The sequence below is a fragment of the Diceros bicornis genome, chromosome 13, assembly GCF_020826845.1.
Source record: "Diceros bicornis minor isolate mBicDic1 chromosome 13, mDicBic1.mat.cur, whole genome shotgun sequence".
Taxonomy (NCBI): domain Eukaryota; kingdom Metazoa; phylum Chordata; class Mammalia; order Perissodactyla; family Rhinocerotidae; genus Diceros; species Diceros bicornis.
The window spans coordinates 18363682-18491980 of NC_080752.1; the positions used below are offsets into that span (position 1 = coordinate 18363682).

The 128299-nt window shown below is 44.3% G+C and overlaps 1 protein-coding gene across 4 annotated transcripts; it reads right to left on the reverse strand.

Moving 5' to 3' along the window:
• Positions 1–22125: 22125 nt before the first annotated feature.
• On the reverse strand, positions 22126–121182 carry PLPP3 (phospholipid phosphatase 3). Of its 4 annotated transcripts, none has more exons than XM_058552524.1 (7): positions 120987–121182; positions 119009–119651; positions 75799–75956; positions 61960–62240; positions 61469–61526; positions 50586–50762; positions 35150–37095 (listed from the first exon to the last, which is right to left on the reverse strand). In XM_058552524.1, the coding sequence occupies exons 2-7, from the start codon at positions 119145–119147 to the stop codon at positions 36970–36972; spliced, it is 939 nt and encodes a 312-aa protein (XP_058408507.1). In that variant the 5' UTR covers positions 119148–119651; positions 120987–121182; the 3' UTR covers positions 35150–36969. The 4 variants fall into 4 exon arrangements, 3 of the variants coding, with proteins under 3 accessions (XP_058408508.1, XP_058408507.1, XP_058408506.1); XR_009221823.1 differs by lacking the exon at positions 120987–121182 and adding an exon at positions 55516–55567 and having other exon boundaries at positions 37025–37095; positions 119009–119711; XM_058552525.1 differs by lacking the exons at positions 35150–37095; positions 120987–121182 and adding an exon at positions 22126–26214 and having other exon boundaries at positions 119009–119711.
• Between the last annotated feature and the right edge of the window lie 7117 nt (positions 121183–128299).

Here is a 128299-nt window from a genome sequence, read left to right on the forward strand (position 1 = left end):
GCTCCTTCGCAACTTCCTATCCTGATATCTCAGGGACATTTCCACATTAATCTTGGTTTCCTTTGCTATTTATCTTCTGCTACTTTGCCCACACTATATCACAAGGGTTGGTTAATCAGAACTTGTGTCTCAGTGGTTCTGACCGTAAAGGAAATGTCCCAGAACCCCTGCCAACCCGTCCCTAATCTCAGCTCATAAATGATAAGCTGTTTATCAGAGGGCAGAAGGCAGCCTATTGTTGGGATATAAAGGAAAGATGACCAGGTTAGAGGGCTGAGCACAAGATGTGAGCCTCCAGGACCTGCTGAGTAAGCTGGTGTGCATGTGGCCCTTGGTAAACAGGATGATGTCGGCCCAAACTGCTGACACTCAGCTCTGCTGTGCTGTGAAATGAGTCTTCCAGGATAGTCACGCATCCGTCTAACAAGCAGTGGAAATTAAAATCATAGCAGCTACCTCTGATTGAGTGCTCCCCATGTGCTAAGGAGGAGGTATACATACCTCGTGGGCATCAGCTCTTACCAGTCTCTGCCATGCTCTTGAAGCTCCAAGAATCCCAAACAACCCAGAGCCCCCCACAGGCACCATGCTAATTCTTGCCTTTGTGCCTTTATCCATTCATCCTTTCATTCAACAAATATATTCTGACTATCTACTGTGTGTCTTTTGTGGGCTGAATTGTGTCCCTCTAAAATTCCTATCTTGAGGTCCTAATCCCCAGTACCTCAGAATGTAATCTTACTTGGAAATAGGGTCATTGCAGATGTAATTAGTTGAGGTTATACCAGAATAGGGTGGGCTCCTAATCCTATACGAATTGTGTCCTTGTAAAAGGGGGAAATTTGGACACAGACACACACACACAGAGGTAATGCCACATGAAGATGAAGGCAGAGAGCAATGTGACGTGTCTACAAGACAAGGGACACCCAAGATTACCAGCAAACCACCAGAAGCTGGGAGAACGACATGGAACTGATTCTTCCTCATAGCCCTCAGAAGGAACCAACCCTGCTGACACTTTGTTCTCAGACATCTAGCTTCCAGAAACACGAGAAAATAAATTTCTGTTGCTCGTGCCACCCAGTCTATAGTACCTTATTGTGGCAGCCCTAGCAATCTTAACACGGCGTCAGACTCGAAGTGATGGGGATCCACCCTGAGCAGGAGGGATGAGGTCGCTGCCCACACTGAGCTTACATTCCAACAGGGAAGACAGGCTGTAAGTACACAAAAATATATATCATATGATTTCAGGTCATGATCTGTGATATAAAGGAAACTAAAGCAGGTTAAAGGGATAGAGAGTGACCAAGACGCTCAGAGAAAATGCCTGTGAGGAGGTGACATTTTGAGCAGAGGCCTGAAAGACATGAAGGCGCAAGCCATGAGAAGCTATGGAGAGAGAACATTCCACGCTGGCCCCTCTGTCTGGAGAATGGTGCACCTCTCCTTTGGCCCACTCCCCACCAACTCTCACACCTGTTTGGCTCATCCTTCAAATCTCTGTTCAGATGCCATCTCCCCCAAGGAGGTTTGCTGACCTCCAGGTTAAGCTAACTGCTGCTCTCCTCTGGGCTCCCAAATACCTAGAGTACAGGGCTGACCCTGAACTCTCGCATTGTTTTATAATTTTTTGGTTTGTTTTGTGTCTCTGTGCCTAGATTGTGCTTTCATAGAGGACAGGACCATGTCTTATTCATTCTTGTATGCCAGTACTCAGCACAGAAACTGGGGAAGATAGGTGTTCAGTACAAATTTCTTGGATGGATGTGTGGATGAGTGGGTGGACTGACAGACGGACAGATAGATGGATGGGTAGATGGATGGAAGAAGAGGTGAATAGAATTATGTTTTTTATTCCTCACTACAAACTTGTGAGATAGTTACTATTGTGCTCACGATCTAGATGAGGGAATCTGTGTTCACTGACGGATCCTGGCTGTTCACACTGACCATGTTCTAGGCAACAATTCAACTGGCCTGATTTTTGGTGCAGTAGCTGGCTGAGCAAAGTCACCAATTAGGCCCAAGTTCCTTGAAGTGCATAGCCTCTTACAGATTACACTTTGACATTTCCATTCGATCCTCACAACAGCCTGAAAAGTATGCAAACAGGATAATTGTCCTCATTTGACAGATAGGAAGATCTTGATTCAAGGAGGTGAACTGAATTGCCCAGGGTCTCACAGTTGGCAAGCAGAGCAACAACTCCTCTCCCACTGCTTTTTCCACTCCTGGTGCTGCCTCCACAACTAACTGACCCTCAGAACCATATTCTAGATGCTTGGACATAAGAGGCGCTTTGACTTCATCTAGTTCAACCTCTTACAGACAAGGAGGAAGGAGGAAGTGGTCAGAGTTGGCGACTCCATGCTCACTATCCTCACTCTTGGGCCAGCCCCATTTCATTTGCTCCAAAGAAATACCAGAGAGATGCTGCTCTGTCCAAAGACAACAGGAAACACCTGCCCTTTAAAATGAAATATATAAAAGCAAAACAAAGAAAGAAAGAAACCATTATATAGACATAGCCCTAAAATCCATTTTTCCCTGAGAATTGTACTTTCTTCCTCAAAGCCCCTTTCCCTTTAAGACCATAAGCTTTTCTAGAGGATTGAGTTGGAGGAGGACAGAGCGATGATAAATCCACCAACCACAGCAGCCCCTTCCATCAGCCCGTTAATGAGAAACACATGGAGGTGGAGAGGAATGAAGGGATGGGCAGGGTTCAAGAAGTTCCTCGCTTTCTGGCGTGGATGGGGGTTTGTCGCGGATCTCAAATGGCCCAGTATTCCTGGCAGGAAATGGCAGAGAGCAGAAGTCCCACCGCAGCCAGCCACCTGGGGGTCAGCAAAGGTAGCAAGGGCCTCCTCTCAGTATGAGGATGGCCGTGACATCAATCCTGGTTGTCCACATTGCCAATCAGCCCTCTGTTCTGTCCTGGGCCTCTGTGCCCAGTTCAGGGTGTGGATTCTACCCAGGGAGGTCCAGGTCAGATCCAGGAGCTGCAGTCAGTCCCAGTGCCCAATGTGAAAAAAATCTCTCAAGCTTACAAAGCATTTTGTGGTAAAATATCTCAAGACTGGTCTGAAGTTGAAGGCTCTTACCCACCCCCCAAAGCCTGCTTCTACTCCTGTGTTCTTGATAACACCAACAATTCTAGCTGAATTCACCTACCATTCAGCTAGAATAAAACTCAGTGTCTTCATTCTATCTCTGTATTATTCCCATATTCAAATGATATGCAAAGGCAGCTGACTCTACTGGAGAACTGTCCCCCCAATATATTTTCCTCTCCATCCTGAAGCCCCTGCCCTAGGTCAGGCCTCATCGCCCCTCCCTCCCCATGCCAACCCACCCTACCTGTGAGTATGATCTTCCAGTACAGTTAACCTGATCAGGTCAGTCCCCTGCTCCAATTGTTCAGTCCCTAATTCCCTTGAGATAAGTCCAACTCTTTACCAGGGAACAGGAGGTCCTGCCTAACCTAACTTCATCCCCTCATCCCCTGCTACTTCTGCCTTTCATTTTTCTCTCCAGCAGCTCTGAAGCTTGTAGCTAAAACCACATCACACCATTTATCACCGCCATTCATTTCCTCATATTATTCCCTTTTCCTGGAATGCCTCCCTTCCCTTACCATCTCCCACCTCCTATTGCCCTGCCTAATTGCTACTCATTCTTTGAGGCACAGCACAGGTATCATCTCCTCTAAGAAGCTTTGTCAGACCCCTTTCACTCCACCCCAGCCAACCCCATGGAATAGGTACCTTCCATGCTCCCACAGCCCTCTCTTGTACACCGTGCACCCAAAGTGACAGCCACCTGTTCATGTGCCTTTCTTCTCACTTCACTGTGAGCTCCTCAAGGGCCAGGGCTCCATTTTACTCATCTCCACATCACCAGCTGCTAGTCAAAGCCCTGGCAACAGTAAGAACTGAATAAATATCAAATGAATGAGTGAATGGTTGATAGACTTGATGTGACTTATGAGGGAAAGTAAGGAGTCTAGGATAATTCCAGGTTTGAGGATACAAGTGGCTGGCTATTGATGCTTTTCATAAGCAGAAGAAATACAGAATGAATCAATGAAATACAGATGGCTGCCACCATTGGGTAGAGACTTCCACCAGGTAGTTAGATCCACGTACACACCCAGAGTTCAGGAACAAACTTATCTGGTTGAGAGATATCATTTGGGGAATCACTGCAGTGAGAAAATTCCTCAGAGATGGGTCTAGAGTGAGAAAAACAGGCGAGGAAACCCTGAGGAACACTGGCATTAAAGCATGGGCAGAGAAAGACAACCCCATGCAAATCACAGATGGGGAGTGGCCAGAGCGGTAGCAGCTGCTTCATCAGAGTGTGACATCACCCAAACCAAGGTAGGAGAGCATTTTGAGAAGAGTGACCAGCATTTCCAAACGCAGCAGTCATGGCCATGCTTCTTAAATGATGGGCAAGGCCCTTTATAGTCTAGACTTTGCCTAGATTCTCCACCTTTTCCCCTCACATTGTAGATTCCAGCCTGTCTGCATGGCTTAGGGTTCCCTCAGTAGATCACATCATGTCACTCTCCCGTACCTTTGCTCAGCCATTTCCTCTCCCTATAAGGTCCATATCCACCCACCCTGGAATTGTCATCATCAATTAAATGCCATCTTGAGCTTTTCCTCCTGTAAAGCCTTTCTAGCCTATTGCCTTCCCAGTAGAGTGAGCTGATCTCTCCCTCCTCTAGCCCTTCACTCTTCTGTGGATTTGGCTCTTACACATCACCTGTATTACTATATTTTTATTTCCATGCCTAGCTTCACCACAAGACTGAGTTGTCTGGGGCACAGGCTGTCTTATTTATCTCCATAATGCCAAGAATGGACACGGGGTCTGGCATAAAGTCAGCAGCCTATATATTTTATTGAATGACAAAGAATGAACAAAGAACTTTGCACATCAACATCACTCAGAGAACAAATCAACAGAAGTGCAAAAATCAAAATCTGGTTAACTGAAGGTTCTCCTTTGTTGTCTTTTGATTAGCTGGGGTTCCCCTGGAAATGCCTGGGTTAATACTATGCAGGATGCACTGAGTTTTGCCCTGGCCTATATGAGCTCCTGTGCGTAGTTGCAAATGAGCTAATCTGGGTGGGAGGGAGCACCTTTGTGGGGTCATATAGAAACATCCGTTTTTGTTAAGGCTGCCAAACTGCCTTTCCCTCGGTCCCATTGCACCGAGGGTGCTCATAAATGGTAAATAATCATAATGACCACACTCAAGGGGGTGTCAGTGGCCATAAAATCTAGCTTTTATGGATGCTTCTCTGCATCTCCTGGTGGGTGGTTAGAAATTGAGCAGGCCTAACGGCCAGAGGTTTCCATACAGGCTGCATCTAAGAGACCTATACGCTTGGGTGGCAGGAAGGGAATCCCATCACAAGCTGGGACGCCCAACCACTGATTGATTGAGGAAGGCCACCCACACTGAGCCTTCTGGAATCCATTGGTGAGTCATGCGCCAAAGGATTATGTCTTCAATATGGGCCATCGGGCCTGATACCGAGGCATTTCCTGCTTACAGCCTAGGGGAGCTGTCCTTAATGAGGGTGATGACCTGTAGGTCCAAGAAATAACCAGATGAGAGGGAAACCCTGGTCTCATTTACACCTTGTGGGACATGGCTTCCTAAGCCTCTTCTGTTTGATTCTATATTCTCCAGCAGACCTCAGTCTACATTCATTCCATCATTTATCTGTTGTATTCATTCATTCCATGGACATCAATTGAGTACCTGGGCTAGATGTTAGAAGTACAGAGATAAATAAAACATGGTGCCCGCCTTTATTGGGTCAACTGTAGAGAGATAAGACACCAATTTTCATGTAATGTGTTAAGTATATACAGCCACAGAGTTATGTACATAGGGAAGAAAGGGGACCAGAGAGGTAACATTTGTACTGAGTTTTAAAGGATGAATAGAATTCCACCAGGCAAGTCAAAGGGAGGAAGGGAGGGTGCCAGGTAACCAGGAGGGTGGAGGCACTTTAAACAATTAGATACACAGAGTGAGAGGAGCGCTGAAATGGGGGTCTGGAGCAGGGCCTCCACCTTGCATAATTCCCAGGGGCACCACTCACATCAGAGTCTACAGAGTCATGCAGTGCATAACCTGGTGGTTATATGCCCCTCGTGGCCCTGTCAGGAGACTTGGGTTCAATTCCTGGCTCTGCTATTAACTAGCTGGATGGCCTTCGATGACACTCTCCCTGTTTCTCAGTCTCTTAAGTGTAGAATAAAGAAGCTGGACTGGATGGCTTCCAAACAGCCTCTTCTCTCGAGTCCTCTACGAGTCTATGGTCCAAGCTGAGCGGAAATGTCGTAGTTAAAGCTTGTCATTTCAGGACTAAATTAAGTATTGGAAATGAGACTTTCATCTTCCCCGTGAGTCTTGATTTCTGTATATTTTTTACATAGGTTGGTTAAACATCGATGCACAGAATATTAGCACTAAAAGGGGAATTAAATATCATTTAACCCAAGTGGTTCATGTTTGAGAAGGTGGGACTGAGGCCCAGAGACAGTAAACGATTCACCCAAGGGCACAGGGCAAGTTGAGTCAGGACCAAGACTGAGTCAGGATGGATGTATTCTTTGCCCCGAGCCAAGCAGTTATCAAATTTGACCCCAACTCCCTCAAAGATATTGTAACCTCCCTGGCCCAAGTTTCTCGTTTATAAAAACCAGCATCCTATTAAGAAGCATAAAGTTGCTAACGAAGCCTGCCTGCAAATCCTCTCGCACGCCTCCCGGCCACCCTGTTCCCACTCTGCTGGCTCCCAAATGGCAGAGCATGCAGTTGACTGAACTTGCAGACCTAGGACTGTAGCACACCTCCACCTGATATTTCTTTGGAATATGAGAATTCCAAACCCTTTTCCTCACAAGTAAATTAAATCTAGGTATACATTCAAGTCACACTAAATATGGCCAAAATATTCCAGTACCATCCACTCAGGCACTCAAAGGAGAATCTCAAGTGTGATTCTAGCTCCTCCCCCCCCCTCTCTCTCTCCCATTCTCTTATTCAAGTTCCAAAACAGGTGCCTCTCCCCATCCGCACTGACATACTTCAGTGCCACACCCTTTCTGACCTGGGCTATTGCATTAGTTGTTTAGTCTCCCTCCCTCCCATCCATCTTCCTCCGTGCTGCCACCATGATTGTTTCAACTCTCCCCTGCTCAAAGGCAAACCAGGGGCACACCCATAGCTATCAGATAAAACCCAAACTCTTCCGAATGGCACACCACACCTTTTGTGATTTCCCCCACCCACCTGTCACTGTTCATCTCTGCCTTCATACTCCACAAGAGTGCACGAATATTATTCACAGTTCTACAGATATGCTCTGCTCTCTCAGGTCTCTATACCTTTACTGAGGCTGTTTCCTATGCCAGGAATAGTGTCCCCATCCTCAAGTCCACCTGCCTTGTACATCCCCCCTGCACTTGTCTGCTAGAGACTGCCATAACAATACACCACAGACCGGGTGGCTCAAACAACAAAAATTTATTTTCTTACAGTTCTGAAGGCTGGAAGTCCAAGATCAAGGTGCCAGCAAATTCGGTTTCTGGTGAGAGCTCTCTTCCTGGCTTATCGACAGCTGCCTTCTCCCTGTGTCCTCACACGGTCTTTCCTCCGTGTGTGCATGGCGAGAGAGCTCTCTGGTGTCTCTTCCTCTTCTTATAAGGACACTGGTCCTGTTGGATCAGGGCCCCATGGTTATGACCTCATTTAACCTTACTTACCTCCCTAAAGGTCCTATCTCCACATACAGTCACACTGCGGGTTAGGGCTTCAACACGTGAGTTTGGGGGAGGGGAAACAATTCAGCCCATGACACCTCCATCATAGCTCTTATCTCTGTGTATTATGATGATTTATTTTCACGTCTGTCTCCTCTACTGGCTGCTAAGTTCTTGAGGAAACTTAGAATCATCTCTGAATCATTCTATCAGTGAGAAGTGGTTCAGTTTTGTGAGGCCTGAGGCTTATAAAATGTGGTAGGCCCTCACTAAGAAGTGGATTAAAAGTTAGGTATGCAGTGAATTTAGACAGGGCCCCTGCAAGTGAGGGGCTGGCACTTAAGCTTCACAGCTTCACAGTTCTTCTGCCTCTGGGCTCAGCAAGGATGTAGCACAATAAAAAGCCTCCCTGGGTACTAGAAAGACCACAGGCTAGGTGCGTTCCAACCTCTCATCTCATTTTGGGCAGATAACTTCATTACCTGTACCTCAGTATTTCTGCCTATGTAAAATGGGCTTAGAATACCTGTCGTGTGAGATTGTTTTAAAGATATAATCAGATAACCTGAAAATATGTTAAATATTTGTTTACTTGCTTCCTGTCTGTGTTTCCAACTACAATGCAAGCTCCATGAAGAAAGGAACTTTGCCTTGGTCACAGCTAAATCACCAGTGTTCCAGGATGGTGCCTGGAAATGGTTGGATGTTGATTGAAAGAATGTGGTACCTTATAGTACCTGAAAGATGGTGCCTGGTATCCATCGGTAAGTAACTTCTCCCAACTGTAATATTTGCTATTATTAATGAATCTTAGTTAAATGAATAAGGAAGAGACAGAAAATACCAATGATCAGAAGACATAAAAATCACTATTAGCTAGACTCTAGAGAACATTATAATTCAAAATTTCTTATTGTCCTAAATGTTTTTAAGCGTAGAATAACAAAATATCTGGAAGGAAGGAAGGAAGGAGGGAGGGAGGAAGGGAGAGAGGAAGGCAGGAAGGGAGGGAGGGAGGAAGGTAGGAATGGAAAAAGGGAGAGAGGGAAGGAGGAAGGAAGGAAGGGAGGAGGGAGAGAGGGAGGGAGGGAGGGAGGGAGGGCGGGAGGGAGGGCAGGAAGAAGGAAGGAAACGAATGACAGAAAGAGAGGCAGACAGAGACAAATAAATAAATAAATAAAACAAAAGAACCCTGAAAACCCTCCAGGCAGTGGGGACAGTCAAAACAGGAAAGCCCCAGAAATTTGACGTCGTTTCTCTGGTGACCAAGACAGCACATGTATTCATTGTTCAGTAGCTCCTCCATACTCTCCAGGGAGCACAGAGCGCTGCTGGGTGCTGAATGCTCTCCAGCCACCCGTTTACAGGGTGCAGGCAGAGCCGTCAGACAGCCTCCAATCACATCAGGCCCCAGGCTCTTCCCGTCTGGAGCTGTAAAGTCAATCTTCCTACTTAGCTCTGAACTCTTCACCCCAATCAGTTAAGAGAAATCCCATCAAAAACCCCAAATAAGTTTGCTTGGCCTGACCTTGATGATTCAGGCTAAAGAGATATCACTCCTCCTGGAAGAATCTCTCATTTTTAAATGGCTCACAGTGATGGTTAAGGAGTTCAGGGAGAGTTAGACTGAACCCCTGAACTCCAGAGCCAAGAGGGGCCTTAGCACTCACAGAATGCCCCCTTCATTACAACTGAGGCTCAACATCGAGCGACGTTGTCGAGGTCACACAGTTTTGTTATTATTCTTGTTAAAAGAAATCCCTTAGATTGATCTAGCTTCCTACACAGTCCATTTAATTCTCACTCTTGACCGTGTCTGACTTGTGGTTCAAGAATAAGAGCGTGACCACGGCTTCACACACTTGTTTCAGTTTCTCATTCTACTTCATATGCACTGGGGGAGCTTAGACAAGTGACTTCACTTTTCTGGGCCTCGATTTCATCCTCCACAGATCAGGGTCATAGCATTCATCTGCCGCGTGTGTTGTCAAGATTATGTGAGAGAGCATTTACTTTCAAGCTGATACTTTAGTGCTTAATAAATGCTGGATTCACACCTTCTTCCTTCCTCCCTCTGTCCCTTCCTTCTTTTCTTTCTTTCCTCCATTCCTCCTTCCTTCCTTTGTTCTTAAAGGGTACTACGATGAATGCAAAGAAGTATCACTCTGGTCCTTGCTTGCAGGAAGTTCATCTCCAATGGGGCTTCAGTTTTCACATCTATAAAATAATGCGAACGTGGGAAGAGTTGGTTTTTCCAGACTCGTGCTCCCCTGACTTACTTCTCTGTTGTCACATGAGTTTCTATGTCCTCAGCACAGACTGCCGAGCACCTCCTCTCGGCTCCTGGGCCGAGCTGCAGGGATGCAGAGATGAACATTCCCTGTCCTCAAGGAGCTCACAGAAAACTAGAGCTGAGGACAAGGGGCAGATAACCCACAGTAAGCTTGAAATCATGTAAACATTTTCAAGAGTTGAGAAGTCATGGAGAGGAAAGAGGGAAATAGTCATGTCAAGGTCCAGCGATGAGATGTCAGAGGGGAAACCCAAGAAGTACTCTAGTTCTCCTTGTCTGATTAAAAAACAAGCAAAAGAAAATGTTAAAAGGAAGTAGAATTTCACCAGTCGGGCCAAGTCTTTCTGGGCACCGCATTTTCTGGAGAGAATCTAGTGTGTACCAACTACTAGATTTATTTGGTCCTCTGAGTCCTGTGATTATTAAGCCCTGTGGGAAAAAACGTAAAACCATATGAGACTGAAAAAAAGAGAAAGACAATGAAAGGAGAGGAGGAAAGGAGGAGGAAGAAAGGGAAAAAAACTACTTTGGTTTACAATTCTATGTACTAAGTCCCCTACCAGGTGCCTTCATTTACTCATTCCGTGAATGAAAGAAAAGGAAGGGAGGGGAGGGGAGTGAAGGAGCAGAAAGAGAAGGGGGAGGAAAGGAGGGCAGGAGGGCGGAAGGATGGGTGGAAGGAAGGAAGAAACCTGTGAGATGGATATGATCTTCTTTTTAAACATGAGGAATCTAAAGCCAAGAGATGAAATGCCTTGCCCGAGGCCACAGAGTAACAAGCAGCAGAACCAGGGCTGAAAGCCAGCTGTGTCTGACTGCAAAGCTCATACTCCTTTCAGGAGATCCTGATCCCCAGGGCAGAGTCTACTGTATCCCCCTAATGATGGCATAGCGGCAAGGCAGAGTCTGAAGAGCGAGGACGCCACGGGGAGTAGGAATATAAAGGAGAGACAAGAGCCCTTCCAGGTGCCCAGCGAATCCTGTGATTACACAGATTAACTTCTCCATGACGAGTCACCTAACCTCTCTGGGACCCCAGTTGCCTTATCTTCATCATTTCATGAAGAGACTGGATTAGCTAAACTCTTGAGCTCCCGTCTAGCTTGAAATCCCTAGATTCAACTCACATCACAGGATTTCCTACCTGGAAAGGTCTGTAGAAATCAGTGTTTCTCAAGCTTGAGAAACCTTAAGCTAGACCCTTGAGGCAGAGATATCTATTAATCACCTTTATCTGTCTTCTTCTTTTGCATAGTGATAGAATTTTTAGTTGGTCACAAGACTGCTCAGCTAAAGAACTTTCTTGGCCTCCCTTGCAGCTAGGGGGGGCCATGTGACCAAACTGTGGCTAGTGGGATGTGAAAGGAAGTGCTGTGTGCAACTTTTGCCCTTAAAAGAAAATGGCAGGCTCTCCCCTTTACTCTTTCCTGCTGGATGGAATGCAGACTTGATGGCAGGAACTGGGGCTGCCATCTTGGATCACAAGACGGAAGGCACATGTTGAGGACCACAGAACAACATGATAGAGAGAGCTGGGGTCCTGATGTTCGTGGAACCATCACTCTAGCCCTGGACCACCTACCTGGACTTCATATATGAGAGAGAAATAAATTCTTATCTTGTTTATACCACTGTCTTCTAAAAAATGCATCCGTCTTAAAGAAAATAAATTCACAGATTCTCCAATTTGGAAACACATTGCATGAAAAGTGAAATGGAAAACAAATAAATTTAAATGAAGCCACTGAAATCTCATGTCTACATATGGAAATCAGGGTCGGGGTCATCTAGATAATCCAGATTATGTTATAGTGAATGGGGAGAGGGCTGGATAATCATTTGAATGTAAATTCAAAATTGTAAACATTATCACAGAACTTTTTAATTGCCCTCACCCCTACCCTGAGCCCAGGGGCCAGACGAGCCCAGTTAGAGGAAAAACGATCTAATCCAATTGTTTCAAACGAAATTCTACTACGACTCCAGGCAATATCTGGTAGTGGCAGAAGTCCTGAGAGGATGAGGCAGGACAAGGTGGAGTCGAAATAAGCAGAACTCCAGGCCCCAACCCTCGCCTCAACCACAGCCCCACTGCTTTTATCTGGCTCATATCCTGGGTTTGCAGAGAAGAGCTCAAAGGGCTCTGTTGTTCAGGTTTGAGAAAGTCCAACCTCCTGGTTAACAGAGGAAGGAACTAGCGTCCAGAAAGGGGAAGTGACTTGTCCACAGCTACACAGTGCGGGAGAGGCCAAGTTCTCAAGCCTAGAAACCAGCCTCTTTCACCTGAATCAGACCTACTGATCAGGCCACATAGCTTCTAACCTTGGGACAACCTGTCCAGGCCTCCCAGAGTCCCCCAGCCCATTCTCACCCCGGAGATAGAGCTTCCCTTTTGTTCATATTTTCACATGACTCCCATCTTCACTGGTATTACAGCCGGAAGAGAAAGAGCCTTTGTCCACAGCAGGTACCGCAGCCTGAGGATGAGCCGGTGAATTCCTATAGAGGCCATAAGAAGTCACGGGCCATCCAGCTGCTCAGCAGACCCAGGGAGGGAGAATTTCTTTCCTGGTCAGGAAGCGCCTTAAGAGCAGAGCGAGGAAAAGCCTCACAGTTCCTGTAGCATCATGATCATGACCAAAGGTCTCTTCTTCCCAGAAAGTAAGATCAGTACGTGCCTGTTGTCAGGGTCAGGCCCCCAAATTCCTGGGCACTAGCGCTGGTCACTCAGGTTAAGATTAAAAGCAATTATTCGTAGGAATGATCCAGAAGTTCCCAGTTCTCAAAGGCTTTTACACGCATTATCTCACCTGGGGACTCAGACAACACGAGAGGGAAGGTAGACTGAAATCCATATGCCCTCACGATACCTTAATAGACATGGAGGCCACCAGGATCGCACTGGAATGCAAATTCCTCAAGAGCAGGGATCACGTCTATTGCATGCACTACTCTTTCCCTGGGGTTTACAACTTGGAAGGATGCCCACTAAATATGTGCTGAATGAGTGAATAATAAACCACCCCTGCCAATCTTCCCAACTTCATCTCTCTCACTTCCCCCACGACACCACTCACTCTTTCTGCCAGTCACACTGAACCACGTGCAGGTCCCCACGTGCAGGAAGCTCTCTCCCAAGCCTGCGGGTTTTGGACACGTTCATTCCTCAGCCTGAAATGGACTCTCCCACCTTTGCCTTCTACTGGACCTTTATGTCTCAATCTTGACATTCAGGGCTGCTGATGTGTTCAGATATGCAGGTTGTTCACCAGGCAAGACTGACCAGCCAGGGGGCATCTAGGAGCACAAATACCTACTTGGGCTCTGCTTGCCAGCTGTGCATCCTGGTATGGGGCTGTATTTGCCCAGAAACATGGGCGCCTTTTTCAAATTTTCACAAAGATTCCAAAAGGGCTAACTGTGGTCCTGTTGACATCAGTTCCTCCAAGGGCCTTTGCCCACACTCCAGGGTCACTTAGAATCTACTCACAATCTCTGGCCTTGTCTGTTTCCTCCTCGAGGCTGTCAGTTCTTCTGCTGCAACGGCTGTCTTGTTAGAAGTTGTCCCATCCGTTAGGACGGTGCCAGGCCCGCAGTAGGGGTTCAAGAGATGTTTACTGAATGACAGAATGAACGAATGAATAATGACTGAGGCCTAGAGAGGTGAATTGCCTTTTCCAAAGTCACACAGCCAGTAATTGGCAGAGCTGGCTTGAGCCCCCCAGACTTCCTGGAATCTAGTCCAGAGCTTCCTTCCACAGTGGAAGCCCTCCTTCCAAATAACCCTTCTGGAAGCCAAGCCCGCAGAGGCACCTTAGTTAGCAATGAAGACAAGCCAGATGAACTTCATTAATTTTGAGCACTCTCATGCATCTTATTCACTCTGTCAGTGAGGCTTACTGATGAACAGAAATATTTGGGGAGACTCATTTTTCCACCCCCAATTCATAATTCTGTCTACTCATCACTCTGCACCAGATTTAAGAGGTGCTAACTAAGCTGGAGCAGTCCCATGCCTCCAGTGCCGGCTCTCCTGACCCGGCTGTGCCCCTTTGATTCTTATCCTGCAAACCTAAACCAAAGTTGCTTTACCAAGTGGCTTCTCTAAAGGGTCCCAGAGCTAAAAGCATCTCACACTTTGGTCTTTCGGGATAATGTGATCCAGATCCCTCGATGACATGCTGCACAAGAGAAAGTGAGGAGGAAGGCAGAAAATCGCCACACTGGCAACCAGGAGACCCAGCTCCCTGTCCTGTCTGGGCAGGTAATTCTTCATTGCAAGAGTGATATCTGACAATACAATTGGACCAGGACTAGAGCTATTTTGCAGCAGAGGCCCAACATTTCCAAAGCAGAGCTGTCTGAAAGATTTGACAGACTTTCAAGAGAAGGAGGGCTGTGATCGCTTCTTTATCCAAAGTGGGAGCTTTGCTAGATGGAGCAGAGAGAACCCGGGCATGGTCTCCAACATTGGCTCCACCACTTTATCACTCTGTGACCTCGGGCAAGTCACTGAACACCTCTAGCCTCAGTTTCCTCATTGTAATAAGGGACATAAAAATTTCTACATTGAAAGGGGTTTTTTGGTCACGCCCTTCTTTCCTTATGTACTTATCACTACTAGAGCAGAGTAGGAAAGCGCGTGTGGTCAGGGCTTTTGTTTGCAGTGTGATCTTGGATAAGTTACTTCTCTGTCTCAATTTTCTCCTTTGTAAAAACCTCACAAAGTTGTCATAAGGACTAAAAGACACCAAAGTATATAAAGTACTTGTTTAGTAAGCGCTGAACAAGTGTGAACTACTCTTACCTTATAAGTCTGACTACTAAATTATTAAGACAGACAGACCACGGATTGAAAGGTAGAGGCCCTGGGTTCCAGGCCCAGGGTGGTCCCTCTCTTGTTTTGTGATCTTAAATAATTACTTACCCTCTCTGGGCCTCCATTTATTTCCTCAATAAAACAAAGGGGTGGGGCTCTCTAAGGGCCTTCCAGTTCTTACACTCGTGGGTACCAGCATCTCTACCCCTTTGAACCTTCCACTCCCTGGGCCTGAAATATCCCTCTCTGCCTGCTCATCCTGTACCCCCAAGTTAAGTTTAACTTCCTCTGGGGATACTTCCCTCAATGGCACAGAAACGAGCAAACAAACGAGAATCAACATGGGCGTTTTCCCTTGCCTTTGCATTCACCAGTACACAGCACTCACGACTTGACTTATTGTTAGTTTCTCCTGTTCTCTCCCCACCCGGCAAACCGGGTACCCCTGGAGGGCACGGCTCCGGTGGAGGAATAGAAAGTGCCAGGGCTCTGAAGGCAGATGGGGGCCAAACCGAACTCTGTTCCTACTATCTAGGTGATGTTGGGTAAGTCACTCCATCCTCTAAGCCTATCTAAAAAGGGGAGACTAATATCTACGTCAGAGGGTTGTGAGCATTCCAGGCAGGAACAGCCCGGCGCGGGGACAGGAGAATGAGAGGCCTTCACTAGAAAGGGCTGGAAGTTGCTTTTCTCTCCAGAAAGGTTCCCGGGGTGACACAAAGGAAGCGCGAAGTAAAGTGTCGGTGGACCGCACGGCGGGCGTTGAGCTGCTTGGAAATCCGGATCCTGAACCCGCCAGGTCCCCCCACGGATAAACGACCGCCGCAGAGTTAACGTCCAGCCGCCCTTCTGACCCCGGTCCTTTGAAAACAAAGGCTGATGGAAGCCGGGCTGCTCCCATTGCCAGCCCCGCCCTCCCGCCCCAGGAGGTCTCCCGGGAAAAAAGGCCAAACAAAGCCCTTTTGCTGTGATCTCATCGCCCACATTCTCCCAGACCAACGCGCAGCCCCCAGAGCCTTCTGCACGTGCGGAGTCCTAACAGCCGGGCTGGGAATGAAAACGGGGATGAGGCCGCGCACCCCTACCCCGGGCGGCCCCACCTCGCAGCCCCCGGCACCCCGGTCGAGGGAGGGTCGGGAGGAGCCAGTGCCCGGGGCAAGCACCTGGGCGGCGCCCCTGGGTGGCCCTCCCGGGCCTCGGGGGACAGCCCGCCCGTGCGCGGGGTCGGAGCGTCCTTCGCCTGCAGCCCGAAGGACAGGCGGGTGGGCAGGCGCGGGAGGAGATCCGGCACCAAAACCTACAGAAACGCCAATTCCGAGGAAACGGACCAAGCGGGCCAGGCTGGAGGCAGAGGTAACACTGAAAGGAACCGCGACTAGTTCCTCGGAGCAGTAAGCTATTCCACCCGTGAAAACGACGGTGGAGGCTACTGAGGAAGAGGAGAATCGCGGGGTCAGAAAGTGCACTTGGAAAAAAAAATTGACGGCTGAAATTTTAAAGAGAAAAATCAATACTCCAAACGCAGCAATTGGTCCACCGACAGGGATTTTAAATTTTATTTATTGGCCCTGGGCTAACATCCGTGCCCATCTTCCTCTATTTTATGTGGGATGCTGCCACAGCATGGTTTGATAAGCACTGCGTAGGTCCGCACCCGGGATCCGAACCTGTGAATCCCGGGCCACCAAAGCAAAGCACGCAAACTTAACCACTACATCACCGAGCCTGCCCCCCAACAAAATTTTTCATACAAATATTCAAAATACCTTGTTTTCTCCACCCAAGTTTGGGTCAAATTAAAGCAAGGAATGAGGTTAGGTGGGTTTAGCACCCTGACTCAGTAAACTGGGCCAGCGGAGCAATTTAGACACAAAACAGCATCTGGAATCCCAGTGAAATTACTTACAGGGTGAACTAAGGGGTCATTACTGTCTTGGATAGACCAAGGTTTCTGATGGCAAATCCAGCAATCAGAGAGGTTTCCCTCTTTTGTGAGGGATTGGAAAATACGGACAAGGGCATTGTCCTTCCAGGAAAGAGAGGGAGAAAATAAAGGAAGAAACAACAGTGGGAAGAGGTTATATTGGCCTGGTCTAGTCATCTTGGGAAAGCTGTCAGCCTCAGATGCCAGCTGCTTCTCTTCTTAGTGAATTTGATCTGGAGGTCTCCAGCATTTGTACAGAACTAGATGTCAGGTGGAACCTTCTTTAGCTGTGAGATGTGTACCCAAGGCTCAAGTCCCTGAAGTTTGGGGGCCATGTGGGCAATGAGGAGGGCCTAGTATAGTCCCTTCCAAGGAGATTTCAAGGGCAATAAAATTGGAAATGTCAATTTGGAGTATCATATCCAGACATTTAAGGAAACTAGAAAAATTTAGGATCCAGTCCAGCTTAGAGGTATATAACAAAACCTGAAAGACAATCAATAGGACTAGAATTTAATATCTACAAAGATGCAAACATAATTTGTCTCTCCACAGTAGCCTCTATTTTTATTAAAGATAATAACAATAAAACTAACTTGTTTGTATTAAACTTGGCCTGATTATTTATATAAATGCAGCAAGCATAGTGATTGACCATATAAACTCTTTTTTAAGATTGCTTTGCTGAAACATTATAAGCAAGGTATTAGGCCAGTTTTTCAAGCAGTTCCTTAAAGCTGTCAGTCATATCTGAGTCTATGTACATCTTTCTTGAATATAACATTCTAGTTAAACACTTGATAATGTAGCCAGTATTTCCAGTTGTGTTTTTTTACAAGGAGAACAGACTTTCATTGAACCCATGCAAATATATATATAGTCATGAAAAGAATACTTAAGAGTTTCTGAATTCTGGAGGGATCAGGTAGAGAGAAAAAGATAAATGTTTCAACCCACGTTTCAAAGATACACTTTGCCAAATTGTAAGTTATAGATAGCTTAAAAGAGAGGAGAAAAAAAGGAGTCCTTCATATCTGGAAAACAAAACATTAACACAATCAGTCTTCCACACACAATCAGTATTCCAGTATTCCAGAAATACCCACCCAGTTCAGTGTTATGATCTTAAAGTCATCAAAACCTGTATTCCAGAATACTTGTCAAAGTCTTCCACGAATTTCTTTGAAAATGAAACATATTTGTAAAAACATCAGAGTAAAACAATAACTGTCTGTAACTGACAAAAGACTTTTTAAGAAAAGGCAATGGGTAAATACAATTGAAAGAAAATTTGGTTATTTTTGTGACATATATTTTAGATAGTAACTAGGATTATAGGTAATAACGTTATATTAGGACATATCAGATATTTAGGAATGTTATACAATTTCTAGAACACTTTTTAGTAACATTCACCCATACAATATAACCTAAAAATGTTTATTATTGCTTATTCAACCATGCTTCTCATATAATTTGACATACCAAATAAGCCTAATTAGTGTAATATCTTTCTTTTTATAAGGTGAGGGAATAAATCTTTAGAGATGTCCCAGATGCCCTTTGGAAAATCCCAAAGTTACATCCAGGTCAAAAAGATGTCATTTAGAATTTGAATATTTTGAGAAGCTTGTCAAAATATCAAAAATTTTGGACACTTGGCCAAATAAGATCATAGATCATTATAAAATAATACTTAAGTATCTATTTGACCAAAGTAACAATAACAGGTTTCAAAGGCAAATACAAAAGGTTACATAGTTGTAAGCAAAACTTAACTCCTTCAATATTAAGAAGACTCAGTTTTATTAAGTAATTAAAGACCCGATAGAAACAACACAAAACATTATTTTGACAAAACACAAAATCTGTTTTCTAGGCATATTGCTTAAAAGTAAAGAGGCTTTCACAATCTATTATCAAGAGCAGACCAATAGCCCAAGAAAATCTTGTCCTTTCAACAGAAAAGAAAGACAATTTTTAATTTTGCATTATCTTATTGTAATATTAAAACTCATTCATTCCAATTTTAGCCAGTCCTGACTGCTCATAAAATTTTTTTTCCAAAATTACTTTCCATAAAACTTCTACAAATTTCTTCTCACATTCAGATTCTGTCCAGTGTTTTTCTTTTTCTCATTCTGAAATAACCAGCCTCTCTTTAGAACAAAATTACTTTCTTTTCCCTCAACAGAATGTATTTCCATTCCTCGTACCTTCTTTTACTGAAACACATCCTACTTTCCTTTCATTCAGAGACGTTTCCGTTTTTGTGTCTAGTATATATATTGTTTTCATTACATATATTAGAATTCTTAACCCTTAGGATCTCCAATTGCTAGTAAAGACTAAGAAGTAAGCAATTGCGGACTGGCAGATTTATAAATACATTTCATAATTTCTAGGAGTAAATGCCCTTTGAATAGTGTGGTCTTTCAATGTGGCACAAGACATGGTTACTAATAGACCCAAATTTATCTTTAGTTTCTTTGCAATAGGAAGCCAAAAGTGAATAAACCTATTTTCAGTAATTAATTTTAGTATTTTATATTGTTTGAAAAATGATTTAGATATTCAATGATTATCCATTAATTTAACTTGGTATAAACTTTGATTTTATTTACGTTTATTTTAATTACTTGCTTTTAGTAATCGTGCTTGGATTTGACATCAATAGCTAACCATCATCTTAAGTTACTTTCTTGCTGACAAATTTTGTAACAGAGACGGCATGAACCTATTTGACTAGTAAACCCAGGCAGAGAACAAAGCTGCACATTTGCATTACACCCAATACTGACAACTCTGAAGACATGCTTGTTCTTTTATTTACACAAACGAACGTAAGCCAGCTTTTATTTAGTAAAGACTAATCTTAGATCACATGAACCTGAAAAGTTGAGTTAGTTTCTATTATATTTCTGCATTGAGGAATACTTAATTTATAAGTGCTTAATTTCAAGCCAATTAAATAGAGCTTTTTACAAATCAATTCTAGCAATACCATCCAAGGTAGAAAAATATCACATCTCTATAACATATACATACATAGACACATAGACAGACATAAACAGAGATCTCATAGCTTTCATTTAAAAAACGTTTAACCATGTCTCAGGTACAAAACTCAAAAAAATAGTTGGATTCAAATTGTATTTCTGCCAGATGGACTAATGTAAGGTTACTTGTTAAGATAGCCAAAGTATTTTACCAAAGATTTTTATTTGCGTGCTATAAGGGTTCTTTTAGAGCTGGTTTTGGAGTCATTTTGCCTATCATCGAAAGTCTAGGGTAATTGCTATTTAGATTTTTTCTTCTAGTTGTTTATTTGCTTCAGTCAAGTTAGAAATAGTAATTAGGGGTTTAGCATTTGAATCCTCAGAGGGTCTGATTTTAAAGGGGCAGGTTTTCACAGAGGGGAAGAGAAGACAGTGTCAGGGTGGAGCCTGGGCACATGATGGCTGCTGGGTGCAAAGTCTGAGACAAAGGACTCTGGGAAGATGAACAAGATGGTGCCTGAGACAAAGAAGGGAAGGGGAACATGAGGCTTCAGAAGCCATTTTGTTCTCCCTCAGTTTTGTAAGTTGTTTTGGCTAATTTAGACAAGGTACCTTGTAGTTAGGAAATTTTAGAGCTTTGTGGGTATCCAGAAGCCTCCAGGTACCAGTGAAAATAGATATACCATTTGTTTTGCTTAATTTTAGAACCACAGCCTTCCAATTTGGTTTTAAGAAAAGCAAGTTTGGGAGATCAAAAGTTCCCCACAACGGCCATTGTAATTCCAGACTGCTTTTGATCTGTTTGGCCCACTTAGTTAAAAATGCACATGTAGAGGGCGCAAAGTTCTTAAACATGACTGAGGCTAGGGTCCCCGAAGGAGGGTTTCCCTCAGAACATTTAAATGATGGGGATCCCATTTCTGAAATTTCCTCTGAAAACTCAAGAAAGTTGCTAGAGTCCTAGCTCTGATCCCTGCAGGAATCTAAAAACAGAAGAAAGTTGCTGGATTCCTAGTCCTGATTCCAAAAGGAATCTGAAAACCAAAGAAAACACCTGGATTTTCAACAAGCTCAAGCCCCAAAAGGAACTGTCCTATCCTCAGAAAACAACAGAGTACTCGCCAAGGACAATGCCTTGAACCCAAGGACAGAGCCTTGAACTAGGAGGATGACGTCCTTCCCCTGAGAGGACAAAGCCTCTCCCAATCCTGAATAAAGCCTGAGACTCAGAACACAAAGGGAGCAGAGCTCAAAATTCAACAGGAAACTCACCAAACCAAAAGCAGGCAGCAACTTACAGAAGAGATGAACGCAAGAGGCTCAGTGTGGGTACCTCACTCGATTGTGGGGGTCACTGTGTCTCTGGGGTTGCCTCCTTTGGATCCCACTTCTGACACCAAATATGTCAACTTAAGAGCAAATTTGCCTGTTATTTTATCCTCAAAATGAGTTTATTTGGGAATAGCTGAAAGAATTGCAATTTGAGATGTTCATGCTATGGCAAACCATAGGCAGATCCAAAAAACAAAGGAGGTGAGCTGCTTTTAAAGAAAAAAAAAAGGGGACTAAGGAGGGGCTGTTCTAAACAAAAGTTCATTGGGGGAAAGCAACAGTTCAGGGTGGCAACAGCTTCTCATTGGCTGAGCTGTGGCATTCTTCATTGACTGGGCTGTTGCCAAGTGGGGAGAGAAATCTTCCTTCAGTAGTAAAGTAGTTTGACTTCCTGTCAGAGATGCAAGCACAGGTCTATTCCTGGTTGGTGTAATTGACAAAGTATGATAGGGCATGAGACCTCCCCCTACAGGCTTTCCCAACTCCAATTTAGTAAAGGTTTCTTTTATTAATTTCACATTTTCAAACTTATTTGGTTCATCTACCCCCAAAAGAATTTTGAAAACTGTGTACTCTAACACACATTTTTAAACTGATGTCTGAAGTTATTTATTTAAAAAGTTTAAATAGCTGCAAAGAAGGTAATTTATGGCAATTTGTAAATACTGAAATTTTGAAATTAAAGGAACAAGTCACTGTTTTAAATGTATCTAGTTGAATTTAAATATCATGGCATTCTGATGCTTACATTTACTTAAAAAACATATGAAAGAGCTCTTCTTAACAATCAGAAATTTTACGTAGTTCCTTTTATTCCTTGAATTCATATTTTCATTCCATTTATCTCCCCTCCAGAATCTTAACTTAATACAGATTATATGATTGAAAGTCTTTTATTGATCGTCATATTCATATCTCTAACAAAAATATGTTTACAAATAGAAATGTAAAGTGTTTTGTTTCCTGTAACCATATGATTCTAAGTATTAAGAAATTCTATCTGAATTGATTTTCCACTATAATTATCAGTAGTACACAATTGATTAAAATAACAAATATATTACGGATTTTTAAAAGTAATTCCTAAACATATAAAGTAAGATTTTATCGGAAATTCATCTCATAATAAGATATATGGAGACTTCCTTTAATTAGTTCTTGTATCCCATTGGTATCTAATATTTATTGCTAGAGTGACACAGGGTTAAACATCAATTCTATTCCTATTTTGCATATTTACAGATGTCAGCACTGAGAGACCTTATTCTCAAAAATAAGTACATGGGGAAAGAGTTTTGTTTTAGAAATGTGACTCATTCTTTGAACTCCTTCTAAGTTATATTCCAAAAACCACATAGTGAACTACTATCAAACATTATTTTTAAAAATAAATCCTCTGATAACTAATAAATCAGGAGCTCAGTTAGGGCATGCTAACAGTGAGATGCCTAGTAGACCATTCAAGCAGAAATGTCAAGGAAATGCATCCTCTGTCTCCTGTAGCAGGAACAGTGGTGACCCAGGCAGGATCAGGATGCGAGAGGTGGCTGCAGAGGCTGACCTTGACCCTGACCCTGACCGTCAGTGGAGTGGAAGAGCACTGCACTAGAGTCAAAAGACTTGGGTTCTAATCATGGGACCAGCCCTGCTGGCAGAGTGAACTTGGACAAGTTCTGAAACCTCTCTGAGCCTCAGTTTCCTCTTCCCCCTTTCATGCAGGTGCACAGAATCTGAACACAGGAGGAACTCTCACCGCAAACAAAACACAGACTTTCGAGTTCTTTAACTTCTTATAAGAGAACAAAATAACAGATCCAGGTGCGGCTGAATCACCAGTCATGCACTCTGAATTTTATTTAATTTATTTTTTTACTTTTAAATGTAGTAAAATACAAACAACATAAAATTTACCATCTTAACCATTTCTAAGTGTACAGTTCAGTAGTGTTAAGTATATTCACAATGTTGTGCAACCAATTGCCAGAACTTTTTCATCTTGCAAAGCTGAAACTCTATACACATGAAACAACTTTCCGTCCCCTCCACCTCCGACTCCCTGGCAACCAGCATTCTACTTTGTGTTTCTATTAGTTTGACTACTCTAGATACCTCATATAAGTGAAATTAAACATATTTGTCTTTTGTGACTGGCTTATTTCATTTAGCATAATGTCCTCAAGTTTCATCCATGTTGTAGCATGTGTCTGAATTTCCTTCCTTGTTAACACTGAATTATATTCCATTGTAGGTATATACCAGCTCTAAACTTTATCTCACACTAAGATAAGATTTTTGTTTGCTCAAAAAATATTTATTGAGCACCAACTCTGTTTGTGTATATATATCTATATATGATGTACAATGTCAGCCAAACAGATATAAAGTTCACAGTCTAGTGTAGATTTAAAGTGGACCCATTCTCCTGTCCCATCTTTTCATTCATCAATCAAGTCTCTGGGTCAGAATATCAAGTTGGCCCCAGTATTCCAATTTGGAGCCCTGAGACTACAGTAGTCCCCCCTTATCTGTGGGGGATGTGCTCCAAGACCCCTAGCTGATGCATAAAATTGTGGATAGTACCGAACCCTATATATACTATGTTTTTTCCTATACATACATACCTAGGATAAAGTTTAATTTATAATTAGGTACAGTAAAAGATTAACAACAACAACAATAATAATAAAATAGAACAATTATAACAATATACTGTATTAGAAGTTATGTGAATGTGGTCTTTCTCTCTCTCTCAAAATATCTTATCGTACTGTACTCACCCTTCTTCTTCTTGTGATGACGTGAGATGATACAATGCCTACGTGATGAGATGAAGTGAGGTGAATGACTTGGGCGTTGTGACATAGCATTAAGCGACTATTGACCTTCTGACGATAGGTCAGAAGGAGGATTATCTGCTTCTGGATTGCAGTTGACCAAGGGTAATTAAAACGTTGGAAAGTGAAATCAGGGATAAGGGGGGACTACTGTATCTAGTTCCATCCTCCACGAATACAGGAAGGATCTCCAGATCTTCCTCACACCAACCCAAACCTCTGATCCACTTTTATTCACTCCCTTATAGTAGCTTCATAGGTGTCTGTATCTCTCATGAGATTATAAACCTGTTTGCGTATAAGATTGAGTTCTGTATCCCCAGCACTTTAACAAGGTACTTGGCACATAGAAATGTTCAAAAATTGTTTTTTAATGTTTACTCCTAAAGTTGGAAAATCCCTTATTTGTTGAAAATTATTCAAATAATTCAAAATAATTTAAAAACTACTGCTTGCCTACTATGTGCCAGGATCCAGTCTAAGAGATGGGACTATTACAAAGAACAAGACAAGCTTGATCCATACTCTCATGACACATTCTGGTTGGGGTGTGGGAGAATCAACAATAAGTGAAAAGTGGTAAGAAAAATATCAGACAGTGATTAGAAATCGGCTGCTAGAGTAGCCAGGGCCTGGGTTTATTCTGATTTATACTGGAGGGTCAGGGAAGTCCTCTCTGCAGAAGCATTGGCTGAGCAGAGATCTGAAAAACAAGAAGAAACCAAGCAGGAGAAGGTCACAGGGAAGGGCATTCCACGCAGAAGGAACAGAGACTGCAGAGGTCCTAAAGCAAGAAAGTTATGTTGAGGCTGGCTAAAGCCATATTATTCCTGTTTTAGAGGTAAGACAACCAAATCTGATTTGTCCACCTCTCACAGAAGTGGTGGCTAGATTGGGAGTTGAGTACAGTCAGAAAGTAAGCATATTTAAGGGATTTGCAGACATTTATCAAAGCAGTTCAATCCTCTAAGCTATAGAAAAGAAATATCCTGCCTGAACTTGATCCAGAATAAGCCCACTCTTCTCATTCTACACTCCCCACTGGGCCATCTGTCTCATCCATGCCTTGTGGCTTTCTCCACCCTTACTGTGTGCAGGGTGTTGACTCATCAAAGTCTACCTCCAGCCCAGATGTCTATTCTGAGCTAGCGATTTGAGCCCCCAACTGGAATGCAAGCTTTATTTTGTTTTGTTCGTTGCTATATTCGGAACCCAAAGCATTGTCTGTCACATAGTAGATAATAAATATTTGTTGAATGAATGAATGAATGAATAACTGAACTACAGACTTATTTATCCAACTATTTCCTGGACGTGTCCGCCTCAACATCCCACAAACACCTGAAGTTCAACATATCCAAAACAGAGCTCCTCATCTCCACTCATCTACCGCTCTCTCCTCCAAACTGCCCTTTCCCCCCTTTCTCTCTCTGTCTCCGAGATCAGTACACACCGCACCCGATGGCCTTTGGACATGGTTGTATGCTCTGTCTGGAACACCATCTCCCTTTTCTTCATCTAGCCAACTCCTACTTGCTTCAAAATTTAGCATTAAGCATCATCTATATAACACATAATAAAATATCTTCCATTTAAGTGCTTGCAGTGAGTCAGGCTTTATGCTAAAAACTCATTTCCTTTAATCATCACAACCATTTTGCATAGGTATGTTATCTACAATGCCCAACTGAAGAAATAGAGGCTCAATTAGCGAGTGGCTTACGTAGTTAAGTGGCAGAGCGGAGGTTTAAACTCAAGTCTACCTGACTCGAAGACACGTTCTTTATCAGCGTGAGTGTGGTTTGCTTCCTCTCTGGTCTTCCTGTCATTTAGATTCCTCTTTTCTGGGTTTCCATAGCCTCCTGGGCTTTCCTTTGTCTTTCTGTTTGTCCATATGTCAGTCTCCCTCGTTAGACTGTAAATTCCTTGAGGGCAGGAGCTACGTCTAACTCTCAGTGTAGGAGCTCCGTGAATGTTCACTGAATAAATGAGGAACGCATACACCAACACTGGTTGTACTCATAACTCAGACCTTGGTTTTCCTTAATTTCCTTTGCTGTCACTGATGATGACTTTATAAGCTTGTCTCCTTGGGGGATCACCACTCATTTCCTCTGCTGTCTTGATTCATGCTGGAGTCCTCCAACTGAGCCGTGGTGACATCATGGTCATAGAACTCCTCTGCCAGTAAAGGTAGACCCCCACACAGCATCCTGTGAAAGAAGACGAAAGAGAAAGATGTCAAGTGGGAGTGCTGGAATAAAGTTTCTGTTTGCCCGCACGTGACAGAGTAACGAGATGAAAGGAAACCCAAAAATAGAAGGCAGAGGCTTAATGGGGTGGAAAGGAGCCCTGTGTGAGGCAGGAACTGGCCTCAAAGGATTAAAAAGAAAATGAAAAGTAAAAACTTGGCACATAAGCTTCAATTGGAATTAAAGCAATCAGGTCCACAAGAATCATTGTCCACTGAGGCTGGCCCATTGATGTCAAAACTCACTCCACCCCCTCCTCCCAACACCCTGAACCCAAGAGCAGACATTTCACTTAGGTACAGCGGATTCCACGGCAGGCACCTTCCATAGGGAGAGTTTCTGACTGAGAGCTGCTTGGACCACATATGCCACAGTTTGGTCACCAAAGTGGCAATTATCCTTTATTTCCTCTCTCCACTGTCACCGCAAACATCACAGCATCTCCACAAATGCCACCTAACGGATTGTGTCACCCACTCAGAAGAGGCAGAGAGAACACGCACATACGTGCATGTACTTGAACATGTACATGCAAGGTTGCCTGCATAACCACAGACACATAATCATGTATTTGCAAATACATATACATACTTGCACATATAATTACACACACACACACACTTCCACATAAATAAATTAAAGGTGGACTCTCTAGTTATCTATTCACTCAAAAAATAATTATCAAGTACCTACTCTGTGCTAGCCACCATGCTCCATCCTAAGGAAAAAATGAAGGCTAAGACACTGTCATTGCCCTCAAGGAATTCACAGTCAATAGTTGAGATAGTTGGACGTATAGTCAATTGCAGAGCAAGAAGACAGTGGAAGGCCAGCAAAGCCATCCAACCAACCTCTGGACTCAGAGTTTTTCCAGTGAAGGTGGAGGCAGATGACTAGGAAGAAGTAGTTACATGTGCAAAAGCAAAGTGGAATGAGTTTGGGAGAATTACAAGCAGTTCAGCATGGCTGAATTTCAGGCGAGAAGGAGAAAGGTAGGTGCATCAAAAGAATTTCCTTTGCTGTCATAGGGCTAGAGAGATAGGCAAGTCCCAGGTCATGGAAGGAATCCTGCAGAGAAACCCCAAATCTAGCAATGGGGCAGACTTAACTAATGTAGAACTACCTCTCCCAGAGAAAACACATAGAAATACTGAATAAAATATGTCAGCTGCCTCTATTAATAAAGTATAACAGTTCCCTGCCTCCATTAATGAATGGACCAGATCAAAAGAAGTTCCACATATCAGAAATGAAAGGAGAGTATAAAAGCAAGGTAATACCTTCAGACAGAAGTTCAAGTTGGAGAGGTATGTGGAGGCCATTCACGCATTCATGTATATCTATCTAGAATGAACTATTTGTTGAACTCCTTCTTTAGAGAATTTAAAAAGAGAATAACATGATTACATTTGCATAGCCCAGGGCCTGTGAGCCCCCTGGGACTCATCCTGGCAGGAACAAACACAAAACTGCTTTCTCAACCAGGGTGCATGGGACTTCCAGAGAAAACACAGCTTATGCTGTACATAAGCTCACAATAAAAAAATCATAAGCCACACAAGCTCACCCTATTTAGTATCCAGAATGAAAATTAAAATCCAAAGAGATTTCACTTATTCATATTTATCAGATTGTTAAAATTATAAGGTCCAGCAATACCAATTGTTGAGGATGGAAATCAATTGGAAATCTCATACACTGCTCTTAGTATAAATTTGATACAACTACTTCTGAGAGCATTTGGGCAATAATGTCTATTAAAGTTGAGATGTATATACTCTACCATCTAGCAATTCCATTTCTTTGTATATTGGGACTAAATCTCTGACTTACTTGAACAAGGAGAAATACCTAAGGGTGTCCATTGCTGCATTATTTGTAACAGTGAAAAACCGGAAACATCCTAAGTGTCCATCAGTTTTATAATAGATTGATAAGGTATGGCTTACCCATACAATGATGTTACAGAGTGGGTAAATGAACATTATAGATCTGTGTGCCATCATGTATAAATTGCAAAAATACAACAGTGAGTGATTAGAGCAGATTATAAAAATACATACTACTTTAGTAATATTTACATATATACATATTTAAAACTCATAAAACCGTTCTCTCTATAGCTCATGGATGCATACATATGTTGGGTCAAGTAAAAATATCTGATTTGAAAGGACACAGCAAAATTCAGGATAATGGTTACCTGGGGGAGAGACTGTGTGGAATGGAGGAACTGGGCTTAAATTGTATCTTAACAGCTTATTTCCTAACAAAAACAATATTTGATGTGGAACAAATAGGGCAATATGCTAATCTGTCGTATGTAAGTGGTAGGTACATGGTTCTTATGTTATTTTTTGTATTATATTAAATTTTTAAAATAAATTGAAATTTAAAAATAAGAATAGAGCCCGCCCGGTGGCTTAGCGGTTAAGTGCAGTTCGGATCCCGGGCGCGCACCGACGCACCGCTTCTCTGTCCACGCTGAGGCCACATCCCACATACAGCAACTACAATGATGTGCAACTATGACATACACCTATCTCCTGGGGCTTTGGGGGAAAAAAGGAGGAGGATTGGCAATAGATGTTAGCTCAGAGCTGGCCCTCCTCAGCAAAAAGAGGAGGATTAGCATGGATGTTAGCTCAGGGCTGATCTTCCTCACAAAAAAAAAAGAATAAATTCCATCTGAAGGATTTTATTCCCTGAGCAAGTGAGTGACAAAGTTAGATTTGTGCTTTGGAAAGCTATCTCTGGCCCCTGTCTTTACGGATTCCTATAAGAAGACAGACGGAGGCAGGGATACCTGGTAAAGAGGCTATTGCTGTAGGCTAGTTGGCCTGGCATAAATTAGTGGTCTAGGAGTAAAGGGAGGGGATGGGTTTGAAAGCTATTTAGGAAGTAAAGTTGCCAATATACTGTCAGTCTTTTTTTTTTTTTTTTTTGTCCCTTTGGTATTTAATTTTTTTTTTTTTTTACAAACTTCTCTTTTCCCCTTTCAATTGAAGTATGACACAGAAATAGACAAGTACATAAATCATAAATACAGTGCTTAATAAATTTTCACAAAATGACCACCGCCCAGATCAAGTCCTCTCCTGGTCAATATGCCTCACAAAGTTTATCACAAATCTCACTTCTATCACCATAGATGAGTTTTGTCTATTTTTTGTAACATTGAACTGAATTTATTGAAATAACAGAGGAATTTAGTTATCACACATAACAAGAACTCCAGATGCAGGTGGTTCCAGAGCTGACCCATCCAGGGCACTGAGTCAACCACTCTGTGAGGTTCTGGCCTTTTCCTGGGGCTGGCAAGGTGGCTGCCACAGCCCCAAACATCATACCCTCACAGCACAATGTCGAAGGAAGGAAGCAGCAATAACCAGGCTAACAAGACACCTCCTCAAGTACTTTCCTGTTTTCTCAGTACATAGACCATGATCAGCTGCAAGGAGGCTGGGAAAGCCAGTGACCCTCTTTCTTAGACTCTGCGATGGAAGGTGGGTAAAGAAAAAGAAGGCTGGGTGTCATTATGAGAGTCAAATAATTTCCTTGGTTTCCTATCAGGCCAATTCAATGCTAGGAATCAAGTGGTACAAATATTTATTTTGGTTCAAGTGTCCTTTTCTGACTAAGCTATAAACATTGCTCTGGCATTTTCTATTCTTATTGAGCTTCCTGAAGTATTGTTTTTGTTTGTTTTGGGTTTTTTTTTCCAGTTATAATGAAATATAATTGACATACAGCATTGTGTAAGTTTAAGGTGTACAGCATAATGATTTGACTTACATATATCATGAAATGATTATCACAGTAAGTTTAGTTAATATCCATCATTTCATATAGATACAAAAAAAGGAAGAAAAAAATATTTTTTTCCTTGTGATGAGAACTCTTAGGATTTACTCTCTTAACAACTTTCAAATATACCATACAGCAGTGTTAACTATAGGCATCATGTTGTACATTACACACCTTGTACTTATTTATCTTATAATGTAAGTTTATACCTTTTTTTTTAATTTTTTTTTTTTTTCTTGTGAGGAAGATCAGCCCTGAGCAAACATCCATGCCAATCCTCCTCTTTTTGCTCAGGAAGACTAGCCCTGGGCTAACATCTGTGCCCATCTTCCTCCACTTTATATAGGCCGCCGCCACAGCATGGCCTGACAAGCAGTGCATCAGTGTGCACCGGGGATCCGAACCCTGGGCCACCAGCAGCGGGGCACGCGCACTTGACCACTATGCCATGGGGCCGGCCCTGGAAGTTTATACCTTTCAACCACCTTCATCCAATTCCCCCTTCCCCTACCCGCTCCCCAACCTCTGGTAACAACAAATCAGATCTCTTTTTCTATGACTTTTGTTTTTTTTTTCTATATTCCACATATAAGTGAGGTCATACAGTATTTGTCTGTCTCTGTCTGCCTTATTTCACTTAGCATAATGCCCTCAAGGTCCATCCATGTTGTCGCAAATGGCAGAATTTTCTCCTTTTTTATGGCTGGATAATATTCTGTTGTATACATATACCACATCTTCTTTATCCATCCATCCACTGATGGACACTTAAGTTGTTTCCATGTCTTGGCTGTTGTGAATAACGCTGCTATGAACATGGAAGTGCGGATGTTTCTTTGACATAGTGTTTTTGTTTCCTTCAGATATATTCTCAGAAGTAGGATTGCTGGATCATATGGTAGTCCTATTTTTAATTTTTTGAGGAACCTCCATACTGTTTTCCACAGTGGCTGTACCAGTTTACAATCACACCAACAGTGCACAAAGGTTCCCTTTACTCCATATCCTCACCAGCATTTGTTATTTCTTGTCTTTTTGGTGATAGCCATTCTAACAGGCATGAGGTGATATCTCACTGTGGTTTTGATTTCATTTCCCTAATGATTAGTGAAGTTGAGCATCTTTTTACATACCAGTTAGCCATTATATATCTTCTTGGGAAAAATATTTATTCAGGTTCTTTGTCCATTTTTTAATTGGATTTTTGATTTTTTGCTATTGACTTTTGTGAGTTCTTTATATATTTTGGATATTAACTCCTTATCAGATACATGCTTTGCAAATATTTTTCCTATTCTGTAGGTTGTCTTTTCATTTTGTTGATTTTTTCTTTTGCCGTGATTTTTCCTGTTTTGAACTTCATAAAAATGAACTCACACAGTATGTACTCTGCTGTGCCTAGTTTCATTCACTCAATATTCTTCCTGTGAAATTCACTCATGTTGTCGTGCATGGCAGGCGTTTGTTTATCTTCACTGCTGAATGATATTCCTCACGTGAATATTTAATTCCACTATTTAATTATCGCTCAGTTGTTGATGGGGATTTGGGTTATTTCCAGTCTTGGATAGTGCTGCCATGAGCATTCTTGCACATGCCTATTGGTGAGCTATACACATCCTTCTGTTGGGTGTATATTTAGGAGTGGAATTTCTGGGGGATAGAGTACACATATTATCGGCTTTAGCAGATACTGCCAAAGTTTTCCAAAATGGTTGTACCAAGTTATATCCCCACAAGAATGAGAATCAGTTGTTTCACATCTTCACCAATATTTTGTACTATCAGGTTTTTTGGTTTTTTTTTTAAGTTAGACAAAGATGTCACAGTATGTAGTGATATCTCATTGTGATTTTAATTTGCATTTCCCCATGACGAATAAAGTTGAGCATGCTTTTATGTGCCATTTGTATATCCTCTGTTATGAAGTTTTAAAAATGGGTTGTCTCTCCTTTTCCTATTCATTATTATTTACAAACTGTTTTGGTATCAAAAGAAAACTACAGGGCCGGCCCCGTGGCTTAGCGGTTAAGTGCGTGCGCTCCGCTGCTGGCGACCAGGGTTTGGATCCCGGGCGTGCACAGACGCACCGCTTCTCTGGCCATGCTGAAGCCGCGTCCCGCATACAGAAACTAGAAGGATGTGCAGCTATGACATACAACTATCTACTGGGCCTTTGGGGGAAAAATACATAAATAAATAAAATCTTTAAAAAAAAAAAAAAGAAAACTACAGGGGCCAGCCTGGTGGCATAGTGGTTAAGATCGCGCATTCCACTTCAGCAGCCCGGGGTTCACCGGTTCGGATCCTGGGTGCAGACCTACTCACTGCTCATCAAGCCATGCTGAGGTGGCGTCCCACATAGAAGAACTACAACTCTACAACTATGACACACAACTATGTACTGGGGCTTTGGGGAGAAAAAAGAAAAAGAGGAAGATTGGCAACAGATGTTAGCACAAAAAGAAAAAAGAGAAAACTAACAAAGCCTCTCTGATGCTTAACACTTGTCTCTGACATCTGGGGCCATTCCTTCCACGCCTTCTTTTAGAAGAAGTGTGGAGAATCTGAAGGTGACCGTGTGCACTCAAGAGTTTTTGAAAACTGCAAAGGTCTGTTAAAGACACAAGCATCCTCATAGGAATGGTTCATGCAGAAGCTGGCATTCTTTTTCGTGGCAGATCTTCTAGAAGGGCTGCTCACACAGGAGCAGAGAGGGTCCACGTGGAAGACTTCTAAGTCTTTCTGACTCATTCCGTTTGCGCTCTCACAGCTCCTCATATACATCCCTCCTCCTCTTCTCACACTACCGTAATTATTTATTTACTCATTTGTCTCTTACCCTAGACCTACACCTTTAGAGCTCTTCTCATTCATTTTGTTGGTGCAGAGGAGTGGTATAAACAGGCTTTGGCCCTAGGGAGAGTCCTCCTGCTGAAATCTCTCATGGCTTCCTGTACTCTTTCTTTATAACATTCATCTTAGTTCTTAAGTACATAATTGTGTGAACATTTGATTTTTTGCATTTTCCTCTAGCCTCTAAGCCCCTTGAAGCGGAGATCCCATCCCTTTTACCCACTATCCTACCTCGTGTGTTTACCAGAGCCTGGAACATAGTAGGTAATTAAGACCAGTCAACAAATAACTGATACAGTTTGGATCTGAATCCCAGAGCTACCCAACCTATGGAATGGCTCCACTTTCCATAAGTCCTCATGAAAAGGGGTTATTTCTTCTCGAGACTGGTTTCTTCTGTCAAACACCATTAGAAAGGTATAATGGAGACTGGGGGACTAGTAGTGTTGGGTCTCATGGGGTTTGGTCTCACCAGTTCCTCCACTAACTGGCTGTGTGCTCCCTGCCTCCCCCCAGCAAGTTATTTTATCTGGACCTTTGTTTCACTAGATTTGATGGGAAAATTTAGACTCTGGCCTTAAGGATCACCTTAGCTGCATCCTGGAGCCCAAAGTTACATTTCCACTTAAAAATACTGAGAAAGAGCTGAGCCAGTACAGGGGCCCGAGTGGGGCTTGCCTTGTCTAGCTGTGAAGAGCAGGCTGACCTTGGCAGGAAAGGAAGCCACGAGGCATGTGAGTTTACTCCCAGGCCCTGAAACCAAATGGAGTTTGCTTGGCTGGATTTTGAAATTGTTTGGGACTGATGACTCCTTTTTTCCTTTCGTTTTCTCTTTTGAACAAGAGTAACTGTTATTCTATGCCTGTCTTATCATTGAATTTTGGGAGCAGATAACTTGTTTCTTGACTTTATAGGTTCACAGATGGAAAGCAATTGTGCCACAGGATGGGTTAAAATCAAAACCTCATCCTTACCTGATTTAGATGATGTAGTTTGGATGATGAGATTTGGGACTTTTGAGTTGATAAAATTTAAATGGGATTTTGAATTTTGAGTTGATGCTGTAACATGTTGAGATTTTGGGGGGTGTTGGGACAGGGTGAATGTATTTTGCATGTGGGATGGATGTGAATCTTTGGGGGCCAGAGGGTGAACTGTGGTAGACAGGTTAATGGCCCCCTCAGAGATGTCCATCTCCTAATCCCTGGCACCTGTGAATATGTTATGTGACAGGGCTAAGGAGAATTAAGGTAGCAGATGGAATTAAGGTTGCTAATCAACTGATCTTTACATAGCTGGATTATCCTGGATTACCCAAGTGGGCCCCGTATGATCACAAAGGCCCTAAATGTGGAAGGGGTAGCAGAAGAGGAGAAGCAGAGACATGGCAGAGTGAGGACCAGGCCCAATGTCATTGGTTTTGAAGGAGGAAAAGAGCCAGAAACCAAGGAATGCAGATGGCCTCTAGAAGCTGGAAAAGCCAGGAAACAGCTTCTCCCCTAGAGCCTCTAGAACTGTAAGATAATAAATTTGTGTTGTTTTAACCCACCAAGTTTGTGATAATTTGTTTCAGCAGCAATAGGAAACGAATACAAGTCCTGGCCTGCAATTTTCTCTTCTAGGATCTTAAACAAGTCATTTCATCTTTGCATTCATTAGACTCCCTTATTTCTCAAAATAAGAACTGCTGTAAGGATCAAAGTGACAAACAGGTAGAAGTGCCAGGCATGTAGGTGGCTCAACAAATGTGAATTTCCAGCTTTCCCTCTTCTTCCAGGTCGAGGACACACAGGGAAGGAAAGCAGGGGCCACATGCCATTCTCAGTGCACACCCTCCGGGGCAGCCCCTTCCTTTGATGTAGGCTGGTACAGGCCTCCCTCAGTGAACTCCCCAAGCTCACCTTATCTCCAGCACTGCTCCTTATCTGCCTTTGGGGGACCCCTAGCTCCTCCCTCCCTGATGAAAACCCCTTTAGAATACAAAAACTCTTTAGAAGAGCCTGAGATGAGAGAAGGCCCAGGGCCTCACTCTGCAAACAGGCTTTCAGAGATGAAAGAACAGCATAGATGTCATATCTATCCACTGGACACCATATTTCCCCCTGAAACAATCAGGAGCTGGTGCCCCGAGGGGGAGGCAAGCCCATTCAGAGAGCACAGCCTGCGGTCCCCCTCGTCCTACCCCATACCCAAGAAAACAGCTATCAAGTATTCCAGGCTTCCAATTCCGTAATTAGTTGTGTTATGAGCTTTTATTTAAAAAGCACATTTAATACAAGTATAGTTTCGCAGATACAAGTTTTCACTTTGTATTCTACAAAAGTCTTCGAATATTATTCTCTTTACAAAATGGAACCTTATAAAAATACTGACAATTTAATGTTTTTATACAGTTTTCTCTAGTTGCAGTTATTTCTTTCACTGTAAAACAATGTCTAGCACAGAACTACGATATTTTAGTTGATATTTAAAAAAAATTAACTCGATGCTTTTTTAAGCAGCTAATGTAAATAACACAGGTCGAGACACAGTTTATAATCATAGTGGATACAGCTAAAATTGTTTCAGAAATAATATTTTACATAGTTAACTTTTAATGTTTTATACATTATTTATATAATATTTATATATAAAAATCATAGCTTGCTATAAGTTGAAATGAAAGGACGGCTTCTGTAATAAGGATGTGCATGTGGTTGATCCATGTGGTTACATTTAGCCCTGTAAAGGGTTTGCACCCACGATCTGAAAGCATTTCTTCCCCCTTTCCTCAAAAATTCAGTAGAAGGGGTCCCTGTCTACTGCCTAGAGTGGGACCTTGCTTGGAAGAACACTTACGAATAGAGGATGAGGAACACTCTCCACGGAGATTTAGCCCACGTGTTCTGCCCAGCAGAACCTACCAAGAGCTGCCCTAGAGATCAACCCCAAGACAATAGTGCTTCACATGGCTTAGCAAGAGTGACTCCCGCAGAGACCCTCATCAGCTCCGCTCTCTAGAAGGGCAGCCTCTCAGGCGTGAGACCGTCTGCTACTCCGGCTCATTCTGACTTGGTGCAGCCAAAAGGTTGGCTCATTTTTCATTCTTGCCCCTCTCACTTCCCTATCTCTTGCACGAAGGCTGCTGTCCATCAGCCAGTGGCAGAGCACACATTTGCTCGTCTCCGGACTCCCACAGGAAATCCTGGTGGGCATACAGCAAGGACCTCAAGAGAGAAAGCAGTGACCGAAGCTAACCGTTACCAAGAGCGTGCGGTGCCCGGTGATTGATGTACACAGCATTAGCATCCTGCACCTGACGTGTCAACGTCACAGGACGATGTGTCAAAAGAAGACAAATGAGGGCCTGTACCCTCGATCTCTTCTGAAATTGTGCTATTTGTGAAGTTCACTCATCCACAAAGAGTCTCCTAATCACTAAAGTGAGCGACTGTGGCTGCTGTGGCCTATGGGTCGGGGAAGTGAGTGATAAGGCCTTAGGACTGGGAAGTTGGATTCAGGATCTGATCACTTGACTGAGCAAACTTGCTCCTTCCTTATATTAAAAACAAACAAACAAACAAAAAAACCCGAAAAAACTTCCTGAACCAAAGTCACAGTGGAAAGTGGAGTGGTGTGGACAGAGAGACACAAGAGGGGAGCCCCCCGATGGCTATTTTCTTGATTCAGTGCTATTTCTGGCATTGTGTGCTACAATGTGAATTTGAGCTCCTCTCACAGGCCTGGGTTTCCCAGGTCACAAAGGTGACCGGCAGACTCTACTGAAATCGTTTTAGTGTTTGTTCCAGAACAAGCCGTGTTCACTAGAACATGAACACTTAAACCAATTGCACATCCAGGATTCCGGCACTTGTGGTTAGTTTGCTGTTGTTTCCACATAGGTGAACGCTACCTATTTTGGAAGGCCACAAAGTAAGACTTTTTTTTTCCTTTTTTTAAATCAGTCGGGCAAAAAGTTTTTCCCTACATTCTACTGTCTGATGAGATTGGAGAGCAGCAAGAACTTGCTGTCAGCAGTCATTTTACAAAAACAGCTCAGGAGGTGCGTGGCACCTACACCATGTTGTGGTGATTGTTCCTGTCAATAATGTCCACAGGTGAAAGGATTTCCTTCCTGATAGTAGGGGGAGGCAGGGAGAGTGTTGTCTTGGTCTTGAAGAGGTCGGACACGAAGAAAACCTAGAAGCACAAATCAGAGATCCGAATCAGTAACTGACATGTGGGGTCCGGGGCAGGCAAAGTCAAAGGGAAGGGCATAGAGGCATGGACTTTAGGAAAAGCGGCCCCAAACTACAGATCTTTGAATAGGGAGGGACAACAGAGGTCACATAATCCAAGTCTTATTGTACAGATGGGGAAACTGAGGCCCAGAGAAGGGCAGCGACATGCCCCAGGTTGCTCAGCTGTGCTAGAAGTAGAACTCAGTTCTGTGGACTCTCAGTCCAGTGCTCCATGTCTGCAACCCCCACTTCCTTATTTCTCAAAGCAAATGAATAGCAATGAAAGATAAGTTCCTAAACAAAGGGAGCAAGTCATAATTAGTCACAGTCATTAATCCACCAGACTTTCCCTTTCCTCACAAAGGCATCTAGGGTGTAACCAACAAGATCAGCCAGTACGAATTCCTATCAGTAGGAGCTGGAGTAAGGAAGCAGTTGTGAACACTTTTTCCTGAAAGCCCAGTAATATCAACAATTTGATGGGGGTCAAGAAGCCAGGGTCTCGTTGCTGAGGGAGTCAGCGGCTAACCCGGAGGAGAGGTCAATGAAAACTCTCCTATCGCTCATTCCCAGCGTCCTTCCTCCTGAGCATGTGAGCTCACCGAGCCTTTCTTAGAGTCATTGAGAAACATTTACTGAACAGCCTCTTGCAAGGGTGTAAGGATGGCTTAGGCATAGTTCCTGTCTCAATCAGCTTATGATGAAAGATTCAAGAACTTAATGAGTTACTGGAGTAAGAAAAATTTATGCTTTGCAGTAGATGGCAAAATAAATACACAGATATTCATTTGAGCCATTTAGCAATGGGAGTTGGTATTAAGTAACCATAAGCGGCACCTATCAGTCATGTAATTTAATAGGAAACACATGGCTGGGTTTTGAAATGGGGAATAAAACACTTTCCAAGTTCCTCTGCCTAACGGCTTTCTGGACTGAAGTCTTTGTCCTCAGATGGTAATGTACTTACTACTAATGACGGCCCTGTGACTTCATGCTGGACACATTATAAGCAAGAAAATGAAGTTCTTAATAAGACAGCACCCACACTAAGGCTCTAGCAGCCGGGCCCTGGCCATCACAGGGACTTGGGTCATTTGTTGAACCAACCACCACAATGTCCCTTTTGTAGTAAAACAGCAATCAACGAAGCGCTACAAAAATCACAGCAAGAGGCTGGCAAGGCTAGTAACCCCAGGAGAACTGGGTGGCTAACAGACAGAAGTGAAAGAGAGAGACTTACTCGTCACCATAAAACCCCTTAACCTTCTGAATTTTGTACCCATTACATATATTACCTACTCAAACATTTAATTATTATTTTTTGTAAAAAAATAAGAAAAGAAGGCTAGGCTATTTCTATGCCATTACAAGAAAGTAAAATATTAGCCAAGAAATGTAACATTTTGGGCCGGCCCCGTGGCTTAGCAGTTAAGTGCGCGCGCTCCGCTGCTGGCAGCCCGGGTTCGGATCCCGGGCGCGCACTGATGCACCGCTTCTCCGGCCATGCTGAGGCCGCGTCCCACATACAGCAACTAGAAGGATGTGCAGCTATGACATACAACTATCTACTGGGGCTTTGAGGGGAAAATAAATAAATAAATAAAATCTTTAAAAAAAAAAAAAAGAAATGTAACATTTTAATCCATTTACAGTCTGAGTGCTATTGAATGTACCATTTTGCAAAGAAAAAAATTAAGCCTTTTGTCACTTTCTTTTTGAAGGAGGTATGAGCAGTGAGAGCTGCACAGAAAGTTCATCTCCTAGCCAGGGCCAAACCTGAGAACCAGGGAAGAAAAGGTCTGTACCCAACCCTGCCAGGAGATTCTAGGCTCCCCTGCTGGGAACCCTTTACAAGAGTTCAGGAAGGGGTTTTCAAGTGCCACCCAGTATAAGGAAATACCAACGAACATGACTCAGGTTAAACGTGGAGATTATTAAACTTTTCAACCCTTCTCTGATAGGTGCAGAGCCAATGTCCTCATCTCTACCTGGAAATTACCTTCCCTTCCTCCTTCACCTTGTCTCCGAGGAAGAGATTTCAAAAAATCCCTCCAGTGCTGGCTCTCAATTCCACTTCTTCCAGCCAAGCAGGTAGCTCCACCAAATAAGCACTTCTAACTGCTTTCATTTCTTAGAGATCCTTCTCCTAGCCTCCACTCCATGTGCTGACGGCAAATAAAGCACGCGACAGACCCCCAGACCTAAACAAGCGTCCCTCCTTTCAATCTACTGGCTCATCTCCCAATTTAATTTTCTGAGCTCCTATTTACTACATATTAGGGTTTCCGTAACTGCAAGATAGGAATGACATGAAGGTTAAAAGCAACAACGTACTTGAGAAGTCCTAAACCTATATAGGTACATAGTTCAGTGAAAGGCAGTCCTTTCTCTAATGCTCTGAGCACCAAAGTAATGGCTGGGCCTAGAGTTAGCCATGCTCTGTCATGTCTCCAAAACTCTGCTCATCAGCCTCTCTTCTCAGATGGGAAGCTTCCCGAAGATGGAGCCCTGGCCCTGATCATCCTATTTTACCCACGGCTCTTAGCACTGAGCCTTGCACACACCAGGGGCTCAATAAATGTTTGTTGTTGCATTTCTAAACTCCTCTCTACTGGAAGCAAGCATTCTGGCCTCGGATCTTATCGGCACATACAACTCCTCCAGACTTCAGGGGAACCACATACTCACACACCACATACACACAGCCAGGCGGTAAGATGAAAAGTTGAGTCAGGTCCAGCAGAATCCCCCTTTAAGCTGTATTTCGCTCTCAGCGTGGCTTGAGGTTACACAAACACTTTTTTGGGAGCATGAAACACGATCCCGTCAAGACTCACACAGGGCTCAGTCTTCCTAATGCTTGAACAGCAGAACACAACAAGGACTAGGAAAAGTGAAGGCTTCTTGGCTTGGAGCAGTTCCATTTGCTGCAGAAGATGATCTCCAGCCAGAAAGAAAACCCAGAGGCCCAGGCTGGGAAGGGTCTATACAAATTAGGTAGCTATCTTAGGTCTATGGAACCAACCCACTCCCAGCCCACAGTCCCACTCCACAGACCTTCTCTGCTACATGAAAGAACTCACTGGACAATAAATACAGGCTCAGCTTAGGGTATAAAACCCTAAGCACCAAGAGTTCTAAGTTACACTGCCCCGAGCATTTGCTTTCAATTCTATTTTTCCAATTCTTTGCATTTTATAAATTGCTTTTATGAAAAACGCAATCAGTAGACACTCACTGAACATCCGCTCTGCACCAAGCCCTGAGATTATAAAGATAAATATATATGAGATAGAATCCTTTGCCCTTCAAGAGCTCATAGGCCAATGAAGGAGAGATTAGGGTAAATAAATAATACAACACAGTGTTTTAAGGATTATGATAGAGGGAAGCCAGGGTGTTAAAGACACACAGAGAATGTGGCATGTAACCCAGACTGAAGGGAGGGGAGAGGTTTCCCCCAAAGAAGGTATACTTGAGCTTAGCTTTGAAGGATCGATAGGAGTTAGCCAAGCGGTGAACGCTGTTCTAGGCAAAGGGCGCAGCGCATGGAAAGGCACGGGAGGGAGAGAGGACAGCACGTTCAGGAGCTGCAGGAAGCTCAGTATGGCCAAGGCAAGTGGTCAATCGGGCTGAGAGGAGACAGCCAGATCTTGAGAAGCCTCCTAGGACACGTTAAGGAATTTGGACCTTTTCGTCTTGGCCCCAGGAGCCATTGTCAAGGATGAAGCAGGGAAGCAGCATGGTGGGAAGACTCCTATTAAGATCAGGATGGTATCTAAGACGGAGAAGCAGTCAGAGAGGGTGCCGAGCCTGAAAGCAGGGGCACCAGTCAGGACATTACTGCAGACTCTAAGGGAGGATGAGTCCTAACTAAATCCTTGCAGTGAAGTCAAAAAAAAGAAGAGAGGGATTTTTGAAATGTTGAGGACGGAACTGCAGTTGTAAAGGCGATGTGTATGTGTGTGGGGGGATACGTGTGCGGGGGGGGGAGGGATGCTTCTCTTTCTAGTTCTCTTTTCAATTCTAGAAAGTTTTGCCCTTGTTCCCATCAGAATTCTTCAAGTTTGGGTCACTATGCTAGGGAAAAAAATTATAGCTCTGCTTTCCTCTGCCTTCTAACATTTTGGCTCCTTCTGATACTGTCCTGGGGAAGTGGTTTCGACCTCCTCCTGAGTCAGGATGGAGGCTATTCTGTGACCCGAGGGAGTAAGATGATCTGATTTACCCAAATACTCAAGACAATGTAGCCTTCCTTCAGGAGCAAGACTCCACGTTGCCTCCACAAGAGGCAACAAAGTGGCTCCATCCCGGAGGAATCCCACCCACTGTGACAAGGAGGTAAGGCATGTACAGGGAGTCTCCTTACACATGACGACTATCATCGTGTCACCGTCTCCCACCCCCGCCCAGCACACATAGCACTGGTACCCAGCTTCGCACTTCAGAGTAGGACAGACTTGTCTTCAAATCCAAGTTTAACCATTTTCCGAAAAATACCTAAATGGTGATACATTACCTACCTGAGAGGGTTACTCTAAGGATTACAGGATGTAATGAAGGCACAAGCGTGGCACAGTTAATAAACGGGGGCTATTATCACTGGGTCGTGTGTTCAGTGCCTACCTACACAACGTCACTCCTATGCCCCTGCCCCTTGTATGGAAAGGGAAGAAAGAAGAGAAGGAACAAGAAAAAAGGAAAAGGAGAGAGGGAAAAACAGAAATGATTGAGAATATGAACGAACACGTGAAAGCCTGTACAGCTTCGAGCCGGACATGGAGACCAGGCGTGGATGGAGTTTTCCACAGGGCAATTAAGATCTGCTCTCAGAGTCCTACAATTTCTGGGGCTATGAGTCAGCACAATCAAAAAGGAAGATGCTTCTGATGTCTTCTCGCCAGCACTGACCAGCTCCGGAGATGCCAGCCCCCAGAGCAAACAAGCCCAGCCCTGCCCGGGTGCTGCCCGGCTGGAGCTCACCAAAAACCAAGCTGGTCAGAAACAAGAAGTCTGGTCAGTGGCCAGGTCTCCACTCCCACTGCTGCGAATGGCCGAGTCAGCAAATTCTGAGGGTCGTTTTGTTAAGGGCAGATTATGACAACAAAATTGTCCTTTTAATGTTTCTGGAGTCCTGAGTAGTTCAACTCCTAAGAATGTGTAAGTGAACTCCTTGAAGATAGGAATCACATCCTTATACATCAGGATTTTTGTGAGTCCCCATTGAACTCAGATGCCAACAGAGCAGATAGGTATAAACGCAGAAGAATTTTAGAATCCTAGAACCAAAAGAAAACTGAGAGTTGTCTATTCCAGTATTTCTCAAAGTGTAGTGCTCAGATCATCTATTTCAGAATCAGCTGGGCACCTCTTGAAAAAGCAGCTTCCTGGGCCCACTTCAGACCTAGTGAAGTGTGGCCTGAAATCTGCATTTTAACAAACCCACTGGCGTTTGTTATGCAGACAAAAGTTAGGAGAACCATGAGTGGACAGACTATGGAAATGAACAGATGGGCTCAAATCCTAGCTCAGCCATTTAATGGCTATGGATCTTAGCTTGAAGTCATTTTGAGAGCAGTTCCTTCATTTGCACACTGGGCATCATGATACCTTCCTTGACCTCCCTTACCTTCCCTCAGTGGTACCCATTCCGAACTTTTAATGACTTTAGCACTAGGCCACAGGCTTTAGTGCATAATGCTTCAAATGCTGTGTCATGTTTCCCCTTCAGACTGTGAACTCCTTACTCAAGGGAATGAACTGTGCTTTGAGCCCAGCCCTCAACCAATCTAGACCACCCCCCTGTGAGGACAGAGACCACGGTACATACACCCCGAGCCCTGGGCCTTGGGATTTCCTTTTGACTTCCTGCTGTATCACAATGAACAATCTCATAGATGAAGGAGTAATTTTCTTTGGAGGAGACGCCTTGGGACCCGGCTCACCCTCACGCCATAAGTATAGAAAGTGTCGTCTAAAGAAAAGGCATCTTTGATAGCTCTGTCTTTTGACTAAATGGGAATTACATGATTACAATCACTACTTTTTGACCTCAATAAAGGGTCTGCAGTGGCTTTTGGTGCTGGGAATTTGCCAGCGTCTGTATTGAGTGATTTCCCAGTGAATCTGAGAGGGAACATGATGATGGGGCGGATAAAGAGTGTAGCACTAAGAGTCAGGTAGCAGGATCTAGTCCCAAAATTGCTATTGCTGTGTGACGCAGGCTAAGTCACACCCTTGTCTAGGCTTGAATTTATACAAAATGAAGAGGTTTATAATTTCAGATGATGGACCTGCCCTGTATTTGTGTGCAAAGGTTACTGCAAAACATACCTTCCCACAGTTACTGTAAGGCTTAAATGGAAGAATTTATGTGAAAATACTTTGTACCTATAGAGACATTCAAATCCTACCTTAGTTACTGTCGTTCATGATCATCACTGCTCCTGAGGGACGTGAAGGAAGTCAGTCCCTCAATAAGAAGGAGGAGCGTTCCGAGCAGCAGAGGAGAGAAGGTTACTGGCAATTCTGAAGGAGAACAGGCATCTGTGCCCTGCCAAGGAGCCTTATAGGAAGGCACCTCCAGGTTATCACCAAGGAGGCTTTCTGGTTAGGAGGACGCAGAGGGCTGACAGCTCTGTCACAGGTGCTGGATCCAGCAGGAGCTGGAGTTCAGGAACATGGTACCCAAGGATGAGAGAGGCTGGACAATGGCAGGGGCCCCTACTCCCAGAAATCCTACATTTTGAAGCCAAAAAGGAGAAGAGGGCTACTATTTATTGAGCTCGCCTCCCCCCATTATCCCACAAGTTCCCTCATCTGAATCGCTAGGGTCAGGAGACCTACCATGTTCTCATCCATCTCCATGTCTTGGTGTTATTCCTTCTGCATGAAATGCCCTTCCTTATCTCTTGTATCTCATGGAAAACATCTACTCATCTTTCAAGAATCACCTCCAGGAATTCTTTCTTGCCTTCCAATACCCTCAGGAAGAATGTACTATCCCCTCTTGCACCTGCACAGTCTCCAGGAGCGGACCCCATCCCAGCAGCTGCCCTCTTCTATCACACTTATTTGTTTCCATGTCTGTCCCCACTACACGTATCTTTCAAACTGCATGTCACAAGTCATTAGTAAGTTATAAAATCAATTTACTGGGTGGTGACCACCAGCATTTTTAAAAGTTAAATAAAAAATATTAGAATGTATCACACAGTAAGATTAAGTCTTATTTTGTGAAATATTTCAGTTACGTATGGGTGCCTCTATTGGGTTACAGTGTAAAATGTATTTCTTATTATGGATCGTAGTCAAGTCTTGGAAAGCTACTGCACTCTAGCCTCTTTAAGGATCAACGCTTTTTAGCTCCGAATCTTTAAAACAAAGCACAGTACTAAACATATAATACACAGTCAATGTGTTGCATGTACCAAGCACGATGCATCTTTGAATCCTCAATCTGAGCGTCTGCCCATCATCCACCCCATCTATCTCAGCAGGGGAAGGAGAAAGGAGATTTTAGAAGGACTTTGGAAACTGTGGAGCCCTGCAAAGATACTGTCATCATCTATTGGGGCCAAAGTTTATTTCCGCCCTTGCTTCCTTCTCTTCTCCACACCCATGTTCCTGGCGCTTTTGCCCACTTGAGAGCGGAGGCTGGGGCAGCAAGGTTCCTGCTCCACCACTGTGTCCTTGAGTGTGTCACACTCTCTCTCTGCACCCCACTTTCTCTTGAGGAAGTCGTCTTCACTGAACTCTCCTTCACATTCGTATTCTTGCTTGTGTCTTTTCCCAAGGTTGCCTCACTGGGGCAGACAAAGAATATCCTCACCCTTCCCTACATCCTGGAGGAAGACAGCAGCACACAAAAGAGCGACTGCTAGCTGAGCCACACCCCCGGGAAGAGGAAAACCAGGAAAGACTCTGTTGTGTGTTTATGAAATTCACGAGCAGCTGCTTCCTCTGCTGAACCCACAGTAATGGCGGCCTGGCCCTGCCCTGACCCCTCCCAGGGCCCCACAATTTGCCATCTGTTAGAGGGTCAGGGAGGAGGTGGCCAGATAGGCAAGTTGTCACTAGACAGGAAATGAACTGATGTCTGTCGCTTCATCCAAGTCCCTGGCTTACTCCAGGGGGTGGGTGTGGCGAGCCCCGCTGTAGAGTTCACATCTTGGTGCGGTGACTGCATGTGTGTGTGCCCGCGTGCACGTGCAACAGGGCGACCCTAAGGGTCAGTATGTGCCTGTGTTTGCACTGGCCTGTGTGTGTGTCTGTGGTTCTGAGTGCTGGAGAGAGAGAGGACAGACATCGTGTGCCTGTGTACAACTGGGTTTGTCCCTGTGCCTCTGGGTCTCTCTGGGCACTGGCTCTCTACCTTTGTCCTGTGTGCCTCCGTCCACCTGTGTGAAGGTGTACATCAGTGTGCAGGTCTGTCAGAGCCTACATGCCCGGGTCCCCATGTTCAGTCCACGATGCATGTAGTTTTTCTGTTGTGTTGGGTGCCATTGTCTTCCCTCTCTGGAAAGGGCTCAACAGTGAGCAGTCGGGGAAAAAACCGAACCCGCTCCTGTTTGGCACGTGATTTTCGTCTAGACTCGTCTGCTGGCTGTGACAGGACTTACTCTCCACAGACCCGGGTAAAAGTGCTGGGCTGTCGTGGCCTGATGCCCACAGCTCTGTAGGGACTGAGCCAATATTCCAGGGGGATGCACTGACCCACTGGGGGCTTAAACATGTGTCATGACCCCCAAATAAAGGCCACTTTCAGGGGTGCTGCAGGGAGACAGTTCCATCTGTCTGGTCCAGCTCAGTTCCTACAAGGTCAGCCTTGCCGCAACATCTCTGTGGGAGAAGGTGATGGGCCCTCCAAGACCCATTCACAGACGAGGAAGCGAGGCTCAGAGGGGAAGTGTCTTGCCCAAGGTCACAAGCTAATTCATTACTCATTCGCTAATGCTTATTAAGCACCTATTGTGTGTCAGCCACTATACTAGGCACTGAGGAAGAACAACCAGAAGGTCAACCCACGATTCTGCTATTAAGGCACCCACAGTCTAGCCGGGGAGATAGACGTATAAGCAGGCAATTTTGACAGAACCAGGCCGAATGCCACAGAAGGAAGAGCGTGCAAAGGGCCATGGCACACTAGGAGAAAGTTAGACCATTCTGTCTTCAGGGAAGATAGAAGGGAAGGTGGGGTAGACCAAACAACGGCCCCCCAAAGATGTCCACGTCCCAACCCCCAGAACCTGCGAATGGCAAAATGGACTTTGGGCGCATGATTAAGTTAAAGATCTGGAGATGGGGAGATGATCCCGGTGGGCCCAAAGTAATCACAAGCATCCTCATAAGAGGAATCAGAAGGGTCAGAGTCACAGACAGAGATGTGAAGCAGAGGCCAGCTAGAGTGAAAGAAAGAAGAGAGATCTGAAGATGCTCTGCTGCTGGTTTTGAAGACAGCCTCTGGAAGCTGGAAAAGTCAAGGAAACCGATTCTCCCTAGAGCCTCTGGAAGGAACACAGCTCTGTCAACACCTTGATTTTAGCCCAGTGAGACCCATTTTGGAATTCCAAACTCAAGAACCATAAGAAAATAAGTGTGTGTTGTTTTAAGTCACTAAGTTTGTGGTAATCTGTTACAGCAGCAACATGGGAAACTAACACAGAAGATTTCATCACAGATGGGGTGACACTGGAACTGCACTCCATCGAAGGGAGACAGCATCTAAGACAAGAGCCCAGGGTGTCAGAAAACACTGAGAAGTTTGTGTGCCTGGAGGTGACGGCGTGTGGAGAGGAGCAGATGAGGCCCCTAAAAGAAGCCTGGGTCTCGCGGTGCTGGCTCTGTGTCAGACCACCCGGGCTCAACTCTAGCTTCTCTACCTTCTCTCCATGTGAGTTAATCCTTCTCAGTCCCTGTTCTCTCATCTCTTCAGTGAGGACAGTAATGGATATGAGATTCAACATAGGATTTTCGGGGGACTGAAGATGATCTGTGTAAGGTACTTAACACAGTGGCTGGCACACTGAGCTCTCCATACACGGTAGCAAGTATTATTTCCCTGTTAAGTTAATGGGGAGTCCATAGACGCTTGGCTGAGGAGGCGATCAGGATTCTGGGTATCTTGGCACCCCCTGCAGTGGCCTTAAACCATACAGTGCTGCCTCTTTTTGGTCCTCCTAACCTCAGGTGATGCCTCTGTGTTTCAAGAACAAATCACTACAGCTACATTCACGGGTGAGAAGAGATTCTCCTGGGATTCACTGGGACAGAAGCCCTGATTCTCGGGGGAAAGTTCTGCTATGAGACACAAGCAGAGCAGAGAGCAGAGGCTCCTGCTGAGGCTGCGAGGGCTCCACTGCACAGCTCCAGGAAAGCACCTGATAAAGCTGCAAACCTGTGAGGCAGATGCCATCATCTGCCCCACAGTTCCCCAACCCCCGGGGCACGTGGTGTTCTCAGATGGCCATCTTCTGTCTTCCTCACACTCCAAACCTGGATGACAGATCTTAAGATGGGGAATGGGGGGCCGGCCCTGTGGCGCAAGCGGTTAAGTGCGCGCGCTCCGCTGCGGCGGCCCGGGGTTCGCTGGTCCGGATCCCGGGCGCGCACCGACGCACTGCTTGGTAAGCCATGCTGTGGTGGCGTCCCATATAAAGTGGAGGAAGATGGGCACGGATGTCAGCCCAGGGCCGTCTTCCTCAGCAAAAAAAGAGGAGGATTGGCGGATGTTAGCTCAGGGCTGATCTCCTCACAAAAAAAAAAAAAAAAAAAAAAAAAAAAAGATGGGGAATGGCCCATCTTCTCCCCCAGCTGAGCATTCACAAGCTCTCGTGCTGACGAACTACAGCTTCTCCTGGCCTCCCAGAAGGCTTAAATGCAGTAGATCATCAGTGCTGTGACTCTCCAAGCCAGGCAGGACCATGAGCTCCTACCAAGTACCAGGCTGGGTGTGAGGCATTTGGAGAAAAATGATAAACAGGATCGGGTCCCTTCCCTTATGTGTTCACAGCTAAGTGGGCAAAAGATGGGAGAAGATATTCATCCCCTCTTCCCAGACCACTTTTACACTGTAGGACAGGCTTTCAAACTCAAAGCAATGACCAGATCAGCCCAAAGGCTTGGGGAGGGGCCGGTGACACCCTTAAATTATGCTCCTTAGGCAGCTGTCTGTGCTGCTTATGCCTCAGGTTAACTCTGGCTGGCCTGCAGCCCCAGTGACCCTCCATCCTTCTCCCTTGCGAAGTGCAGAGGGCAAAGCTTTGGAGTCAGTGAGCCTCCTGGGAGCAGCTGCCAACTAGCTCTGACCTTGGATGACTTGAGTCATCTCTGAGCCTCAGTTACCTCACCTGTAAAATGGCTTCATGTGCCTAAAAGAAGCCAATGGGCAAAGGTTCTAGACCAGTGCCAGCACAAAGCAGGTGCTTTACGATGCCAGGACCAGATTCCTATCCTGTGCTACGGTTGGCCAGAGCCAAACAAGATACAAGTCAGACCCCTCATCTCCCTCCTTGAAAATACACCCTGGTCCTACCGGACACGTTGTCTGATTGCGCACAGCCAGAGCTTTAGGATATACAAGAGGAAGGCTATGAAGGATCTCCCCATTTTTGACTTTTTTTTTAACCGGGGGTGCAGGAGACTCTAATTAGAGCAGTGGTGCTGAGAAGAAACACAACAGCAGGCCCCGGGGGCCGGCCTCCTGCTGAGAGCAAAGCTCAGAAGGACACGGTCAGCAAAGGGCTACCCTTTAGTGCAAACACCCATCCCCCGCTGTCACTGCACATAAAGGACCAGGCATCAGGGAACAAGCTGGTCAGAGACAGCTGCTCTCATTAACGACTCGTTCCCCCAATTTCTCTCTCTTCTGGCCCTGACTAAAAAAAAAAAAAAAAAAGAAAGAAAAAAAATTAATGAATAAAGCTATCAAAACCGCAGTCCCTTGGGCTAGGATTCCCATGCCGAGGCTGGCAAGCAGCCCAGATGCTCCTTTCTTCGTGGTGCCCACTCTGGTCACGCCAATTCCCAGTCCCTCTTCTTGCCCACTGTGCACTGAGTCAGGCTGTCACTGCTCCTGAAGCACCCTGTTCCTGTCTCCCCACATACTGTAACTCCTGTGCATGGCCTGGGAACAACTAGACTGGGATTTCCTGGAAAGCAAGGCTGTGCCTTATTCACACCTCTGCCTTCAAGAGAATGTTCCTTACGGTGTTGTGAAGAAAGGGAAGATCAGCTCCTTGATCCCAGCTTTTTGTTGATGAAGCATGCATTTACTCACTCTGAGCTAGGACCCCTGAGAGGCTGTGGTGAGACAGGGGAACAAGTACGTTACACACGGTCCCTGCCCCCAGGAACCTACAGTCTAAAGAGAGACACACATGAACATTGAGATTGTTATCAGAGAGAAGTGGGAGAGGCTACTGTGGGAGACACGGGCTGCAGCAGGCTTAGAAATGCGGGAAGGACCAAAGGCTGGTCCAGATCTCTCTATCGTTCATGATTCTTACTGTGAATGAACAGGATTATGCGAACAACAATACAACCTACACGTGTGGTGCTTCAACACCCAGCCACCGCTGTGTTCTGGGAGTACTGCTGGATCGCGGTGAGCCCCCCTGAGTAGGGCCCAGGCAGGCACAACGTCAGAGGAGGGGCCCCCCTGAGTAGGGCCCAGGCAGGCACAACGTCAGAGGAGGGGCTCAGTTATGTGTGCTGAATAAGCTCCTCAAAACTTTCAGCAGGCAGGAAAAGCAGAGATTCCTGAGGAGACAGAGGCTCAGAAAGGTGGAATGCCTTATCCCACCCTCACTGCGGCTCAGGGATGAAATATGTGAAAAGGGCACCTCATTCATTTGGGGCAAATCAGAATGTGGCTCATCCCAAGGCCATTCTCTAGGGAGCTCTGTGATTTATGTCCAAGGCCCTCAGGCTGGGGGAGGGCTTAGCTTTCACCAGATCCCCAAGTCACCCTAAAGGTCCCAGTGAGAAAGGTAGAAGTGTTCCTGGAAGCTGAGAAGTTCAAGTGAACAGTAACTGTTCACCAGAGCAGCACATGAGCACTCATGAGTCAGGGACTTCGACTCTGCTAGTAACTGGACATGTGACTGGGGCAAGGTTCCTCCCCTCTTCAACCTTAAATGTCCTCATCGATAAAGTGAGCAAGTTGGACAAGCACTAAGATCTCTTCCAACCGCAACATTCTTCACGAGCCCAAACCTGCCATGTTTATGGAGAAGAGGATTTACAGGCCCTGCTGGATTAAAACTCACAGGCTGGAAAGAAGCAGGAATTATTCTCATTTACTGGAGGGGTCCTGGGGCGGGTGACTCTCCAGACACCAAGCAGAGACGAGGACTGAGAGCTCCCTGGCTTTGGTCACTGAGCTGAAAACATTTAACAAGTGGGCAGATCAGGGCTCTGCTTGTATACTGAGGACAGGATGCTACTTACTATGCAGCAGGCCACCAGGGCGCCTTGAGCAAACCCTGCCAGGACGTCGCTGGGATGGTGCTTATGGTCAGACACGCGGGACAGTCCTGTGTAGAAGGCCATCATGATCAGGGTGAACTGCAGGAGGGGCCGGAGCAGGCGGGCACCTCGCCAGGTGAAGCGGGCCTGCAGGTACAGCTGGGGGAGGAGACAAAATGAACAGATACTAAGCGACTCGCTGTTCACCTGCATTAGAACACCAGGTCAACACACACTGCATTTCCGCTAAATGGAACCATCTGGACTTTGAGTGGCATGTTGTAGAAAGAACATCCAACTTGGACACAACCTCAAACCAGTTATTTAAACCTTGAGCCTTGGTTCCTATATTAAAAATAAGAAAAATGGAGTTTTTCTAGGGAGATAAGCTCGAGAGGGCTGAGCAAGATAATACATGAGAATGGCCTGAGCACACTGCCTGGCACAAAGCAGACACTTCATAAATGCTAGCTCCCTTTTATCTTCCTCTCAACTGACACGAATTAAAGAACAGTAACCAGGGTTAGTAAAAGTTTCTTTTTTACAACTGATGCGTTTTCCTGGAGATTACAGCTATGCCGTCCCTACACTACCTGCCTCTCAGGATTGCCAACAAAACAGAATACACGATGATAAGGGAGGTAACCACGACAGTCATAAAGGGATGCGCCTGTGGCAAAGAAAGCAGCTCGGTCAGAGGACGAGTCTCTAAGTCACTACTTGGAACTATGGATTTTAACTAGAAAATAAGGAAGCACATAAACCAAACAGACAATGCCAGAAAGCTTTCAAATGAGGTTGACAGACACGACTGGGTGGGGTAGAAGAGTAACCTGAAGAAAAATGGAAGAAAAAAAACCACCTCTGGCTGAAGCAAAGAAGTTGAAATGACGTCAACTGGGCATTGTCCCTCGGAGTTATCTTGCTGCAGTTTCCGTTCTAACCTCTGGGCACAACCTACTTCCCAGGTTCCTGTGGGAACCTGGGAAATGAGGGGGAAGAGGCGACGGGACCAGGGGAACTTCCGACTACAAATCAAAGCGAAGCACTCGGAGAGGCCAGGAGAGAGAGGAAGAGAGCGAGGGGAGAGGCCGGCGGCTAAAGATAGACCTAGGACAGTGGCAAAGGCCCGACTGCCCTTCCTGAGACAAATGGACACCTTCCTTTTGGTGGTCAGGAGAGAGCAAGCCAGTGGCTGGTCCTGAGGAGACAGAAGAGTGCAAGATTCTGGAGTCACTCCTGCTCATGTGGGAAGTGACTAGCACTAAATCCTCAAGTACTGGGAAAACTATTTCAAAAACCCAGGCTTAGAAAACAGCAGGCAATGTTATGATCATTATGAATTATAGGAATGTATTATTGGGAAATCTAAGAATAACAAATGAAAAAAAAGTAAAGAGATGCATTGATGTTGTTGGCTGCTAAACAAATGATAGAAATCAATGGTTTTTCATATACAAAAAGTAACCAGTTAAAAATCTAAAAGAGGTAAAATCATCATAATAGCAAAGATGACTAAATAAATAGTAATTAACTTATGAAGAACTGCATGGACCTTTATGAAGTAAGGGACATAACGGGGAACTGGAATAGAGAGAGAGTTAGATTTTTTACTTATAAGAATACCCAACTTATAAACTCATAAATTGATATATAAATTCAATCAGATTCCCATGGATATCCTAAAAAGATGTGGAGAAAAAAACTTGAAAAAATTATTCTAAGGATAACCTAAAAGGCCAATCCTGTGGAACCAGGGAGGAAAAAGTAATAAAATAATAAACAAACAAACAAACAAATAAGCCAGGCACTATGACAGGTGCTAAGGACACAGAAATGAGAAGTTGTAATTCCTGCCCTCTGGAGCATACAGTTCGGGGGATACATGAAAACAAGTAAGTGTACTTATGGGTTTTACAGGAACTATGAAAGAAGTTGGAGGGCCAGGGTCAAGGGGAAGGGATACTCAACTCGAATCCTAAAGATGAATAGGTGTTTGCTGGAGATAAGGAGAGAGTAGTGAGGGGTGTGTGTTCCAGGCAGAGTGATGGCCTAGAAGCCGGTAGAGTTCCAGAGAACTTCACGTGGTCCAGAACAGCTGAAGGGGAGTATCTGTGCAGCGGGGAGGGGGTGATGAGAAACAGGGCTACAGAGGCATGAGGGGGCAGTTCATGAAGGGCACTGGATATCAAACCAAGGAACCTGGCCTTTATTTAGCAGGCCAGTCTTTCTCAAACTGTTCTCCATGGAATACTAAGGTAAGGGTCTTTAAAAAAAAAATTGGTAAATGGTCTACGCAAAATCCTTATTTTCATCATTTACGATACTGAGCATTATTGTTTTTTTTTTTGGTGAGGGAGATTAGCCCTGAGCTAATAACATCTGTTGCCAATCCTCCTTTTTGCTTGAGGAAGACTGTCACTGAGCTAACATCTGTGCCAGTCTTCCTCTATTTTGTATGTGGGATGCCACCACAGCATGGCTTGATGAGTGGTGTATAGGTCCGCGCCCAGGATCCGAACCCACGAACCCCGGGCTGCCGAAGCAGAGTGTGCGAACTTAATCACTACCCCACCGGGATGGCCCCTACTCACCATTATTCTTACAGAACATCTACCTACTGAGTCCCAACTGGGAAATGTTACTGTAGGTAATGATGAAAAATTAAATGATTTTAAGCAAGGCACTCAGTACCATAAAAAATAATCTGCAGGTCAAAGGCTACTCCCTCATTTCTGCTGAAATGACCCAACAGTGGATTATGCGATTATGAATCAAAAGACCCTTTCTTTTGGGGATGGGGATGGAGATGATGCTGGTGTAGCTCCAACTCAACTCAAGTCTTTAGGACAACAGCAAATTCAGGGAACAAGGAATAGTCCATTTGTACTCTGCCCACTATGGTCTGGCCTCTCCAGCCCATCTGCAAGTCTGGATGGGGCAGGGTGGGTAACAGAGAACAGAGGTTTTCATGAGAAAAACCTCAGTGAGCCTCGGTTTTCTCACATATAAAATCACTGTGACAACCACTATCGTACAGGCTGTAGTACAGATCAGTGAAAACGTAGATCTGGTGCCTGGCACTGTGTACCGCTCAGTCAACAGATGACTGTATCCTCTAACCATTTTTTTAAATTTCGACCTCGTAGCCCTGAGATTTTCTAATCTCCCTCAACTGGAAAATCTGTACGTCTTTGGAAAATGCTTACTCAAAATCCTCCAACTCTTCCCCTGCCCCCTCCACGCAGACTTTAGGTCAGACGCCTTGGAAATCAGGGTGGGGCAGGGGAAGGGTGGGTTTCCCAACCGGACAAGGTACACATCTCCCCCTCCACTGACTCAGATACTTAAGGCTGCAGCTTAAGAAAAGAAAAATATAAATACATGAGAGGAACTTGAGGAGAGAGGAAGAGACCCGTCATCATAATAGCTTCAGGAAGACAGTGCCTGTGAATGAGAAAGCAGTAGGGGCCATGGGAAAGGAATCCCTTTGGGAAGCAGTCGGACAGGGAATTACAGTCGGCAGATGGAAGCTTGCTCCCCCATCTCCATCGGTGACTAACACATTTACGGAGAGACATCTCAAGATCCCGGGGTTGATCTTGGTGTCTGCGGCTGGGGCTTCAGCAGACAGCACAGCAGAAAAGTGAATTTTGGGGTGAGATAGCAATGATTCCAGTTCTGGCTCTACCACTTACAAAATGTGTGGTCACTTCACCTCTCTAAGCCTCAGTCTCCTCATCTGTGAAACAGGTCGAACAGTATCTCCCTCTCAGGGTTGCCAGGACCAAATGAGGCAACACAGGACCCTGCCTGGCCTCGGACGGGCACTCAAGGCACTCTACGTCACCTTTTGCCTCGGTAAATGAGAGTTACTCAATGACTGTGGTTGATTTCACCAAAACAAGTAAATTACTAAAGAAAGAGATTGCACAATGACCTTCCACCCAGTGGCAACTTCTGATTTGTGAAGTAAGCGGGCGGCAACAGGCTTTGAGGTTGATCAAAGGATCTGATAACTCCCTCCAACCCACACCAATCTAACTGCTGAATGGATTGGATTTTGCTGGTTCATAGCCCAGTTTGCATGAGCCACTACAGGCCAGAGGCTTGGGCCTCACCAGGATCAGTGAGTACTTTCTGGAGCGCCCTGGTCCCTTGGAAACCTGAGTCTGGGGACACCACGTGGGTCAGGAGGCTACACAGGGCAGGCACCCCTTATGCAGGAGAGGAGGTCAAACCTCCTGACCACAACGATGCTGTGTCCCTGTCCTGGACCAAACACAAAGAGACTTACCCAGAATCATAATTCCTGCAGGGGCTTCGGTAAAGTCCTAGGCACCCTGCAAACGGTGGTTGGGAAAGGGGTGAGCAGAGCTGGACAAAATCAGAAAGTCTGAATCACCCTGACCTCTCATGACGGTCAGCAGCCCTGAGGTCCTGTCTTATCTATCTTCACTTCCTCCCACTGGGCTGGGAGAATCTACTTCCTAAGCATCAGTGTGACGCTGAAGAAAGTGTTTGATTTGCAATCAGAGCAACTGGATTTGAAATCTTTCCTCTGCAACATACCAGCTGTATGACTCTGGTTAAGTCACTCTACTCCTCTAAATTCCTGCTTTCTTATATATAACATTAGGAGATTTGCCCTTTCAAAAAAACCCAAAAAACATGTTGTGAGCATCTCTTCTTTTCAAAACTCTGTGAAAGATACAGACATGAATAAGTTCCTTCGCGAAAAAAGAATCAAGTCCCTTTCTTGTACTAAGATTTTTCTTCCAACTGCTAAAATAAAATTGCTAATTGTAGATATGATGAAGATTACAATAGAAAGGTATATATATGTCTGCCACTCCACCCCTACCCCACCCCACAATGATGGCCATGAAAGTCCCTGGCACGCAGAACTCACTCGTAAATGGAGTTCTCTTCTCCTTCCTGGTCCTAGCTTCAAAACTGGAGTCCTGTGGAATTCCAACAAAACCTCCTTAGAAAAGTCTGGCTGAACTCAAGCTGGCTCCTCTTGTCTGAACCAGCAGAGTCAGATGTGGGCTGAGTCACAGGTCTTGCTAAATCATTTGTGTCCCATTACATGATTTGCATACTGGTGAAACAGGTCTGTACTGTCCTCTCACTTCATTTCCATTGCTCTTGGGACTGCTCTGTTAAGAGTGAAAAGGAGGCTTTTGTCCTTCCTTATGTCCCTGCCCGCTCTCTTCCTGGAAGTCTGTCCAGATCACCAACATCCACAGGGAGAGACTTTCTCCCTTCTCTCTTCTCCTCTGTGGCTCATGCCTGGCTCTGGTTCACGTGCCTGGTGACTTGGCTACATGGTGCAGAACTGGAATTTCTCTCTGGGAAGTTAGTTAACTACTTTCAGGACAAAAGAGGAATTTTTAGTTGACTTTTCTCCTCCTTTAGAAAGGAATTAGATCTTGTTTTCTGTCACTATCAGGGGGAGAAAACGAAACTACCAGTTTTCTGAGCCTGTTCTAGACACTTTGCCAGGTGCTTTCCATTCCATTACCTGCAGCTGTCACAATCATCCTGTTAGGTGCACATCATTGTGCCCATTTTACAGATGAAGAGATCAAGGCTGAAAGAGGCCTTGCTCAAGGTCACAAAGAGCCATGATTTACACTGAGTAAGATTTGCCTCGGGCCGGCCCCGCGGCTTAGTGGTTAAGTGCGCGCGCTCCGCTACTGGCAGCCCTGGTTCGGATCCCAGGCACGCACCGACGCACCACTTCTCCGGCCATGCTGAGGCCGCGTCCCACATACAGCAACTAGAAGGATGTGCAACTATGACATACAACTATCTACTGGGGCTTTGGGGAAAAAAAGGAGGAGGATTGGCAATAGATGTTAGCTCAAAGCCGGTCTTCCTCAGCAAAAAAGAGGAGGATTAGCATGGATGTTAGCTCAGGGCTGATCTTCCTCGCACACACACACAAAAAAAATGATTTGCCTCTTTCTAAGTCCATGCTCTAACCACAGAACCACCTGGCTTCCTTAGTCATTTAGTACCTTGCACACAAAGTATTGGATTTTTCTGTGTTTGCAGAGAAGAAGCAATTTGAGGAGACCTCACAGCTGTCATGGACTAACGGACAACCCGCGTGGGACATCTGGAACTTCAGGCTCCTCTAACTGACCTGCATACTTGTAACGCCAATGTCTGAAATACAAGGGTATGGCTCTTGTAAGAGTTAGAGTAGAAGGATCTCTGAGCTGATCTCAAGCTAAGGAGAGCTGTGAATTGACTGAATGCACCTCACGCAGAGGTGCTCTGCTCTGTGCTCCGACCCTTCAGTTCACTTGAGGCAGAGAACATATGCAACTGTTTGGCAACTGTTAACTTTTCAAGATTTCCACACAAAATATGAGGTGTTTTGGTGTCTCTGGGTGCTCACAAAGGTACTCAGAAACTGCTGGCTGAATGGATGGATGAAGTAGAGAGGAAGAGGAAAAACATCTGGTACAGTGGTTTATTCCCCTCGGAAACAACAATCTTGCTCCTGCAAGAGGTTTCACCAGACACTCCCAGGATCTGTGGGCATGTCTCGTGGCCACACCAGACCCCACTGCTCCAGGATTCTAAACATGTTGAATAAAACCTCAATGACTAACAACCACAGGCTGCAGAACGTGGTGGTCAGAGTACAGCCACTTTACCGTTTCCTTGGTTCCCAACTAACCCTCTGACACATAAACAGTTCTCATGGGCACCACAGTCAAGAGTCAATAGGTAAACAGTTCAGCCAAGAGGCAGCAAAGTCCTTCCCTACACCACACAGGCCCTTCGTGATCTATCAAGTCAGTGATGAGGAGATGAACAAAATTCTGACGGGCATGGAAAGGAGCGTGGCCTGGGAGTGCCACAAGACCTAGGATTCATTCATTCATTCAGTCAGTCAGTCAGTCATGTGACCTACACATCCCGTGCCTCTCCTGCACAAAAAGAAGGCTGCAAAGGGAGTTAGGGAGTATTGGAGGAGGCGGCTGTCATGCCCAGGGAAGGCTTCTCTGACAAAGTGACCTGAAAAAGGCGGGTAGCAAGGGGCAGATTCCTGGGAGGGCAGCACGGCAGTGAGGGAAAGGCCTTGACACTTGACTGGAGCTGCAAACAGAGAAGCTGGGCTGAGGAGCCCAACGGTCTTCTCAACTTTCAATGCGCCTGACTAACCCTGCTGGGAGCCTCCCCTGGCTCCTGGCACCCTCCACTCCAGGGTAGCTTGGGTGCCACAATTCTGAGCTTCCACAATGACCTGCACATCCCTATGCCTCTCCTGCACAATGTACCAGACTGTTCTCATTGTCTACTTGCTCCTCTGGACTGAACATCCCAAGGGCTGTGACCAATTCCTTACTAATGCCTATAGTCCCACCCCTAGCACGGTGCTTGGTGCATAAGAGTCACTCACGACATATTTGCTGAAAGCTGAATGCTGAATGAATGTTGAGCTCCTTGAGGGCAGAGCCCAGGCCTGATTCATCTCAGTAGCCCCACAAGGTGGCAGAGTACCCGGCACAACAGAGGAGACACCAGGTACGCTACATGAATTGGCGCCCGCCCTGGTGCTGGATTTTATCCAGACAGCCAAATCATCCTCAATCCCTGGCCATGGAGGTGCAGGGCCAATCCAGATGTGGTCCCTGGGGTTTAGGCCAGGGCTCAGGAGTAGGAAGCAACATTTATGCTTATATATGCTGTGAGATTTTTTCATTAGAATTTGCATTAATCTCTAACAAGACTTAACCTCATCCTTAAGCTTCCATGCCCAGAGGGAGTTTGGTGTTTGGGGCATGGTTTTTCTAAGTTAATCATTTTACAAATCAAAACCTAACATGGAGTACCCTTCAAAGCCATGGAGGCTCCAGATGGCAGCTGGTGCTAGAGCAGGGATGGCGGGTGTAGGGTCCTGGAGTGGGCATGGCTGGTGCTTCCGATCCGCTGCTCTCTTTGAACTCCATGGTAATGTGGGCATCAGCCTGTGCCTGACGGCTTCCCATCTTCCCTGTCAGCACTTAGGGTAGTTCAAACTTCTTTCAAATAGAACCACAGAGATTGAGAGAGAAACAAACACTATCTAATTCCACTCTTTCATTTGACACATGGGGAAAGTGGGGTCTAGAGAAGAAAAGTGGCAATAACTCTGCAAAATAGACAAGACTGTCTCCATTCTACAGATGAGTACACTGAGGCTTGAAAGCTAAGTCACCCACTCCCGGCTCCATAGCTAGTAATTGGCATGGCCAGAATCATCCAGGTCTGTCTGACTCTAAACACCAAAGCTGTCAAACCTACACCCAGCCAGTTCAAATGCGATTCTCCCCAACACTTCAGGGAAGCTGTGGATCCCGGGCTGCATTAACAAAAACACACCTGCACCAGGGGAAGCCAGAGTCTCGTCTGCCCAAATCTGGCACCTCCTAAAGCCCACCAGGAAAGCACTGGGGATGGGTCTAAGGGCTTCTCTGACTGACTGCAGGATTTCCCACCCACCAGGACAGGCAGCAACGGTGTTCTTCAAACTTGCTTTAGAAAGCTTTGCAAATCAGACATTCAAAGGGCTGAGATTTCTGTGTAATATCACATAAAAATGAGCCCTGGAAAACGCATGGTCCTCCTTACTTTTTGGCCCTTCACTTCAGAGGTTGTTTTAGGGCCAAGACAACCTGAGAGCTAAACAGAGCCCCGTGTTTCCATGTTGCATATGTGGGTGTCTGCGAGTGTGAACGGTGAAGGCGCGTATGTGTGCAAGGTTTCTAAGAGTGTGTGGGTGCGTGTGTGCATGGGTGAGTGTGTAATAATATGCTTTGGAAAGGAAGGATTAAGGAGGCTCTTCTCTTTCTCCCTCTTTCTTCCTTTCCTCTCTCCTTCCTTCTTTTCCTTCCTTCTAGGAATATAAAGGCACTATAATTTTTTCTTCCCTCAGAGAGATGCAAACAAACATTCAATCACAGTCCACTCCTCCCTCATCAGCCTCTAGAGAGCTCTTGCTGTAATCAGAGCCGGTGAGCAGCCGATGGGGGGCGGGCAAGGGGGGCATCTCACCTGTTAAAGCAGATCTGAAGGAGGGCAGGTTGCCTCCAGGGGAAATTGCAGTTAGGGTCAGGAGCTTCTTTCTTTAAGTGTTATCCTGCAGAGGCTTGTTTGTTTTTGTTTTTGTCGTGCAGTAAAATGAAAAGAACACAACGATGCTGGAGTCATAAGGATCCGCCCTCAGATATGGTGTCTGCCTCTGACTGGATGTAGAACTTTTATTACTTAACTTTTCAGATTCAGGTTTGTTTGTTTTAAACTGAAAACAGGGCAATCGCAATGCATCTCAGCGGGTTATGGCGAGAATCGAATGTTATAGTGTGAACTCAACAGAGCCTGGACACAGAGGGCACGGTGTTGGTTTCAAAATTATCTAGTATTTTCCCCTTGGAAGAAAATGAAGGAATACGAAAAAAATGGACACGTACTCACTCCTCTAAGCACCTTTACAAAACACTCAAACTACATTTGTAGAAGTGCTTCCAGCCCTGGGCAAAATATAAAACTGGAACAGGAAACTAAATATCTTTGCTAAATTATCCTGTCTAGGAGGGAGGCAAAAACAACAACAACAACAACAAAGAAGTGAAGAACGGAGGGAAGTGCTATTCATGAATAAATAAAATCCACATTTAATATTTTTACAGGTTGGGGCCCACCTTTTAGCTCTGCATCCTAGGTAACAGGAAGCCCAGAGGCCTCCAAACTTGGACAGGATTGGGGAAAAAAACAAAACAAAACAAAAAACCCTCTCTGTTTTTTCCAATTCCTAATTATGTTTTTTTTAAATAAGTCAAAATCAAAATGTTCTTTTTCCAAACAGCTCATGCTCCTCTGAGCTACGTCTGACCTCTCAGCGCCTTCTCGCTCTGAGCGCCATCAAAGCAGCCGAAAGCAGGAAGTGCCTTGGCACAGGGACCTCATTCAGGGAGAGGAAAGGCAGAGAGACCACAGTTAACTGACAAAGGGAAACAGACCAGCCGCTGTCTGTGTGGCAGCTGGAGGGGAGCGGGGCGCTTCACCTGCACCGTCCCCGCCTCTCCAGGAAGTCAAAGCAGACGTGGCACGGGAAGGCCACCATGGCGATTCAGACCATGGTCCACCTGTTGAAGGACCTCCAACTCACTGTTTCACCTCTCTGGGCCGTGGTCTCTGGATCCAAGCAATGGGGATAAGGATTTGCTACCTCACCGTGTTATTATGAGGTCATGTGTACTCATGGATGCAAAAGTATTTTGTAAACCTCGAAATCACTCTACATTAGTCAGATACTGATGATTTTTCAAGCCCTTCCATCAGTAGAGTATGGAGGAGGACTGGCATGGCGAACATTGCAAGGACTTTGATCAGAGGGCTTGTATTTGAGCAACAGTTCTGGTGTCTATGTACATTTTGGCAGTTCACTTGAATTCTCTGAGCTTTACTTAGTAATCCTTTCCCACAACAGAGATAATATTACTTATAACATAAGGTTCTTGTAAGGATCAACTGAGTTAATGGGTTTTCAGAAAACAGTGCCTGTTACCATAACATATTATACAAGTGTCTTTATCACTTTATAATTTCAAAATGGGTACACAATCTTTATCAAGCAGCCATGGTAAATATTATTTTTATTTGAAAAATGGGAAAAGCCTGGAAAGTAAAACAACTTCTACTAACGCAGTGGCAGAGCTCAGAATAGAACCTCATTTTCCTAGCTAACCCCCTTTTCAAGCATTTCACAGAGAAGTCTGTCCCTAACCATTCTGAGGGCTCTATGTACAGAAGGGATTGAAGCTGGGGCTGGACTCCAATGGAATCAGAGGGAAGGTACTTACCACCAAATAGAGCATCGTGTACATGGAGAAGGAGGCGTGGCCAGAGAAGAAAGACTTCCTGCAAGAGTAAGAGAGGGCCATGTGAGGGCCATATTTGCATCCCTGATATGCATTTGTCTGTCTGACTTCCTCCCTAGACTGTGACCTTGAGAGCAGCACCATCTTGTTCGTTTTTGCATCCTTGGTAGTGCTTTGGACACATTGCCTGGAACCTAGCAGGCACCCAGGAATGCACGAATAAACAGAAGAATGAATGAATGAATGAATGAACGAATGAACAGACTTACCGCAGCTCTATCATAATGGTTTATTTACCTATCTGTCTCAATCATGTGACTGTGAGTTCCTTGAGAATGGGGGCTCTGCCGTACTCACCCATCTAAACCAGAGCCCAGCACTGAGCCTGGCTCCTAGCAGGTGCTCAGTGAGTGCTCACTGAATTGCCTGCATCAAAGGGGTGCACACTGCGACCGCGGGAGGTGGCATCTCACCTGGCTTCCTGGACCTTGCTGTCGTCACCTCTGCATTTGTAGTTTTGGATGTAGCCCTCAGAGCAGTTGATCTGGCTGAAATCAGGGTTGCAGACGCTCAAGAAGTGAGGACGCAGGCGCCCTATGGAGACTTTGGCAATGTCTGTGAAAGACTGGCTGATGGCACAGCCGAAGAGGAAGCAGCCCACTTGCTTATAGAGGGCTGCCACATAGGGATTCTGAATGGTTGACCGGGACTTCTCCTTCAGGTAATAGATCCGGTAGAATTCCCCCGTGATGATCTGAAAGGAAACCAATAGGGGAATTAGGCAGCATCAAGACCCAACATCAAAACTCATATTGTAAAAGATATTTAATGACATAAGAGAATGCTCAGTATGAAACTGCACGTTATAATCTAGAAAATTCTGATTTTTTATTTAAGAAGTATACAGACACAAATTTGCATGGGAGGTGAGATACAAGTGCTAATATGGTCATTTTATTCTTTTTTAAAAAGTCTTACATGGTCATATAGTACCTTTGTACCAATAGAAATATACAATCAAACATATTTATATGTAAATATATATACAATACATAAAATATATATAAGATATAAAAACATATATTTTTTTATGTCAAGATGACATTTTTATGTCAGAGGATCTGAGCAATCTCAGGATTCTGGGATTTGGGGTAAAGGATCACCAACAATGGTCCAGCTCCACAAAGGGCCTCACTGTGCCATGGTGGGGGTTTCTGTAAGAAAGGGTGAACGCCACCAAGACCAAGTCCTGGGTTTGAATCCAGGCTGTACCACCTACCTGGTGTCCCTCAGCAATAACTGAACCTCCCCAAGCTTGTGTCCCTCTCCATGAAAGGAGGCTACACACCTTTGCAGAGTTGTTGGCTTAAACGTGGTAACCTGGATGGGAATGACCTGGGTATAGAAAGCGATTCTTTCGTTGCACTTTTTAGAACTATGGTCTGCTGAAAAGAACGCTGGTCTAAAAACCAAGGAAATTTTAATACAATGCCCTTCAGCATTTATGAATTTCCTCGTGTTGCCTGCACCGTCCCCTTAATCCTGAAGGACAGCGAATGAGTCTTGATTTTCATACCCTTCCTCCATCCCACTGTGTCTCCTCCTTGACACTCAGGGGGCATTTATCACTACTAAGAAAAAAAGCCACCAATTATTGATTACCTATTGCACAGCAGGTATTACTTTTATACACTTTATTTCACGAAATCCTCACAACCACCGTGAGATAGATACACTGAGGCTCAGAGAGGCGCAGCACCTCAACGGAAACTGCCTGGTTTTACATTAAGAATGGGGGGCCAGGGCCAGCCCCGTGACTTAGCGGTTAAGTGCTCGCGCTCCGCTGCTGGCGGCCCGCGTTGGATACCGGGTACACACCGACGCACCGCTTCTCCGGCCATGCTGAGGCTGCGTCCCACATACAGCAACTAGAAGGATGTGCAGCTATGACATACAACTATCTACTGGGGCTTTGGGGGGAAAAAATAAATAAATAAATAAAATTATAAAAAAAAAAAAAAGAATGGAGGGCCAGCTGATTCTCTGTAAGGCAGACGCCTACGAAGCAGAGGACCAGTTCCGCTTTGGTGATGCACAACCACACAGAGCTGCCCTTGTCTTAACTCTACAGCACGGCCCTGGCCACTTCCTGGTTGCAACCAGAGTCCAGAGACAGCGATGCTCAACTCATCACTCACCACAAAGTCCCTTTCGCACTTCCTCACAGGCAGGACGATGAGCCACACTTGCCCTTTCAGGGAGCAGAGAGCATGTTCCCAACCACAAGGGAAGCAATAGAGTGACATATCCGGGCACTCCTTTACATAGTCTCCCGTGTACAGCTGGGAGACTTGACAGCTGGGGAAGGCGTCTGGGCATGGGGTCTGATCCAAGTCCTCGAGGGCTCCTAAGTCCAGGGGTAGGATGGCCATGCAGGAGGGAAATGCCAGCTGGGCTCAGGGGCGACCAGGTGCAGTCCCGAGAACAGCTACCAGCACTGCTGACATTTATACAGTGGCTGTGTTTATAAATGCTTGATATTTCTAAGTGCTACACTTTGGTTTCCCAGATCATATTAAGTGTGATTCCATATTAGAGAGAGATGGTCAAGGCCAGTCCAGTCCAGCATCCTGGCTTAGCCATTCCCTGGAGGGTGGGACTAACACCCGGTCCCGCGGAGGTGCTCAGAGACTACTGGTTGAATGAATGAATGAAAGAAAGGGGGCAGGACAGAAGTCTCCACCGTTGTTTTACTGCAAAATTGGGAATATCCTGTAAACATTACCAAGGGTCCTTTGATAACACGTTGCAGAGATTAAAATTGGAGAAGCATGGCAAGTCAGAAATGAAAGGGTCCATTATATATGGAAGAAACAGGTCAAATTAACTCACAGCTGAAGATTAGCCGCAGGTGTCTGACTCCCGCCCAGCATTCTTTCCTGCCCTTCATGGTCTAATCCCCTTTTGAACCTATTTATTCTTTTACCCATGTAACCTTACAGGCTAACAAGTTCCAGATGTTATTACCACCACCAGGTTCTCTAACTCTTTCTTATTCCTCTTTATTTATAAATCATGCTCACGTGACTTGAGACGCAGAGGGAAGAACACTTAACTAGGGGTCAAGGGGCCAGGGTTGGAGTCCCTGCTTACTGAGTGAATTTGGGGTAAGTCAGTTTCTCCATTTGCAAAATGGGGGCGCTAGACTCCGTGATGTATTACTTCATAAGTGCAATGACATTTGTTCTCAACTCTCCTGTGTGACCTCCACCACTAGCCTCCCAACCATAAACCAATAAAAGCAGTAGCGGAGGAAAGGCCTTCCTCGGAGATGACACCACAGGCCAGAAACAGAACCAAGGCCCATGTACAAGCCCTGCCCTTGGACTGCTCTTCAGTTCTTTGCGCTGTACCACTGCCACAGGTGAAGAAACTGTATCTAAATTGCCTCTGCTTTCCTGTTTGATGCTGAAAAAGAACACGTGAGTTTCCATTGCAAATAAGTATCTCTTACATGAATGTACTGATTAATTTCAGGGGAGTCACCTCTTCCTCTCATGGGACGAGAAAGGGGTAAAGAGAACATTTTCTGGCACCTGAAATTACTAATAATGCTAATAATAGCATCAATCTTTTACCCTTCTTTTGCACTTTACAGTTTCATTTAATCTGCAACTCTGGGAAGAAGATATACTCATTCTACAGATGGAGATGCTAAGGCACTGAGAGAGAGTAACTTATCTGAAGCATTTGAGGCTAGTAAGTGACAGAGTTAAGAGCAGAGACCAGATAGTCTGACTCTCCAGTTCAAAGACCCACAGCAGACTACACTGAGATAATTTTATTATTTCTATTGGTATTAAAAACAATTTCCACTGTAGAATAACAATTGTATACAGTCGCGCACCACATAACTACGTTTCAGTCAACGGGCCGCATATACGACGGTGGCCCCGTGTGATTAGTACCACACAGCCTAGGTGTGTAGTAGCCTATATCATCTAGGTTGGTGTAAGTACACTGTGATGTACAACAAATCACGTAACGATGCATTTCTCAGAACACGTCCCCGCCGTTAAGCGACGCGTGACTATATTTTCAAGGACAGGACCAGGCTGAAGCCATTTAGCAGACACGTGACTCCAGGACCACATGGCTTCTGCGGCAGCCCTGACAGATCTTGGAGTTAATGAGCAACAAATTATGTATTTTCTCTATCCCCTAGTACAGAAGGGTCGGGGAGTCGACAACACAGCCATAAATCATCATTATGAACCAGCCGGACTTGGCTTCTTGTAATCCTAACCCTTAAAAGACCATTTAATGAAATTCGGGCTGTGAAAGGCAGCCCGAATACCTCACCTCTGCAGAAGAGGCGAAGGCTTAAATTGTTCCACGACACGTTACACACCTAACTCTGGAGTTCCAGATTTACTGCTTTCGGACTTTATTCATTACTCACAATGTTTTTATTCCTGAGTAATAAAATAAGCTCTTCCCTCCTCCTGCCTCCCCCTACAAAGGCTGTCTCCACCCCCAGACTCCCGCCCCTGGAGCCCTCATTTCTGCTTCAGTCAGCAAGGTTGTGATATGTAAATGTCACTGCTGAGAAAAATGCAGTCAATGTTGATCCCTTTCTGAAACAGCAAGCAGCAGATTCTGGAGGTGATGGCAGGCTGCCAGGCCAGCAGAGGAGAATTCTCCCCTACCTGCCTTTTAAAGCACTTGGCACAGAATCTGGAAACTAATAAAGTGAGAAAGCATTGCAATTATGCTACGAGGGGACAGAAAGGGACCAGTCCTCGCCTGAGAACGGCCAGTTTGGAGGGAGGTTGTCTCCAACTCTAAGACAGCTCCTCTTCCTGTCTTTTCTGGTGAAAAATAGCACAGCTGCCCACATGTGCACAAATATTGAACTGTTCCGGAGAGGAAATCTGGAGAAACGCTAGGATAGACTTTTTGGAAATGAGAGAGCACAGGGTGATGAAAGAAGCCGACTTTGGAGCCAGAAAAACTTCAGTCTGAATCCCATCTCTTACTTTAAGCAAGTGACTTCACCTCTCTGGGCTTAGGTCTCCTCGTCTATAAAATAAAATTAATAATATCTACCTGGCAGGATTGCCAGGGGATTCAAGAAGGTGATATGTCAAATGCCTGGCATCCAGCAGAAGAACCTTCCAAAAGTTAATTTTTCCTCCTTCCCTTGGAGAAGGGAAACAAAAAATTAACAAATACTTGCAGATAATATCTTTTCCAAGATACTTCCAAGAGCTCCTTGGAAAAGAACACTAAATTGAAGAGTTTGGAAGTACCACCTCTGTAGGGTAGAACCAGAAACTGTGTGTATGAATATGTTGGTTCTGACCATTTTATCTGGGATGGCTTTTTCGGGGAAGCAAAGCGGAAGGGAAGTCTAAACCCAAGGCAGCACGAGCAGCCCTACTGTCTTGTTCGTAATATTCCACTCTATACATTATCCCAAGAAAAGTAAGATTTTTGCACATAGTGTCCCAATAATCCCTCTTTTAGAGACTGAGAACTCTTCTTCTCCTGCTGCGTTCGAAGGACAAACTTCCCTATATTCTGATCTGCTTGAATAATAATATTTGCATAGCACTTTACAACTGACAAAGCATTTTCACATCCACTGTGTTATTCACTTCTCACAACTCCCTATGCACTACTAAATTATTATTGGCACTTTATATGTGAGGATGGAGAAGGCCAGGACCAGTGAATCACTCTCGGTCAGAAATGAGGCAGGGGCAGGGCCGTCGCTGCAGCCCGGACCTCCTCATTCTAGTTCCTGTACTCTGTCCAATGGCGTCAAGCTGGCTTTCTCTTAGAAGTCCTAGCAGGCCACAGAATCTACGTCTCCAGGGAGACAGACACTCACAGAGCACCTGGTAAGGTCATGTAATCTTGTCAGGCACGTGCACATGCAAGTCCCTGCTAGCCACAGAGCGCCAAGCTGTTCTTCCACAGCTCAGCTATGCAGATTAACGAACTTCTTTCAGTCCAGAAGACATTCATTCAACAAACATTTGATAATGGAGAATAATGAAGAGAGAATCATTGTAACGTATCGGGGTCCTGCTTCTGACGATGGAGACAGAAATGTAGCTGTATTTTCGCTGAAGCTGAATGCTCCATCTTTTACAATAAAATGTAGTACCTTCAATGACTAGAAATAATTGATGAGAAATTTAATCTTCGATTCTTCTCCTACTTGGCTGTCTTCAGCTTGGCAGGAGATCAGCACCTCACAGACTGGGAAAGGCAGTGAGGACCCAGATCTGTCCAAGGCCACCAGTGGAGCTTCTGGGCTCTATGGGTAAGTCAACACTCCAATATCTAGAATATGGACAGCAAAGAGGCCAGTACGGCCACAGAGGCGATTTAGGGTTGAAATCAGCAGCGGCCACCCTAAGTCCACAAGCTTTACAAAGAAGGCAGTCAGAAGCGTGAAGCATTGTTATTTCCCCAAAAGTCAGGGACTCAAGGCCACAGGTCTCCTAGATGACCGGCTCTGCCAGTCCGTGCAAGAGCCTCCTGACTATTCTTTCTGTAGCATTGCCCACTGCCCATTGCTTACTCCCTTTTGACACTGAATTTCCTAAATTCCTTAATATCACACGCCAGTGATTTTCTTCCTATTTCTCAAATACCTTTCTCCTTCTTCCAGTAGCTCCAATTCTGGGTTCTACCAGATAAATGTGGCTCTTCCTAGGATTATATCCCTGCCATTCTGCTGTGATCTCACCTGTTTCAATAGTTTCAATTATTACCACTGTGAAGATGACCTCCAAAAGAGCATCTCTCTCTCTCACTCTCTCGTTTCAGCTGACCCCTATCAGTCCTATTCCAATCTTCTGCCAAATCTCCCAACTAGTTATCAAACTGATGTTATCATCATGTCAACCTCACCAAGTCTAAGAAACTGATGTTATTATCATGTCAACCTCACCAAGTATAGGATCACACTCATTCCAGCTTCTGCCCCAAACCTCACTCTCTTCCCTCCACCTCCACTCAAGGTGCCACCAAACATAACTGCAAAGACATGGAATCTTAGACTCCTCCCCCTCATCTATCCCATTCTCATCAAATTCTGTTCACCCTACTTTTGCAAGGTGTCTCACATCCATCTTTCTCACTCTCTTCCCCTTGCATTGCCACCACTGTGGTTCAGGCCTCATCCTTACCTTGGTTAGAAAATTGATCAAGCTAGCTTAAAATACTTTCACCAATCTCTAGCCAATTAATTGGAGTAAAAACTCCTTAGCATTCAAAGAATTTCACAATCTTGCCAAAATCTTTTCCTACCTTATCTCTGTTGACTCCCTTAGACTCTATGTCTCCAGCCAAACAAGTCTGCTCTGCATTTCCTGAAAACACTCTTGTGTCAGACTCGACCATCGTTGGAGCAATCCCCTCTGCCTGGAATGTCAGGATCTCTGACGAAAGTCCCACCATCCTTCAAGTGGAGCTCAACTGCCAACTAGCGCACTGGGTTAGAGTTCTGGCTCTCTTACTTAGGAGTCTTAGACAACTGACCTCCATAACTCTTAGTTTCCTGACATGTGAAATCGGGGATGATGACAGTACCAAGAGCTCCAGGGTTGTTGTGATAATTAAATGGAACAATTGCTCAATGAATGATGATGGTGATGATGATGATGATGATAATGATGAAGCCTTTGGCAATGAAAACAACCTCCAGTGACCTTCCTCTGAACTCCTATAGGACTTTATTTATACCTCAGAACATCTACAGCACATGGTCTGTTTTGTCCTTGAAGCTCTCACCTCTCTGGGGCCCACCCCCCTGCACTGCCTTGACTCTCTGCTTATTCTGACCAATTCTTTAGTCTCCTTGAGGGGCTAAGGGTGTAGTCAGTCTTGTACTTGACCTCTCCCCTTTAGACCCTAAGCTCTGAGGGCAGCATCTGCGTCTCCTACACCAGCTTCTAGGCCCAGGTGCCTACACAGTGCCTGCTTGCTCTAAGGGAGGTCTCACCAAGCATCTGCAACAGCAGGGTATCATCTTCTGTACAAACTACTACCGCACACTGCCGACCTTGTGACATCATCTGCCCAGTGGTTTAGATGTTTTATCTTCCTCCACACACTGAGCTCTCCAAGCCCAGGAGCTTTTACAGCTCACTAAATAAAGAGCACTCGCTGAGCCCTAGCACAGAGTGGGCCTTCAATACATGTCAGTTCAAGCAGTTGGGCTCTGAAGCCAGACAGACCTGGGTTTTCATCCCTGTCCCCCATTCACTACGTTGACTAACCTCACACTAGTTACATCGCCCCAGTAAGTCCCAGTACCCTCCCTCATTTGTAAAATGGGGTAAATAATACCTACTTCACGTAGCTGTTGAAGAGGATTTAAGATAAGGCATATTGGCCCATTAGATAGCTAGTAAATGTTATCCGGCTCTCTATCTCATCCTCTAACACACAGACTCACACAGTATGGATTTCTCAGCCTCCTAAGCATTATCATTTAAAATGAAGAATATCATCACTTTCATATTAGATACGTTTTTCAAATAGTCATTAACCCCTAAGAGCTAACAAAGAATGGCTGCAGCTCTCACCTCTTCCAGGGCATGAGAGGTTGAGTGGTGGGGAAAGAGAACAAATGAAATCCTAATCTCGATGCTTGTGTTTGTTAAATTGCAAATAGATGCCCCCTCCCACCATACCCCCAGGCATAAAAAAGTTTTAGAAGAACTCTGTAGCCATCTGATCAGGGGATGACACAGTTGAAGGATTAATGTGGCCACTCTCTGTTGGTGGTCTTGGTAATTGCACAGATGTAGTGGATTGTAAACTGGGGGACCGGGTCTCCCACCAAGGTACCGCTGGGCCAGCACGACTTCACTTCTTTCAGAGTTGAGAACTCGACTAACCTTTAATGAGGAGGCAATCTTGGGGAACCTTGTTTTCTTGGCAGTGCTCTCTCAGATAAAGGGCGATGGGGGGTGGGGAGGAAGTAATGAAGTCCAGATGTAGGCAAAATGAAGCCTGATCCTGAATAAACAAGACTTGGAGGTATTAAGCTCTTCTTCTTGTCTGTCCAGCAAGAAATTCGCACATTCCCATGTACACCATGGACCATATTTAAGATCTTGGGGAAGAGAATAGGATACTTTTCCCTGCTCCATATATCCTCTGACACCTTTTGGCCTAATGCTTTTGATTTTCTGCACAAAATTTATAGTCTCCTCTGTGAATTTTTACAAACATATATTGAGCACCAAAGTCTGTGCCTTGCACTAGCAATACAAAATCAAATCAGACTAGTTCCTACCCCCATGCAGCTAACAGGGTAACCAGGAAATAAACAAGTAAACAGACATGACAGTTCAGCACAGTAACTGCAAAGACAGAGCTGGGCCCAGGGATCTCTGGGATCTTTGGAAGGTGGGGGAGAAGGTAGCCCAGGAATGCTTCCTAGAGAAGGAGATGTCTGCTTGGTGTTTATTTAGCACCTACCATGTGCAAGAAGAAAAGGCCTGGTCTCTGCCTTCCAGGAACCTATCATCTAGCTGGGGAGACAAGACTCGGCTGCAAATCACATTACAAGGCAATATGTATTGAAGGTGCTCTTTGTCTACTTGAGACGAGGCAACTTCTGGCAGTTTAATGTTGAAGACAATATGCAGCTTAGTTGGGCTGCGGCTCACCACTGTGTCCCAGCACCTGCTACACCATGGGGGTTTGATAAATAATTGTGGAAAGGAGGCAGGCTTTAGAAGGCGGCAGTGGTGTCATTATTTGAAAAAGCCTGAGCCTTAGCATCAGAGGACTCCTAGTCTGGCCCTGCCACTAATTAGTTATGGGAAAGTCACTTAATATCCTTGACCCCAGTCGCCGTAGCTGTAACAATCAACCTCCCAGGATCACTACCAAGTGCAAATAAGAGAATGTGCACATGAAGGCCCCTTTGTAAACTGTACAACACTGCAGAAATGGAAAGGATGATTCTCAGTGATGACACACATCACGGCACTTGATTCGACCCCCAAAACAAGCCTACCGAGCTGGTGAACTATTGTCTCCAATTTACAGAAAGGTAAGGCGCAGCTCTTTTCCAAGGGGGTTAATGTCTTGCCTGAGCTCAAAGGACAAGTCACAGAACAAGAAAGCCCAGAAGTTGAGACATGAACCTAAGTCAGATGGTGCCAAAGTCTGAGATTTTTCTCTAGTTAGGAATATTATTACAGAGGATTAGATTCAATGGGATCTGAGAGTAAAAGTAGCATTTTTATAGCCAGAAGGAGAAGGGGATTCACCCATGACTCACCCCTGTGTCAACCCCTAGATATCAGGAATCTATATAAACTCCTTTCAGGGTCTGACCAACGTAAGCACTGAGCCCATGTTTATTTAAAAAGAACACAGAGCATTTTTTCCATATGAAAATCTTTGCCCATAATACTCTTCACAGCACAGTGCAAGGCAAACTGAGAGGAGGCTGGATAGGAGACGATCTTTTAGTGTTTGCTCCTAATCTCAGCGCTGCGAGAGTCATTAAGCCTTTACAAGGCAGGGACAGGAACCATTGCTTTGCGGATTTGGAAGGAATTCCTATTATGCTATAATTCCAGAATCTGAAGTACATCTGAAAAAGAGGTCAAAATGACTAGAGTTTTCCATATCTCCTGCCATAAAAAGGTGTCTGCTTTCTCTATAACTTCAGACGTTTCGCATCTCCAAACCACACTCGCAACTCCACCGTCATTCCCTTCCTTTGTTGTGGGGACTATTCGGACTGGAGCCAAGGGCATCCGAATCAGGTAAGGCTTCTCTTGTTGTTTCAAACAAACCTGCCACGGCAGGAGATGGCAGGAGAAGGCGCGGGCAGCAAGCAGCAGGATGATTCGATTTCCAGCTCTGGGTTCCCCTCCGCCCTTCCTGACTGTCATTCACACCCTCTGATCAGAAGCAGATTCTGGCTGGAGCCAGCCAGGCTCTGTGGCCAGTCATGATGGGAAAGTGGCAACGTGCTCTTGTTGTTGTTTAATTTAAGTTGCACAGCTGCTCCAGGATTGAGTATACTAAAGAGAGTTACTTTTCCTCTGGGGTCTTTGCTTTTACTTTTTCCATGGGTACTCGGGTACTTAAAGGCAGGTAAGCAGGCAAGCAGACCTCACGAGGAGCCCACATGTCACACAGGCCTCCAGCTGAAATACAGGGGCAGCTGGATCGGGGGGAAAAGTCCTCTTGCAAAGAGCACTGAGTGAGAGTCAAGAGACCTGAGTTCTAATGAACTAACTGCAAGGAAAGAGTGGGAGATATGATGTGTCCAAAGGCTGGAGTTCCTTTCCTGATTCTATTTTTACCAGATAGAAGGTCTTGGCTAAGTCACTTCAGCACTTTTTGACTCTGTTTACTCATTTATGATAAAAATAGTTAACATTTATTGAGTATACTGTAGGTGCCAGGCACCGAGTTACTTACATATATTAGCTCATTTAATTCTGAAAACCTTACTAAGTAGACATATTATCTCCATCTAACAGATGAGCTACTGAAATGAGCCTCACTGAGGTTAATTAACTTGCTATTTGTTCCATAACAGAGGAGCTCAGCTATGAACCAGAGCTTACACCTTTAACTCATGCTAAACTGAGAGCCATAAGAACGAATACCTCTCCCTTGGGGTTTCCTTGAGGGTGAAATGCTTGAACACGGTCCACAGGTTTCTACAGCACACAGTAGCACGTGACAAAGGATAACAATTACTGTGGTATTTTCTTGCCTGGTCTTTCCTGGCCCTATAGGAAAGCACTCTCCCAACCTATTTTGCTGACAATGTATGGGATGAGGAAGCAAGGCAGAAGCAAGGTGCTCATCCTATAACCAAGGCCACAGCACAAGACTGCTTCAACAAAACCTGGGAGGTCAGGGAGCACTTTAATTAAAACATCAACATGACATGAGGAGAGACACAAGCAACAGCTAAGCTCTTAGGAAGATATTTTATTTGGAAATGTTACCATCTTGTGAGGAGGAAGGGACAGGTCTTGGCCAAAACAGGAAAAGAGCTGTTGACCAGGGGTTTCGCTTGAAGAAGGAAGAACAGAAGAGAAGCACAGACCCCAAAGAAGCTACTTTAGTACCCTACGTCCACTTGCCCACAGCTACAAAGCACATGCCTATGACTGACACAATTTGATTCTTATAGCCATCCTCGTGAGTGAATTCAAACACCACCCTCATTTTACAAATGAGGAAAATGAGGGCTGGAGAAACCAGTGATTCGCCTAATTTGCAGTGCTAGGGGGTGGCAAGGCCTCTGAAGAGTGTCTCTTTCCACTGCGCCATGTCTGGGAGCAGCCCACTAGGCAAGCCAGGGATAATCCCACGTAGAGAGAGTGAAGAGCAGACATCCCTGTCACTGGGCTATTCTTATCTTAACCCCTCCCCGGTTATACTCAGCTTCCTAAAAGCATTCGATTAACTGATCCTCCAAGTGTCAAAAACACCTGTTCAAACCTTAGTACGAGATACCGTGCAATGGAAAAGCCATTCGTCCTAAAGAACTCAACCACACACTGTCAATTTGGAGCAAATAGTAAAATCAGATTTTTATATTTCTCAGTTTCTGAACACAAAGATCCTTAGTCCATCCGCCCTTAAGAAACTACTACAGCTGCCAAATGGACTGTTTTTCTTTTAAAGGTTGGAAAGAATTCTACGAGCCTCCCTTCCCCCTCCCCAATTTCAAACTGTTGATTGTGTGCTTGGTTTATGATGTTATTAAAAAACAAAGAGGGGTCTCAAAGTTTACAACCAACCCCCAGAGTGGGGAAGTCAAAAGAAAAAAATTCATGAACTGTGGTTCATGTACCATCAGCAGCTTACATTAGATCCAGAGCAGGCAAGAGTAGCTGACTGCCTATCCCCGTGAGCAGTTTCTTTGGATAGGAGAGCCAATCTCCCATCCAAAATCGAGTCTGCAAGATAGAAAGAGGGCTTTGAAATAAGCCAGGCATAGGCATGAAGTCCATATTTACTAGCTGTCGCCTTTGAGCACATCATTTACCCCCTTTGAGCTTTTGGGTTTCCATTAGTATAATGGGGATACTACACTTATTTCACACATAGTGTTGTTAATACTAACTTCCTTCCTTCTTGGCTTGCTAACACAGGCCAAAGATAAGTTTCCAGGCTATGGTTAAGACAAAGATGACTCAAGGATCTGTGAGAGAGAATTTATTATTTTGATGGACATGATGCCTATCTCTTTTGCCCACATCACTGGGATTCAAGGGCAAAGAACAAACAGAAAATATTAGACGTGTGGAACAGACCGCCGTGAAAATGTATGACCCACAAATTACAAGACGGGATTACCCTCAATTCCTCTTCCCCTCTCCTGCCCCAGATGGACACATCTAGAACAGGGCAGTGACCTTCCAAGCAGAGCCCAGGTGGGCCATACCCCAATTCCCATGAGGCTACCATTGCTCAGAATAATTCTAGGCCTTGTCCAAGTCTGTGGCACATTTTGCATCCTCAGTGAGGACTTCATCCTTTAAGGGAAGATCTGGATGTAAATCTGGGCTTTAGCTGCATATGAGTAACCTGCTCAGCAATTAAGAGTTTGCAAAGTATTTCAATATTCATGATCTCTTTTACTCCTCAATGCAACACTATGGCTATGAAGCAAGATGGTCACCCCTGGTTTGAAAGATGGATAGCTCGTCAGTGGAGGGCCAGGTCTAGAACCTTGGTCTCTGGATTTCAAGTCCCATTTTATTTTCACTTTGACACCACAGCCACTGGATGAGAGAACTAAACGATATGCCAGAGAACGCCATGGCATTATCACTGTCACAGCCAGTGTGGACAGACACAGAAAATGCCATGCTATCTGACGAGGCATTCCTCCCTCCGCTGGGGTAAGGGACAACTAGGTTCAAATCCCAACTCTAACACTTCTTGACCAAATGGCCTTGGGCAAATAACTTCTACTCCATGGACCTCAGTTTCTTAACTTGTAGAAGAAAGATAAGAACAATATCTAGGCTTCATTGGATTGTTGTGGGGATAATGCAGGCAAAGTATTTCAGAAGGGTGCTTAACATACTTTTATAATACTTTTAGTATATATGTGTATATATATATTTAGTATCTTAAAACACTTTTAGGAACAGTATTAACTGCATGAAATAAATAGTGTTAATTAAATGAAATTCTACTTGACCTGCCAAGCCTCCGCTGGCTCAGATATTCTAGAATGTGACACAGGGGAAGTCAGACAGGTTGAGCCTGGCAGTCTGGGTGCTTACCGCGAGGATGGCGATGACAATCCCCACCGCACAGAGCACAGCGTCATTTATCGTCTCTCCAGTCTTCAGTGGATACTTGATGCTCTCGTCATTGCAATAAAACCCTCGATGGTACGGCTTGATGGTGCTTGTCTCAATGATGATGAAGGGCAGGCCCGCTGGTCAAGATGGAACCATCACATATACCAGAAAAAAAACAAAAAAAAAGAAGGGGAAAAACATCAGCGCCAGGAAACCAAAGAAGAACGACCCACAGCAAAGACCACCCCAAATAACAACATTGACAGTGACATTAATTCCTTGCGTTTGTAGAGCTCTACACGCTGTAGAGAGCTTCACTACATGCACCTGCTTTCCTCCTTTAGCCACCGCTGAGAAGAGTGTGGCATGGGGCCGGCCCCGTGGCTTGGCGGTTAAGTGTGAGCGCTCTGCTACTGGCGGCCCAGGTTCGGATCCCAGGCGCGCACGGACGCACCGCTTGTCCGGCCATGCTGAGGCCGCGTCCCACATACAGCAACTAGAAGGATGTGCAACTATGACATACAACTATCTACTGGGGCTTTGGGGAAAAAAGGAGGAGGATTGGCAATAGATGTTAGCTCAGAGCCGGTCTTCCTCAGCAAAAAGAGGAGGATTGGGTGCATGGATGTTAGCTCAGGGCTGATCTTCCTCACAAAAAAAAGGAAGAGTGTGGCATCATCCTCTTGTCTTGTCCAAGAGCACAGAGGGAGGCAGTGGAAGAGACAGGGCGGGAGCTTTCCCACCGTTCTACAACATCCTCCTAAAAATTAAAGCCCAGTTTATAATAATTACTAACACAGCCCCAAATCTAACAATGTCTCATTACGCCTCCTAGTATGTTCTTCTCTAAGTCTTAACCATTTCCCCTTTGAGAAGCTCATCCTAAGGCCTTGCTGCATGGAGTACTGAAGGCCTTGGAGTCAGATCCCAGATCCACCACTTCTCAGCAACGTGACTTCTGGTTCTCACTCCAACTTCCTGAGCCTCACTTTCCCCACAAATGAGTTGTGGTGACGACTAAAGGAGAACAAAGCACATAAAACTTCTAGCACAGTGCTGGCACATAGTAGCTGCTCAATGAATGCCATTTTCAATCCTTTTCCTGCACTGTTCAAAGAGTCATTGACAAGACCGAGCAGAGCTGAGCTGGGCTGTGCTGCCTGCAGACCTGGAGCAGAGCCCAAGGGCATCCAGGAGCCCAAGCCACTCTTGCAGCTGCTGCTAGTTTATCAGCGGCTGGCTCAGATGCCACTCTCTTAAAGGTCACGGCAAATGGATTCCATCACCTGCCAGGAAAAGTCCCTCATAACCCTGAAGCAAAAACTCAAAGCCCACAATATCTCTTGCCTGGACACGCAATAGCCTCCAAATCGGTCTCCTGACCTTCACACATATCCACCAGTTTCTTCCTGGCCACGCACATGTCCTTGCCTTGCTCAAGCCTCTTTAATGGTTCCCCATCGCACAGGATAAGATCAAGTCCTTAAGTATAACCTCTAGAGTTACCCATGACCTGAACCTCCCCTCTCCAGACTCACGGTCTGCTGCTCCCCTTGACACATCCTCCAAGAAAACAGTCCACAGAGACTCTGTCTTGGTTGGTGCTCTTCTCTTAGACTGGAAGGTCTCTTCCTCCCCTACCACCAAGTTCAATACCAAGCCCCAATGCCACCTCACAAATTAAAAGGTGAGCCACTGATGTTAGGACTAGGGAAGACCACGAAATACATCTTGTTAATGATAACAGCCACCACTGATGAGCACCAACAATGTGTAAAGTACTTTATATCCACTTTTCTGCTGAATCTTCCAGCAACACTGAGAGGTCATTTCAAAGCCTCATTTAAGCAATACTATCGCTCACCTTCAAGTGGAGAGAACAGGGACTCAGAGAGAACATTTAGTTCATTCAGAGTCTCTTAATCTCACCCCAAAATGCCTAAATCCCTAATTGAACTTTGCAAATTGGTTTCGTCCAAATGTGAATTTCATTAGCGGAAAATCCTAAGATAAGTGGTTGTTTAAAAGGTAAAATTCCATTTTCATGTTTTTCAAAAAGAATTAAATTCATGTCACGTTACTCGAAGGCCCAGACTGCCTCTTAAAAAAAAATGTTCCATGAACTCCACAATTTTTCAATTACTTGGGTCCAGACCGGCAGCGATAAAAATGCTCACTTTCTAAAAAGTGTATTTATGTATCACTGTGCATACACACATGGATTTATTTGGTTTTATTCTTTGGATTTATTTGAATTCTATGGCTATTTATTTTGTGACCCCTAACTGCTTCCTGCTAGAACAACAATTTATTTTATCAAATTCATACTGGTGCTTTGAAAAGAGAACGGCAACACACCACAGCATTGTGCTTGACTTTCTCAGAGTAAACACGCAGGGGCCCTGGAAGCCTATCACCATTGGCTCTTGAAACCCTGTCTGCAGTGGAGTGATGAGGGCACAGGGAGGCAGTGGACAAAGGTTCTGACTTAGAGGTGGCAAGAGCAGCTAGCTGACCTTTTGGGGTTCGAGGCTGGCAGAGAAAAGATATCATATGGGCCTAAACCATCTTCATTCCACGGCTGAAACACTTTGAAATGTGGCCAAGTTGGCTATGAAAAGTAGCTGAGAAGTCAGCAGCATGATATTAATAGTCCGCTTTTAAAGTTCCACACACCGTGATAAAATCGTTGAGCTCCATGTCCGAGCCCGGCCACAGCCTCTGTGGTGCCTACGAGCCAAAGCGTTGCTAATAAACTCAGGAAGGGAACAGACTTGAGTTCCTTCCATTTGTGCTACACTCTTAGGCCCCCAGCTTCTATTTTTAATAGTGTTCACATGATAGACCTGTAAAACATATGTTTCTAAGGACAATAAAACACATATAAAAGCTGTGAGTTAGACAGAACTGGGTTAATGATCTCAACTCTGCTCCCTACTACTTGAGCAAGTTATTTCACACCCCCAAAAGCCCCTCTCATCTGGTTAATGGGAAAAATGAAATCTAGCTTTGGGACTGCTGGGATGATGTCATGAGTTAATATATTAATTCATTCATTTTTTCAACAAATATTTAGTGAGTCTTAACTATGTGTACTAAGTACACGGAATACAAAGATGACACAAGCCCAGCCCCCAGGGAGCATACAATCTAGGAGGAGAAGTCACACATCATTGACCAAAATCAGTACAGGAAGTCACTTCAGCTGGAAGACACCAGGCAGCAGCACTGGTAATGTCAGCACAGTCTGGCACACACTGTGGACACTCTAAATGAGAGGAGGAAGGGGGAGAAGTTCCACAGAGAAGGTAAGGAAAGAAAATCCGTCCGCTCAGCTCCTTTACCCTCTTCACCTGGGAGCAATCCAAATCCTTTTTCTTCCTTCCTTGTCCAAGGCTCAGGGAGGGTTTCCGGTTCTGATTATGTAGATGATGACCACAAAGAGACAAGAGTTGGATCTGAACGTGTTCTATTTATTTTCTTGAAAGGCGTGGAGATGGCATTTAGAAACCCAATGGCTTTTCGGTCTCCCCTACAAACTTGTGGTATGACTGGGGGTGATGCCAGTCAAATCTTGACTTTGTTCCAGGAACAGAGCAACCTCAGATCCCTTCAGTTGACGGAAAAAGCATAAACACTTCCCCCAATGGGGCAGCTGGTCCTCAAGAGACATAACACCATGCCTTGCCTCTCCAGGACACAGAGAATAGGCTGCTCTTTTCCAAAGCAGGGTCTCCATTTCTAATTTTGGCACCATCTTTATTACCAACCACTACAGTCCCTGGTCGTCATTTCAAGAAAATTCCCAGTGCTAGCCTCTGGGAATCTAGACGTGAATATATCATAGTGCCTGCCCTCAAGAGGCTCATGGCATTGTAACAAAGTCACAAAAACAAGTGCTCTACAATATTTCCAGTGTGAGGACTGACATACGTACAGAGTGCAGCGAGGGTACAAAAGACTGCCCTACTAGAGACACGAAAGATGGCCCACAGAGGACGGGAGGCTTGACTTGTCCCAAATATGAGTAGGAGGTATTTGGGGTCCCGGTGTTAAAAGTACATTAATGAAAACTCAGTATAGTTTAGTGATTCCCATAAGGCAGTCAACAAAACTGATGGCCATTATGAGATGACAATTTTAAATCTGACTACAGAGCTGGAAGAGATACACAAGTAAACAATGAAAGGAAGAAAGGAAAAAATAGCACAGAGAATAATAATAACAGCTAACATTTACTATACAACTATTATGTGCCCAAACTGTACTGAGGATCCCCAGATAAACCACTGCAGCCTGACAACCTGGTTGCCTCTTACGTTCTAGGCACTGACTGGGCTAATGAGATGAAGGAGCTGAAGTCCCAACCTTCAGGTGGCCCAAAGGCTAATGGAAGAAACGGTCATAAAAACTAACACATTAAGTCACCCTAAGGTTCAAAGGGATTAAAGTGACTTGCCAGAGTCCCTCTGCAAGTAAGTGGTGGAGCTGGACAGGGTTCAAATTATCTGACTCTTGCGTGCTTTCTAAAGTGAGTCACTTGGGCCGGCCCCGTGGCTTGGCGGTTAAGTGCGTGCGCTCCGCTGCTAGAGGCCGGGGTTCGGATCCCGGGCGTGCACCGACGCACCGCTTCTCCGGCCATGCTGGGGCCGAGTCCCCTGTACAGCAACTAGAAGGATGTGCAGCTATGACATACAACTATCTACTGGGGCTTTGGGGGGAAAAAAATAAATAAATAAAATCTTTAAAAAAAATAAAGTGAGTCACTTAAAACAGAGAGCACGAAGCACCTATGAGTATTAATAAGTTAATTGAAGCTCAGCAAATCTCATGGTCTTTGACAAAAAAATGCTTTGTTTGGAACAGTCAAGGCAACAGCAATGGCTATTGTTCACTGAACCTTCACCATGTACCATGCACATGCTCAGTATCTAACTGAACCAAAACTCTGAAGCCAATATCCTGGAATTTAGATTTATCTATAATGAAAGGTACATTACGAGCTTTTTGCAAAGCAGAACCAAAAAGTCTGTTTTTACATATATATAAAAAAACACACACACCATCTGGTGATTCTCGACCCAGACTCAAGCATTCTCCTTCTTTTAATCAAGGATCAATTAACTTCTTATCCTCCAGGGACCTTTTGGGATGTGTAGGCTGCAGAGGAGGCGAAATACGAACTCACTGACAAACACTTAATGTGCAGAAAATCAAAGCATGAAGAAAGGCTCCTGTGTTGGGTTCAGGCCTTTGAAACTTCTTGGGCTTTGAAAAACTAACAGTTGGGCAGGTTGGGTGGTTTGGGGGTGGGGTGTAAAAAAACAGAGGATAAGTTTTCGTGGCCCACCCATTGATAAAGTCATGTGGGAAGTGTTACAGAGGTGACCCAGCCTCAGTCCTGCTCTCCTCAGCCACAGCTTCACGTTTGCACAAAATTAAACACAGCCTCCTGCTCTCAGTGGTTTTGAGAAAGCCCTTGTGAGGGCAGGGAAAGAGTAGGGGTGGGAGAATGAATGAGAAATCTTTGCACTTTTGCAGGACCAGAATCAGAGCATCAGGGAGGGGCTTCCCATGGCTCCTCTATACCCAGTCCTTCAAGTGCCTTTTCCAGAATTGTCCACCTTTCCACTTAATCCAATCTGTAGTTACCTTAAAACAAGCAAAGTCCAGGATCTGTGAAAGTAATAATTAAACAAGTATCTGCAGAAAGCCTACATACCTACCCACAAAATAATAATGGATGTAGAATATGTGTGTAGCTATTAAGAATAGTGTAGTTGCTCAAATCAGGCAGCTCTTATGACTCTGTGACAGGAATTTATATCCTGCCTACAGTATAGAGTTCTGCTCACTTTACAAATGAAAAAACTAAGGCTCAGGAAGGTTAAGCAGCTCATCTAAAGTGCAACGCTAGCAAACGGCACCAATTTAGATGTTAGAAATATAGATGGAAGACAGTTGGCTTCTGATTTCTAGGAGTTTGGAATCTAATCAGGGATTAATGTATTTTAATCTCCACAATAGCTCTGAAAGGTTGTAGGTTATTATTTTCATTTGTACCAAACAGAAAACTGAGGCCAGAAGTTTTGTAACTGTCCAAGGTTCCCAAGGGAGTCAACTGGTCACTGGGATTTGAACCCAGGTCTGTCTTTCTTTTGGCTCATGTTTTCTCACTCCATGACCTGACCCTCCCTTTCTTTATAAATGTATTCCCTGTTAAAATAGGACCAACCAACCGATTTTTTTTAATCACTTAAGGCCAGAATGGTCAACCCAACTAGTACTTAGAGGTTCAAAATACAAATATTTATGTTGCTTGTAAGTGACAGAGTTTCTATTTAAAGTAATTAATTGCTACTGGTCTTAGAAGTGTGCAAACTTTCTTTGGTTTACGATATTTGTCCAGATTTTTAGACTGGACACAATCCAGATGAGACAAAACTAAGTTTACTATGAAGGCGTCTCCCCACCTTTGCAACGGGCTGCCATGAAAAACACTTGCTGTTGGCTGGTGTGAACATGCAATATTCTGGGTCTAGAGGTTTCCTCTGACAAATGCTCAATTCTTCAGTATTGGAAAGTTCAGGCCCTCTCTTCACAAAAAGAAGACTGTCGGAACCCAAACCAACTACATGGTAGAAATGAAGAAATTAACGGCAGAGCCAATCCTGGTCCTGGGTTTCCTGACCCCGACTCCAAGGTCTTCAGTTTAATTCCACACACAGGTGTGGACAGTTACTGAGTACTGGGAACTCTGTTAGGTGATGGGGACACAACCATGAGCAAGATACTGCACTGTTTTTGAGTTCCTCAACTTCGGAAACTTCTCAGTTTCCATGACCGAGACACCTGTCTTGACAGAGACAGGTGTCTTTAGTCTAATCGTGGGTGTGGAAAAAAACTTTGGATGGCCTTTCTTATTTGAAAGTGCTTAAAGTAAAAACATTTCATTCTTTAAAATAATTTATAGCAGTGCCTTAAAACCCCCAGCTCTGGCTCTTTTGGTCTTTTCAGTTGGATTTTTAAAGGGTTGCCACATCCACCAGGAACTAAAAAACAAACTGACTAACAACCCATGATTCACACCTTTCATTGAGAGACTCCAGACTTCTTTTACCACCATTATATATTTCACAAATGAGATATTTTATTTCTAGTAATACACAACTACCAGAGCCAACAAGACTTACGATTCCTCTACCCCAGGTAAAACTGGGTCATTTCCCTAGACTTCCTTCCTCTCTTTTGATCTCTCTTTTAAATAAGGATGAGAGTCAATTTACATTCATTGGGGCATCTATTATGTACCAGGAGCTCTACATACATCAACTGATTGAACTCTCAAAACAATCCTCTAAATTATTAGTATATAACCAAACAACCAGAACCAAGGGTCAGAGAGATAATAATTTGCCTCAGTGTCCACTCTGCTGATAAGATATGTAACTGGGATATGTAATAGAATACTCTGACTCTCAAGTTCGTTCAGAGACGGGGCCAGTTAGCCTTTCTCGCTAAGTACACATGAACTGTGTCTCCGCAGATATTAACAAAGCTACAAAGTTCTGGAAAGCGTATGTTGACTTTGAACAAGGATAAAAAGCAAGCTCTTCCTTAGATGTTGAGATGGATTTATACAGATCCAGCCACTCTCCTGCCTCAGACTCCCTTATGACAGACCCAAATGTGTTCATTTGCAATATGGCCATGCAGAGCTAGGACACAGCAAGAATTACCTGTGTGCACACGGTTTTAGAGCTTTTACATAAACAATCATATTTGATCTTCCTAACAACTCTGTGAAGTAATATCTTTGACATCTGGATTCAAATACTGCTAGCAAACTTGTATTCATCCTCCAAGACTTAAACATCTCTTCTACAAAGGATTCCCTTAGCCATGTAACCCACTCTGATAAAGTGACTTTTTTCCGATTTATCCATGAACTTCAGAGTCAGACAGACAGGATTTGACACCCCATTTCTATCACCTGTCATGCTTACTGTATGACCTTGGGCAAGTCACTTTACCTCTCTGAACTTCATTTTCATCACTGTACAATAGGACTTTGTACAATAGTTCCCAAGATACACACTTGATTAGAAGACTAACTGGGACACAGTTTATAAAATATCTAGTAACTGCCTGGCTCCATAAATGTTAGTTCTTGCTTCTGAATGTGACAGGAAGCCACTGAAAGCTTTTAAGCAGAGTTAATATGTGATCAGAGTTCTGTCAAAAGCTCAGTCAAGTAGCCATAGGCCTGCCAGCCACTTCCCAAATACAATCTGATCCCACGGGAAAAGCATGCTCATAAGATCCTATAATTCCAGGGACCTCTTGGGATTGTGTAAACAGAAGGGGCTTCGACATTGGTTAGCAGGACCTGGCACCCTGATGCAGAGAAGAAATATCACAGCAGGAACCCTGCCATGCATTCTCAAAAGATCACGAGGCTAAACGGGAGCTAAGTCTACAATAAGGGTGAAAAAAACATTTCTTCTTATTTTTCCAATAGTTAAACATACATTCATCGGCATGCATGCTCCCATCCAAGCCATGCTGCCCAGGTATACACAAAACACCGGGTTCACATGGCAGTAATATAAACAATATGTGGACTGGCAGGACATCAGACACCTGGGAGGACCAAAGTTCGAGACAGTCAAAAGGCAAGACCGGAGCCAGATGCAGTGCCAAACATGAGGAGGTGAAACATTATCGGAGGCCCTGTGAGAACAAAATCATGCTGGTAGGCCATGCAAGGCCGCCAGGGCACTCCCAGGTAACCAGTCAGGCTACGTGGCCCAAGTGCGAGGTCAAAGCTCACAAATGGGCCGCCCAGGCCAAAACTGGCCTGCAGAGATGTTCTGTTCGGACCACCTAGGGTTTAATTTTTTTTTTAATTAGTTAACATTTAATAACGGGAGGTCTCACATAACATCTAGATTTCCAGCTTCTTAAGCCAGCTCTAACGCCACATGGCAATGCAGGCAGTAGTAATTGGCTGCACACATTCTCCGGGCACCATCATTCTCTATGGTCTCCCTGACACCTGCGTGTCAGCTGCCATTTTCATTGAGCCTGCACTGTCACTTTTCCTATACCTGGTCTACTCCACTCATTTATGTTAACTGCCTGACCCCTGTAGACAACTGGCTTTTCTCTCCCTGCTCTAGAGAAGATGGAAGTCCTTGGATGAACCTACAAAAATACAAACAACTAACTCTTGACTCAACAAAGTCCTCTGTGGTAGATACCGGCCACATCAGACATGTATATATATGTATGAGTATGTGCACCTGTTTATGTACATGTCTTCATATCAACCCAAGACTGAGCATCCTATCTATATTTTCCATTTTAAATCCAAGGATTGTGTCAAGTCACCACTGCAAGGAAGTTAATAATATTTGCACTTTAGATACGGGGAAACTGAGGCTCAGAAGCTAAGTAACTTGTCAAATGCCTCACAGTTAGTAAAAGGAATGAAGATTGGAAACCGAGGCTTGTTGAACTACAAAGTCCTTAGCAATTTTCCTCCATGAGGTTGGCAGTGGGGCCAGAATGCATCTGCCTTACTGGCCAGTTAAACAATGTATAAGTGTTAATAAATTACACAGTTATGCTTCATAAGAAAGAACTGTACCCAACTTATGTATCTCCATGTGACACTGAGTTATCAGAGAGTTCTAATTTTTATGGCAATAGTTATTTGAAATAAAAACAAAAAAGCTCCTTCTGATAAAAGCTCATTAATTCTAAAGAGTAAAAGCCAAGTGAGAAGCAACTTGAGAATTCAAGTCCATCAGACATTTGTTGGTATTACAAATCTTCCTCTAAATGGAGTTAGGCACATTTCAGTAATATGCCGATAAAATTTAGGAACTATGAGAGATCTCAGATGTCATTCACTCCATTTAACAGATGGGATACCTGAGACCCACCACACTGTAGCACTGTAAGTATTCCTTTCCTGTGAGTCTCCTGCACGAGCTGAGAGTCTCTTCAGAAAAGGGTCCATATTTACTCACCTCTGTATCCTCGGCACAAAGAATAATTCCTGGCACTTAGTGGGTGTTCAACAAATGTGTATGAATAAATGTATAGGAAATAAACTAAAATTCAGAAGATCCAGTTCTGCCCCAAATACACCATGACCTGTGGATCCTTTTTTCACTTCCCTTCTGAATTTTAATCTAATCTCTCCCAAATCCCAAATCCTGTTTTTCTAACACAGTCTCCCAAAACAACACACCACCACAAATCCTCACGAAGAGCAGATGATTCCATCAGGGATAATTTATGGGAAATCTAACCAGCTTCAAGTCTCAGATGGGTGGTTGGGCTGGATAATTAAGACACCTAATCTTCACAGTTTCCCAGCATTTTTCACGTAGTGAAATGATGAGAAAATACCGTGTAGGGCACCCCAGCTAAGCTGAGGAGGCAGATGCTCAGTGATTCAGCTGCCACAGCCTACCTGGGCCAGCTACCCCAACAGCTACCAGATCAATTTCAGCACCGCCCTAACTCATCTGCTGTGCTGGTCTTGGGAATCTCTGCCTGAAGAAAGCTCTAGGGAAAAGGAAGGGCACAACTCTCAACAAAGTCACTCAGACCTGGGTTTGAAAGCCAGTTTTGCCACTCATAATCGCTGCCATCTTCAGCAAGCTGCTTAACCTCTCTGAGCCCCAGATGTAAAAAGAGGATGCCATTACCCACTTTGAAGAACAATGAGGATGAAACATCACACGCTAGGTACCTAACCGAGGTTAGTTCTCTGCCCTCCCAGTCCTGAAAATCGACTACCCAGCAGTTTACATGATGCCAGTCAACTGGCTTGACTGGTTTCCTCAAAAAGGTGGCTGGACTAACCTAGACAGGGCTGTGGCAGCTCAGACAAGGACTGTCACTCGAGCTGAGCAAGCCTGGAGCTGTTCCAGGGTGCTGTGGAGAAGACAACCCTCACCCCAGGAGCACACTCCCCATTCCCAGCCCTGTCAACGTTCCTTTTGTAAAACACAGAAACCTTCTTCAAATCTGACAGCTGCCACCTGCACAAATAATTCAAGGATGTAATTTTGTAACTGAATACAAACCCTGAAAGCTGAAAAGTTTGAAGTCCAAAATAATCCCTTTAACCTTCTGCCTAAATGCTCACTAATCACTTTTTAATTTGTAGCTGACTTCCTCTCCATGTGCTGTCCTTATAGGCTACATTTTCGTTTTAGAAGTATCCAGGGAGTGGAGGGCATTACAAAACACCTGATTAAAGTGCAAGTCAAACGTCTTTCCCAGACATCCGAGGCTCGGGGCATACCCCACCGAGTTTCCCAAATTGCGCTGGGCGGCAAGAAAGTGAAGGAGAAAAAGTCTGCTTTGAAGGAGGAAACTCCTCACTGAGAGAATTATGGGCAACAGAAATCAATACGATGTGGTCTCTGCCCTTCAAGAACGCATACTCTGGGGACAACCGCCCAAGATGCAATGTGACAGGAACATCTACGGAGGCATTTCCAAATGTTCAGGGAGCACGAAGGATGCCCTTTAGCACACGACTTGGCAGCCAGTAGGCATGCAATACCAGTTTATCGACTAGCCCAGTAAATGCATTTCAAAGATTCCTTGCTGTCATTCAAATGCCAACCATGTATTTAAGGCTATAAAACAAAACAAAACAAAACAAAACAAACTCCAGGACTGGAAAGATTTCCCCCCCAAAAAAGTTAACAAAACTGCTGCTGTGTTCCACCCTTATCCCCTACCCAACTTTTAACCTTGAGGAAAAATGAGAAAAGCCGTTTGAGGGAGCTCAAAATATAGATGCTGAAAAGATGCTAAAAAGGAAAAACTGGGAGTTTAAAATGTTATTCAACCCAGAAGAAATTTCTTACTTGGGAAAAAGGTTTCTAGTTTAATCATCACTGGGATTACTATAAATTGAAGTTAAATTGAAACCAATATATCAATTTATACATTGGGGTCATTCTACTTTGTGTCTCTTCTAGCAAATTAGCCAACCTTTCACCTACCGTGTAATGAAGAGTCTCAAGTAGTAAGAGCTGGGTCAGCTCAGCCAATGTCCCGGGGAGTAAAATGATTTCTACACTAGTTTTTGGATCAGTGAAGAAATGCCTAATCAATAAGAAGATAACACAAGCAAGTCTGGGAGTATTAGTTAAGTTTTTTCTGCCAAGCTGACCTTAAAAAACAAATACTAACCAACAATAATTGCTAATAACTTGCATTCATCAGTGGTAGTTCTGCTGCTAACTAACTACATAATCGCACTTCTGCTCTCTCAGGCTCCATGTCTTCCTGTGCAAAAGGGTGGTTTTACCACCCTTTTACCCTTTTCCCGGTGTCTATGGACCTTTCTAATTTTAGGAGTTTTCAACTTTATCCAAGGAGCACACAGTATTTTATAAACAAACTGAAGGTTTCATTTCCCCAGCGTCCTTATAGAGCAGATGGGCATCACTACCTGCCCACTGCCCGGCTGGGGTAACAAGGACACTACTTTAAGTTTGTGAAGGTAGAATGGCAAAGCAGGGCCCTCTGGAGTTCAAAGATACTTGTTTATAAAGAAAGCTCCAGAAAACATCCCCAAATCTGCAGACCTTCAGATACAAACTGAATTAATGACTGGCAGCTCTTGGCTCTGTCAAGGAAGTAGGTATCAGCATAAACACGGTGTGGGTTGGAGGCCGGTGGCAATTAGCATCAGCTACTGCTGCAAACTGGATACTGTTCTAGGCTCTTTTTTTTTTTTTTTCATAATTTTTATTTATTTATTTTTTTACTCCCAAAGCCCCAGTAGATAGTTGTATGTCATAGCTGCACATCCTTCCAGTTGCTGTATGTGGGACGCGGCCTCAGCATGGCCGGAGAAGCGGTGCGTCGGTGCGCGCCCGGGATCCGAACCCGGGCCCCAAACCCCGGGCCGCCAGCAGTGGAGTGTGCGCACTTAACCGCTAAGCCACGAGGCCGGCCCTGTTCTAGGCTCTTTATAGCTGGGCCTCATGCATTCCTCCCGGTAATCCTTTCCAGGTAAGCAGTAGGAGCTCCACTTTGCAAGGACCAGAACTGAAGATGAGAAACAGGGTCGCAGAGCAGCAGAGCAGGAGGCCTCTGGGTCAGGTCGGCTTTCCACAGTGCAGTGCAGCTATCTCATTTCCAATCTTCACGTGCTTTGGACTGGACCTGAGAAAGGGCGCCTCTCATACACTGGCCGGGCCTCTGGAGACAGAAATCCATGTGCTCTAAGGCCACCCTCAGTTGTTCTGGCAGCCCCACCCCTACCCCCACCAGGATGGGGATAACAAAATGTGGGCATTCAGATACACGTGGGAGAGCCCGCTGCAGTAAATAACTCCTAGGTGGTTTGCTATAGGAACCCTATTGTTCCAGAGGGAAGCTCTTTTGCCAAAAACTCTCCAGGAAGCCACTGCTCTCTGATGCATTTTTCAGCTGTTGAGAGAAAAGGGTAGTTCCTGGGATGTTTCCTCAATGGTTCTGGAAGCCAGGCCCTTAATCCTTGCAAGGAAGCAAGGAGCCAGCTTCTGTCAGAGGACAGAATGTCTAGAGTCCTTCTTTCAAATAAAAACATAAAAACTCCTCAACTTCCCCTTGTCAACCTCTCAAAATGTGAGAATCAGGCAGAGGTGGAGAAGAGGGTATGGAAGCTCAAGGAGGGGTTCAGGCCTCCTCTGCACCCCCCTCCCCTCCTGACCCTGCCCACTGACCTCTCTATGGCAGTAAATTACAAAGCCCCCACTGTTCTCTCTGCCCATCCTCCTCCGCAACCCCCCACACACATACACTTTTTTAAAGGGCGAAATGCCAAATAACATTATTCCCCTTCACCACGGTATTGCCACGAGAGCTGCCTGGTATGTTTGCCTGAAAAATGGAAGGTTTTCATGAAAGCTCTGCCTCCACTACAGCTCTCCCTTTGTGGAAATGGACTTGGAAAGAAACTGAAGGATCCCCAACTGGAACCTAATTGGGCAGACAAGAACGGAGAGTAGGGCCGCCGGCATTGCTCCGAGTCCTCGGGAATATCGGACTGCGCTTCTGGCAGCCTGCGACAGGGCCCCTCGTACTCTCGCAAAGCCACTCCTCCAGCCTCTCCTGTCCCTCTGCACACTGCGGCTCTCTGTAATGGGTGGCCTCACCTCAGAGTAGGGACCTTCTTATATAATTTGAGGGGAGGGGAGCACCTGTAGTACCTATACAGGTATCCGATACCTTTGCATGATGTAAATCGCAGAAAACTGTTCCACTGCCCGTATTAATCAACTGAGCACCAGGAACAATCAAACAGGGTTTTCCAGGTTTGGTTTGGTTTTGTGACAGTTTGGAATTAGCAGACCTAGGTCCGAGTCCTCCCCTCTCTGCCAGGTGTGGCAGTGTGACCCTGGACTAGTGGATTCTCAGGACCTCACAGTCCTCATCGGCAAAACAGGGTGTGCAGTCTGGAAGGGCTGTGAGGATTTCCTGAGATGCTGTGTCCAACAGCCAAGCACGCAGGAGACGCACTAATGTTTCTTCCTTCCCCCAAAAGCACGAAGGGGAGGGGGACACATTCCTGAGGACGAGAATGTGACAGGATCGTGAGAAATAATCTCTCCTATCATGCTCCAAGTACGGTGGAGAGCAAACCTGCATATGTGGGCTCCCGCCTGTCCATCAAGATGACAGAATGGGTCTTGGGGAATTAATTATTCAACAAACGCGCCCTTCACAAATCCCATCCAAAGGAATGGTTTGATGCCTTTCAGTACACTGACTATTCAAAATACTGAAAGACCAGTGCACTTCAAAAGCCTCAAAAAAACCCAGGCCTGGGTTTGGCAGGAGTTCCTCAGCCACTGGGTTTTTCTGTGTGTGGTTTATAATAACATGCAAACCTGATGCCAAGTCCTAATCTATTAAGGGACTGTCAATTAGCAGGAGGCTTAGAGCTGCAGGTCTGAGAACTGGGGAGCAGGTCTAATTAGGCTTGCAGATCATTCCTCCCATTGCCCTCTCAATCTGACACAAGGCACCCTGGCCGATTGTCTGTACATGTCCTTTCCGAATTCCTACGCACACTGTTTTCTGTTTGTTTGTTTGTTTGTTTTAAGGCTCCAGGCCTGAAGGCTAGTGCTTATTTTCACGTCTGTCTTTAACGGAAAAACTGGGGATTGAACAAAGTTATCCTCCGGATAGTGACTCTCAGATTTGGCCAATCATCAAATTCATCAGGGGCACTTATTAAAAAACACATTCCAGGCACTGCTACTCAATAACCCAATCAGAATTTCCGGGGCAAGGGCCCGAGAATTCTCATTTCTAACAAGATCTTGAGGTGATTCTATCTCAGAGTGATTTGTCAATCACTGCTCTAAAAAGTAAAAACAATTTCCTTTTTGAATTCAAGGGCTTTAAAAAAATTGATGTATAATATACATAAAACGCAATTTACATATGCATACACCAAATAAACACAGTTTTAAACACATTGAATATCAAATGTTTACTGAGTAGTATTGTGCACTGCGGCTGAGAAATCCTGAGATGAGTAAAACAGCGTTCCTACCCTCAAAGAGCTCCCTGTCTAGAGGACCAGTAACATCCCAATCGAAAATCCAGTCTTTCCTATGCAGGGATCCTGTGAGAATTCAAGCCTGCAGACTCCTCTCACTTTCTTTTTGCCTCGTTGTGAGCTCAGCTTTCCAACATCTTTGCCAGGACGGCTCCAAAAACGAAACAGAATGATTTCAGACACCAAACATCAGAGGCCCATCTTAGAAGGGGAGAAAAAGCCTGAGAAACATATGGTTTCAAGATACAGGAGAAAATATGAGCCTTAGGTCTGCCTGGTCTGAAGACAGAAACAGAGTGGAAAGTAAAATTAGGAGCCCCCCCCGACCAGAAGCAGAAAAAGCCCTGGGCTGGGGCATGGAGCCCAAGGTTGGATTCTTTTATGACTTAAGAAAGTCCCTTTGGGGGGCCGGCCCTGTGGTGTAGTGGTTAAGTGCACGCGCTCTGCTGCTGGCGGCCGGGGTTCGGAGCCAATGCACCGCTTGTCAGGCCATGCTGTGGCGGCGACCCACATAAAGTAGTGGAAGATTCGCATGGATGTTAGCTCAGAGCTGATCTTCTTCACACACAAAAAAAGAAAGTCCCTTTGGGGCCTGCCGGTGGCCTAGTGGTTAAGTTCGGCGTGCTCCGCTTCGGCGACCTGGGTTCGGTTCCGGGTGCCAGACCTACACCGCTCATCGCTGCCCATGCGGTAGCAGCGACCCACGTACAAAAAAAAGAACACTGGCAACAGATGTTAGCTCAGGGCGAATCTTCCTCAATAAAAAAAAAAAAAAAGTCCCTTTTCCTTGCTGAGCCTCCTTATCTATTAAAGAGAGGAGGCTGGACTATTCGGTCATTTCCCAAAGCATATTTGGCATGAATCTTTCTCCCTCGGGCCTTCGTCAAAGTTCACTGTTGAGTTTCAACAGGGAGATGTACAACCTAGAAGAACTAGAGTTCTCCAGAGAACACTCTTTAAGAAAAGCTGGCCCAAATGATCTCCAACTGGCTCTAAAATTATGTTTCATGTGTACGGCTTTTAAACAAGACTGAATTCCAAGCCGGCAGGGGCAATAGTTTTTATTTATCCTCTATACAGTGCTGGATACACAGCAGAGACTCAAAATAAAGGCATACGTCTGGGGTAGACAGTGGCATGGCCAGGCTGCGTTTTAGAAAGATGACTCTGGTGGCCGTATGTAAGACGGACTGCAGCAGGAGAGCTTTCTAACTGAAGCTCCCTGCTAACCAAGGGGTGACCAGCCTCCTTCCCAAGGAAGAGCCTTCTGCATTTTTTAGATACATCCCCATCAACCCTGAATAAAATGTATTAAGGCCTTGCACAGTTTTGACACCAGGCAGGCTGGACAGCACAACTCAAATAAACACTGCCTGCCCTCCAGAAGCATCTGGGGCCTTTTCCCTCTTTGCTGCAAACCCCTCTCCGAAACTGACTGCTGTCCTCTCCCTATTCAGACTCTCTCAGGTTATCAACACATAGCACTATTCAGGAGCGTACACAGGTGTAGCTCAGAACTAAAGAGCCAAGGAGGGCAATCCATCTGTTGGCAACTGAAGCACAAGGGCAAAGAGTAGCCAGGTGTAGCTCCAAGCGTGTGGATTTTGGAGTCAGACACCTGGGTCCTGTCTCCACCTTAAACAAGTCAGTTAACCTCGCACAGTGATGTGAGAGGAGGAAGATACTGTGTGCAAAGATGCTTCATATAATTCCTGGCACAGAGAAGTGCTCAAAAAATGATACTATCATGCATATGGGATGGTGTGTCTTCGGTAAGAGGGAGAGAGACAAGTGTCATCCTGGCCAATAAAGAAATCCATTATCTACTTCCCATATAGTTACTGAATATGTATTAGGACAGTCACCAAGCCTTTGGCATTTTTATGAGACATGAGTGTGTGATTGATAATACGGATTATTGGGAAAAGCACAGGCTTTGGGGTCAAATGGATTTGCATCTGAAGCTTGGATGTGCCTCTTTTTAGTCCTGTGACAGTGAGCAAGCTGCTAACCTCTCTCAGCCATCTGTAAAACGGGGCTAGGAGAGGCAATCTTGAGGGGTTACTGTGAAGTTTAGAGATGGGGTACCATATGTGAAGTGCACTCAGTTCATAGAAGCTATTGTTATTATTCATGGTCTTCCCTACAAAATACATTAGAATGAAGAACGACGAGCAGGGGAGCCCTTTGTCCCCATGTGGGAGTTCTTCCTTTAAAGCAGGCAAGGGCAACAGTATACATCGAGTTTTCCAAAACATCCATGTCTTTTCCAGCTAAAGGAAAATAACTGGGGATTTTCTTAGCACTTCATGCTGGTTTGAATGGAATGTCCCTGGGGACCTCCTTGGTTTACTTCATGCTGATAAGAGTCTCCATCTCTATGGAGACAGTTTGCTCACTTTCTCTTCACTACTTTTCTCCAGTAGATATTTATTATGCACCTACAAGGGACAAAGCACAGACAGAAGAGCAGTTGGGGATATGCAGCGATCATAGTGCAAATCCTTTTTTATTCAGGTGAGAAAATTCAGAAAAAGAGTGATGACTTGCCCAAGGGCACTCAGTAAAAAAGGGACATAGCTATGGATGTCCTGCCCAACCCCAGGGGACACTCCTTACAGGCGTCAGCTTCAGCCCGGGCTGAAAGTGGGGCTAGCGCCCTTCCCACTACTCCATAACGGGAAGGCTTAGCAGGCACCACAGAGCGGCTTCAGCGGGGGCTTTTGTCTTTCTTGTGTACACGGACTCCCTACAGGCCACCGACTGGCTGCCTGCATTAGCTGGTTATTGTTATACTGGTTCTCGCCTTCTCTGGAGCTACTGGTGTGTATGTATGTGCGGTGTGCGCATGTGTGTGCATGTGTGTGTCTGTGTGTGTGCGTGCATGCAGCTTGCCACAGTCGTTTATGCAGCAGAAGGAAAACAAAAAACTAAAAGGAATCTACGAAAAAGAGAACAGAATCAAAATCGATGACCAATACTTAACGCTGACTGGTTTCGTGAAGGAATGTGGTCCAATTGCCAGGGGATTATCGGGATGCCGGTAGCCTACAGGTCACTCTATTCCCTGGTACTTTTAAATAAGAATGAAGCAATCTGTGCAACAAGCTTAGCAAATGCTTTAGAGCAATAAAAATTTTAACCAAGCATAGTGTGCTGTACTTGGTTTTTTAATAACATGATTCTACAGGTTTCAACCGGTCAAACTCAGTTAAATTTAGCAGTTAATAACCATCAAACATTGTCTCACACTAATCAAATTCAGATCAAGGAAGAAATTTTTTGTTGTTCACGGTATTTTCAATTCATGAGTGGAAAACAGGATGTGATGATAATGCACCATTTCAGAGTCACATAGGCCTAAATTCAAATCTCAAGCTACTTGGCCTAGGCTTCAATTTCCTCACATATAAATGGGAGTGTGTTATGGGTTGAATTATTCCCCCTCCCCCCTAAAAATTCATATGTCCTAACCCCCAGGACCTCAGAGTGTGACCTTATTTGGAAATGGGGTCTTTAAAGATGTAATCAAGTTACAATGATGTCATTAGGGTGGGTCCTAATCCAATGACTGGTGATCTGATAAAAAGGATTATTTGGACACAGAGATATGCATACAGGGCACACAGGGCACAAAGGGGGAGCGCCGCCATGTGAACATGAAGATGGTTATCTATAAGCCAAGGGGAGAGGTCTGGAACAGACCACTTCCTCACAGCCCTCAGAAGGAATCACCTTGATTTCGGACTTCTCGCCTCCAGAGCTGTAAGACAATAAACTTCTGTGTTTAAGCCATCCAGTGTGTGGTACTTTGTTACAGCAGCCCTAGCAAACAGAACAATCATACCCACCCCAGAGAGTTTTGATTTGGGGGAGTAGGGCAAAGGAAAACCAAAGGGAATGAAGAGAAATCTATGTGTGATTAAAGCATGATTCTTAATTTGAATGATCATAAAGGGTCATTTGTTCAAGTAAAGACAAAATAATTATGGTGACTATTAGCAACACTGAAAATCATATGTATATATGTAGGTATATATACCTAAATAACTGAAAGAAAATCAAATAAAAATGACCAAAAGGAAATGTGCCCAAATGGTAACAGTGTTTGTGTTGGGTGGTGGATTATGAGTGATTTTTCCCCTTTTTCCAAATTTTGGGTGATGTAGTTTAAAACTGATGATGAAAAACAAATTTACCTTTTAGAAAAAAGGCTAAAAAATTTATGCTAGTGTCAAAAATGACTTAGGTTTCTCTATTTTGTTCTGTTTTTACTGAACAACTTATACGTACCAGGCCCTGAGTTAGGCACTAGGAATACAGAAGTAAAAAGAGAAGGGCCTGCCTCAGATTTCACTGTCAGGGTTCTGCATAAACCCATACGGGTTCTCTACACCTCTCCAAATGTTAATCTACCATACAAATACTCTAATTCAAAGAGGGAGAGAAATTGTCTGTGTGGCCCAGGTAACTATAAACACATCAGAAACTTTTCTTTTAAATGTTGTTTCAATAAACCAATCGGCCATTGTAACTTCTCTGATTAAGCCCAGTTGTCAAAAACACTACCCGAAGCGCAAATCAAAACAGGGAGAAAGGCCACCCTTACATCTCATGACAACACCTAACTAATGTTAGGTTAACCCGCATGCAGATTCCAGGCCCTGTCACCTCTTAACTCAAGTATGTTTGCATTTGCTGACCAAGCATATGTCTGTAAAACTCCTGTGTAGGAACAATAATAGTTAACTGCCACATAATAACACTACAAGACAGAGACTGAATAAGCTTAGATTCCTGACTCTTGGAGGACACCCACAGCATGGGTGACATCATCAATGCAACTTTGGGGCATAGCACCTTTTAAGATCACTAATTTACAAAAATTTGTCCCTTCTCACCTCATACCTCTGAGCTCTATCTGTTCCAGAAAAATCAGTTTTCCAAATAGGTGACCCAAAGCCACTGCTCTTCTTCTATGGTGAAGAGATCAGTGGGCCCAGGCCCTCTCAGCATCAGCTCTGTTGTCAATGGTTTGCCAAACCCACCCTTTTCCTTTGTTGTTCCTATTGTTCTATTTCCATCCCCATCCCCCTCAATCTCACCAAGCAGTTGACAGGAAGTGGCCTTTTCTGGTCATGGAAGTTTTTGCTTAATAGGTGAGGTTTAGATATATAAAAATGCAGAACAAAAAAAAATTGAAGAATAGAATCCACCAGGATTTCAATTATTTTTTCTTCCTTGAGTTACATCATTGAGTCTTCTCCCATGTTGATGGCCCTTTTCTAAGACTGAACTATCCCTGCTGGACTCCTTCTGTCGGTCAGTTTGCTGCTGTTTAAGTATCTGTGAAGATGAGTATTAGAAGTTGCACTCTAGGAAGGTCAAATTTAAAAACCTGTCTGGGTGGTGGGGGAGGAGGGTCCTGTGTAGGTGAACACGGTGGGAAGTTCTTAAGAAGAAAGACAGTCTGCCTCACTGCAAATCTTCAAGCTTGGGTCAATTAGATTTTGAGCTCCTTGAGTAGGAATTGTGCCATTTGAACCTTATATTTACATCGACCTAGCATATAGCAGGCGATCAACTAATGTTGCATGATTAAGTGGGTGAATGAATGTATTAATAAACGTGGTTGCTTTGGGTTTTGAAAGAAAAATCACTGGTCAAGTCAGACATCCTTGCTAGAATGGTAACATCTATGTACCTTCATGGATCATTCCCCTTTTCAGCTCCAAGACATATAATGTCATTAATCCACATTTTATAGGCATACTAATTAAGCTGACAGAGAAAAGACAACAGCTTCTGAAACCAATTTTCAAGGGTTTTGAAATCAACTGTCACTGTATGGAGAAACTTTATACTTCCTCCATCGATCTCAGTCGCTCTTCTCCCCAGCAAGTCCCAGGGCACTTTTCCAATCCCACATTGCCCTGTGCTGAAGCCAAAGCCCAGTTTCCTGTCTCAAAAGGTCCTTTGTTTGGGCTCTCTTTCCAAATCAGCGTATCCTGAGCTTGAACCCTCTTGCTTTTGAGAACTCCAATGCCTTGGCAGCAGAAGGCTTTGCCAGCAGGTTTGTAGTCCTAACAGCTTTCAAAAACCTCAATGTGAGCGCATGTCTATAGCTAAGAAAGTCTTTCCATGGGAGGGGGTAGAGCGAGTATTATTTTAAGAGTTGCAAAAACAACTTCAAATTGACTCTTTAGTCTTTAATTGCTACCAGAAGACTGAGAACTTCTTGTTCTCTTGTATTTCATTAAGATGATAGTTTTAATCAACTTTAAATGATATTGGTTAATATGCTCTGCTCAATCTCTCAGGCAAGTTTTGCCTCAGAATACTGGAATGCCTTAAAGACAAATTTCCAACATGTTCTCTCCCACTTGCAAAACACCTTCCTGCAGCAAGTGCAGATGGAAAGGTGGTTACATCTGTGCAGCTGCCATGTGATTCCCTGGAAGGACTCCAAAGTTACTTTTCAAAGATGAGATAAACTGCCTCTAATCCATACTTTGTATATTACACATGCCATAAATCCAGGTAGCACTCTCTTACTTATTTGTTCTGAAGCTTGCCAATTATCTATGACAGATAATTTCCAAACAAAAAGGTGTCAGGGGGCAGGGTAGATTAATGGGGAAGAGCTACTGTCTGCCAGGCATCTTCCAATCTTGGGACAACCTGTAAGATGGGAATTATTGTCCACATTTTACAGATGACGAAGCTGAAGGTCAGAGGTTCCAACCTTTGCCTGAGGTTGTAAACTAGCAAACGGTGGAGCCAAAATTTGAGCCCAGACAGATCCTCTTTCCACTGTGCCACACTGCCTCTTGAAGTTCAAAACTTTATGACTCTGAGTTCAAATTGTGGGAACTTGTTATGGTGAATCTCTTTATCTCTCCTCTATGTCACAACCCTGTGACAGGATTCAGCAATTCAACGAGGTCAAGACCTCCAACTATGAAGCACTGTTCCAGGTGTGAAGTCTTTCATATTTGATGACCTCAGCAGATCTTAAAGACATCTAATTCAACTGCCCTATTATTTAGGTGAGGCAAGTTAGATCAACAGAGCATAAGTGATTTGTTTAAGGTGGCTAACTAGTGCCAGAGCTGGAATGACTTGAAATGAGGAGGTGAAGGTACCCCAAGGTTGGAGTAGGGAGGGAGTGGGATGAGCAGAAAACAGCCTGAAGAATGGATACACTCTTCCACAGGCAGAGGAGAAGGGGAGGGTGCTTTGAAGAGGAAAGAGTCTGATCAAAGGCCAGAAGGCAGACATCTGTGGCATGTGTCTAGGAAGCAATGAGACCAATATGGATGAAGGCGGATGTCAATGAGAATACTTGTGCATTCAAAATAAGGCTGGCAGGAACTACAAACCGTTAACAGTAGATGCCTCTGATGAGTGGAATTTGGATAGATGGCAAGAGGGTTATCCCCTTTTAACAAAATCATATTTTGGGAATATTTTTTACTATCAGAATACATTACTGTGCTTTGGGATGTTATGTTAAGGTTTAAAAGGCTTTGTAGATTACTGACACATGGGGCCAATATCTGATTTGCAGAATAACCAAATCCAGTGTAAAGGGATGCTTTAAAATAGGGTATTTACTGGATTTAAACTTGAAGCCCTACAAGGTAAGAGTTTTATTTCCTGTGGATTTTACCCATTTTCTAAGACAGTTAACTTCTCTGGGCCTACTTTTCCCACCTATAAATTGGGAGTGGGCAGAGAAAACTCCTGATGTTTGGGCCCCTCCACCTCTCGCATTCTAAGATTATTCTAAAAGATGGCCATTGGTACTGGTCTGAGCTGAGGCAGAGAAACCATTCTGCTAAAGGGAATGCTTCAGTGCAGTGCCTCCTACCAGCATTCTCCTGCCGTGCCGGTCCAAACAACTGTGATGTTACTGCTCCCATCCCCCCAGCTCAATTCTGCTACCTCTGTACAGCGTCCATGTTGTATTTCTAAAACTGCATCTGCCCAATGTCCACTCCAGAGGATTCACAGGCAGGGACCGCATCCAATTCATCATTAGATCCAAACACCTAGCACAGTACCTGTACATTAAAGGTGCTCAATGAATGTCTATCGAAATGACTCATCATCACCATTCATTCAGGAGCTTTTAATTATAAAGCTGATTAACATTATTATTAATGCTCATCATTACTTACCAACACGGTACCAAACACAGCTGATGCTGGGTTAAAAATTATAGGAAGAGAGATTTTATACTGACATAACCTTTTGAACAACTAGAAATGCTTCCAAGGAATAAGCTTGCCATCACCGCAAGTATTAAGCAGAGGCTTGATACTAACCAAGAAAAGATGAGTTAGCAGGGTTGTGCACCGGGTGGAGGTGGATAATGGGAGGATTGATTAAATGGTCGTGAAGTCTGAGTTTTGAAATAAGATACACAGATCTGGGATTAATTCCTAATACTTAATCTCTATATGCCTCAGTTTATCTGTAAAATTGGAATAATATACCCATTCCACAGGATATCGCAGGGATTGAGTAAAACACATGAGGCATCAGGAACGCATTAGCTGCTCTATACTGTCAGTTCCTTTCTCTTCTGAATTGGACATTTTGGCATTTCAATCTCAGCCCTCTCAGAACTGTGGGAAGCAAGATTAACCCTGATAAATATCTAAGAAGGCAAACATACAAACGTGAAATGTATCAGTAGAGTAGGGGATTGTTTTAAAAAGCTTTTCCAACATACCAAACAGAAAAAGGTTAAAAGGAGAAAATCATTCCTCTCCTCCCTTTCAGTGTGAACTTCACAATATTTTAAGGAAGAGAGATTTCAGAGGAATCACCCAGTTGAGCAAAAGATCTAGAGAATTCTTTGTGCTGGAAGATTTAATTGTCCCATTTCACAAATGAGGCAAGAGAGAAACAGAGAGGGAAAGCTGGTTGGCCGAGGTGACCCAGTAAGTTAGCAACGAAGTTAGGACATAAACCCCGATTTCTTGACAAGAGGAGATTTCTGCTCTCCCCATTCAGAGCCCCTCCTAAGGCAAGACTAGGATGAGAAAATCACTCATTCTAAAGACAGCCCTAGCTTTTAGGGTAAGTTAAACATCTTTTTAATAGAAGCTATCATGGTCAGCACAAAGTCAGTCTGTTGACTAAGTTCTAAACACTCTATGAATCCAAAATTGCACTTAAACCACCTCACCACTCCTAAGTTACTTAACATACTCCCCATTCTCTCAGGCTGGTCAATACTTTATTATGGGCTGTTACAAACTCCAGCCAGCAGAGGTTTTTTCCATTTCATCACATTGACTTGCAGGAAGTATGTATTAAGCACTCAGTGTTTAGCTTTATAATTATCCTTAATAATAATTCAGCTATTTATAGAAAGAAGAGATACTGTGCCAGTGGCTACCTTAGGACTGTGGTAGTATAGGCAACACAAATTTTATTCTTCCTTTTCTTCTTCTCTACATTTTCTAAAGTAACTTTTTATTGACATTTTCTTCAATAAAAATTGGAGCATTTATTATATATAAGGAAGTCATAATCTATTAAGATGGAACTGAACGAAACTATAAAACAAACCAAAAATCTTGACCTAAGAAAGGTCAACATGGGAGCCCAAAAAAGGACTAACTCTGCCTCGAGGAAATCAGGAAAGGCTTCACGGAGGGAGGGGCACTTGAACCGAGTATCAAGAGGGGAGCAGCACAGACCAAGCCAAGAGAAAGAAGGTCATGGCGGAAAGCGCCTAGAAGAGCCAGAGTAGAGACGGAGGACAAGGGTATGGAGGGCGAGCAGAGGGGAGGGGACCCGAAGGGGTTGTGGGGAGCCAGATTCTGAAGGGTCTCCAATACGCAAAGAAGTTTATTCTGTAGCCAACGAGGTGTCATAAAAGTCCTGTTCTGAAGAGAAGGGCCTCCATGATCCGAACTGCAGTTCTGAGAAATGACTCCTCTGTGCTCAAAGCTTACAGGATATACGGGAGACTATCACCCTAGAAATAAAACCTGCACAGAAATGTTTTCAGATCTAGGTGTATGAGAGCATGCAACCTAAAATGGGATAGAAACAGGGACAATGGAAAACAGAGAGCAACGCCAGAAGACAAAAAAAAATTCTATTCATTGTACAAATATGACTTTACAGTTCTGAAGCGTTTTCCTATATATCTGTGATACCACCCCTCTGGTCTCAGCAGCTCTGTGAGACAGGCAGGGAAGGAGTCATCACCCTCTTTTATTAGTGTTAAAGTGGCCATGATTTGCCGAGGCTCACCCAGCTAATACAACAAAGCTAGGAATAAAGCCCAGGACCAGCATGGAGCTACACTCTTAGACTCTTTATTTTTAAAATTTCGTCTAATTATCACCTCAAGACACCTGGCTGTGTTTTTTTCCAAGGACTGTTTGTGTGTCTATCTTCTCATCTTCTCACCTGCCCCTTTGACGGCAGGACCCGCCTCCAGTACTTGTCTGTATCTCCCTCACTGCTTTGTATTTATCTCAATAAATACTGAGGGCCAGATAAGATAGACAGCTGAGTCACAGGAATGTTCTCTTCTCTAGTTTTCTGACAATAGAGAGTGGTCAATAACCAAGGACACCCTTTCCCAGTGGTCTGGTGGGTATTCCCATTCATCACCAGCCCCAGTGGAGGAACAGCCCTTGCCATGACTCCTATGATCCAAGGTCCCTCTTGCCAGCTGCTCTGCATTCTAAGTGTGAAGGATCTGTACAAAATGGGCCTGCTCTAAGTCCTATTTAACTTTTCCATGGGTCTGTGTTTGTCAAAGCTTCATGCCAACTCTGTAGGAAAAAGAAATGCCACAAAACTTCTTTTAGGGAAGAGAAAAAAGACCTACTTTATACACTTGCTCTCATGCTAATCACACCACCATTCAAATCCCAGCTGAATAGGAGCCCTACAATAGCCTGGGAAATACACAGAGCCTTTAACCCAAGTGTAGGCTACTTCACTCAAAATGTTGCATTCCTCTGGCTTTTTAACTCCTTTGGAGAAGACTGATAAGAAGAAGAATTAACAATACAATCTGGAGTTGCTATCCTTCTGAAGAAACGCCATCCCATTTCTGTATGAAGTTGGCAGAGTATTCTCCCACTGCGGCTTCCGCCTTTTTCTTCTGGGCGCTACAGAATTGGAGCTGAGATTCTCTTTGACATATTTTCAATAAAAGTGGATGCATGGTCCGAGCGACCAGCTCAAAGCAGATGCTCGCAAAGCACTTCCCCTGGAGTCTTAGTAAATGATCTCTGCTAGTGATAATAAGTTGAATTATTAATACAGGGTGTCACCACCCACTAAAAAGAGTTGAGACAGGCACTGCTGACCAGATTCAGAGAAAACTGAAATGAACTCCAACCTCCTCCTTCATAGGGTTGTTGTGAAATTCAAGTAAGTTAATAATGCATGTAGGGCCCCTCACCCGCCAGAGAAATAGTCAGTAAAGTTCATGCCCTTCCCCCTTCCAGCCTAGAGGTTGAGTCTAATCTCTATCCTCTAGGAATTTACAAAGAAACAGGCAATACTAAAATGGGCAAAAGGCTTTAAACCCCAAATGACACCTGAACACTTTACAAGGCCTGATAATTTCGTTTTAAAACTTTTCGGGCTTGCTTGCTTTCTTCATATGCTTACTACTGAAAACAGTAGTCAGCGCAAATTCCAACGCCAGTCTCCACTGTCGGAAGAAAGAGCATAGGTGCTGGTTCTTATCCCATCATAGGTTCTTATCCCAGACACTCCACCATTTTCCAGGGGCAAGATCCCCAGCAAGCCACTCAACCTCTCTGATCAGCAACGGCCTCATCTGTAAAATCAGTCATAGCGGTGTCTTCCCTTCAGGGCCAGACGGTTTGATGAGACACGGGAATGTGCCTGACTACAGTGTAAGAGTTCAAAAATGTTCCTTTTCCAGTTGACATTTAGGAATGATATTCTGGGTGAGGCGGTATTGGTGTTTAGTTTTGTTGGCTTTTCAGGGCTGGGAAGCTGGAGATCTAGAATGAGAAAAATCCATTGAGGCAAGAAAGAACATATACATTCAAATTCTCAGATGCATGCATTATCATTTGGTGGAACTACTATTAATAATCAATGTTTGGATTTCACAGCTGAGGCCAGCACAACCACAACCTACCAATGTAAGGCAAAATCATAATTAAAGGTTCTTTGGCTCCATCAATGACCTTAGGAAAATTAAACCTAAAATTAAGATGGCTTATTTTCCCTTGGGATTGAAAGCCCTATATTTTGAATGTTTTGACCCAAAAGTGTATTTTAACTTCCCAGCCAGCCCTGGGAATTGTGCATTCACACAATGACTCCAGCACAGACCTTCCAAAGCAATGGTTTACTAGGCTGAGTGGAGCCCATCGTCCCTCCTGCCATGTCACTGGAGCCACCTCCACACAGATTTAAATGAGAAGCCCACTAAACAAGACTCAGGTAAGTTGGCAACACCTTTGGAAATATTTTAAAAATCATAGCTTGCTGGAAGTTTCTCCCTACGATCACAGTATGTGCAGTTGCTTCAAAAGAAGACACGATGCACTTACTTAAAATGCCAGCCAGGAAGCCAGCAAGACAAATGCAATGATGAGAAATCATATATTAGAGGCCATTCCTCCCTAGAAACCTACAGAGGCCAAATTGACCAAAACAGCTATTTTGGGCAAGTGTCTAATGAAATCCACCGTGTGGCTGAGAAGCATTTCTGCCACTTCCTGTCAGTGGTTGCTAACTTTACAACAATGTGGGTCATTTGTGGGGAAGAGGCTACTGGTACAAGTTCTATTTACTGCATTTAATGAAGGCACTGCATCTGCAGCCACTAACCAGAAGCTCAGAATTTCTCAGTGACCCAAAGGTTACACCAAACCACAATAGCAGCAGATAGAGGTCATAGGACAAAAGCGTCACTAACAGAGCGACCCCTGACTGCTGCCAGATGCCAGTGACAAGGCCTGGTTCAAGTCCCTCCTCCCTTTAGGAAGCCTTCCCAGGATCCAGTGGTCGTCTTCTCCTCTCAATTCAGAGCTGCTTGTCCATTCTAGGATGTCCAACCTTTTCACCACAAAAGATGCCTCGCAGTTCCTTCTTGACCCTCTGTGACGTCTGCAAGACATCTTTATTTACCAAGTAAACTATATTTTAAATCATTTCTCCACTTCTGTTAATCAAAGCATAGAAAGTGTCAATCCTATCTCCTGATTAGTGAAAATAACCAGTAAGACCAGAGGGAACTGGCAGGTGTCATGCAACATTCAAATCATAAGCACACAATGCTGATGCTTTGACTAGTCTAGGCAGAGGCTGATGCTCTGAGTTAGCCGTGGCAAGTTAACCATTGGTAAATGTACAGCACACGCTAGATATTTTTGAAGTACTGAAAACAGCATTAGATGCCTTGTGAAAGCAGGAGAGCCTAGTGGTTAAGAATGGCCTCACGTGACAGACTTTGTAGGTCTCACCTCAACTCTCAAACTTACTTGCTGCATAACCTATGGGCAAGCTATTTTTAACCTCTCTGAACCTCGGTTCTGTAAAATGGAGATAATAGTGATGAGGACTTCCTAGGCTCATTGGGAGGATTAAATAAGAGAATGCTTGCACACTGCTTAACTCAGTGAGAGAGACAAAGCTAGCACTCGATAATTGTTAGCAATTATCATCATTCAGTCAGGCTGGAGTCCAAATCCCAGCCCGACACGTATGTATTAGCTGTTTGAACTTGGGCAAACCATTCAGCCTCTCTGAGTTGCAAAACCAGGTTATTAATATCTATCTTATTCTGTTCTTGGAAAGACTGAGATTTCATCTCAAGCTCCTAATAGCAAAGATGAGTGCCTTTTCCTCACTCTCTTGTAATATTTGTGGTTTAATTTTTCATGCACTTAGAGCTGAATTTTTAGTGAAATTTACAACTTGACGCTCCAACTAATTCTTAAAGATGTGTGCTTGTGTCTTATACTCTTTAACATCTCCTAGCATCCAGCACATAGGTCTAAAAGATACATGGTAATTTTAATTTCTGAAATGATAATTATGTACACAGCCATATACCCAGTGGGAAAAGAGTGAATAATCAACCTTATTAGGAACTACAGTTCTAGTTCATGGTCTTCAAATTATGGTAAAGCAGATCCTAGGAATATATAGGCTTTAATATCTGCACTTCTGTTTTCAAGGTACCCTGAAGATCCAAGGCTTTTCTTCATTTTGCTGAGGCCGGAATCTGCACATCTCACCCTAGTTTGTGGAAGTCTGTTACTGGGCAGGTGAGCGCGTCTGGCTGACCACCCAGCATCTACTCTCAGTCAGCTTTATTGTTCTCCGCTCACTCCTCTTGAAGGCCGCGACACTACTAAAGTGATTAAAACCTTTGGGGCCGGCCCCGTGGCTTAGCGGTTGAGTGCGCGCGCCCCGCTGCTGGCGGCTCGGGTTCGGATCTGGGCGCACACCGATGCACCGCTTCTCCGGCCATGCTGAGGCCGCGTCCCACATACAGCAACTAGAAGGATGTGCAGCTATGACATACAGCTATCTACTGCGGCTTTGGGGGAAAAAAAGGAGGAGGATTGGCAATAGATGTTAGCTCAGAGCCGGTCTTCCTCAGCAAAAAGAGGAGGATTAGCATGGATGTTAGCTCAGGGCTGATCTTCCTCACAGAAAAAATAAATAAATAAAAACTTTGTTTCTTTGTGAAAAATGCCCCCAAGAACAAAGTGACAATAGTGGTTTCATGAGCGTCTTAACTCCAAAGGTCTTTGGCAAAACTTTTGTATTTTTTTCTTACATATTTTAACTAATCTTAAGATATTTCTAAAATGGGTGCAGCCACTATGGAAAACAGTTCGGCAGTTCCTCAAAAAGTTAAACATCAAGTTACCATTTGATCCAACAATTCCACTCCTGGGTACATACACCCAAGGGAATTGAAAACTATGTCCACACAAAAATCTGCTTGTGAATGTTGACAGCAGCATTATTCATAATAGCCAAAAAGTGGAAATATCTCAGGTGTCTATCGACTGATAAACCTATAGACTAATTGTGGTACATCCATACAATGAAACATTATTTGGCAATAAAAGTAAATGAAGTACTGATACATGCTGAACACATGATACAATATGAATGAACCTTAAAAACATTATGCTGAGTGAAAGAAGCCAGTCACAAAAGACCACATATTACATGATTCCAATTACGTAAAATGTGCAGAATAGGCAAATCTATAGAGATGGAAAATTGATGAGTGGTTGCCGTGGGCCGGTGGGACGAGGAGGGTAATTGGGAGGTGAGTGCTATCAGGTATGGGTTTCTTTTTGCAGTGACGAAAATGTCCTACAATTGACTGTGGTGATCGTTGCCCAATTGTACACTTTACATGGATGAACTGTATGGTGCATGAATTATATCTCAACAAAACTGTGTTAAAAATACCATTACAACCCAAGAAAAACCGTTTTTCTAAACAAAGAGGATTTCATATGGCCCATTTAAGAGGCAATTGAGAGAGAAAAAATTCCAGAGCAAAAAAAAAACGTAACTAACTTATAGCCTCGTCTGTCTAATAAGGCTATGAACATGAAGCAGGATTTACTCATTCTATAACACGGATTTCATAAGTCTTCTATAAACACTGCATTTAAAGGGTTTGTGGAGGGAGTGGCATCACCACAGTTCAGAGGTTCCCAACCTAGAGATCAGGAACTACCTATAATCTCTCTCTTATCCATCCTTCTCTTCTCTGGCCCTGATACTTAGGTTCAGCTCTCAGCTGCCTCCAACTGGTCTCCCTCCCCAGCCTCTGATTTCCCTTCCCTCACACCCAGCAATCTCAAACACAAATCGGATTAGATTAACTCTCTCAGAAAAAATTTGCACAAATACGTTAATTCCAAATGTTGTCTGTAAAACTTTTGTAATTTTTTTCCTTACATATTTTAACTAACCTTATGATATTTCTAAAATGGTGTGGCCTCTCTGGAAAAACAAGTTGGCAGTTCCTCAAAACGTTAAACACGGAGTTACCATATGATCCAACAATTCCACTCCTAGGCATATACTGTGTTTGGTTTCTATATGATATTTTCCATAATAAAAAGAAAAACGAAAACAAAAATAAAACTTCATTTGCCCTGCCGGTCCTCCAAAATACAGTTCAAATTCCTTAACTGCCTGCCATTTATAGGCCCCCTTTATAATCTGGCTCCAATCCACCTTTCCAGCCTCACCTCCAACATCCTCTTTCCCCCACACAATGCAAATACACAATCCTTCACACTCCAGCTGCCAAGGACTCACCCTTCCCAAATATGCTGGTGTTTCCCCATCTCAGCACCTGTTGTTCTCTCTGGGGCAACACTCTGGCCCCCTCCATGGCCCATGGGCTGTTATTTCTCAAGCAAGACCCAGCTCCATGCCCTCAGGCAAACTTCATCTCTCTTCACTGCACTGCTATAGCCCCTCCCTTATCACTCCAAAGTCAGCAACACCTAGTGTGTCTAATTGTGCAAAAGTCTGTTTTCCATTCACCAGCCCGGGAATTCTTAAAGGGGAAGGAACCCCGGGGGCCTAGCACATAGTAGGGGCTCAAGAAACATCTGCAGAAGACAAGACTTATACTTGAAAGACAGGTACAAACATAGACTTAATCAAATAGGCTCTCTAAAAATTATGCTGATTGACACCACAAACTAATTGGGGGCCATATATAAAGAAACCATCAATGAGAACGGCTTCCTTCGTGTCAATATAATCATGTGTATTATGTGCTTTAGGGATACATAAACAGGAACCAAAGCATACTGCTTATTATGACAAGGCGCTTACACTGATTTGCATTTTTCTGCAAAACTCTCTAGGCATATAATTTTGTTAATTTGTGACAAACCTCAAAAACACACTTACCACCAATACTCTGATGGCGATGTCTACTTTCAAAGCACACAGACATCAACAAGTTCCTTTCAAAAGTTTCCAACTGGATCTTATGTGTGTTGTTTGGTGTGGTTTGTTTTAAATTTGGGGATTTTAATGCAGATCATAATTTATCATTTAACCCGGACCTGAGAGAGGAATAGTTTCACAGGGATGTTTGAGAACCTGACTCAGCCTGCGTTTGAACGCTGGCACTGCTAATTAATGCACAACCTTGAGAAAAAAGTTTAATCTGAGACTCAGTTTCCTCCTCAGTCAAATGAGAGTAATTTCTACCTCAAGAGGCTTTTAAAAGGCAAAAACTTGGAAAACCTGGGTTCCCTTTCTTCTCTCCTGGGATACATCATTTGAAAAAGATGGCGCCTGTTCAAGCTCAAATCAGTCAGCAGTGATCTTTAGTAATAAGCACTTTCTAGAACAAGCGCCAGTTTGAAGAAAAGTGATATATCAAAAAACTGCCTAGGCCTTCAAATTTGCCCCGTGGATCTCTGGCCTCACTGACTAGCCTCCACTGATTTGGATTAAAAGTTAAACCTGTTTGTCTTGTTCCTCTTTTAATTGACACGGGCAAAAGAGAGAAGAGAATCCAGCTCTCTGAAGATATACCTCATGAATGATATCACATTTCAAACTGACAAGCAAACCCTAAAAGAGCAAAATGGGATACAGACCAGAACTTGGTTCTAGGCCCTGTTCCTCCACCATCACTGGACACTACTAACCAGCTCAGGCCTCAGGGTCCTCACGTGTGAGTCAAGGGCACTGACCAGGACGGGGTGACAATGACAACAGCAGCTACTGTTGGTGTCCAGTGCCACACTCTACACCAGGCACAGCCTCACAACTTATCCCATTTTACAAACGAGACAACTGAGGGCTCAGCGACATTCAGTAACTCGCCTAAGCGTACAGCTAATAAGAGTCAGCAAACTCCCATCCGTCTGACTCAAAAGCCTGTGCTCCCCTCAGACCTCCCACCCTCCCCCTGTTAAAAGGGGCCTGTTTTTCTGACCGAGAAAAAAAATGACCTTGGTATTGTTGATAATGAAATCTCCAAGGTACCTTCGAATTCTAAAGATTCCATGAATCTTGGCAATGAAAAATTGCTCCGATGGTATTTTCTTTATTACGTCCACAGAGAGGCTCATTCAGCATACTTGAAGCTGTTTGGTGATTATTTATACATCCTTCTGTCTCCTCCTCTGCCCGATGTGATCCTTGAGCTAAGACTCATATCTGTGTCCTATATTGGGCCCTGCAGAACATACTGGTACACATTCGGACTCAATAAAAGCTGAAATAAACGAAATGGAATGAAATAGAAAAGAGCAAGTCTTTTTTTTTTTTTTAAAGATTTTACTTGTTTATTTATTTTCCCCCCAAAGCCCCAGTAGATAGTTGTATGTCATAGCTGCACATCCTTCTAGTTGCTGTATGTGGGACGCGGCCTCAGCGTGGCCCGAGAAGTGGTGCGTCGGTGCGCACCCAGGATCCGAACCCGGGCCGCCAGCATCGGAGCGCATGCACTTAACCGCTAAGCCACTGGTCCGGCCCAAGAGCGAGTCTTCACTGCATCAATTGCATTGAAAAGTGGGCAGCAAGGGAAGGTGACAAAAGCCCTGGAAGATTTATGACTACTTACTAGCTGGGCACCCTTGTGTCAGTTACTTAACTTCTCTGAGCTGCAGTTTCTTCCTATAAAAGGAATCTAATATCTATACCACATGGTTGGCCTGAATAATAAACACGGTAACTAGCACAGTTACTCCCTTCCTCAAGAAATACGAAGAGTGCCCTGGATGCCAAGCATTTTGGTCATTTTCAATCACGTCTCTTGTTTTTAGTTAGATTTTCCCCTGGGCTGTCAGAAGACACAAATAAGAGGTGACCCTAAAACAGACCATTTGTCCAAATTCCCTTCCACCAGTCCCAAGGTGTGTTGTCTTTCTCTTAAGATGAAGTGGCCATGTCCCTTTCAAAGGGGACGAATGCACCCACCGAAAGCTGGTGAGGTTCCCGCACTGGGACTGTCCCAGACAGGCTCACAAAACCTGCCACTGCTGCTCTTCGGCTAATGGAAAACATTTGTGTTTCCTCTGCCTGGTTTTTTCTTAGGATCCCTTCACAATTTTTTCCCCCAATATGTTTCAGGCAACTTTGATGCCAAACAAAAAGGATTTCATAGAACCACTGAGGAGCAAGGGCACTGGGAAGGAAAGAAAATACTAATACTATGAATAATGATAGCAACACAACACCTGATAATATAGGGCTTTTTAACTTTTCAAAGTGCTTTCAGACTCGTGATCCCGCCCGAGCTTCACCATACCAGGGTGTCACTAGGTCTCTCTTATTTTACACACAAGGAAACGGAAGCCTGGAAAGGTTAAATGATTTTTGCCCAAGTCACACCTATGGGTGACTTTACGTCAGGATTCCAACCCAGATCTGGGTGAATCCAAACCTTGTATTGTTTCTATAATACTCTGCCAAGCTCAGTTTGATCTCTGAAAGGCTCTATTCAGGAATCTAATTTATTCTTTTCATTTTTCACTCATACACAAACTTCAATATCTCAAAAGAAAATATTTATAGAGTTAACACCTCATTTATCCAAAGTAGTCACTTGGCTGGCAACTTTCACTACACAGAACTCAGTTTGGAACCCAGAAATAAATAAAAATCCCGGCCTCTAGCAATGCAAAGACACCACCAATTCTCACACTTAAAGTCACAGGCCAGCCCCCAGAGGTAATTTCTCCTTTTGAAAGAATTCTAACAAGCTTACCATTACCGAAAAAGACAGGTGCACTGACCACAAATGAAAAAAGTACAGACAACCTAACAATGTGGCAAGTGCCAGAACATTCAGTCCAGGGACAAAAACCCCACAACATAATCAATTGCCCTTAAGACATTAGCTGTTAAATAACATAGTGATTCTCAACTTGGCCAGATAAGAATCACCAGAAGCTTTTATAAAATACAGAATCCCAGGCCCTGGCCCAAAGCCTGCTGAATCTAAATCTCCCAGGAAGGAGCCTGAGAATCTGTATTTCACACCAGATAGGTCTCCTTATTAAGTGAGTTGTGAAATTCTGTCATAGTGGGCATTCTCAGAACAAATTATTACTCCTCAAATAATGTGTACCGGATTGAACTGACACACAGGGTAGGGTTTCTCCATAAATATAGCTGCCTACACAGGGAAGAAGCCCTGGACTGTGGTCTCATTAGCATCCTGCTGTGACCAACTGGATTTGCCAGCCCAAATACTGCACAGGAAGGGAGAAAGGATCAAAACTGACAGGAAATCAAAAGGCTAAAAGTGGAAAAGGCCACCAACTCTGACTTTAGCAGTCTCCCACAAAGGCAGCTGTACCCCATGCTATAGTATAAGAGAAAGTTAGGGAAGAAAGAGCTAAGAGCTAAGGAAAAAAAACTAGCCATTCTGGACAATGAGGAAACAGAGGTTTCCAACCATCTGGGACAAGTCAGCAGGGCTTACCTACTGAATGGACACTCCCTTCTTTATTTCATTCCATGCAGGATGCTTGGCTCGGCAGTTCACCAGTTGATTAATGAAAACCTGTGTCTATATTCTGTGGTTCACGTGGTAGATTAAGTTATCAAAACCTACTGAGTTATTAAAAGCACATACTTAGTGAATATAATAACTGAGCAACAAAAAAGAAGGGAAAAGTCACCTGTTGTGCTTGCTTACTTGTTTCCTTGTGATTACTGTAAATTTCAGAGAGCAATGTGATAAGACATATCACCCACGGAAAGTCTAGCCAATTTCTCAGCATACGGGACTAACTGCAGTAAAACAGAGTGCCTACTTTCCCTCCAGAATGAACACCAATGTAAGCTAATTGCATTGTCAGCATTAATTCTTTGGTAAAAAAGGTAACAAATCAATTGATGATAAATGGTCTAGGAGAAGCAATGACTGGGTTTCTACATCATAATGTCTATCAGCACAGACTCATAAAATTGTTAGAGCTAGAAGGGATCTGAGAGATGACCTAGTCCCTTCCCTTTGTTGCGATAATCAAGAAACCGAGGCCCAGACGAGTCAAGCGAATTTTCTCCAAGTCACACAGCGATGTAGTGGCAGTGCAAGACCAGGACTCACATTTCCAGGCTCCTCATTGTTGTGATGACTCACTGAGCACGTACAACGAAGAGCTAAGCAGAGGGCCGGCCCGTGGCTTAGCGGTTGAGTGCGCGCGCTCCACTACTGGCGGCCCGGGTTCGGATCCCTGGCGCGCACCGACGCGCTGCTTCTCCGGCCATGCTGAGGCCACGTCCCACATACAGCGACTAGAAGGATGTGCAGCTATGACGTACAACTATCTACTGGGGCTTTAGGAGAAAAATAAATAAATAAATAAAATTTAAAAAAAAAAAGAGCTAAGCAGAACGCATGCAGGAGGTAGACATTCAACAAATGTGAGTGTCACTTGTCTCTATTAGAAATCGGTCACAGAATGTTGCATGGCCGCCTTAGACATTAGACATAATCCCACTCAACCAGTCATTTTACCGATGGAAAAAACTGAGACCCATAGAAAACCAACTTGTCCACAACCATGCAACTAGATGGTGGCATTGGGCAGCCTAGAACCTGAAGCCAGACTTCTGGCCCCAAGTCTCCATTCTCTTCACTACACCACACTGCCTCCCTCTCACTAGTAACAGTGAATAGTTTAATAATAACACATGGGGCCGGCCCCGTGGCTTAGCGGTTAAGTGCGTGTGCTCCGCTGCTGGCGGCTCGGGTTCGGATCCTGGGTGCGCACCAACGCACCGCTTCTCCGGCCATGCTGAGGCCGCGTCCCACATACAGCAACTAGAAGGATGTGCAGCTATGACATACAACTATCTACTGGGGCTTTGGGGGAAAATAAATAAAATTATAATAATAACACATGATGATTTCATGTATCCCAGATATGGAACCGTTCTAAAATTTTATCTCAACCATTAATTGTAAATCAAGAAATGTCCAAAAATGTCTGGAACCACTAAATTAAATAGCATGGTTGCTGACCATCCAAATTCTATATTCTTACCTGGTTGAGCTTGTTTCGTTTTGTCTCATGATACTCCACCCACTGACTTTGTTCCCTGGTGGAGCATGGCACAAGAGTCAGGCCTTTCAAACCAAACCTGACCACCACCTGCTTCCTTAAAACATCTCCCACTAGTTTAGCTACAACCTACCTTCCAGTATCAAAAGCCAAATGAAGAACAGTCTTTCTGAACAAAAGAACCTTTTCTAAACAGGCCTCAGGGTATACTATGAGGAAAAGAGGGCTTAAGAATTCAGCTAAATTTTAGGAGCTGCCTTCTCAGCTAAAGTTTAGATCAACAATGAATGCAGGGCCGGCCCCGTGGCTTAGCAGTTAAGTGCGCGCACTCCGATACTGGCGGCCTGAGTTCGGATCCCGGGCGTGCACCGACGCACCGATTCTCTGGCCATGCTGAGGCCCCGTCCCACATACAGCAACTAGAAGGATGTGCAGCTATGACATACAACTATCTACTGGGGCTTTGGGGAAGGAAAAAAAAAGGAGGAGGATTGGCAACAGACGTTAGCTCAGAGCCGGTCCTCCTCAGCAAAAAGAAGAGGATTAGCACGGATGTTAGCTCAGGGCTGATCTCCCTCACAAAAAAAAAAAAAAAAAACAATGAATGGAAATCATCTGTCTACAACTTACTGGGCAAATGTGACATTCTCCTATTTAAGTGAATGCTTCATGGTCTTCACCATAATATCATTACTGAATATTCATGTCATGGTCTCATCTACCTACGATTTTGAGACACATATACGAATACAACCACAGAACCTTCACCCAGGGCTCCGGGTTATAAGTCCCTTGCGTTTGCACAGGGCTTGAGACATGACAACTTTCACATCCAATATTTCTTCTGATCCTCACGGAAATGTAATGGAGCGGCCATTCTGATCCCCATTTTGCAGATGAGCTAACTGAGCTCAGAGGACGAAGGGCCTTGAGCAAAGCCCACAAGACAAAAAGCTGGACCTGTCCAAAACTGCCTACCCGTCAAAGTGCACAGGAGGCACTCAGTAACTACCTGGGGAGGCGGACAAGGAAGAGGGAAGGCAGAGGATCGAGGCTCAGCCTGAATTTACCAAATCTCTGTATTTATGCCACCACCGTGTACTGCTGTGCGTTCTTTCTCTGGAACCACTGTCTCATGGGGTAAAAAGGCACCCTCAAAATCTGAGAATTACTTAGTGCAAGAGCCAGCCCCAAATCAAAACAGTGCCATAGAGCAACAGGACCATATCACCAACCAGAAGAGCTGAACTGCCTTCATCTACCTGCTTTGGTGCAAATGGGTAACTGAGAAACGTGGAGAGGCAAGACTTTCTGCAAAGTGAGCTTCAGGATTTTCTCAGATGAGAATTTGAGTTTCAGGATTCTTCAGATGAGGAAAGGAAAGGGGGATGGACTCCAGTCATGCTCACCGACCATTAGGGATCAACTCAAATTGACTTCAATGTCAATCTGTTTTCTCATCTATAAAATGGTTAAGCGGTTAATAAGTTCATGTGCTCCACTTTGGCAGCCTAGGGTTCACCAGTCTGAATCCTGGGTGCGGACCTACCCACTGCTCATCAAGCCATGCTGTGGTAGCATCCCACATACAAACAGAGGCAGACGGGCACAGATGTCAGCTCAGGGACAATCTTCCTCAAGGAAAAAGAGGAGGATTGGCAACAGATGTTACCTCAGGGCCAATCTTCTTCACCAAAAAATTTTAAAACATAAAATGGAGATAATCTCTTCATAAAGGTTACAGTGAAGAGTACATAAACCAATTTATATAAAAAGAGGCTAACAGAGCTTAGAAAGACAGTAGATGCTCCTCCCTTCTCGCCTGGGAATATTCTCTGCTGCCCTCATGTAACCTCATACACCAGAAACAATGCACAAAAAACAGGAGGCGATGCACATTTTTACATAATTGAAAGGAAAACAGGACCAGCCCCAGTGGCCTAGTGGTTAAGTTCAGCACGCTCCACTTTGGTGGCCTGGGTTTGGTTCCCAAGTGCGGACCTACACCACTCATCTGTCAGTGGCCATGCTGTGACAGCGGCTCACATACAAAAAGAGGAAGATTGGCGGCGGATGTTAGCTCAGGGTGAATCTTACTCAGCAAAAAAAAAAAAGAAAGGAAAACAAAATCAATTTCAGAAAAATTACCATGCAAAGATTCATAACTATATTTATAAAAGCAACTAGTCTGCAACGATAGCTGTGCAATGGGAGGTAAGCTCCCACTGCTATTCTCTGACACCAGATTCTCCTGGCATTCACACAAGAGTGGACTTTCAGGGGCCAGCTCAGTGGGGCAGCAGTTAAGTGCAGGCACTCCACTTCGGCGGCCCAGGGTTCGCAGTTTTGGATCCCGGGCGCACACCAACGCACCGCTTGTCAAGCCATGCTGTGGTGGCGTCCCATACAAAGTAGAGGAAGATGGGTATGGATGTTAGCCCAGGGCCAATCTTCCTCTGCAAAAAGAGGAGGATTGGCATCGGGTGTTAGTTCAGGGCTGATCTTCCTCACAAAAGAAAAAAAACAGTGGACTTTTAGTTTTTTCACCAAGAATTTAACATTCCAAAAATATATGTGAAACAAGTTAAACTGCTTGTATATGTCCACTTACATAACACTTATATAGCAGATGAGCTTTTATTTTTTCCACATACAAGGTGATCAATCTTGGTGTATATTCCTGTGAGAGAATAAACACAAAACTATGTCTTTCTTTTTAGTATATTAGTGCCCTGTAATCCAGACCATATGATCAATAAACTATATAAAAATTAAATGATACTGACAGTCTTAGGCAATGAGTAAACCAAGTAGGGCCAGCCCTGTGGCTTAGCGGTTAAGTGCGTGCGCTCAGCTGCTGGTGGCCCGGGTTCAGATCCTGGGCGCACACCTATGCACCGCTTCTCTGGCCATGCTGAGGCTGTGTCCCACATACAGCAACTAGAAGGATGTGCAGCTATGACATACAATTATCTACTGGGGCTTTGGGGGAAAAAATTAATAAAGAAATAAAATTATAAAAAAAAAAAAAGAGTGAACCAAGTAGAAACAATTTTTTAGAACTGTGGTGTGTGTGGAATATTAAAATCACATGTTGTGTTATTAATTTTCTTCAGTCCAAGTTCTCCTGCATAAATTTCTCATGTTAATATTTACCTTACAGTTTTCCCTTTAAAGGTGTTAGAGAGGCATTAAATTAGTGGTATTGTAGTTTGGCCTATACATAGGCAGACACTGATAATACACTTTGAAAATGACTTGGTTGACATGGTTTTAATGGCAAGGCACAAACCCTTGAAATGAAAAGCCATGTGCTTCTTATAATGAAATACAAAGTCCTGTTATCTTACTACTTTTTGGAGGTAAACAAAATCATTTAATCAAACAGACCAACAGTGAGTAAACATAATAAACAACTAGGTTTAGAATACTAGCTTTGGAGGGACACAGAGGAGTCAGGCAGATGAAGAACTGACACGTGCAAACACACACCTCACTTCCATTTTCAATGCACACCTTCAATGTATTTTGGGGCTTCTGTGTCCCTGGCTACACTACAGCTGAAAGGTGTGTCTTTTTGTAAATTCCTTCACACCTCTTTTCCCTTTAATAAAAATGCACCATCTGTGGGGACTGCCTTCCGAAGTCAGAAGAGTGGAAGGGAGGAAGAGAACAATGAAACTGTACAAGGGCTGTCAAGCGTGTTCTAGCTCTGCTTGGTGGGAGGGCACATTGCACCGGCAGTCTAGAAAGAGTCTGCCCCACCACCAACCAAACCCGCAGTCCACACTGGGCAGCCCCAGGCAAGTTCACAGCAAACGGCTTGAACGTGTTTAGTGTTTCCCGGTACTCCCCAGGGACCAGGCAGGGTGTTTTAAAAATTCAACAGCTTGGCAGTGAAACTCTAAGTACTAATCTTCCCACCGTGCACTTTAAGCCAGGCACCTTCAGGAAGGTAGGCCCCCCAGTGACAATCCCTTTACATAGCATCTTAACGTGGAATCAAAGGAAGAGGTGGGAGAGGGATGTGCCAGCTGGACTCCACTCCTTTCTTCCCTTCCACAGAGCACAATTTTCCTGTCTCTCCTTATCTAAAGGGGCCATTCTTATTTTCAAACTCAAAGAGTTCCATCTTTTTTTGACTCTCAAAATTCACTACGGACAGTGAAGCAAGGACAGATGGACCTCAGGAAGGATCCTGCCAAAGCAAGAGTCATGAAGGCAGGGAAGTATAACTCCAGCCCAAGAAGTCTCAGGTTTGCACAATCTGTATGGATAAATCCATTTCAAAGGGGACTTCAGTCTCCGGGCAGGAGTTCTATTTTAAGGGAACTGAATTGGGAACACAGATGTTTCTTCAGTTAGCAGAGTTGGCAGAACAGCTCCTGGACCAAATCCGAGTTCTTAATGCAGGAAGGGGCCTTGGAGAGCACCTAGTTCAACCCACTCACTCAACTGATGAGGAAACTGAGGCCAATGGGGCAGCTAGGTGGCACACCCAGCAAGTGGCAGGGTGACAGGGTTCTGATGACAAGTCCTGTGCGCTTTCCATTACACCATGATTCGCTTAAAAAAAAGAAAAATTCTCCGCTGACTTCAACCTTGGAACTCCTGTGGATTCATGTCAATAGTTTTCTCCCTCCTCCCGCCGAGTTCATAAATCCTCCTTACTCTCCCACTCCAATTCCTTTAACTCCCACCGCTCCTCTGGCTGTGGCTTCCAACTAGTTTGCAAAACAGAAGTGGACTGTCGCCTCCACGTTCTGGGAGTGCAATTAATTGTGGTCCCAAAACATGGCCGTAGCTTGCTTTCCCAGTGCCTCAGTTTCCTCCTCAGTACAACGGGGCTTCTCGCACGCACTGCAACGAGTCAGGGAGAGGGCTCGTTAAAACTGACGCCTGTAAGACCGCCCACCACCTGGCACATAGTAGGCGCCTAAGAAGTGCAGTGCCCCGCATCAAGCCCCCAGACAGCACCCTCAAATTCTGGGGGGTTCAGGAGAGAAACAACTGGAAAGGCCGGCTTGCAAGCCCGGCTGGGCCGCGGCAGGACCAGCGGAAGGGCTGGATGTTTACATACAGCCGGGGGGCGGCAGCGCGGCTCCAGGCGGGAGCCGGCGCTCCAGGAGATCCATCTTACTTGGATGGAGCAACACGCTCTCCGCCGGCTCTAGGTCATGGTTCAACCAGCTCCCCCTGTTGTAAAAGCACGAACCCACACCTTCCGTGGGGTTCTGCCTGGGCTTCAACTGGAGATGGCTTTTAAGGAGCGGGTTTCCAGTGGCCCGCGAAAGCCTACGCACGCCCCAACACTCAGTTACAGGCCGCGAGGGCGGGGGGATCGGGGCGGGGGCCCGGGGGCCAGAAGCGGCGCGAAGGCTCCCCGAGAAGGCGGGGGGCTCCGGGGCTGACGGCGCGGCGGGCGCTGCGAGGAGACGCGGCCGGACGGGGGCCCCGCGCGCAGGCAGCGGGCCCGGCTGGGACGCGCGCCGGAGGGGCCGGGGGCCGAGGGACAGCGGGGCTGGCTCACCCATGAAGAGGCAGAAGAGGTCGAGGCAGACGAGCAGCACCCGCTTGCTGCCGCCCTTCCTCGGGTTGTTGTTGAGCGCCGGGCTGCCGCCGTTCTTGCTCTCCGGGGCGATCGCCTTGTCGTACTTGTAGTTTTGCATGGCGCTGGCTGCGGCGCGAGCCTCCCGCCCCGCGACAGCAGCCACACACCCAGGCGCCCGGGTCGCCTCCCGGCCGGTACTGCTCCGGAGAGGGGCGGTCGGCCCCGGCTCGGGCGCGGCGGCGAGAGTGCAGCCCCGCCGCCCGCTTCCGACTGCAGGCGGTGGTGTTTTCTGCTCCCCTGGTGCGCCTCTGCTTTCCTGCTTCCACAGTGCAGGGGGAGGAGAGCCAAACCCCGAGCAGAAACTTTTGCAGAGCTGCGCGGCCGGGGGGCGCGGGGCTGGCGTGTGTCTGCGTGCGCGAGCGAGTGGGCAGCGCGGGCGCCCGGCCACCTTCCTCCGCCGCTGGCTCCTTAATGAATGGGAGCCGCGCGGAGCCCGGCCACTCCGGAGCGCCTGCCCCACTCCAACTTCTCCTCCTCCTCCTCCTGCTGCTGCTGCTGCTGCCGCCGCGGCTGCTGCTGTGATCGCCTGGGTTTGTTTTCTGCTCTTTTATTTCACGAGGTCCTTTAAAAAAGAGAGAGGGGGAAAGAGAGGGACCTCCTTACTTGGCTCTGAAGGGATTCAGAAAGCACAGCCCCTTCCTTAAGCTGCCTAAAACGTAGGATAATTAAGGCCACATTTTCCCCCACCCCCTTCAAAAAAAAAAAAAAATCCTAAAAGGAAAAGTTACTCTCAAACCAGAGAATCCGGGAGCCCCTAGCGTTCAGAAACACCAAATTGTCACAAAAGGAAAAATTATATAAATAAAAAGAAACATTTTCTTGCTGGCCTTGGGGCAGGCAAAAGTTGAGGCTGTACAGCTGAAATGCATTTCTCCTCCCTTACAAATTTGGGGCTTTCAAGTCTTTATTTTGATTTGAATCGACTTATCTTGAAAATACTCCAGGAAAGCTGCCTTTGGTTTTTTTAAGATCTTAACACCGAGCGCCGGATATTGTGCTAGATTCCGAGGATATAAACATGAAAAAGACTGCACGACTCTGGAGCTATACCTCGTGGCTTGGAGTCCTGGCTGTGGCTCTGTGCCTCAGTTTCCCCATACGTAAACTGGAGATAATAAATGTTTCTCCCAAATAGAGTAACTGAAGGTTTAATCAGTTAACTCGTATAAGAGCCTTGAACAGTGCCAGGTACACAGGAGGTGCCATATAAGGGTCAGCTATTACCTTTCCTCCTGTTTCTGGGGTGGAGGAGTCCCAAGCCCTCCAACCACGCTGCTAGTTCAGCTAGCCTCGAGCCTGCCTGCACCACTCCCTGTGGGGGGTTCCAGGGCAGCAGGAGTGCTCTCTGGAGGTATCTATCTGTAGCTTGAGTTTCGGGGCAATCTAATGCTCTGCGTTAGAGGCTGTCATATTATTTTAAATTATCTTATGTGATTTAATCTTTCTTCCAGATAGAATATAAACATTTCCAGGGCAAGGGCCTTCCCTTGTATCTTCTATAGTGCCTAGCAGAGAGCTGAGCACACAATGGACAATAAATGGATATTTCTTCCAAATATCTCTTTGTACATCCAGAAATAGAAATAGTTGTAGCTTTGTGGTACATTATGTTGATCATGTTCTTTTTTGCACTGACTTGTTATGGGGGTCAGTAACCCTATATCCAGCCACCGTCAACCACTCACCCTTTCTTGGAACAGTCCTTTCACACTCCACACCCCTGCCCTCCTGCTCTCTCTGCGTGTAATGCACATCCACCCCTTCTCTAGCTAGCAACATGTTTCTTTTGCTTTAGGGTTCTCTGAAATGTCACCTTCCCTCTGAGCCCTTTCTTGACCCCTGGACAGAATTAACTTCACCTTCAACACTTTGTTTATAACACTCTTGTAGCACTTACCGCAGTCTGATTTGGTGTCATAGTCAGTAAAGACTAGTCGCTCTACAGATTATCAGCTCCAGAGCATCTCCCCAGTGCCTAGCACAGGGTTTGGTGTCTGCTGAATTAAGCTCAAGTCCGGACTGGATAACAATAAGTGGGGCTGGAAAGAAGGGCAAAATTGCTGTCTTCTGGAAGCAAGAGTCTCTGACTCTCCAAGATAGTTTTGGAGCTGGGGCATCTGGCTACCGGTGGATCGGACACAGCACTCTCAGTTCAAATAGCAGCAAGTAAAAGCCCGGGTAACTGAGAGAACAGATTCCTTGGATATCTTTTCAATGAGAAACACCTTGTCTTGAAATGTTAAAATAGCAGAAACAATACAAGCCAATTTCACGACTATTGACATTCTAAGAGGAATTCTGGGATTCCAGTCTCTTTCCCTTGCCCACCCAACCCTCTTTGTAATTATAATCATCCTTGAAGTTCTAAGTCATCAAACCTTATCTTTGGAATCCCAGTCTAAAAGTAAGTGCAGGCCTTCCTGAAGCTGCAGCCTACTCTGATCTTTCCCTCGTTTGAGCCCCAAAGTCCTTGGGCATCTGTGCCCCTCAGGTGGCTACTTCTATCCCACTGTCTGCTACTCTGTTCTACTATTTGAATTTTATAGTTACTTCCCTTTACATTTCCTGTCTGCTTTTCCTTATCTGTGAAATGACTTTTTTTAATTTAAGAATAAACATTTTTAAAAGCCAGACTTTTACTGTAGTTAAATGGTATTATATCGGGCCGGCCCCGTGGCTTAGTGGTTAAGTGAGCGCGCTCCACTGCTGGCGACCCAGGTTCGGATCCCGGGCTCGCACCGACGCGCTGCTTCTCTGGCCATGCTGAGGCCGCGTCCCACATACAGCAACTAGAAGGATGTGCAGCTATGACACACAACTATCTACTGGGGCTTTGGGGGGAAAAATAAATAAATAAAATCTTTAAAAAAAAAAAATGGTATTATAACTCAGCAATCATTGTTGGTCCCTTTAAAGTTACTGGGTAAGGGCCAACCCAGTGGCTTAGTGGTTAAGTGCACGCGCTCCGCTGCTGGTGGCCCGGGGTTCGGATCCCGGGTGTGCACTGATGCACTGCTTCTCCGGCCATGCTGAGGCCACTTCCCACATGCAGCAACTAGAAGGATGTGCAGCTATGACATACAACTATCCGCTGGGGCTTTGGGGGAAAAACAAATAAATAAAATTATAAAAAAAAATAAATAAAGTTACTGGGTAAGATTATTAACTGTTAGTTGGCACCAGATCGAATACTAGGAATCTATTTTGCTCTAAGGTTCTCTGGATTAAACTCAACTACTTATCAAGAAAGATAAAAATCTGTTATTCCAAGAGGGAATAAAGGGAAAATAAATAGATGTTAAATAAGAGTTTTATATTTCCATTTACAAGGCTCTGTGGGCAATTTTTTTCATAGCGAAGAGATCACAGTGTTAATTGATGGGTGTAGTTGTTGCAAACAAGTCTTATATTTGGATAGTTCTTCAAGGGAATAGAAACACTACAGATACTCATTCAAATTGACTTGAACAAGTCATAAATAGTGTCAATATCATTCTTGAGACAATTGGAAATAAAACAGCCTATCCAGATACGTAAATTTGAAGGCCTCTTTGCTTTGTGCCCTAAAATTGACCAGTCTGAGTAGCAAGTAGAATGCAAGGGAACAGACTTGATGGTTTAGAATGGTGTCATTTCCAATTAAGTAAGTAAAATTCCCGGTAAACATAGCTTACCAAAATTCACACCTGAAAAGAACATCCAGTTCACTAAACGAGTCTGTATAAAAACCATTAACATCCTGGAGGATAAATGCCGTTTTAAGATTAACTTATTATGTGTGGCAACAGCAGCACATCATTCTAAATAACTGATCCCTCCCAAGAGATTTAAATGGCCTTCATTTCTGAGATCTCATTACCTCATAATTTTATTTCTCTCTCTTTTTAACCCCTAATGTTCAATAATTAATCATTTTTTATTTTTTGGAAAAGCATGAATTGGCTCTGGAAATATTTAAGGGAGAGGTAAATGAGTTCCTTTACATAAAAGTGTATACAGTTCAAAGATCAGAGCCCACATTTCTCAAGCCATTGAAATTCACTTAAGAAGACAGAGAAGTTTTGGCTACAAAGTGCCCGTTTATCCAGGTTCTTTAAAACTGTTACATTCCACCTCTGGTTTTTACTAAACAAAAATTGCTGGCTTGCTGCTGTAAGTGTTGGATTCAATATCAGGAGTGCTCCCACAGGGCTGAATAGAGACCTCCACGGTAACACTCGCAAGAAAAGGCAGCAAGGAGCAGGGGATTGAGGTCTGAATATCCTGAATCTGCTGTTTGACCTGAGGCAAGCAACTTCTCTGAATCTCCGTTTCTTCAACTTAGAAATGAGGCTGATCTTTTTCTCCAAAAGAATACGTTTGAATGTACCTGGTACACACTAGGCAGTTAACAAATGTCAGTTGAATGTTAATATTTTTTTTATTTTTATTTTTTTTAAGATTTTATTTATTTATTTTTTCCTCCCAAGCCCCAGTAGATAGTTGTTATGTCATAGCTGCACATCCTTCTAGTTGCTGTATGTGGGACGCGGCCTCAGCATGGCCGGAGAAGCGGTGCGTCGGTGCGCGCCAGGGATCCGAACTTAACCGCTAAGCCACGGGGCGGCCCCTGAATGTTAATATTTTAAATGAAAATTTTATTTCTATAATACACCTAATTTAAATACAGATATTGAAAAAGCTTTTACTGAGCACTATGAATAGACGGTTTAATTTTATTCCTCCTTCCTTAAATGCAATAACACCTTCAGCCTCTCTTTTCTATGTTTTTTGTTTAAATGGGCAATTTCTTGAAATTTCTGAAGGTAGTAATCAAACATGTTTATTTTTTTTTTAGGCAATTTACTTATGTATTGTTTTCTTCAGGATTGTTTGTAAAACAAAAAAAGACATTGGTTTAAATGAATACTGGAATCTTGTGCAAGTGAAGAGTCCTTTCATTTTAAAGGCACTTGCACATCTATTATTTTATTCTAGTCTCACAACTCAGGGAAGTAGGTGGGGTTGCTATCATTTGCCCATTTATAGATGAGAGAACTGAGGCAAGCCCATTTAACTGGCTAGAACTGGTTTTCCCTGTAGATAAAATGGAAATGATGCTAACATTAGCTCATGCAGTATAAAATAGCACCCTTCACAGTTTATAAAGATATTTACCTTCACTGATCTCATTTCAAGTAAGTAAGGCAGAGATTATTACTTACCTTTATTTCTTCATTTAGAAATAAAGGTACTGACTTTTGGCAAGATAAGGGATTTGCTTAAAGTTGGAGGTAAAGAGATTCCTGCCGCTCCACTGGAATTCCGAGTCTCTTAATTTCTAAACCAAGATTCTTTTCTTTAAGGTTTCACCCTTAAAGGTGCTCAGAAATTTCTGCTTCTCAACAGTGGTTTCACCGGGTAGTTTAGAAGGACTGAAGGATTAGACTCACATCTTTATTAAAAAGACAGAGGAGAAGAAGTTTTGTCTTGTTTTCTCTTTTCTTATAGACTTGGAAAGGAACAACATTGTTGCACCTCGTGTAACCGAAATGAAATACTTGGGTTCATTATTTGTCAAACAGTTATTTGTTACAAAAAGGGAACTTTAAGAACACAAAACAGCAGTGTTACTGTACAGCAGCCTCCAGTCATGTCAGTATTTTTACTTTTTTATAAGCATTAATCTTTTCTTTAGCTAGAAAATAGAGCAGTTAAGAGCTAACCTCATGATCATTCAGACAGTTAGTGTTCATTTTTAAAAAATCCAGAATCTAGAATGGATGGAGGGACTTGCAAATGAAGATGTTGCCGAGTTTGTCCCTAGAACCAGGAAAACCAGAGCGGCTGACAACTCAAAAGGAGACTGATGCTGCCACCTTGTGTCAGTGTAGAAAAACGCTGTGACTCCCAAGGAGCGAAAAGGGTCATACTGAGGGGTGGGGAATGGTTGGAACGGGAATTCAGACCTTTTATATCAGACACGAAATAATAACAGCCAACAGTTACTGCGATTTTCCTGATCCAGGTATGTGTCATTCATGCAACAGGTATTTACCGAGCACCTTCTATGTACCAAACACTCTACTGGGAGTTGGGGATAACGGCCATGACCAGAGCAGACGAAAATGCCCAGCCTCATTGAGCCATTAGGCCTCTGATTATTTTATACGTCTGAACACATTTCATATTGTAGACAACTCTGTGAGGAGAGCTTTCCCATTTTACAGATGAAGTTACTGGGGCACAGAAAGGTTAAGTAACCGGTCTAAGGTTCTGCAGCTACTAAGTGACAGAGCCTGGATTTGAACCTAGGCAGTCTGACCAAGAGCCACCAAAACTTTAATCATTAATATACTGAATAAGTTTCGTCCTTTGTGTAAGGTACACAAGGGAAAGATTAGTCCTTCAGCTGTGTGTCTGGGAAGAAGAAGACATACGGCTGTCTATAGCTGCTGTGCTACAGTGGCAGAGCTGAGGGATTGCAGGAAATGGAAAGTGTGTGTGTGTACACGTATCCACACATTTATGTATATTGTTCCCTGAATCCATATGTATGCATATTCTGTCTGCATATTCACTGTAAACATATGTGTATTTATTCACTATATATGTGGGGTATTATTCATTCATTTAATCACTCATCGAATTTCATGAGCACTTATTCTTTACTAGAGTTTATGCTAGGTGCTAGAGATAATCAAATTAAAGCTTATGGTCCCTTTCTTCAAATGATCATTTTTAGTAGGAGAAAAACATAAACAAATACTTGCAATATTATCATGGCACCTATCACATTTTATTGTAAAGACTTAATAGTTTTCTTCAAAAGACTATAATCTCCTTCAGACAAAAGTAAAACCTTTGTGCCTAGTGTGGTACATAATAAGCCTTAGAAAAGTAGTTGTTGAATGAGTGACTGGCAGGGAGTTATAAGTTCTACATACGGCCATCAAGGAAAGTTTCACAGAGCAGATAAGTCATAGCTACACAATAAGTTTGGAAAAGGTATATAATAACTTGAGCACATAGGTATATAAAATATAATAATAAAGGTATACAATAATGAGTACGTAGAAACAGAAGTGTAAAACCTTTGCTTCACACTATACACAAAACTTAGTCCTAGATAGATCCTTGACATAAACCTAAATAATAAAATACAGCTTTTAGAATAAAACAAAGGAGAACATATTCATCACCTTGGGGTAGGCAAAGATTTCTTATTTAGGAATAAAAAGCATTACTTCACACCTGTCAGAATGGCTATAAAGAACAAGGCAAGAAATAACAAGTGTTGGAGAGGATGTGGAGAAAGGGGGATACTCATACACTGCTGGTGGGAATGTAAACTGGTGCAGCCTCTATGGGAAACAGTATGGAGATTCCTCAAAATGTTAAGAATAGAACTACCATATGATCCAGCTATTTCATTTATGGGTATTTATCCAAAGAACACAAAAACACGAACATGTAAAGATATTTGCACCTCTATGTTCACTGCAGTTTTACCTACTATAGCCAAGACTAGGAAACACCTAAGTGCCCATCAATGGATGAATGGATAGAGAAAATGTGGTATATATATACAATGGAATACCACTCAGCTATAAAAAAAAAGATGAAATCTTGCCATTTGCAACAACATGGATGAATCTTGAGGGTATTATGCTAAGCAAAATAAGTCAGAAGGAGAAAGTCAAATACCTATGATTTTGCTCATAAGTAGAAGAAGAAAACAACAACAACAACAACAAACAAACACAGATACAGAGATTAGACTGGTGGTTGCCAGAGAGGAAGGAGGAAGGGAGGAGGGCGAAAGGGCTGATATGTCACATGTGTACAGTGATGGATGGTAATTAGTCTTTGAGTGGTGAACATGATGTAGTCTACACAAAAATTGAAATATAACGATGTACACCTGAAATTTACATAATGTTATAAACTGTTACCTCAATAAAAAAATAAATAAAAAGATTTCTTATACAGGAATAAAAAGCATTATGGACGAAAGAAGAAATATAAAGTGGAATTCATTAAAATTAAGAACTTATATTTATAAAATACATATGAGGTCACCAAACTGGTCTTTGGGCTGAATTCAGCCTGCTCCATGTCTTCATACAGCCTGTGAGCTCAAAATGGTGTTTACATTTTCACATAGTGGAAAAAAATCAAAAAAAGAATAACATTTCATGATATGTGAAATGTATATAAAATTCAAAATTTCAGTGTCCATAAATAAAGTTTTATTGGAACACAGCCATGCTTATTCATTTAACACATGGCTGTCTACAGCTGCCTTTGTGCTACAGTGGCAGAGCCGAGTAATTGCAACAGAGATCACATGGCCAGCAAAATCTAAAATATTTACTATCTGGCCCTTTACAGAAAAAGTTTCCTGACAGGTAAAATATACAAGTAAGAAAGTGAAAAGGCAATTAGGACAGATTAGGAAAATACATATATACACAAAGAGGACTTATATCCAGAATATTTAAAGAAGTACAAATCAATCAGAAAAATACAGAAAACCCCCAATTTTTTTTAAAAGGGAGGTAAGGGGGGAAAAGCCTTGAGTAGGCACTTGACAAAAGAGAATATATGAATGGTGGCTAAGCATAGGACAAGGTGCTCAACATTATTAGTCATTAGGGAAATGCAAATTAAAACCACAATGAAATACCACTATATACCTATCAGAATGGCTACAATTAAATATCCTGACAATATCAAATGTTGGTGAGGATGTGGACCAATTGGAGTGAAAATTGGTATAGCTACTTGGGAAAACTCTTTGTCAACATCTGCTAAAACTAAATATATGCCTATCCTATGGCCCAGCAATTCCACTCATAGGGATATGCCCAACAAAGATGAGGGCACATGTCTACCAGAAGACTTGGACAAGAAGGTTCATAGCAGCTTTATTCATGATAGCTCAGAAATGGAAGCAATGCAAATGGCCACCAAAAATAGAATGACTAAACAGGGGCCAGCCTGGTGGTGTAGCGGTTAAGTTCGCGCGCTCCGCTTTGGTGGCCTGGGGTTCGCAGATTCAGATCCCAGGCACGAACTGATGCAGTGCTTGTCAAGCCATGCTGTGGTGGCATCCCATATAAAGTAGAGGAAGATGGGCACAGATGTTAGCTCAGGGCCAATCTTCCTCAGCAAAAAGAGGAGGATTGGCAACGGATGTTGGCTCAGGGCTAATCTTCCTCACAAAAA

What these genes read in the sequence shown, in the direction of transcription:
- PLPP3 (XM_058552524.1), bottom strand. Translation starts at nt 119,147, where the DNA reads ATGCAAAACTACAAGTACGACAAGGCGATCGCCCCGGAGAGCAAGAAC. An exon ending in CCTCTTCTGCCTCTTCATGG is followed by an intron (nt 75,957 to 119,008) that starts GTGAGCCAGCCC and finishes CATCTTGACCAG; the next exon opens with CGGGCCTGCCCTTCATCATC. An exon ending in CCCTGGTGGCCTGCTGCATA is followed by an intron (nt 37,096 to 50,585) that starts GTAAGTAGCATC and finishes TTGTGCTTCTAG; the next exon opens with GTTTTCTTCGTGTCCGACCT.